Source organism: Saccopteryx leptura, chromosome 9 (genome assembly GCF_036850995.1).
Source record: "Saccopteryx leptura isolate mSacLep1 chromosome 9, mSacLep1_pri_phased_curated, whole genome shotgun sequence".
Classification (NCBI taxonomy): Eukaryota; Metazoa; Chordata; class Mammalia; order Chiroptera; family Emballonuridae; genus Saccopteryx; species Saccopteryx leptura.
In genome coordinates this window covers 81,823,119-81,967,297 of record NC_089511.1, presented here as the reverse complement: position 1 = coordinate 81,967,297, position 144,179 = coordinate 81,823,119, and the positions used below count along the sequence as shown (strand labels likewise).

The 144,179-nt window shown below is 41.2% G+C and overlaps 3 protein-coding genes across 4 annotated transcripts in view; 1 reads left to right on the top strand and 2 right to left on the bottom strand.

Annotated features, from left to right (window-relative positions):
• PRXL2A (peroxiredoxin like 2A) overlaps positions 1 to 495 on the bottom strand; it is an 18,770-nt gene extending 18,275 nt beyond the window's left edge. Inside the window, exon 1 of one of the 2 annotated variants that reach the window (XM_066349304.1) lies at positions 338 to 495. In XM_066349304.1, the coding sequence (XP_066205401.1) occupies positions 338 to 373 (36 nt within the window). In that variant the 5' untranslated portion in view covers positions 374 to 495. The remainder of the gene's footprint in view (positions 1 to 337) is intronic. The other variant, XM_066349306.1, reaches the window with a different exon arrangement.
• A 59,849-nt stretch (positions 496 to 60,344) lies between these two features.
• DYDC2 (DPY30 domain containing 2) lies at positions 60,345 to 69,382 on the bottom strand. The gene is given in 4 exon segments (XM_066348723.1): positions 60,345 to 60,650; positions 60,652 to 60,870; positions 67,817 to 67,939; positions 68,714 to 69,382. Coding segments are annotated over 4 exon segments (621 nt in total). The 5' UTR covers positions 68,933 to 69,382; the 3' UTR covers positions 60,345 to 60,590.
• Positions 69,383 to 77,441: 8,059 nt separating this feature from the next.
• DYDC1 (DPY30 domain containing 1) lies at positions 77,442 to 102,338 on the top strand. Its single transcript, XM_066349521.1, has 6 exons — positions 77,442 to 77,588; positions 78,039 to 78,140; positions 87,323 to 87,415; positions 94,378 to 94,434; positions 95,691 to 95,795; positions 102,309 to 102,338. Exons 1-6 carry the CDS (start codon positions 77,442 to 77,444, stop codon positions 102,336 to 102,338), a joined length of 534 nt encoding a protein of 177 aa, XP_066205618.1.
• Positions 102,339 to 144,179: the final 41,841 nt, after the last annotated feature.

Below are 144,179 nucleotides of genomic sequence, written 5' to 3'. Positions count from 1 at the left end.
CAGACAGGTCAGTGTCGTCGGCCTCACTCCAAGCCTGGGGACGGGGCAGGCGGGGGCTCCTCGCTAGCCGGCGGCGCCGATTCGGCCCCGGGGCTCTGACCCCGAACGCGGGGTTTTTCCACTGACCCGGGCGCGCCGGGGCGGGCGGACCGGCGCCGCGGGACCGAGAGGGCCGTCGTCCTCTGAGCGAGGCGTGGGGGGAGGGGTCACTCAGGCCTTCGCAGGTGCGGCCGCGCCCGGCGGGCTGGGAAGGGGCTTCACCCCTCTGTAGACAGAACAAACCCCGAAGCTAATCAATCCGCGCACCGCCGACCCGGTTCTGCCTCAGTTTCCTCACCTGCGCGGAGGCGGGGCCCACCTTCGCGGAGGTCATGTGCCTCGCAGAGCCCTGAGTGCAACGCGTCCCGCTCGCGCTTCCCTCCCGCCCGCCTTCTCCCGCGCCCGACACTGGGGGCTGGACGGCCGAGCTCTTCCCCGCCCCACGGGTCCAGGGTGGACCCGGCGCCTGCGCCTGCGCCACCGCGCCGCGCCCACGTGACATTGCTCCGCCCCGTGGGAGGAGCTCCGGCTCCGTGCCCAGCACACCTCGCGGGTGGTCCTTCCAGCGCGCAGCCCGACAGCGGGTGTCCGCGGCCCTGAGGGCCGTTCAAGTGCTGTACCGCGTTCTCACAGCCTCAGCTGCCTTCAGCCCTTCGCGTGTGGTGACCCCCAACTCCTGATTCCTTTCTGAGAGGCCCTTTCTGGAGCAAAAGGACTGCCCTAATGGGATCTGAGCATGCCTGTCCTGTAGCTGAGGACGGCCACCTTTCAGTCCTGAGTAGTTTTTTTTTTTTTTTTTTAATGGCTTATTTACTTATTTTTGGCATCAGGGGGAATCTTTAGGACCAACGCATTCCAATGAGTGCCCCTTCAAGCTTTAGGAACAGCTTGAGAATTGCCAGCCTCTGACCCCATCTCACATTTCTAGTTCATCCCAAAATGCTGGCCATTGGGCAGAGGGTGGAGGGGGCTGGCTGGAGACTGGCTTCTGGGACGTTGCCGACCCCTCTCAGATTTTAAGTAACATGGTATAGTTTGTTCCTGACTCATTGATCTCTTCATTCACTCATTCTTTTACTCCTCATATATTGTGACTACACTGTTTTATAAAAACAGGTGACTTGGCAAACATCTTTTCAGAAATAGGAAGAACTGATTCACAATATGTCAGTTAATGTATCACTAGGACAACAGTTTAATCAGTCACAGGGCAGTATGCAATGAAGTAGCAGAGTAGGACTGACACCTTCGCTGGTAAGAGGTGGCCATCTGCCTGCTGTGCCCTCTGCCCACCTCACCTGGGAACTGTCTACTGGTGTACAAGTCCAAAAGCTTCCCTGATTTACCTCCCTGACCTGCTCCGACTCCAGGTTCCTTGTAAACCTGTGAAGCTATAGGATCTATTCAAGACATCTCCCCTTAACTCACTGTGAGATCCTTTGCTTCACCTTTGGAACCCAGAGCCTGACCCAGGGCCAGCACTGAATGTACTTGGGAAGTGTGAAAGAGAGGGTGTTTCTAGATTGGGGCGGGGGGGGGGGGGGGGGGGGGGGGGAGGATAAGCTTGAGTGATCATCCAGGTATTTGATAGGAAGGCCCAAAAGTGTGTGCTGTAATTTGCTACAACATAGGTTTATTTACCCCCAGAGAACCTTTCTCACTCCTGCCCCATTCCTTCTTTCCTGCCAAATGGAAAGGGAAAAGTCTCATTTTTCTCCATCCCTGAAATCAGATGTTTGGTAAACAATGTAGAAGGTTGCAGGGAAGAATGACCACTTAGAACAAAACAGGAAGTTACTTCCATTGGGTATGGTCCCCAGAGACAGACACTAATGACAGAACCATCCAGCGGTCAGGGCTAGCAGAATCCTGGGGTAGAAGGATTCCTGAGATCTCAGTCATGATATAATTATAAAATGCCAAAAGCCATGATTATATTTACACTTCTGCAACATTCTGAAGCTCTAGATTTCAAAAGCCAGGCTAGATCTGATAGCTAATTAACATACCCCCCACTAGCATGTTCCTCACACTCCCAATTTGTTTCAGGAGGCACAGGCTGAACTTACTAAAAGACAGTCACTGGACTAAAAGACTAAGTTATGGGCAAGTAGGCACAGGAAAACTTACAAAGCTTAAGGATTAAAAACAAACAAAATATTTGCCAAGCTTTAAAGATAAAAGTAATTCTGGTGTTGTAAAGACCAGAGAATAACCTAGATTTTGAGTTTAAGGGGGTAGGAATTAAGCTTGACTGGAAGTTTTGTGACAATTTAGGTAAATTAGATGTTACTCCTGAGACAGGGGCTGGGAAACGCTTCTGTCCTTCACAAACCTCATTGGGCCTTCAAAAAACACTGCTAGCAGGATTGGGGGAAGCCTGGGAGCCTTTCGGCATCACAGCCACCTCTAGATTCAGCTAGCTTCATCTCATTCAGCAGTGATCCATGCCAGTAGCATAGCATGATTTTTTAAAAAGATTTTATTGATTGATTTTAGAGATAGGAGACAGAGAGAGAGAGAGAGAGAGAGAGAGAGAGAGAGAGAAAGAGAGAGAAGGGAGGGAGCAGGAAGCATCAACTTGTAGTAGTTGCTTCTCATATGTGACTTGACTGGGCAAGCCCAAGGTTTTGAACTGGCAACCTCAGCATTCCAGGTCAATGCTCTATCCACTGCACCAACGCAGGTCAGACCATAACATGATTTTTTAAGCTGGTGGTCCCGCGATGTGTCCGGGCTCAGTGGGAACAGTTTGCGAAGCATCTGGCATGAAAGTGAAAATTAAAAATAGTGCTAATTTCATTGTCTCAGGACTAAATTCCCATTGTGTGAATGAGTCAAATCAAGGTCTAAAAATGTATATGAACCACGAAAATAGATGTGTGCAGGTCAGCTCCAAGTAGCTTCCCACTTGCTGATATCCTTCGAATTCCACTCTTTCTTATTTTTAGAGAATAAAAAGTATGTAAAGGAATTCTGCTTCCTCAGTGTGTCTCACAGCAAACCTGTTTGGGTCTTACTTCTGGAGTCTGCAACAACCACCCATGGTTCACCAGAAAATCAATAGCTGACTAGGGCTAGATGGTAGATCATTCCAGCCTCTGGTTGGGGAATCTTGTCATTAGAAGTCAAGGGCTTCCTTGGCTGTCCTTACTCTTTATTATTTGCTCTGTTCATTAACATTTACTGACGTTAAGATGTTTTGGTTTGCAAGTAACAGAAATTCCAATTCAGACAGCCTCGAGGTGACCCTACAGTCATCAACATAGACAGCTACTCTGTTCTGCAATCCATGTGTTGGCTTCATGTTAAGGCTGGTTCCTCTTGGTCATAGCATGGCTTCCAAGATCCAGCATGGGCACTGGGGCAGTTAAACCAATGAGTGAACAAAGCCCAGAGCCTCACTGTGATTGGCCAATCACTGTGGCCAAGGTACTGTTGCATTCTGATTGATCTAAGTCTGAGTTTGTTTCCATCTCACACAAGATTGTGAGAGAGAAAATAAAAGTGAAATAAATGTGTTAAGGTGTTCCTAAGACATGTTTATAGCCAAAGTCCAACTCTTATATATCTTTTTTGACTTAGAGTCACTGATGTCTGGATTTGTCACACAATAATATTATTTGGCTATTAGGAACATAGGTAATGCAGCATTTCTTAAAGAGTGCTCCACTATTGTTTTTTGCTCAAAGTCAGCAGGAAGTTATAATAAATATGTGTTTGACATCTTAATGATAGTTATTTAAAGCACATGAAATGGTGACACCAGCCTCTCATTGCTTTGGAGTTTCTTTTCTCTATTTCAAGAGAGTTGGAAAATTTTCCATTGCATTACAATACGTTCACATGCATCTCATAGCAAAACATAATAGATTTCATTGGTGTGTCTGTAGGGGGGATGGAGAGGAGGGGATAGCTTTCTCCCTTAGTTCTATAAGATTGTTGCTTTGCAAGAAAATGGGAAAATGAAATCATTCTTCTAATGGCAAGATTTGCTTTACTAATATCAAATTTATGTTCCACTTCTCTTTCCATAAATTTATGCATTCACAATAACTTTCAGTTCAGTTCCAAAACATAACGTAATGTTTGAGATTTTTACACAGCAATTAAACTCAATTATGGAATATAAAAAATGTATACTTGTAACTGAATGAGACTGAACTAATAATAGAATTCAAATTTTATCAGTAGAGTAGTTATAAAAGTTTTATATGAGAGTAGTTATAAACATAACATGAAAAAACAAGAAGGTGATATTTGCCACACCAAATATCAAAATACACTGTAAAGTCATTGTAATTCAAATTAATATGATATTGCTATAGCCAGATAGTAATAATGTGATGTATTGTGAGGACTTTTAGTCACACCAACAATGTGATGATTTGCAGGGGAGACAGAGGTCAGCTATATGGACAATCAATGAGGTTTGCCTGATTGAGTCCCAGTAAAGACTCTGGAGACCAAGGCCTGCGTGAGCTTCTCTGGTTGCTAATACACTGCGTACTGTCACATGTGGCTGCTAGAAAAGTGACACTGTAGCCTTGGTCAGTTGGTTAAGTGGTAGAGTGTTGGCCTGGTGTGTGGATGTCCTAGGTTCAATTCCTGGTCAGAGCACATAGGAAAAGCTACCACCTGCTTCTCCAACCCTCCCCCTTCTCTCTTTCTCTCTCTTTCTCTTCCTCTTTTGTGGCCACGCTCAACTGGTTCAAGTGCATTGGCCCCAGGCACTGAAGGTGGCTCTGTGGAGCCTTTGCTTTAGGTGCTAAAAATAGCTTGATTGAAAGCAGGGCTCCAGAGAGCAGAGTACTGGTCCCAGATGGGATTATAGGGTGGATCCTAGTCGAGATGTATATGGGAGTCTGTCACTCTATTTTCCCTCCTTTCATCTGGAAAAGAGGGAGAAAGAAAGAAAAGTGACACTGTTTATGACTCCACTATTAGAGAACAGCAGGAAGCTAGGAAATTCTTGGCAACCGGAATTGGGAAACTGAGGCAGATAGCTGAACAAACCATGGAGTAATTAATAGCCAGCCAATAAATTGCAAAATCTTATCTTCCCTAACCAAGGACACTTAGAAGCAAATGGTTTACACTTCTCCCCAATCAGAGAGTGAGTAGCTTAAATCAGTCTAGTCAGAGAGCTAACAGACCCAGTTGGTGCCATTAGTGCCAGCCAAACCCCAGAACACATGAAGTCAGGGGAATAAATAACAAATACTCAATTAGAGCCAGACAAATCCAAGATAATGTGAAGCTGACCAGAGAATGATCCCACCCACCCACCCACCCCATGTGCTCATTTTGATGTATCAGCATATTAAAGGACATACCTAGAAAGCTCATATCTGTTCCATTGAGACCTCCCCTCGAATTCCACCTTTCAGAAAACAGATAAAAACCCTTAAGACAAATGATGCCAGTGTATACTCTCCCTTGCATGCCTATGCCCCCTTCTTTCCTTAGGTGTTCATATTTGCTTGCTTTCTCCTAAGCCCCGCAGGTTCCCAGGAGACTCGCAAGCAGGGGAGCAGTGGGCAGTGGCCGCTTTCCCGAGCTGACTCCCAAACCTGTCTACCAGGACCCTCCTTTTGCCTCTGGACCTTGTTTTCTAGTATGGTCCACTTTTTCTGCCTCTGTGACTTTCTTTCACAAAGGGCCAAGGCAGCTCTGCCTAGCCTAACTCTTGTAGATGTGATCTTGCCTCTTCTTTATTGAGGCCTTCCTTTATTTCACTGTCCCCAGGTTTGATAAATGCACTCTCAAAATCACTTGGATTCATGTCTTGAAATCTTTCCTTCATGAAGTCAAGAACACACACACTCCAGACTGTGCCAGGTCAGACCTGCCTCAGCCCAGTCTCTTTCTGGTGACAATTTCTTGGACTCTGCCCTATGCACTTCTTCCCTTCACTGATTTGAGTCCTTTCCTTATAATAAACTATAACTATGAGCTTAACAGCTTTCTCTGAATTCTGTGAATTCCTTCAGTGAATTATCAAACTTAAGTGTGGTGAGGAGACGCCAAACTTGCATTTGGTGTCAGAAGTGAGGATGGTCTTGGAACTCTTCGCCCTGAAGCTCTTCACTGTCTCTGATAGGTTTGGGGGCATCTGCATTACGCTAGCATAGGAAAAACCAGTTAGGAACTTTTCTATTGGTTCAGTTTATTAAATTACTGAACAGTTTTTTTTATAAAACATTGTGCTTTTCAACTAATTTTTAAGGTGTAGTTATTTAAAGTTCCCTAATGATCTCCTACAAACTCTGTTTCCTCTACAATTATACCCCATTTCTCAAACCTGATATCAGTTTTCTCCTCTCTCTCTCTCTCTCTTTTTGCTTGAATTAAGAAAAAAACTTTGTTGGCTTCAGTAAAGTATGCTTTTTTTTTTTAAACTTTCTTTTTTTTTTTAAATTTTTTTTTTATTTATTCATTTTATTTTAGAGAGGAGAGGGAGAGACAGAGAGAGAGAAGGGAGGGAGGAGCTGGAAGCATCAACTCCCATATGTGCCTTGACCAGGCAAGCCCAGGGTTTCGAACCGGTGACCTCAGCATTTCCAGGTCGACGCTTTATCCACTGCGCCACCACAGGTCAGGCTAAAGTATGCTTTTTTTTTTTTTTGTATTTTTCTGAAGCTGGAAACGGGGAGAGACAGTCAGACAGACTCCCGCATGCGTCCGACCAGGATCCACCCGGCACACCCACCAGGGGCGCCGCTCTGCCCACCAGGGGGTGATGCTTTGCCCCTCCGGGGCGTCGCTCTGCCGCGACCAGAGCCACTCTAGCGCCTGGGGCAGAGGCCAAGGAGCCATCCCCAGCGCCTGGGCCATCTTTGCTCCAATGGAGCCTTGGCTGCGGGAGGGGAAGAGAGAGACAGAGAGGAAGGAGGGGGGGGTGGAGAAGCAAATGGGCGCTTCTCCTATGTGCCCTGGCCGGGAATCGAACCCGAGTCCCCCGCACGCCAGGCCGACGCTCTACCGCTGAGCCAACCAGCCAGGGCTAAAGTATGCTTTTTAATTAAGTTAAAGTTAAGGCAAAATTCACCAATTTTACATGTACAATTTGAGGTATAGCGACAAATGTATACAGTTATGTGCTATTGTCACAATGACCGCACAGAGCATTTCTATGACCCCCAATAATTCTCCCTTTGTTGTCAATTCCTCGCCCCAGCCCCAGCAAACCACTGATTTTCTTTCTATCACTATAGTTTTGCTTTCTGTAATGTATTTCATATAAATGGAATCATGCGATATATAGTATTGTGTGTGTGTCTTTTTGTACTTAGAACAGCGATTTGCAACTGGTGTGCTGCAGCACGCTGGTGTGCCGCAAGAATTTTTAAAACATGAGGTACCTGACTATTTAGTCGGGGGGCACTGGCCTCTATTCCTTTAGATTGTCAAATAAAAAAATGACAACAGTCAACACAACAATAGCCAATGATTCAAAAGAATACCTATGTTTTTTTTTTTGTCACATCAGAAAAAAACTTTTTTGGTGTTCTGCAGAATTTTAGTCATTAGTTTATATGTGCCGTGAGATGGAAAAGGTTGAAAATTGCTGACTTAGAATCATGCTTTTGAGTTCATTCATGTTGCTGTGTACATTAGTACTGTCTGCCTTTTTATTGCTGAAAAGTATTCCTTTGTATGCCAAAAGAATATGCCAAAATTTGTTTATCCGTTCACCTGTTGATAGACATATTTGGGTTGTTTCTAGTTTTTTTGGCAGTTCAAATAAAGCTGCTAGAAACATGTGTATACAACTTTTGTTTGGACATATGTTGTCATTTCTCTTGAATATCTAGGAACTGTGTAGTAAGTGTATTTTTCATTTTATTAAACACTCGCAAATTGTTTTCCAAAGTGACTATTATTTGCATTCCCAATAGCAATGTACTGTATAAGCATTTCAGTTGCTCCACATCCTCATCAATGTTTGGCATTGTTAATCACGCTCTGTGGTTTGCTGCACTGGTCCAGTCTCTACAAAGATCCTGCAGCAATCCATGGATAGAGAGGGCTCAGACCCACCAGCATGTTGAATACCCTCATCTCATCTTCTTTGTTAGTCTTAGAAATCTCAGCATCCCCGTGGGCCTCGCTTTCCAGCCTCTCCCTTAATGCATTGGCTTGCTTCTCCTTCCCAAGGGTAGGCTCCGATTTAATTCTGCTCATCCGGCTGGAAACAGAAAACTTTTACTCCTTAATCTCTATTCCCAAGAGCTAAACTCTTCAGATTCCTTGTTCCTAATGAACAGGAAGAAAACTAACAGCAGATGTGTCTCCATCCCTGTCTCTACCCCAGTTCTGGTCCTGTCTGTCTGTCTGTCTGTGTCTAGCTATGTGTAGGTCCATCCCAACAGGCTGACATTGTGTATGCATACAACAATGTCTAAAAGGAAACCCTGCCAATTGCTAACAATGACTACCTTTCTTTGAGGGGGAGAGTGAAAGATGAGAGGGAAATTTACTTTTCACTATGTAGGTTACTGTTGGCACTTTTAAAGCAATGTACCTAAAAATAGCTATAATGTTAAAAAAGAAATAAAAATATTCTAAGCTTGGGCACCTCTTCTACTGCGAGATTGCTCTAGTTCTTCCCAGCTCTATCTATCTCTCATTTAATTATTAATTATTATTTTTAAAATCATCTGCATCTCATCAAGGCTGGGGGGACTCTCAGGGCTCCCAGACAAAAGGAAGTCTGTCTAGCAAGACAGGCTGCTCACCCATTACAGGCTCTTCCAAGGCATTTGGGATTTCATTCTAAATGTTTAGAAGGAAGAGCATTTCAGAGAGATTCTAGGTCTGTTCTCCAGTATCCTGTTCAGGATAGCATGTGTCCCAGAAAGAATAGCCTTAGTTGTAACAATAAAAATCATTGTCTCCCAAACCACAGATAACTTGCTTTGGACAAGAACATGTTGCCACCAGCTAGTCCTTCTGAAAGAAGACAAAGGCTCCTCCTGCCTCCAGGCACCTTGCGGTCTGGTTCTCTTGCTGATATCTCAAAGTGTCAACAGTTCCCCTCATGGGCACACAATCAGGACACCCAGCGACCTGGCTGGAGCCAGTGGATGCTGTTTCTGCATCCCAGCGATGTTGGTGAGCTCCAGGTCAGAGGCTGGGGTGGTCTGGCTGCAGCAGGGAGGAGCGGAGAACTGAGCGCTCACCTGGGCCTCACATGAAGAGACATCAGCTCAAACCTGGTGAGGCATCCTCTTTGGTGACAGAGCAGACTCCCCTCCCACCTCAAGTTGCCATGAAAGTGACACCTGTGCCACCCACGAAGCAACACTGACTTCTCCTCCTTGGCTCTGGGCACTCGGGCCCACTGTGAAAGCTGTGACCCAGGGACGCCAGGAATGGGAGTGGATCTTCCCAGGACTCCTGGCAGGAGTCCCTGCGGTTCCATGGCCCTGTGGATTCCATGGCCCTGTGGATTCCATGGCCCTGTGGATTCCATGGCTGTGCTGGTTCCATGGCCGTGCTGGTTCCATGGCCCTGTGGATTCCATGGCCGTGCTAGTTCCATGGCCCTGTGGATTCCATGGCCCTGTGGATTCCATGGCCCTGTGGATTCCATGGCCGTGCTGGTTCCATGGCCCTGTGGATTCCATGGCCCTGTGGATTCCATGGCCGTGCTGGTTGCATGGCCCTGTGGATTCCATGGCCGTGCTGGTTCCATGGCCCTGTGGATTCCATGGCCCTGTGGATTCAGTGGCCCTGTGGATTCTATGGCCCTGTGGATTCCGTGGCCCTGTGGATTCCGTGGCCCTGTGGATTCCGTGGCCCTGTGGATTCCATGGCTGTGCTGGTTCCATGGCCCTGTGGATTCCATGGCCCTGTGGATTCCGTGGCCCTGTGGATTCCATGGCCGTGCTGGTTCCATGGCCCTGTGGATTCCATGGCCCTGTGGATTCCATGGCCCTGTGGATTCCATGGCCCTGTGGATTCCATGGCCCTGTGGATTCCGTGGCCCTGTGGATTCCATGGCCGTGCTGGTTCCATGGCCCTGTGGATTCCATGGCCCTGTGGATTCCGTGGCCCTGTGGATTCCATGGCCCTGTGGATTCCGTGGCCCTGTGGATTCCATGGCCCTGTGGATTCCATGGCCCTGTGGATTCCATGGCCGTGCTGGTTCCATGGCCCTGTTCTGGAGTCTTCACTGAGAGGTTTTCACAAGTCCCAACTTCACACACCCTGTTATTCAGCCACACTGACATTCTTACACATTTCCCAATATCGAGAGATCTTTGCATACGTGCCATTCCCCTAGCCCTTCCTTGTGCTTTTCTGCTTGTGAAACTCCTTGTCCTTCGAGGCAGGTCAAATACCATCTGTGGGAGGCTTTTTCTCACACTCTGCTTGAGTTAGTTCCCCTCTCTGGGCTCTCACAGTTAGTTCCTGCTTCTAACAGGAACTGTCTCTCTCTGCCTACCCCACTGGGCTAGGATCTCAAGGGTAGAGGCTGTGCTCACCCTATTCACACTCCCAGACGAGGGATTCACAATCCTTATTATGGAGCGTGGCTTGGCTCTTTCCAGGACAAGAATTCTGATTGTGGAAATGAACCCAGAGAGATAAGTTCCAAGAAATCAGGCTGGTTTCACTACAGTTCTCTCTAAAGAGAATTCTGAGATTGGTGATTTCAGTTACTACTGCACCTCAACCGAAAAGGCACACCTACACTAAAAATCAATCATCAGATACCTACCACCCCACTGAGTCATTGTGCCAAAGGGACAGGTTCCAATATTTAGAAACATGTTTGTGCATCTGGTCCTTAGCCAGACCTTTCAACCATGCTACTCAGCAAGGAGAGGAAAGCAAACCTTTCTTTCAAAGGAAAATGTATTGATTCTAAATGTTTTTCCCTGGGGGTACAGTATGCATAACTGAATGGAAGGATGTTTTTCTACACACCTGGCAGGTAATCACTCATATTTTCCAACAAGTCAATGCATGGCTTCTTCAGCAAATAATTTCTATTTACAGATACCCATTATCTCCACTAAAAGTGTTTGCTAGATAATGTGACTGAAGTGTATAATTATGCTACAGAAAGCCAGGACCCTCTGTGCGAGACCCAAAGTTAGGACTGTTCTAGCTCTTTCTGGGGGAGCAGCTTTAGGAGTTTACTGAGTGCCAACATCTTAGCTTTGACTGCAAACTTCCCAAAGTAAATGTCACCCTGAAGCATCTGAAGTGTTCATTTCAATTTGTTCACTCTTCTTCAAGGCTCCATGTTTGTTTGTTTTTGAAAATAAAGCAGTAATTAAACACATAACCGAACAGATTGCATCTTAAACCTGAGAGTCCAGCAGCATCTCAAAAGATTTTTGCATATCCATGTACATAGCAGCATTATTCCTAACAGCCAAACGGTGGTAGCAACCCAGTGTCCGTCAGCTGCTGACTGGATAAACAAAATTATTGTATATATATAATCTCAATTAAAAAGGAAGAAAATCCTGTCACATGCTACAACATGGACAGACCTTGAGGACATTATGCTCAGTGAAACAAGCCAGTCACAAAAAGACAAACAGTATACAGCTTTGCTTTTCTGACGTAGCTACAGTACTCAGAGTCATGGAGACAGAAAGTAGAGTGCTGTTTACCAGAGGGCTGGGCGTGGGAGGGTTACTGTTTAATGGGCATGAAGTTTCAGTTTTGCAAGATAAAAAATGTTCTGGAGATCTGCTGCACACCAATGTGGATGTCAGTACTACTGGGATGTGCACTTAAAAATGGTTAAGATGACAAATTTTATGTTTTGCATTTTTACCGCAATAAAAAGTTAAAACAGCAACAACACAAAACCCTAAAGGCTCTTTAGGATATCTGGTCTGTCCTACTATTTTAAAGATGGCACAGAGCTCTGTCCAAAGTCACCATCCATTCCTTCAGGGAGATCTGACTCACAGTGGATTTTCCCGTGCTCCAGCAGGCTGCTTCTCCAGCAGTTTCGTGAGTTTTCCTTCCTCCCCCTTCCTCAGAGAGGCCCTGAGGTGCTCCCGAGCAAAGCCACGGCAGTGGAGAGGGGCCCTGTGAGGCCTAGTCTTACCAGTCTCGCTCTCCTCTTGTCGTACACCCTCAGCAGCCTCCTGGGCTGCTTGTTTTTACTGGGCACAATATCTATGATTACGGAAACAAGTCAAGTGCCATCTTGGGTCCTGAAGATAACAGAAACCCAGAGTTTTGCCAAAGTATGGCAGAGTGAGCACAGCCAGCAACCAGGACGTTGTTCCCTGTGCCCGGAATCTGTAATCACACTCCCAGCAGACATTGCGCTATCTCAAATCAGAGTTTTTCTGGCTCCAAGTTGGGTTAGTTGTTGGCTTTAGATTGCATGCACCTGTCTGCTCAGGCTTAAGACTTCAATACAAGCTTGGAGGCCTGCAAACTGTTCTCACTGTAGAACTTTAGTGCCACTGAATGCAATACTTTTTGCTAGGTGTGCAAGGCCCTTTCTAACACAATCATAATGTACTTTTCCAGTCATATATCAGTGGAAGCTAACATTGCATAATGACTTAAGGTTAAACTTGGGGTCAGGGTTGAATTCCAGTTTTAACTGGCTTTATCTCCATAACCTTAGATAGTCACTCATCCTATTAAGCACATATTAAAGAAGAAGAGATAGGAGGGGTGAGAATTTAAAGATATAATGCATTCTAATTTTAACCCAGACCTGGTACCCTGTAAGTACTCTTTGAAGAACTTAGAACTTTGTCCTTGGCACAGGTGTCCTCTGCTCTAGCCAATTAGGCTTATTTGACATGTCTAGACATGGCCTGTGCATTCCAACTTCTGCCTCTGTCTTGCTTTACACTTTGCTGTTCCTGGAGCATCTTACTCCCATCCCAGCACGGCCCAGTTTGGTACCACCCCTTGTGATGTCTTCACTGACACTTCCAGCTCTGGGCTATAATGGAGCCATAAGGAAACTGTGTCACAGATGTGTCTTGCTGAGTCTGTCCTCAGACATAGCCATGGAATGCAGGAGGCTCCGAGACCTGAAATGGGTGTTTAGTCTTTCTCCAGGCACGTTGAAAAGCTCTCTGAACAGATCCCACCATTCCTCTCTTCACAGGAAGTCTGACTCCTCAGGGAGGCACCTTTATGGCCCAGTCTGTCAGCAACGCAAGCTGTGGAGAAGAAGGAGGCTCTCCTGAGGGTATTGCATGGGCCCTCCAGCCTGTCTGTAGGCTGAGCTCCAATATAGCCAGGAAGTGGAACCCTGGACCATGGGGTTGGCTTATTTCTGCACTGTCTTGGATTTATACATCTGACCTCTTCCCCTCTGTGGTAGGCAATTAGACAGACATGACCAGAGTAAGGACAATAAGACAGGCCTAATTGTGTTTCAGCTCCAGGCTCAGAAAGGTAGCAAAACCAGAAAGCAACTCCAGGGCTGATCTCCGGACCACCTGCTTTGACCAACGACCCCTACCTTGGCACCAACTAATCAGCGGAGACCATGACCCTGCAAGGACACACCAGGAGAGTTCATGGAGATTCTGTTGGGGTCCTCCCCTGGAATCTCCACCCTTAAAAACCCTTAGGTGGGAGGACCAGTGTGCCCTCCTCCCAGGAGCACGCCCTAGTCCTTCCCTCTCCTCTCCTCCCCTTCTCCCCCGCCCCAGTGCGTCTTCCTTGCCTTTCTTTCTCTTAAGCTCCAAGGGCCCTTCTTTTGCCCCTGCAATTTGCTTCCTGAGCCCATTTCTTATACCTCTGTGACTTTCTAAATAAACTTTCTCTTATAGTTTGAATCTTGGCTCTGAATTCTTTCCTAGCAGGAACTCAAGTCCTGACTGGCTAGTTTGACTCCACCAGTCTAATGCCTGCTGCCATTTTCTCCCCACCCCTTTTTTTATTATTGATTTTTACGGGGAGGGGAGAGAGAGAGGGAGAGAGAGAGAGAGAGAGAGAGAGAGAGAGAGAGAGAGAGAGAAGCATCAACTCATAGTTACTTCTCATATATATGTGCCTTGACCAGGCAAGCACAAGGTTTTGAACCAGTGACCTCAGCATTCTGACACTTTATCCACTGCACCACCACAGGTCAGGCACCTGGTGCCATTTTTGTTCTCACCACCCCCAACACCTCCATCCCACACCTGTGTTTAGGCTAATTTTTTTCCCCTACTTTCACAGCAACTTCTACCTTCTCTTAGGACTTGTAGGTCCTCTCTTGGGACATGATTCCAAGCCTTGTGTGATTATTATTTGACATATCCTTCGCTCCGCTATTGGATTAGAAGCTCCTTTTAGGGCAAGGATTGTGTCGGATCAAGTTCTGTGTTGTGTTTCAGAGACAAATATGGTACCTAGCTCATGCTTGGTACATAATGGCTTTGTGTTTACTTTATTGTTACAGTAGTGAAGATAATTACCAACTACCATGTGCCTGGCCCAGTGCAAGGCCTTTACCTCAGGTAATCCCCCATCAGTTCTGGGAAGAAAGCATTACTTACTATCCTCCTCTTTAAGAGGAGGATAATGACATAACCAAGGAAAAGTTACAGCCAGGGTTTTAATCCATTTCCACATAAATGGTAGATGCCTGGATGGCCAAGTGAAACACACATGCATTGACACAGCTTAGCATTTGCAGAATGTCTACCTCAACCTGAAATCAAGCCTGAGGAGAGCTGGCTTCCTTCAGATGACCTGGCCCAGCCTCATGGCGTTGGCTGTCTGTGTGGGGGCTGCCATCAGACCTGACCCAACTCCTAGACTCTACAGGGAGATCTTCACAGGCTTCTGCCCCTTCTCTCACTTCATCTTCAGAGTTGACCTCAGCCTGCTGTAAGCTCCAGGAGGACAGGGATGCTGTCGCACCTAGAACATGCCTGCACCTTGTAGGTGCTCAATAAATAACCATTATTATTTTCAAGTTGTCCCTTGGTCTTGTTATATCTCCTTAACATAATTAATGAGAAATTCAGAGGCTAAAGCAGGGGTATTTTACACAAAATTCAATGCCAGTAAACCTCCATGTGAACAAACACAATAAGGAAACCTGTCAGCAACCTATGAAAAGAACCTCTGTCTAGGCATAGCTCCTAGACATGGGGGCCGATCAGAATCCCTGCCCAAAGCCTCCTAAAATAATAATCTACACAGAAAACAGCATAATAAACAGACCAGCTCTTAGTTTGATAAGTGTTCAGAAGTTTGCTACTTAAACTTAGAAGAATCTACCGCAGCAATAATTTACTAGAAAGTGATATAGAAAAAGACACTATTTATAACAACCAAAATTATAAAGTAGTTAGAATTAACCTACAAGGGATGCAGAAAGTTGTTATGAAAAAAATTAAAAACCTTATAAAAGACATTAAATAAGACCTGAAGAATCAGAGAGCTATAACATGTTCATGACAGGATGACAGTGTTGTAAAGATACACATTGTCTTCAAGTTAATCCATAAATTTAACACAATTTTAAAAAAAAGTTCTTGTGACATTACGGTGAAGATTTTTTTAAACATGGTGCTAGAATTGCAAAAATAAGATGAAAAAAGGGTAGATTTAATTATGTTTACATTAGCCCTAGCCCAATAGCTCAGTTGCTTAGAGCATTGTCCCAATATCTCAAGGTTGAGGGTTCAATCCCCAGTCAGGGTATATATAAGAATCAACCAATGAATGCATAAATAAGTAAAACAATAAATCTATGTTTCTTTCTTTCTCCCTCTCTGTCTCAAACAAACAAACAAACAAATAAATAAATATGTCTATATTAAAGATGTTTATTAATAAAGAACACCATAGGCAAATTTAACAGAATGAGGAATAATTTGAGAAAGCTATATACTAAACCTTAACAAGAGATTAATATCTAATATATACAATGAAAAATAAATATACAAAAGAACATGGTAAAAAGAAATGAATAAGCAAGCTACAGAAGGAAAAATCTTAGTGGGTAATAAGTATGTAAAGAGATGTCCAATTTCAGTAGAAATCAGAGAAGTACAAATAAAAACAATAAAAAGACCCACTTGACAACCATCATATAGACAAAGGTTAGAAAGCTGGGTAATATCAAGTGTGGACAAACAAGTCGTCATGTATTCTTATGGAGAATGTAAAGGAGCCATCCCTGAGGAACGATATGGACATGCTTGTTGGTAAATAGTGAGTGCAAATAATGGAATACCACAGAGCAGTTACAGGTAACAATGTTATCTCTGTGAAGGTGTAGTTTCCTTCTGGAAATTAAATGACATATATAACTTAATACTGTTTATATGAATTGAGATCACATTCACATATCTTTTCGAGACACATCTAGACCCAAGGATAGACAGTAAACAGAGTGAATGCCAGTGGCAGAGGAAAGGGGAGTGAGTGTGTGGTTGGGCTGTGATGAAGAACATACCAAAATAAAACAAGAGAGCTTTGCATGGATTGATGATGATAGCCAGAAACAGAAGAATATTGTACTCAACACTCTCCTTCCAAAGTCTAAAAGGAGAGCAGCAACAAAGCACAGTAAGACGTATGCAACACTAGTGCTTGAGGCCGAGTGAAGAGTTGAGTGAAGTATTGTAGAAGGTACCATCTAGAGAGAGTCCCTGGAGCCCTTGGAGGTGGAGTCCTGGGCGCTGTTAGGGTCCTGTGCAGGGAGGTGAGTGGATAGAGTGCTCAGAGAGGCAGAGCCTATTCCACTGGACATCAATATATACCATGCTCAAACCTGATTTGCCAGTTTCTCTCTGTGACCCCTGTACCCTAGTGATATGCATATTAAACGGGAATAATTTGATAGTAAAAATATTGGAATTCCATGGTAGGCTCACTACCATGGTATGGTGTCCTTAGTTCAGGGTGCTTTAACAAAGTACCACAGACTGGCTATCTTATAAACAACAGAAACCTATTTCTCACAGTTCTGGAGGCTGCAAGTCCAAGATCTGTGTTCCAGCATAGTCTGGTTCTGGTGAGAGCCCTCTTAGGGCTACAGAGCACTGACTTCTCCTGTATCCTCACAGGTCAGAGAACAGAGAGAGGGAGCAAGAATTCCTGTTTGCCCTCAGGTGATATCTCTTGTGACTCTTGTAAGGGCACTAATCCCATTCATAAGTGCTCTACCTTCATGACCTCATCTAATTCGAATTACCTCCTAAAGGCTCATCTCCTAATACCATTTCATTGTGGGGTAGAGTTTCAACATACGAAATTTGGGGGTCCATAGCACATGGCATATAGACTCAGTGGCAACATAGCACAAGACAATTTGTAGAGAACATACTAAGCTTCTCTTTCCAAAAAAAAAGAACTCCTTGAGGCGCAAAAGGCCCCAAATGCATGCCTCTCACTAGGACTTTGCAAGGTTTGTCTGTGCTTTTAGTAGTTCCTCGGTTTTAGAGTGGTTTCTCTCCAGAACAGAGCAGCATACCTAGAGATTGCGTGCAGGGGTGAAGTGGGCATCAACCTTGGCCCACAGCTTTGCACCAGACTTGGTATCCAATCATAAATTAGTCCCTGAGGAGGTATGAGAGCATCCCAGTAATTTGTTCTGACAAAAGCTGGATTAAACATTTCTAGGTCATTTGGTGCTTGGTGTAGCTCAATTAGACATACCCTAACCCACAGGCATCTGGCTTGTAGTTTTGGAGAGCACACCAGTATGAGAGAGAAAGTCACCAAGGCAACTCCATATGGCTGAACGATAGAAAGTCATAAACTCTGAACTCTTCCTAGACTGGCTTTGTGATAGACAACATTTATGTTCCATTTGATGCAATCATCTTGTTTGGTTGTCTTAGCTGGGCGTTACATTCCAAAACAACACAAATTTTCTTATTGTCCTTTTTTTTGTGTGTGACAGAGACAGAGAGAGACAGAGACAGAGAGAGGGACAGATAGACAGGAAGTGAGAGAGATGAGAAGCATCAATTCTTCATTGCAGCACCTTAGTTGTTCATTGATTGCTTTCTCAAATGTGCCTTAACCAGGGGGGCTACAGCAGACCAAGTGACCCCTTGCTAAAGCCAGCAATCTTGGGCTTCAAGCCAGCAACCTTTGGGCTCAAGCCAGTGACCATGGGGGGTCATGTCTATGATTTCACACACAAGCCAGTGACCCCGCGCTTAAGCCAGTGATCCTGTGCTCAAGCTTGTGACCTCAGGGTTTCGAACCTGGGTCCTCTGTGTCCCAGTCCGATGCTCTATCCATTGCACCACTGCCTAGTCAAGCCTCACTGTATTTTTATCTTTTAAAATTTGTTTTGCTTTTGAGTTAGTGGTTTTATTATTTTCTTTTTTACAACTCAACTTATTTAGAGTTTAGGACCATTTCCTCCTGCAACATTAGTTTCAATTTTGCTTTTTGCATTATATTATTTTCCTAAAGAATTTTTGGTCATGAAGAGAATGAAGGAATAAAGCTAATGAGCTAGGCACATTTCCTCTTATTTGCTTTATTTAAAATGCTTAAGGCCCTGTCCAGTTGGTGCCATGGTAGAGTGTGGGTCCAGTGTGTGAAATCCTGGGTTTGATTCCCGGTCAGGGCACACAGAAGCGATCATCTGCTTCTCCACCCCTCCCCCTTCTCCCTCTCTCTCCCCCCATCCCTCCCTCCTGCAGCATGGCTCAGTCTGAGCAAGTTGGCCAGGGGGCTGAGGATGGCTTTGTGGCCTCACCTCAGGTGCTCAAACAGCTGGCTGAGCAGGCTTGCCTGGTGGATCCTGGTCGAGGCACACACGGGAGTTTGTCTCTCCCACCCTGCCTTTCACTCAATAAAAAATAATAAAATAAATAAAAATAAAATAAAATGCTTAATACCTCATAGCATACAAACAATTGAAGTATTTCCAAACTGTTTTCAGGTATGAATTACCCAACAAAGTTCTATACATATTTTAAAAGGGGGATTAAAACCAATAACAGTGGCAGCCCTTAAACATCAAGTTAGGATTTTTTTTTTCCAGATAAATAATAATAGGGTATTTTTTTATAGTTAAAAAATTCTTTTTCAGTTACAATTGACATTTAATATTATTAGTTTCAAGGCAGGTGTACAGCATAGTAGTTAGAAATTTATATAACTTATAAAGTCACTCCCCCATAGGTCTAGTCCCCACCTGGCAGCATACATAGTTATTATAATATTACTGATTATATTTCCTATGCTGTACTTTACATCCTCATGACTTCCCCTTTGTAAAAATGCTAAAGCTGTTCTCACTGCATTTCTTTTACTATTGTTGGAACATTTCATGAAATGTTATCTCACTTGCTATATATAAAGCTAATCACGTAAGCATGTGTGTAATGCTCTGGAGTTGCAAACATACTCAGTAGTTATTACTCTTCCTGACCACTGGATAGAGTGTTATGGGTCTTTCCCAAAATTAGAGGATGCCTCTAAAGCCAGGGTTAAAAGTTGTTTTTTTCTTTGAAATGAAATGGATATTTTAGGATTCAAAGTGAAAGGGTTTTGTTGTTCCTTCCTTGACACTCACAGAATGCTAAGAAATATTTGTACATTGTCTTTTTTCCAGCTTTCTGGCAAATGTGATATTTAAAGACCTGCATAGTCTGGAATCCATACTAAAGCTTGTTTGGCAATGGGATATAGTAGAAAGGTTTTGCTCACATTTCTCAAGTCCTTGGTAGGAATGCATAGCAGTTCCAGTAGGGAGTAGTACTAATGGGAGGTAAATCTTCATTAGGGCAGAAATTTTGGGTCCATTGTGCCTGTCAATAATAATTCTTTTCACTCATTCAGGACAATGAGATATGAGGTTCTTTTTCTCTATAAGAACTATGGAGAGCAAGTCCGCACTATCTAACAGCTTTGAGCAGGGTATTTGGCAGGTATTACATTTTCTCTTCTTTCAATGTATTTATCTTCTGAAAATGTAACTTGCATACAAACAATGGTTACAGTCTATTAACTTCCTTTTCTTTTCTGAGGAAGAGAACAATAATTACGTGGTCACCTGAGATTGTCCTAGGATTTTTGAGGTTCTCTCCTAACATTATTCTCCTTGGTTTTATAAATCAGTAACACTGGGGAACAAAATCTTTGTTGCATCCACAAAAAACACTTGTTCTTACCTAATTCGAGTGTGCTGATCTCCAATCTGACATTAGTTTTTCTCTGTAAGCTACAGTTTTTTGCAATTCAAGATTTCAGGATTTCATCTTATTGTAAAATTTTCAACATTTAGTTTAACATAATGAAGTAGAATGTCTTCTTGGGCATCATCTTTGTGAAAATATAATAATTTATATAATGCAGTAAATATACTAATACGCTAAAAGATATGATTGCATCAGAATTTGTCTACAATTTCTAAATAGAACATATTAAAACACTTATTTTAATCATAAAATTTGCACAAAACTTATTTAAATTCTATTCAGGCAAAAATTTGTGTTTAGCCCTGGCCGGTTGGCTCAGTGGTAGAGCGTCGGCCTGGCATGTAGAGGTCCCGGGTTCGATTCCCGGCCAGGGCACACAGGAGAGGCGCCCATCTGCTTCTCCACCTCCCCTCCTTCCTCTCTGTCTCTCTCTTCCCCTCCTGCAGCCGAGGCTCCATTGGAGCAAAGATGGCCCAGGCACTGGGGATGGCTCCTTGGCCTCTGCCCCAGGCGCTAGAGTGGCTCTGGTCGCAACAGAGCGACGCTCCGGAGGGGCAGAGCATCGCCCCCTGGTGGGCGTGCCGGGTGGATCCGGGTCAGGCGCATGCGGGAGTCTGTCTGACTGTCTCTCCCCATTTCCAGCTTCAGAAAAAAATACAAAAAAAAAAAAAAATCTGCATTTATAGCTCTTGCGTTTGTGTACTTGTTGAAGACAATCTTGTTTGATGCTCCAACAGTAGCCTGCTCATCACTAACAGCTCCAAGATTTTCGGGAAACTTATGAAGGTGACTGTTCAGGAAGTGAATCTTAATGCTCATGTTACATCCAATGTCGCGCAAAGCCAACAGCATCCTTTGAACCAGAAGTTCATAGTTTTCTGCTTTCTTGTTGCCAAGGAAGTTCTTTGTAACTGCCACAAAAGACTGCCATGCTGCTTTCTCCTCCTTATTCATCATCCTGGCAAATTCTTCGTCACGTATGAGGGTTCGAATTTGAGGTCCATCGAATACACCTGCTTTGATTTTCTCAAAAAACAAGGCAGGGAAAGCAGAAATAATAGGTTGAAAGCATTCACTTTCTCTATTCTAAGCCTGAACAAACTGCTTCATTAAGCCAAGTTTGATGTGAAGTGGGGGGGAAAATGATCCTGTCTTGATTAACTACAGGTTCATTCACAATATTCTGCAGCTCTACTTCCAGGGCTTCACGTTTTGGCGACTCCTTCTGTGCCCAGTGTTTCTCCCGAGCTTGGCTGTTTCACAAACACAGAAAGCAAGGATACTTTGTGAAACTTCTCTGTTGTCCTAGCAGGAAATTTACTATTTTAAAATCCACGCAGATGATCCAGTTATGCTCCTCATACTTCAGAAAGTCGAGGACAATTTTTATGTCATTATAATCTTCTCGCAGATGAGTTGAATAACCAATTGGAACTGCTGCATAAACATTACCGTTGTGTAGGAGAACACATTTCAGACTCCGTTTAGAGCTGTCAAGAAATAGCTGCCATTCTATTGGACTGTAAGTGGTAACACCTAGCTGGCTGAGAAGACTGCTGATATCATGACAGTAAATAAAGTGTTTGTCTTCGGAAAAAAGTCCACAAAAATTTGTTCATGCTTCCTGAAATAAGATACTTTAGCTGCCTGGTGAAGTACATTCTTTTCTTGAAGCCTGGAGGCTAATAACTCAGCTGCTTTCTTTGATAGGCCCACATCTCTTACTAACTCATTCAATTCGGGTTGGCTAAACTGCTGAGGGGTTAATGACTGCTTGGCATCAGAAGAAGACCCTTCAGATTCTACAACCATTTTTTCATACATCTTATCAAAATACACTTGATCATCATGTTCACTTTCTTCATCCTTAGAAGAAATAAAACCATTGAAAACTGGAACTGGGAGTGTCTCAGAGTGTGGGCTAGGTCGTATTGCTGAAGGAATATTAGGATATGCGATCATATGCCGTTTTTTCTTGCCGATGCCCTTTGAATGGATCAGACAGAAATAACAGTCACTGCTGTGGTCCTTAGGTTCACACCAAACCATGGGAATAACAAAAGACATTCCTTTGCATTTTCCTTTTGTCCAGTCATGAAGCATTTCCTCACAATTATGACACACAATACGAGGAGCCCAATTCTTGTCTTGATCACCAAGGGGAACTTGAAAATAGGCAATATATACACGTGTCACAAATGATGAAATATTACACCTTTGATGTTGGAGTATGTAACAGCCACATATATAACAGAAGGTGTCAGGACTATTCTTACATTTATGCCTACTCAGAGAAGCCATGATTCAATCTTAAAACAAAATAAGGGGGTGTTTTTATCAGATAATAATTTTTTACATTTAAAAACAACTACTATTATGTAAAAGTGATTATTGTAAAACATTAATTGCCTTGTGGTTATGTTCAATCCAAGAGATGTTGTTGCCCTTTAACTCTAATTTAAAAACCAATGCATGCCATTAACTGTAACAAAAAGAAATTAAAATTGCATAAAAACTAGAGCATGAACCAAAAAACGGATTTCAGATTTAGAATCAGTGATGCAGAAATATAGAAACAGTTCTAAAACCTCATGCAACAGAAAATAAAAAAAGAATTTGTTCCCCAGTGTTATATAAATTACTGTATTTTCACAAAGATGATGCCCAAGAAGACATTATGTTAAACTAAATGTTGAATATTTTACAATAAGATGGAATCCTAAAATCTTGAATTGCAAAAAACTGTAGCTTACAGAGAAAAACTAATGTCAGATTTGAGATCAGCACACTCAAATTAGGTAAGAACAAGTGTTTTTGTGGATGCAACAAAAATTTGCTCCCCAGTGCTATTAACAACCCGCGGTTTCAGATGAGCATTTACAAAGTGCTGGTGCCATCCGGTGGCTGTGAAATGAAACACAGTCTGGGGCTTTGTCATGCAGAGAAGGGTGGAGGGAGTGGAGAGCTGGGGGAAACCACAGCAGTAACACAAATACGGGTTTTAAATTATGTGGGTTTCAACAACAATGACAACAACAGCAATAATATTAATAGCAGTAGCTGGTGATGTTTTGAGGATTCCTATGCCCCAGCTGCACAACTGTATGTGCTTTATGTGAATTAACCCATTTAAATGTCACGGGGGTAATGGAAGGTGAAGGTGGATATTCATGGGTAGAATAACCAGAGACTAACTTCTTGAGTATGAGGTACTTGAAGGACTATGCCTGGTAGGAAGGAGTTAGAAGTATTTAGCTAATGATGGTTATATTAGTGATCATAAGACTAGTCAAGAGCAATGAATAATAGAAATTGTCAAGATCTTTATAGTACTTATATCTGAAGGGCAATTTTATGACAAGAGAGCAGTTTCAGCGAGTTCTTCTTGTGTTTGGGTGGAGTGATTGTTGATTTAGAATTATGTGCAGAGAGACAGGTAATCAGCTAAACTGAAGACATGGTAGTGTCTCCCATCTCCCACCACAAGCCTGGCTTTCCCACCAAATTGCAGGTGGAGAAGCTGAAACTAGATCATGAAGACCCACTGAACTCTGACAGGTACAAACAGGTTCAAAAGAACAGTGAGGGGCAATAAAAACCAAACAGCATGATGTTGATATGTTTAATCTGCCCAGCAAAGAAATGTGACCCTGAGACTAGCTGCTACTAAAAATCTGAACCAGATAGGTCAGTTTTCCTAGAAGAGTAAGGGTCATTGAGGAGAGTAACTGTAAAAATCATTGTCCCATTTTAGGGGCTAGTGTAAAAGAATCCTGCTGGAAATCCATGACTGGGAATTAAGCATCCTAACAGTTCCAGTGAAAGCTAAAGTTACAAATGTACATTTCATACTTTTTAAAGTAAAGAAATTGAGCTGCTCAGACTTATAGGGATACATTTTATTTAAAAAAATGTTATTTTCCCAGTGGTTAAAATAACTATTTTTAAAAATTTTGCAAAGCATTCATGATCATTACAAACATATTTAAGTGATATAGAAACATACAACGAAATAAATATTCAGCAGTAATCCTATCATTCAGATGACCATCTTTTTATGGCATAAAGAAGTATATAAAACACACCCTGAGATAATATATTTGCTGTGTCATCATGTATCTTTCTACATTATTGTTTTTAATGGCTGCATAGTGGAATATTCCCATGATGAATTCCAGTAGTGCCTTTTGTCCTATCTACCTATCTATCTGAAAAATGCAAGACATTAAATACCAAATCAAAGTACTCTTTTGCAATCAGTTCTCAAAATTGTCAGTCTATGTTTTTGTTTTGGTACTTGTGACGGTTTTCATAGGAAATGATCGTATCTTTGTTGTAAGAAGAGGTTAGATGCTAAGCAGATTGGGACCTGGAATGGAATAGCAAAAGTTTGTGGAGTGCAGTCCACCAGCTGTGTAAAACAGAACCCTTAGAGGGGAGGGTGAGCAGGCTGGGCTCGGCAAGGTCACTAACCGGGAGCTCCTCCCCTGTACATTCACCCTTGTTTTTCTGATACTGGCCCCTGGTGGTGGTGGTAGTGGGAAGTCCAGGTTGGGTCCTGCAACCTCCAGTCCTGTCTGTATTTTCCTTTTTCTTCTCCCTTGGTTACTGGAAGGGGACTACGTAAGTAGAAGGAAGAAATACTAATAGGGAGAAAAGGTTTCTTTTTAGTCACGTAGATTCTGAGTCTAATAAAATTTTGGAATTTAAAGTTTTGGAATAAGGTAAAAGAACCAAACCCTTTTTCTCACAACCTTTCAAACACCTCTTCTTTTCTTTTCTTTTTTTTTTTTTTGTATGTTTCTGAAGCAGGAAACGGGGAGAGACAGTCAGACAGACTCCCGCATGCGCCCGACCAGGATTCACCCGGCACGCCCACCAGGGGCGACGCTCTGCCCACCAGGGGGCGATGCTCTGCCCCTCCGGGGCGTCGCTCTGCCGCAACCAGAGCCACTCTAGCACCTGGGGCAGAGGCCAAGGAGCCATCCCCAGTGCCCGGGCCATCTTTGTTCCAATGGAGCCTTGGCTGTGGGAGGGGAAGAGAGAGACAGAGAGGAAGGGGGGGGGGGTGGAGAAGCAAATGGGCGCTTCTCGTATGTGCCCTGGCCGGGAATTGAACCCAGGTCCCCCGCACGCCAGGCCGATGCTCTACCGCTGAGCCAACCGGCCAGGGCCCACCTCTTCTTTTCTTATCTCTCTTTCTCTCTACATCTCTCTCTCTCTCTCTCTCTCTCTCTCTCTCTCTCTCTCTCACACACACACACACACACACACACACATGTGTGAAGTCAGTTGGCAATGGGGGAAGGTCACATGAGACCAGGCCCTGGAACTTTGGCTGGAACTACCCACACCCATGCCCACCAAAAAGAAACAGCCTGGAGCCCTTTGAAAAAGAATGACCATCTGTCAGCCAATGAATTTCTCCACGTAATATCAACTCACCATCACTCTACTGATCCTATAAATTACCCCCCAGCGAAAGAATCCACGTGACTTCTCTGGCTTGTTTTGCGGACCAGAGAATCTCGTCCAGGATATGCTCTACTAAATAAATCTTTTGCTGTTCCACACTTGGTGGCTATGCCCTTTTTTCTTCCTCAGCAGGGAAAATACCTTACAAAATGCATTCACTCATTCACATAAACATACCAAAATCATACAATTGTTTAGCCATACCACACTGTTGTAAAGTACCGTATCCCCAAATGTTGTGAAGTACCGTACCTCACTTCCGCGGGTTTATGTAAAGACACCAAGTCCAGATGGATTTTGAAGGGTTTTATTAAAAGGAGGAGATTTATTAAATATGCCAGCCACATATGGCTAACACGGGGCATTTGCAGACCCAAATCGTGCCTGCCAAATACAGCTGGTTATATACCCTTTGACCACATACAGGTTGGGGGAGCATGACAGCACGACACAATCATTAACAAGATTATAAGATTTGTCTAGGGGATTTGAAAAATGTTTAAAACTTTTAAGGTAATACAATCAAAGACATTCACAAATCTTTTAGTGTCTACCTCTCCTCCTTTGCCTCTAGAGGTACACGTTAATCTCAGTACTCCAGGAAGGGAGGGAGAGCCAAAATCAGTGTAGGGTGGTATGTAAATTCTGTCTCTTATTGAAAGGGAAAGGAAGTTCTTCAGATAACCTTAATCCTTTCAGAGAACTAAATGATCCAGTTATCTTTGTTAAGTCAGGAGATTTCTTTATCCTTTTCCCTCCATCTTCCAAAGAAAGGATGGGACAGAAAGCCTGACTTTTCTTCTTTAAAATGGCGTTGCCCCTGGCCAGTTGGTTCGGTGGTAGAGTGTCGGCCTGGCATGCAGGAGTCCCAGGTTCAATTCCCGGCCAGGGCACACAGGAGAAGCGCCCATCTGCTTCTCCACCCCTCCCCCTCTCCTTCCTCTCTGTCTCTCTCTTCCCCTCCCACAGCCAAGGTTCCATTGGAGCAAAGTTGGCCTGGGTGCTGAGGATGGCTCTGTGGCCTCTACCTCAGGTGCTAGAATGGCTCTGGTTGCAACAGAGCGACACCCCCCCCTCAAAAAAATGGCGTTGCCAATACTAAGTTTTACAGTTCTCTGTCACCTTACCACAACACTCCCTCTATTGGTGGACTTTATGGTTGCCTTGGGGTTTTCACTATTGTAAATATATTTTGATAAACAACTTTGTGCAGACATCTTTTTTTTTTTTTTTGACAGAGACAGAGAGTCAGAGAAAGTAACAGATAGAGACAGACAGACAGGAAGGGAGAGAAATGAGAAGCATCAATTCTTTGTTATGGCTCCTTAGCTGTTCATTGATTGCTTTCTCATATGTGCCTTGACTGGGGAGGGGGCTACAGCAGAGCCAGTTACCCCTTGCTCAAGCCAGCAACCTTTGGGCTCAAGCCAGTGACAATGGGGTCATGTCTATGATCCCAGGCTCAAGCCACAGACCCTGTGCTCAAGCTGGTGAGCCCCCGCTCAAGCCAGATGAGCCTGTGCTCAAGCTGGCAACCTTGGGTTTCGAACCTGGGTCCTCCGTGTTCCAGTCCAATGCTCTATTCACTGCACTACCACCTGGTCAGGCTTTATACATCCTGATGAAATGCTTCCTCTATGCCTTAATTTCTTTGTGGGAGCAGAGGGGCTTCACATAAAAGCTGGAGGAGTGCTTTCAAATCTTTCACGAGAATTCTCCAAGACTGGGGGCAACAGTGACCAGCTTTCAAAACCAGTGAAAACAGGTGGCACAATGTGGCAAGAGATTCTTTTCCCTACTTCTACCAAATGCTCCATAGCTCAGAGCTCTGTCTCTGGAGCTCGCAGTGCCACTCTAGCTCTTGCAGGATGAGCAGGGAAGCTGTAGCAGCAGTAGCCTTGGAGGTGGTGTAGTAAGGTACCAAGAAGCTGCAAAATTAATATTGATATTCTAGGAGGAAAGGTCAGGCTTTCCTGTCCCATCCTTCCTTTGGGGAGGGGAGGGAGAAGAATGTAGGAGTTTCTGGCTTGCAAGGACAATGGGTCATTTAGTTTTAAATCTAAAATAAAGGTTAACTGAGAAACTTCTTCTCTTTCAATAAGAGACAGAATTTACATACCACTTTACATTGATAGTGGTTCCTCTTCCCTTCCTGGAATCCTGAAAGTAACATACCTCTAGGCAAAGGAGGGCAGATAAATACTAAAAGATTTGTAAATATTTTTTATTGTATTACCTTGAACGTTTTAATGTCTCTATGGATTCCCTATTCCCTAAACAAATGTTATAAGCTTGTGTCATGATGTCATGCTCTCCCCAGCCTGTGTGTGATCAAGGGTATATAAGCAACCTCTGAGATGTATTTGGCACACACGATTTGAGTCTGCAAATGCCCCATATCAGCCATATGTGGCTGGCATATTAAATAAATCTCCTTTAATAAAACCCTTCGAAATTCATCTGGACTTTGTGTCTCTACGAGAAACCATGGAATTGAGGTACAGGTACTTTACAACAGTGGAGGGAGCAGTGACTACTCGGTGGCAGGCACCATCAAACCACTCCTCAGACAGCAAAGCCTGGGAGCAAGTTCACTGAGCAGGAGACGATGCATAGCAATGGCATCCTCTGTGAGCTCAAATGACATATCTACTACGGATGACAAAAATAATCTAAGGAAGAATTTTCACTAATAGGTAGAATGAGACTACCAAAACAAGGATAATCATCCTCACTGTGTGGTTTTCATAGGCCAGGGTTGAGCCGAGGAAACAGGGCAAGTAGCTATTGTTCACTGAGCACTTACATATATTGCCTCATGGAAACTCCCAAACAATTTTACGTGGTAAAGCTTATTAGTGTCTGTAAAGCCAGAAGCCACGGCCAGGGCCACCATCAGAGCAGCCCAGCCCATGCAGGTTCGCATTGGATTCGGACAGTTGGTAAAGAAACAACGGAGCCACAAACTGGTGGGCCATAGTCTTTAATTCTAGCTTGCACCCGGTGGGCAAGTAAAAACACACACTGGGCTCCAAAACCCACTCACATTCAGTGCTCACAAAGCCACTGACTTATCCGAGTTTCCTAGAATCAAAGGTTTCTAGCTCACCAGCCTTATTCTTCTCAGTTCCCCATCTCCTTCCTTATCCCAGATACAAACTCTACACAAACTGGCATCTCACTCAGTACTCCGCCATCTTGGCTGCTTCTCCTGGCCTACTCCACGTGGCCTCCTTCTGCTCTCTGCTCTGCTCTCTCCTCTAATCATCCCAGGAACCAAAAGAGAGGGCAAGCCCCTGTTCTGCCCCTATTTTATAGTGTAGAAATCCAAACCTTTAATCCAATATACAAAATAGGGAAGTCTCTAATACAAAGTCACCCTCTGAGGCATGATTGGATTGTACCACCCCACATCAAAAAGGGTGGGAAAGGCTTAATCCCAAAACCAAGCCCCAGGCTACAAGGATTCTCAACACACATTAATATTACCTGAGCAACGGCCTCTTTAACAAAGTGAGCATAATACATTTTATCTGCCCAACAGTGTCCTAATTTTAGAGGAGGCAGGCATCTGGGGCACAGAGAGGTTAGAGAACTTGCTCATGGCCACACAGCTAGTAAGTGCCAGGTCTTGGATTTGCACCCAGGTCTAACTTCAGACTCCCCCTGATCCCTAAGACATTTTGCCCTGGCTATCTGTAAGGCCATTGGCTGCTGCCGTGGCCATGCAGGTTCTCATTGGATTCAGGCCAATGGTAATGGAACTGTGGAGTCGGAAAATGGTGGGCCATTCTGTTTATTCAAGTCTCTTAATGGCAGATGAGCAAACAGGCAGGGAAGATTGCTTCCTTTTCTCCCTACAGATTCTCTCAGACTCATAGGCCCCCAGCAGCCTCAGCACTCCCCAACCAAACAGCGGGCTGAAATCTCAGAGCTCCTAAACCCCTAAGCCAGGCATGGCCAACATACGGCCCACAGGCCAGATCCGGTTTGTGTAATGAGTTTATGCGGCCCACGATTAAATTTTTAATATTCTCCACTACTTTAAAATCTCAGCTACTCAGAAGCAGAAGCATCTTTTGATTATTGGAAATCGAGATATTTAAGAAGATAGTAATACATGAAAAAGAATTCCATGTGTGACTAAACTAGGGTTAACTTCCAATAATTGGTCGAATGGATTTGCAATATGTTGGGCAGATAAAATGTATTATGCTCACTTTGTTAAAAATGGCGCTGCCCACGTGAGGCCGTTGCCCAGGTGATATTAATGTGTGTTGGGGGGAAGGCAGGATCATTGTAGCCTGGGGCTTGGTTTTGGGATTAAGCCTTTCCCACCCTTTTTGATGTGGGGTGGTACAATCCAATCATGCCTCAGAGAAGTGACTTTGTATTAGAGACTTCCCTATTTTGTATATTGGATTAAAGGTTGTGAAGCTACACTATAAAATAGGGGCAGAACGGGAGTTTGCGCTCTTGGTTCCTGGGATGATTAGCATGAGAGACGAGGGAGCAGAGCAGAGAGCAGAAAGAGGCCATGTGGCCAGGAGAAGCAGCCAATATGGCGGAGTGCTGAGTGAGATGCCAGTTTGTGTAGAGTTTGTATCTGGGATAAGGAAGGAGATGGGGAACTGAGGAGAATAAGGCTGGTGAGCTAGAAACCTTTGATTCTAGGAAACTCGGATAAGTCAGTGGCTTTGTGAGCACTGAATGTGAGTGGGTTTTGGAGCCCAGTGTGTGTTTTTACTTGCCCACCGGGTGCAAGCTAGAATTAAAGACTATGGCCCACCAGTTTGTGGCTCCGTTGTTTCTTTACCAACTGTCCGAATCCAATGCGAACCTGCATGAGCCGGGCGGCTGTGATAGTGGCAGCCTTGCCTACTGGCTTTACACAATACTTCTTTATTTAAAAAAAAATTCCATTATAAAGATTTACAACTTTCGTACTCATCTGTACTCAATATGAACTATTTGACATTTAGCGGTGATGTGAAACCCACATTCTTTTAGGTGGAGTTTGCTGGTGTGCACCCAAGGTCAAACAATTCGTTATATTTGTGGTCAAGTGTGCTGAATCAAGTGGCATTGTAGCATAGACAATAGCTGCAGTGGATAACTGAAAACGTGTCCAGGCTGTTTTGTGAAATGAAATAATTGTTTTATTTGCAATATAACCCCTTCAAGTGAAGTAAGGTACCAAAAAGCTGCAAAATTAATATTGATATTCTAGGAGGAAAGGCCAGGCTTTCCTGTTCCATCTTTCCTTTGGGGAGGGGAGGGAGAAGAATGTAGAAGTTTCTGGCTTGCAAGGACAATGGGTTATTTAGTTAAAGATTAACTGAGAAACTTCTTCTCTTTCAATGGAAGACAGAATTTATATACCACCCTACATTGATTGAAGTTCCACCCCCTTCCTGAAATCTTGAGAGTAACATACCTCTAGGCAAAGGAGGGAAGATGAACTCTGAAAGATTGTAAATGTCTTTGATTGTGTTACCTTGAAAGTCTTAATGTTTTTGCATATCCCCTAAACAAATGTTGTAAGCTTGTGCCATGATGTCATGCTCTCCCCAGCCTGTGTGTGATCAAGGGTATATAACCAACCCCTGAGATGTATTTGGTGCACACGATTTGGTTCTGCAAATGCCCCATGTCAGCCATATGTGGCCGGCATATTTAATAAATCTTCTCCTTTAATGAAACCCTTCAAAACTCATCTGGACTTGGTGTCTCTATGTAAACCTGCAGAAGTGAGGTACAGTACTTTTTAGCATCTGGGGTATGGTACTTTACATTTGGTGCCCAACATGGGGCCCCATTGTGTTGTGTCACTGGGTAGAGACACCCCAAATCGGCTGGTATCTCTGGGGAGCTGTCCGGCCCCGCTTGAGTCTTGAGGAGAGGCACCACCTGAGATGTTCCAGGGCTCCCAGTTTTCCTGTGGGTCCGGACAGTTCTTCAGCAGTTGCCTCCTGGTTCCCAAATTCTACAATTTGGACAATTTGGCAGAGAAATCAAGGAGGTAGGTAAAGCAGCTCTTTTGCTTTACTGAATTCTAGCTTTCTTCTGAATTCTTGCTTTACTGAATTTGTTTGGGACTAGGATGTAGGTAGGGTAGATCTGTGGCTTTGCTGAGTTGTAACTCTGAAAATTTGTAGGTAAAGCAAATCCTTTGCTTTACTGAGTTGTAACTCCGGAGGTGTGTAGGTAGGGCCAGTCTTCTGCTTTGCTGTTTGGAACTAGTCTGTTTGGATTTGCTGCTAGAGGATCAGATGCAGTCAAACTCTTACAGTGGACTCTCCAAAGACTGAGACATCAGTGGAGAGTTTTGGGTCCTGCTTTAGGATTATCTGGGATACATCTGGTTGTACTCTGGAAAGTGGGCTTCCAGAGGTGTCCATTTGTGTTTGCACAGTTAGTCATACTCTAGAAAGACAATTAGTGAGAACTGAGTTGACCAGTTCTGCCTTGGGCTTTCAGAGATGTCTATATTTGTTTGCATATTTGTTCATGCTCTAGGAAGACAATTAGTGGGGACTGAGTTGAGACCCCAAACTTCCGAAGGCATCTAATTATGCTCTCAGAGAAAGACCTGAGTGGGGACATTTGGTGGTGCCACATTTGGTGGTGTTCTCGGGAAGAGACCTGAGTAGGGATTGAGTTGATACTGAGCTGATCAGTTCTGTCTCAGGACTTCCAAGGACACCTTTGTGTTTGTCGAGATCTCAGTCTTTGTTTTTATTGTTTCTATCTAGAAACTCCTGGTTTATTAGTGTGATAGAGGAATCTCTGTTGCCACGGCCTGAGTGCACCTGAGAGGCCACGAGGGGGAGCCCTTCCACTGTGCCACCACCTGGTCAGAGGGGGAGCCCTTCACTCGTAAGTGAGGTATGGTACTTTTTAGCATCTGGGGTATGGTACTTTCCACAGGGGGGAACCCAACCCTTGTCTATTGAACTTTGTCTTTGTCATAAAAATTAGAATAAGTAAAGCGTGCTCATTTAAATTTCTTGATTTGTGATCTGTGTATGTAAAGCCTTTGATTAATGTTTAAATATGTCTGTTTTTAAGGCCTGGCTTGAGTTTTTGTGTCAAAAATTAGAGGTTTCTGGCTTAAAACTAGAAGGCAATCTTAAATGGTGAATTGTTTATTCTCTTTGTTCTTGGATCCAAGACCTCTAGCTTCAGGGCACTCTGTCTGATTTCTCCCCTGAAGAAATTATTCTTTTCTGTTGGCTCCTTCCCCTCATCCTGTGTAATAATTAATACCTCTATAGTCAAACACCCTTTTATTCTGGGTGCTAGTTATTGTCTGTCTTATCTTCCTTGCTTTTTTTAGTGTGCTAAATCCTGATTTTCCTGAAACAGTTTCAATTTTGTAATCAGTGGCCCTAGCTATTAAATATGGGAGGAGGGTCCAGTACACAGGGGATTCCATTAGGTTGTCTTTTAAAGCACTTTCAAGAAGCTTATGAAGATAACCATGGGTATGGAATTAAATGATCCAAGAAAAGGATTCACGGCCCTGGCCAGTTGGCTCAGTGGCAGAGCGTCGGCCTGGCGTGCAGGAGTCCCGGGTTTGATTCCTGGCCAGGGCACACAGGAGAAGCGCCCATCTGCTTCTCCACCCCTTCCCCTCTCCTTTCTCTCTGTCTCTCTCTTCCCCTCCCACAGCCAAGGCTCCATTGGAGCAAAGTTGGCCTGGGCGCTGAGGGTGGCTCTATGGCCTCTGCCTCAGGCACTAGAATGGCTCTGGTTGCGACAGAGCAATGCCCCAGATGGGCAGAGCATTGCCCCCTGGTGGGCTGGGCATGCCGGGTGGATCCCGGTCAGGCACATGCAGGAGTCTGACTGACTCCCTCCCCATTTCCAACTTCAGAAAAATACAAAAAAAAAAAAAAAAAGAAAGAAAGAAAAGAAAAAGCTTCACTCTCTCTGTGAATCAGAATGGCCTCCCTTTGGGGTTGGATGGCCATCGGCCAGAACTTTTAACCTCTGGCTAGTAAGGGCAGTTTGGAACATCATAACTGAGGATCCAGGCCACCCTGATCAGTTTCCATACATTGATCAATGGCAAAAATTAACAATGAATCTGCCACAATGGCTAAAAGTTTGCTTTATACAGAGAGGGTGCCACATCTTCTTAGGCCATATTTGAGTCTGAAACAGGAAAAAGAATAACTAAAGTGACAGTAATAGCACTTCAAGAAATGAACCCTTTTAAGGGCAAGGGGCCCCCAAGGAGCAAAATATAAAAATAGGGGAAGAAAGAGATTTGAAAAAAAAATAGGACTCTGCTAATAAGAATCAATGTGCAAATTGTAAGGAAGAAGGGCATTGGAAAAATAAATATCCCATATTACAAGCAGCCAAGGGAAGTGTTTCTCCAGCCTTGGGGAGGAAGGGCGCTAGAGTAAGGGTGAGGTGACTAGAGGAAATATAAAATAGAAACTAGTTTCAAATAATCAGATATCCACCTACTGACCAGAAAAGGTTTTGCCCTTTTGGAAAATACAGTGTAGAAATAGTATTAAAAATTGGAACTTTGCTTTAGAAAAATCTTAGAGAAAAGAAAAAGGATTTAGAACTTAACAAACCACGGGTGTGAAAATTGCTAGTTATCAGTTCCTTGAAATAAATTGCAACTCCAGAACGAGTAATGGAATTATGAGTAACAAGATTATAGGGAATGGGATCATCAGAGACAGGCCCTTCGATTGCCTCTCTCCTCTTCCCTCCCTAGGAGTTGGGGTTTGCATAGGCACTCCATGGGTTGGGAACGGTGGCTTGTTACCCTCCACTGGTGTAAAAATTACAGAAAGATTCCAACTCTCTCCCGCAAGGCCAAGGCAGGTGTTGGGTCCCTTCAAGTCTCCCAGTTCCTTCATATGGCACAGTTGTTGTCCAGATGAAGGTGTGGGGTTCATGGGGGAGACCTGCTGCATTAGCCATAAAAGTAAAAACTGTAAAAGAATTTTCAGGGAATTGTGAGGAAATTAAAAGCCGCATGCAGGCTAAAGCAACCCACTATTGGGAAGGTAATTTTGTAAAAGTTGTATTTTAATTAGCTGCTCAAAGCAAGGCATAGTTACAGGTAGTGGATTGGATTATGCAGAACAAACAGAAGAAAAGAAAATAAAAGGTAAAAGTGGCAGGCTCCTCTCCCAGTTCCTGGATTCTGCTTCCCCCTTGGGCACCCTGACCCTCATATTGACTTAATAGTATAAATTACTGTAGGTCAAAAAAGGGTTAGTATCTTTTTGCCAGCTGGGTAATTTGTACCAAAAACCCCTTATTGTGTAAATAATATTTTCCATCTTAGGAATGTATATATTACTTCAAAGTCCTTTTGTTTATTCTCCTTTTTATTTGCTGTTTTATAGCCCTGTGATATTGAAATCTTGGTTTAGATATTAGGAAATATGTAATAATTGTTAATAATGTCTTTTATGTTATGTTTAGTTTATTATCAATTTGAAACAGTATTGTTAAATATTTCTTTTGAATGCTAATGTACTAAGTTATTCAGCAGTTGAGAGACTCTGGAATCCTAAAGGAGACACCAAACTTGTTTCTCTTACAAACTTCTACCCTCTTTTATTTGATCCAGCTAATAACGCTGTTTTTGTCTTTTCCAGTCAGTTCCAGATATACAGAAAAAGTTTATATAGACAGAAAAGGGCCCTCAAGCCCCTCAGCGAGATCTTCTGAGCATGGCTTTTAAGGTCTATAATGACCAAGAAAGAAACAGAAAAGGCAAATAGAGCCCAAAAAAGATCAGAAAAATACTAGCTCTTGGCATACGCCCTTAAAGGCTCCAGCACCCCAAAGGGGCTTTATAGGATTCCATAAGGGCCCTGCTTCAAGAATGAAAAAAAGGTCATTAAGCTAAAGCCTGCCAGGCTTATTGGCCCCCCAAAGGGACATGCCCTTGCTGTGGGAAATAGGGACACTGGAAGGTAAGCTGCCCCCTTGCTTCTTGAAGGGAGGGTTCAGTCTCTTCCAGCCCTGCTCCAGCCACCTGTGACCTAACCTTGCCCAGCCTGCTGGTACTTGCCACTGAAGGCTAAAGGTGTCCAGGGCCGTTGGCCCCATCTCATGTCACTGTGAATGAGCCTAGGGTATTTCTTCCAAGTAGCAGTAAAATTGATCTCATTTCTTGTAAACATGAGGACCATTTACTATACCTTGCCTAATATTCAGGTTTTATTTATATCTCTGTTGTGGGTATTGACAGTCTTATTTTCTGTTGCTTTGTTTAATGTATAGTGGCTCCTTTATTCCTTTTGTCTCAATGCTCCATGCCTATTTTAGGCTGGGACCTGCTCCTGATTTAGATAAATCTACCTCTGACATACCAGCATAGTGTATCCCAAGGTTCTCTTCACCATGCCATGGTTGCAGAGCCTCAGGGGAAAGCCCCTCTGGGTTCATCCTCTCCAGTTTAAAGAAAACGAAAGCTCTGTCTCCATACTGCTGCAGAGGGCTTTTCCAGTCTACCTGAATCATTACCAGCTAAAAGCAGTGGTCATTAGGACTTAGACTCTAGCTGCAGAGTGTGAAAATGTGACCACAACTCCAGTGCCTTGTGGACTTTTCATGAATATGTGTGACTCCTACTCATTGAGACAGTTTTCAGACTGAAGTGGGAATTGGGTTACATTTACAAGTAATATAAAACAGTGATGGTGTCAACATGGACTTAGTGAAATTACATCAACATGTTAAGGACATTTAAGACTGAAAAAATTTTATTTTGAATCCTGTTATATTGGTTAGGACTTTGTTTGATAACCTAGTGGGCTTTGGTCACTTTATTGTATTAGGACACTTGTTATAAGTATCTGTTAGCATTGGCTGTTTTAATTTTGTTGTTTATTTTATATTTTTCCCATCTGCCTCAAAATCAGAACATGGGAATTCAAATGAGTAGGAAAAGATACCGAAAACCAGTGGGGTTTTTTGGACCCTTATTACCAAAGGTTTATCCAGAACCAATTAGAAAAAGATTTTGCCAACAAGAAAGGAATAATTAGAAAATCCAGACTTAGAATCTATTACAGAAGGCATAATATCTGAATGTTTAGTTTACACCCAAATAAATACTGAGCAAAGTAAGGAAATTGTAAAAAAACAAACAAACAAAAAAGGTAGATAAAAGCTTTTCCTTCTAAAAGTAGGGCCACAGTGACAGTTATTAGGAAGTTGCTATATAGAATTTTGTCTAGATTTAACTTGCCCATTCTAATGTTAGGCCTGCATTTATATTCAAAGTCTCAGTTAGTAAGAAAGGAACCCAATATTAATTAGAAGCTAATTTGAAGTTACATTGTGCCCACAGGCCCCAAAAGTTTCAGGACAAGTAAAATGCATAAATCAAATCATAAAGGAAATGTAACCACTCCTTCCTTAAGTACTTGCAGGGTCTTCAGGTTACTCAGCAGACTGTTCAAAAGACTGGCCAAAAGGCACTTCCAGCAATGCCAGGAGAGCCAGTACATCCTTTTCAGCCTGGGGACTCAGTCTTGATAAAGAAGTACATCACCCAAGAGGATGGGTATCCTGACCACTCCCACTGCTGCCAGGGTAGAAGGCATGACCTATTTCAACCACAAACCAGAAGCTGGTTGGTCGACGTATGGCTAATGCATGAAGAAACTCACTATAAGGACTCCCTTTTAATCAGACTTTTGGGAAAAAGGGAAACTAGGGTAAAATGAAAGCCAGCTTAATTGTCATTAAAGGTTAAAGGTTTTAAAATTAAAAGTTCTGACTAAAATTAAATTGTTACAAAAGCCAGTTAATTTTATGTAAGTTGCAAAAAGATTTGTGCAATTTATAGAAAATTGATTGGTAACATTTGTTTCTTTAATGAACCATATTGTTATTAATGCTGTCTGTTAAATATCTGTTACATGTTATAAGTTAATATTCCTACACAACAGCCTCATGCTCTTCAGTAAATTAAGTCAAGGATTTGACTTAGGATATAAAACCAGTGGGAATTGTAGTAAGGTACCAAAAAACTGTAAAATTAATATTGATATTCTAGGAGGAAAGGTCAGGCTTTCCTGTCCCGTCCTTCCTTTGGGGAGGGGAGGGAGAAGAATATAGAAGTTTCTGGCTTGCAAGGACAATGGGTCATTTAGTTTTAAAACTAAAATAAAGGTTAACTGAGAAACTTCTTCTCTTTCAATGGGAGACATAATTTACATACCACCCTACATTGATTGAAGTTCCTTCCCCTTCCTGGAATCCTGAGAGTAACATACCTTTAGGCAAAGGAGGGAAGATGAATTCTGAAAGATTGTAAATGTCTTTGATTGTTTTACCTTGAAAGTCTTAATGTTTTTGCATATCCCCTAAACAAATGTTGTAAGCTTGTGCCATGATGTCATGCTCTCCCCAGCCTGTGTGTGATCAAGGGTATATAACCAACCCCTGAGATGTATTTGGTGCACACGATTTGGTTCTGCAAATGCCCCATGTCAGCCATATGTGGCCGGCATATTTAATAAATCTTCTCCTTTAATGAAACCCTTCAAAACTCATCTGGACTTGGTGTCTCTATGTAAACCTGCAGAAATGAGGTACAGTACTTTTCAGCATCTGGGGTATGGTACTTACAACACAAGCTCATTCTATTAATTAAATTTTGTTTCAATTGATTGCAATAGTTTGGATATTTATATGTCATATAATTATATTTTTATTAAAATATTTATTAAAATAATATTGTATATTAAAAATGTTTTTCACTCACATTTATTCATAAACAAATTACATAATAAAATTTTGTTTATTTAAATGAATCATTTTTGTATTTAACATTTTTTAATTTTAATATTTTGTCTGGCCCATAAAAAAAGTTTTCTTTCTAGTCTGGCCCGGGGGCAAAAACTGTTGTTCATGTCTGCCCTAAGCTCGCGCTCTCTCTCTCTCTCTCTCTCTCTCTCTCTCTCTCTCCTCTCCAGCCAAAACAGTCTGGGGGAAAACCCCTTCTTCAGCAAACAATAACGAACAATCGCCCCCTCCCCATGGAGGCAGGCAATCCTCAATTTGCCATCTGCTGCCCTAAGGGCAAGCACCTGCAGCCTTCCACAGACTACACACATAGCACTGCCCTGCCCTGCCCATGCCAATGCAAAATACAAGCAAGCGGCCCTGGCTGGTTGGCTCAGCGGTAGAGCGTCAGCCTGGTGTGCGGGGGACCTGGGTTCGATTCCCGGTCAGGGCACATAGGAGAAGTACCCATTTGCTTCTCCACCCCCCCTCCTTCCTCTCTGTCTCTCTCTTCCCCTCCCGCAGCCAAGGCTCCATTGGAGCAAAGATGGCCCGGGTGCTGGGGATGGCTCCTTGGCCTCTGCCCCAGGCGCTAGAGTGGCTCTGGTTGCGGCAGAGCGACGCCCCGGAGGGGCAGAGCATTGCCCCCTGGTGGGGAGAGCGTCGTCCCTGGTGGGCGTGCCGGGTGGATCCCGGTCGGGCACATGTGGGAGTCTGTCTGACTGTCTCTCCCCGTTTCCAGCTTCAGAAAAATACAAAAAAAAAAAAAAAATACAAGCAAGCAAACCTAAACACACTTGTTTACCCAACACTATATTTCTCGAAAGATTTTCTTCCCTTGGAGAGTGTTTGTCAGGGAATTTCACTGAGACAGATCTTTTTCATATACTTTCTGACAGCATTTGCTGGGGAGAATTGCCCTGGTTCAAGGTATTCACTACTTGTTTGTCTCCTAAAGAATAGCTTGGTATCCTGGCCTGGTAACCCAGTTTGTTAGAGTGTCATTCTGACACACTGAGGTTGTGGGTTTGATCGCCAGTCAGGGCATATACAAGAATCAACCAATGACTACATCAATAAGTGGAACAATACATTGATGTTTCTCTTTCTCTTCTTCCATCCTCTTTTTAAAATCAATAAATAAAAATTTTTAAAAAAGAATTGCATGGAAGACTTTTATCTTGACTAATCTTATACTTGAATATTTTTATCTCTAGATGGCATTATTTTACTAGGCTTTTATACTATTATCTGTGGTAACATTTGCTGAGAAATTTGTTCTTTATTTAGGGTTGTTTATTTAGTAGCTTTACCCATGAAAATGAAATAATTCTTCTGATGTTCTGTTTTTAAGGGACTCAGAGATAAATATTAATGCTCCTGAAGCCACATTCTCAGGACCACTTCCCGACAGAACCTCTTCTGTAAACCTGGAGGCTCCTGGGAGTAATCCTGAAAAACCCTGCCTTGAGGCTCACCCTTACACTTGGGTTTAATGCTGCCTAATTTCAACATATGCTTAGTTTTATCATTTCTCTCTAAGTCAACAAGTTATTCTTCATAGTCAAATTCTTTTGAGGTTTTGTTCGGAACATCTTGATCTTAAGGCATTATTTTTTGTGTAAGCTTTTTGAACATCTTTCTGACTAATCCTATTGGTGGGAGCTTCTCTTTCAAAGAGCGTTTTCTCAGTAATTATGTTCTAAATGTAGCACTGGAAGTGCATCTCCCAGACCAGAATTTTTGGGGGAATTTTCTCCTGGATTTCTCTGTCAATTTGACTCAAATGCTCCTGAATAAGTGTGAAAAATCATTTGTGGGTCAATCTCTTTTCTACACAGTAATCTCCCTGAAAAGGCTGCTTTAGCAACTGGGTCCCAGTTCCATTTTTCCATTGATGAGCTATCCATTGATGTCACTAGAGTAAATGTGCCCTTATCCTTTTTTTTTTTTTTTTTTGCCCTTATCCTTTTTTTTAATGAGCTCATATATACTGCTCACCAACATTAGGGGATATTTAAAAATGAATATAAATTGATAAAATGTCCTCTAATGTTTGTGAGCAGTATATAATGAGCCAACTTTATGTTCATACTTATTATATATGTTGTAATGCTGGTGGTTGAGGCCAGGCAGGTCCACATTAGATTCCAGCAGATGGTAAAGAAACTGCAGAGCCAGAAAGCATTAGGGCCATTCCATTTAATAAAGTCTCACAATGGCGGAAAAGCACACAGGCAGGGGAACCACCTCTCAGGCAAACAAACAGCAAAATGGCCCCTCACAGTGGGGGGCAGGCAATCCGCTCATCCACAATCCTCCTGAGCGCAAGCCCCCATAGCCTTATATAGGCCATACACACATGGCGCTGCTATGCATCCATGCACCAATCAGGCAATGTGCTTGCAGCTGGTAACCCCACCAGCAAGCCCAGCACAGCTGCCCCAAATACGTTGAATAAAATTATTAAATTAAAATTCTATATTAAATATGTATTATATAGATTTTCTTTTACATCAGTGGTAGTCAACCTGGTCCCTACCGTCCACTAGTGGGGTTCTAGCTTTCATGGTGGGTGGTAGCAGAGCAACCAAAGTATAAATAAAAAGATAGATTTAACTATAGTATGTTGTTTTACAAAGATTTATTCTGCCAAACTTAGCGAAAATCCAACATAAAGTACTTGGTAAGTACAATAATTATTATTATATGCTTTAACTTGCTGTAACTCTGCTTTATAAATTTTATAAAGTAAAGTTACTTCCCTACTTTATAAATCACCATTACTGTGGAACTGGTGGGCGGTTAGAAAATTTTACTACTAACAGAGATACAAAAGTGGGCAGTAGGTATAAAAAGGTTGACTATCCCTGATTTACATATATTTTAAGCATTGCTTTTTGAAGAGCCTTGCCTTGAATAGCTTTAACCAAGGTTCTCAGGCCTTCAAGGGACTTTCCTGAACTAATTATTTTGTGGCTCATTTTATCCATGGACTCTCTTTACTCAGCAACTGATTTTTGAGGAGTCTCATAAAAACTGATTTTATGTACTGATTGTGACAGTGATGAATACTGAGGAATTTTTCTTTGACTAGCCTTTCTCAAAAAATTGCTTCCTGTTGATCATTATTTAGGAGGGTTTTTCCTTGGCCAGGCTCATCTGAACATTTTACCTTTCCTGGTGATAATTTTAGCAGTCTCTCTCCTCATCTAGTTGTGCCCATGTAGTTAATTTCTATAGACAAATGACCTGGAGGTTTTTCATTCTGGCCCAGCATGGTCCCTAAAATGGTGACTTGGGGTGGGAGAGAGGAGGTAATTGTAGCCTGGCTGAAATAGCTGTGGGTTTCATCCCTAGGGGCAATTATGGCTCATCAGTTTCTCCATTATAATATGGGCTCTTTCTTTTCTGGTACCTTTTGTGGAGCAAGCAATTTTCACCCCGATAACACCTATCTATGAACTGTATTTCTCTAGATATTTTTAATTATTCCATTTTACTTTAGCTGAACTTCTCTACAAGTGTGATATTTTCAGACAGAGACACCTTTGGATCCTGTAATTTCATTTCAGGGAACTCATCCTTTCTCATGATGGCAAATGAAAAAATTTTTTCTTTTCTAATAATTTCTTTGGGATGGATTTCTTTTGACCTTGACTGTCAAGGACAGCAGACATAATAGAGCCCATCTAGCGCCCGCATGACTTCTGATTGTGGCTTCTAAAGTCTGCTTTCTGGGAACACTCATTGAGATTCTCTTCCCTCTGTGACATTTGGACTTGCCTTTTGTTGAATGGCATCAGAAGTTTCTTCTTGACAAAAGAACTCAAGCAGGAAAGCAGAAACACCTAGAGCAGTGTTTCCCAACCTTTTTTGTGCCCTGCCCCACCTTAACCTTTCTAAAATTTTTATGTCCCCCCTATGTAACATACATAATTTTTAACATTAAAAAATTGATTTGTTCACTTAATAAACATAAATGATAGGTTCTAGGAAGAAATCACTATGAAATTGTTAACAAAACACAGTAAGTAAAACTTCAAAACATATAATGAAAAACAGAAATTTAAATTCCAAATAACTTTAATACAGATTTTTCTATATTAATTTATTATTTTAATTTAGTGTGATCCTTGCACTTGATGCTTGCTGCACAGAGATTTTATATTAGGTTCCAATTTGGTTAGCTTTAGTCTCAAGTCTCCACATTGTGTTATATCCAGCCGATTTCTTTTTTTTACCAGTAAATCATTTACAGCACTAAATCCACATTCAGCTAAAAATGAAGATGGAAACGGTAGCAATAGTTTTCTTGCACATTTGGTTGAATTTGGGTATTTGATTTCTGTTTTCTCACAAAGCCATGCCATCACTCCTTTGATATTAAATAAAGCTTTAACTGACTCATCATTTTGCAATTCTGCGAGTTCTTCTTGATACTGCATATTTGATATATCAGACAAATCCAATAACATTGGCTGCATCAACCATGTTGGGAAATCAATTTGTTTTAAATCAGAAAATCTTTCTTTTAAATCAGCCGATAGAATATTCAAATGATTGACAATAACAAGTAAAGTGGTATCAGTTACTTCACATTTTTGGAGCCAATGAAACTGTTTAAAGTTTTTGTTGTTAATATGTTTCTGACATAACTCAATATTGGTAATGAAACCAAATATCTTTCCTTTTGCATCGACAAGAGTTTTATTTGTTCCTTGAAGTTGCTTATTTAATATATTTAGTTTTTCAAAGATATCAGCTAAATAACTCACAAATGCTTTACCATCTATTGTTAACAGATACTTCATTTCAGGTTTGTCGCTTAAAAAATCACTAAGAGTATCAAACAGTTCCATAAATCTTTTCAGTTTCCTTTAGATAGCCATCTTACTTCAGTATGAAGTAAAAGTCTCACATGGTCTTCATTTTGTTCTTCACAAAATAGCTTGAAAAGACGCTCACATTTGGCACTAGCTTTAATAGCATTAACACACTTTATTACTGTATGTAATACTTCATTCAGAACAGGCGAGATGTTTTTAGCTACCAAGTTTTCCCTATGAATAACACAATGCACAAGAATCATTTCTGGATTCGCATCTTTCATCAGTTTTAAGCAGCCATTTTTCTTGCCCATCATATTGGGAGCACCATCTGCAGCACAAGATGTTATATTTTTCATTGGTATATCACTGACATCTAAGTAGTTTTTTAGCTTATTATATATATCTTTGGAGGTAGTGGTGCTTTCTAATCTTTTACAGAACAACATTTCTTCAGCAAAATGTCCTTTATCAATATATCTTACGTAAGTTATCAATACTGTCTCACTGTTTCTCAAAGTTGATTCATCCATTTGCAAGGAGAATTTTCTTGTTTTCAGCTTTTCAATAAGTTGTTTTTCAATATCCTCACTCATTTCGTCTATTCTTCTGCTAACAGTATTGTCACTGAGTGGCATAGCTTTTACATCTTTGTCATCTTTATCAAGAACCGTTTTAAGAAATGCTGATATTGACGGTTTTATTAAATTCTCTCTTATAGTGTGATTTTCTCCAGTTTTAGCGATGAATAAAGAAATTTGATAACTAGCCTTAAGAACACGATTATTAGTTGAAGTATGAGCAGTAAATAGAGACTTTAATGTTGTTCTTTTTTTTCAAAATTTTTCTTTAAAGTTTTAAAGTAACTCAAATCTGAATTAATATGAGCACTATGTTTCGCCTTCAAATGCGCCTCAAGACGACCTCGTTTCATTGATTCATTGGTCAAGCATTGCTGGCATAAAAGACAAAAAGCCCTGGCCGGTTGGCTCAGCGGTAGAGCGTCGGCCTGGCGTGCAGAAGTCCTGGGTTCGATTCCCGGCCAGGGCACACAGGAGAAGCGCCCATTTGCTTCTCCACCCCTCCCCCTCTCCTTCCTTTCTGTCTCTCTCTTCCCCTCCCGCAGCCGAGGCTCCATTGGAGCAAAGATGGCCCAGGCGCTGAGGATGGCTCCTTGGCCTCTGCCCCAGGCACTAGAGTGGCTCTGGTCACAACAGAGCATCGCCCCCTGGTGGGCAGAGCGTAGCCCCTGGTGGGCGTGCCGGGTGGATCCCGGTCGGGTGCATGCGGGAGTCTGTCTGACTGTCTCTCCCTGTTTCCAGCTTCAGAAAAATACAAAAACAAACAAACAAACAAACAAAGACAAAAAGGAATCTGCTCATCGTGAACAGCGGGTATGAACCCAAATTTTAAATATTCCTCTGAATATTGATGAGTTTTTTTTTTTTTGCTTGCACCACTCATTTTACTATGGGCTATAAGAAATAAAAATAAGATCAATTAAAAACTAATATTAAAATATGTGTTAAAATATATTTAATGTGACATAGAGTAAATGTATACTAAGAATTCATATTTATTTAAATGTATATAACACATTTACTACACTACCACTGCAAATCAAAAGGTATCTATATTTTTTCCACTTGACAAAATTTTCTGGAAAGTTATGCTTCTAAAATTAAAATTGTCATGCATGTACTATTATAGCCCCAATAATATTTATAAAATATTAGTGCTTTCTAGCCCCGATGCAAGAAGTACTTAATAAAGAGTTTAATATTGATAAAAATAAAATCAAATACTTACCAATTATATCTATACAATATATATATGTATATTTATTAAATCAACGAGCTTTTACAACAGTTTTGACTGACACTTATTTCAAATTAACACCAACTGAATGATGTGAAACACTACAGAAGTTGTGATGGGCCAATTAGGTGAGAATAACTGCATTGTTTAGCGAGTTTTTAAAACGTCTGGGGTTCCCCGCGGCAGATGGCACGCTCTGCGGTGAACCCAGGATGAAGTTTACTCAACGACGCCAATCACCCAGTTGATATTTTGGTCTCGTCAAATGAAATTATACTTAATAATTATTTACCGCAATTATTTAAGAATTGCATTTTTTGTTAAATTTGGCACCAATATCTAGCATTGCATTTAAATGGACCGGGCGAAAGAGTTAAAGTCGTGTCGAGTCCACTTTCAAATTGCCCCCCCTTAACTATCGAATTGTCCCCCTGTGGGGCGTGGGCCCCACGTTGGGAAACACCGACCTAGAGAATCTTCCTTTTACCAATATGAAATACATGTTATGACTCAGCCATAATCCACCCTGGAGCATCTGCTGGCTCAAGCATTGACTCTCTTCACACAGATCATAAATTTTAATCCTGCCAGAAAAATCACTTGCTAGTTTCTCTTTGCTGACAAGCATCTTCTTAGAGCTATATCTTTTTAGTTGCTATAGCCATTTTATTCTCATATTCTGAAAAGATTTGGTTGTGATATCACAGCTTTTATATTTGTTTCCACAAAAGTCATTCTTCTTATTCCCTTCCTAAAGCTAGAAAAAGGTGATTTATTTCCCCATAGCATATTATTCAACTGTTATAAAGTACTGCACCTCAGATTCTGAAAGGCACTGTACCTCATTTCATCGAGTTCATGTAGAGACACCCAGTCCAGATGAATTTTGAAGAGTTTTATTAGAGGAGGAATTTCAAATATGCCAGCTGCATATGGCTGACACGGGGCATCTGCAGGCCCAAATCGTGCAGCCCCCAAAATAGTTTAGGGGCTGCTTAAATATATACCCTTGATTACACACAAGCAGGGGAGAGCATGACATCATGGCATAGGCTGGCAACATTTGTTTAGGGCAGGGGTCCCCAAACTTTTTACACAGGGGGCCAGTTCACTGTCCCTCAGACCATTGGAGGGCCAGACTATAAAAAAAACTATGAACAAATCCCTATGCACACTGCACATATCTTATTTTAAAGTAAAAAAAAAAAAAAAGGGAACAAATACAATATTTAAAATAAAGAACAAGTAAATTTAAATCAACAAACTGACCAGTATTTCAATGGGAACTATGCTCCTCGCACTGACCACCAATGAAAGAAGTGCTCCGTCTAGAAGTGTGGCGGGGCCGGATAAATGGCCTCAGGGGGCCGCATGCGGCCCGCGGGCTGTAGTTTGGGGTCCCCTGGTTTAGGGGATACACAGAAACATTAAGACTTTCAAGGTAACACAATCAAAGATGTTTACAAACCTTTCAGGGTTCCTCTTCCCTCACTAGCCTAGATTTTACCCTCAAGATTCCAGGAAAGGGAGGAACTACAATCAATGCAAGGTGGTATGTAAATTCTGCCTCCTATTGAAAGAGAAGTCTCTAGGTTAACCTTTATTTTAGATTTAAAACTGAATGACCTATTATTCTTGCAAGCCAGAAACTTCTACATTCTTCTCCCTTTCCTCCTTAAAGGAGGGACGGGACAGGAAAGCTTGATAGGAAAGCCTGACCTTTCCTCCCAGAATATCAATATCAATTTTCAGCTTTTTGGTATCTTACAACACAACCTTTTGAAAAAATAGTTACAATCTATAGAAAGATAATAACGGTATCACTCAGTAGTAATTATTCAGAAGAATGTTTTCACTGGAAGATACAATTCTGTCACTGGGAAGGACTTTAACATAAACTTTATCCGTTATATGGTTATAACAACATCTTTAAAAGACCTAACATGAATTTTGAAGTATCCTGTTTGGGATTGTAACTGCTTACAGCCTTGGTTAATTTTGGCTGATAATCAAGAAAATAAAATATGCATGAGTAAGTTTAAATGCTTCTGGATAACAACAATCATTTGAGAGCTCTTTGAATATTTTATTTCACCTAAGAGGTAAGGAGAAGGGTAAAACTGACTTGAAGCAGAATGTTCATGGACAGGTGAATGAGACCTTTCTGAGAGAGCATTTGGTCGCAGTCTGGTGGTTATGTGTGTGGGCTGCTGACAGACCTGAGTGCCACCTCCTGGTTGTCTGACCTCAGACCAGCCATTAAGTTTTGAACCTTGTTACTTCATCCATACCATTAAATGCCCACCTCTTGGAGTATTGTGAGAATTAAATACGATAATGTAATTAAGAGCTTATCATAGTGCCTGGTATATATTAAATATCCAACATAAATCAATTATTATTATTAACTAAGATAATGCTTTTTACCTATGTCTGTTTCTTTCTTTAAGCATGTGTGGAGGAATAAACTTGAATAAGTGGGTATTTCCATCTTTCTTTGAGAAGAGTATAGGTGTGATGAGCACACAAGCTTTTGGGGAAGACATGCTCCATCCTAGAATCCAGCTCCTTGGGAATGGTCCTGATTTTAAAGTCACTTTACAAGCAGGCATTATTATAGGACAAATTTGCTCAGCCCCTTAACTTTCTGCTAAACAAATAAAAGCTGGACTCTCCTGCAGACTTCTCCCGCCCACTCACTGTGGGTTTGCCCTCCCCAGTCTCTCTCAGACCGAGCCCCTCCCTTGCACCCCAGCCTTTCTGGCAGTTCCTCCACATATACCTTGTGTATGCTCCAGTGAGTACGCCCTTCTGCCTCCATGCCTTTGCTCATGCTCTTCTCCTGGTCTGCAGCACTCTGTGGGGTCTTTCACCTGCCTTTGTTTCTGCTATTACCTCTCCCTGCTGTGGTCCTTCAACATCTCCCACCTGCTCAGCACTGAAACCCTTACTCGTCCTGCCCATCACAGCCACCCTTAATGGGTAGAGAGGGCAGGTGAAGGGAGCTGCCAACCATATGAACAAGGAGATGAGGAAAATAAGATAGTCTCAGTTGCTCAATAAGAGCAAAATAAACTCGGTCAGAAGTGAGATAATGATGCTACCTTAGAGAGAGAGGAGAGAATGACTACACCCTAAATCAGGGGTCCCCAAACTACAGGCCCGTGGGCCGCATGTGGCCCCCTGAGGCCATTTATCCGGCCCCCGCCGCACTTCCGGAAGGGGCACCTCTTTCATTGGTGGTCAGTGAGAGGAGCATAGTTCCCATTGAAATACTGGTCAGTTTGTTGATTTAAATTTACTTGTTCTTTATTTTAAATATTGTATTTGTTCCCATTTTGTTTTTTTACTTTAAAATAAAATATGTGCAGTGTGCATAGGGATTTGTTCATAGTTTTTTTTATAGTCCGGCCCTCCAATGGTCTGAGGGACAGTGAACTGGCCCCTGTGTAAAAAGTTTGGGGACCCCTGCCCTAAATGAAGGCATTCAGCTCTCTTTTGAAAGAATGTGTCCATCAGAAGGGAAAAGCACAAGCATTGGTAGTGAACTTGAAAGAGCCCTGGGGAGGGAGGGGGACTTGATCATTTTATTTTGCCATTTTCAGTTTCTGGGCAAGGCTAGCCCTCTCTCAAGCCTGTGGCAGTATGGTAATCAGTCATGACTTGGTTTGTTCTGCACTGCAGGGTAGGACCATCTCCACTGGGAGAGGGATGAGTTGATCTGCCTGAACCAAGTGCCTTTGACCATCTGATTCCTGCAGCTTCTCTTCTGAGGACACTGCTGATGAGTGCATTCAAACTCTCACTATGGAATCACACTGTTGGGATTTGAACACTGACTTCTCCTTCTAGCCGCATAAACTCAGGTAGGCTACCTAATGTCTTTGTGCCTCAGTTTCTTCGTTAAGTGGGGATAATAGTTTTTATTTACAAAACATATATATCAGGGTTCTGTATCTAGAATATACATAAAGATCTCTGGTTCTGGCTGGTGGGCTCAGTGGTAGAACATCAGCCCAGCGTGTGAATGTCCCAGGTTCGATTCCTAGTCAGGGCACACAGGAGAAGCACCCATCTGCTTCTCCACTTCTCCTCCTCTTACTTCTCTCTCTCTCTCTTTCTCTCTCTCTCTCTCTTTCTTTCCTACTGCAGGCCATGGATCGATTGAAGCGAGTGGCCCTGGGCACTGAGGATGGCTCAATGGCCTCTGCCTCAGGTGCTAAGAAGAGCTCAGTTGCTGAGCATTGAAGCAATGCCCCAGATGGGCAGAGCATCACCCGTTAAGTGGGCTTGCCAGGTAGATCCTGGGCAGGGCACATGTGGAAGTCTGTCTCTCTGCCTCCCCTCCTCTCACTGAATTAAAAAAAAAAAAAAAAAGATCTCTACTTTTTTCATATATTAGATTGGCAGAAAATATAAGTAAGATGGCAAGAGTATTTTTTTAAATGGCCTTTTTCATATGAATGTGTAAATTAGTCTACCCTTTTCAGATAACTGTTTGGTAAAATGGATTGCAATTAGAAATAACATTTTCTTTTTAAAGTGAATAATGAAAAATAAATAAAAACTAAAGTACATTTTTGCGATGATTGAGTATATTTGGAAATGGACTGTATAAAAGGCAAGAATTTTATCAACTTTAAAAAATTAATCGATTCCTGGCCAGGGCACACAGGAGAAGCACCCATCTGCTTCTCCACCCCTTCCCCTCTCCTTCCTCTCTGTCTCTCTCTTCCCCTCCCACAGCGAGGCTCCATTGGAGCAAAGATGGCCCAGGCGCTGGGGATGGCTCCTTGGCCTCTGCCCCAGGCGCTAGAGTGGCTCTGGTCGCAACAGAGCGACGCCCTGGAGGGGCAGAGCATCGCCCCCTGGTGGGCAGAGCGTCGCCCCCTGGTGGGCGTGCCGGGTGGATCCCAGTTGGGCGCATGCGGGAGTCTGTCTGACTGTCTATCCCCATTTCCAGCTTCAGAAAAATACAAAAAAAAAAAAAAAAAAAAAAACCTTAAAAAAAATTAAACATTTTAAGATCATGATTTACATGCAGTCGTATGAAATAATAGAGATCCCATGTACCCTTGACTAGTTTCCCCAAATGGTAACAGCTTAAAAAACTACAGAACAGCCCTGGCCGGTTGGCTCAGTGGTAGAGCGTCGGCCTGGCGTGTAGGAGTCCCGAGTTCAATTCCCGGCCAGGGCACACAGGAGAAGCGCCCATCTGCTTCTCCACCCCTCCCCCTCTCCTTCCTCTCTGTCTCTCTCTTCCCCTCCTGCAGCCGAGGCTCCATTGGAGCAAAGATGGCCCAGGCGCTGGGGATGGCTCCTCAGCCTCTGCCCCAGGTGCTAGAGTGGCTCTGGTCGCGACAGAGCGAAACCCCGGAGGGGCAGAGCATCGCCCCCTGGTGGGCAGAGCATCGCCCCCTGGTGGGCGTGCCAGGTGGATCCCGGTCGGGCACATGCGGGAGTCTGTCTGACTGTCTCTCCCTGTTTCCGGCTTCAGAGGAATACAGAGAAAAAAGAAAAAAACAAAACAAAACTATAGAACAACTATAATACTGACACTGATACAATCCACCAGTCTAATTCAGATTTCCCCAGTTGTACTTATTTGTGTTTCTGTGTGTGTGTGTATGTATTTAATTCTAAGCAATGTTTTCCAGATGTGTAGGTTCATATATCTACTACCACAATCAAAATATAGAACAATTCTATCACTACATCCATCTCCCTCCTTCCCTAGCCCCTGTCCCTAACCTTGGCAATCACTAAGCTAGTCTTTATTTCTGTAATTTTATCATTTCAAGAACATTATATAAAAGGAAGCACATAGTATGTAACCTTTGGGAATTAGATTTTTTCATTCAGCATAATTTTCTTCAGATTCAGATGCAGAGTGCATGGTACAGATGTACCACAGTTTAACTCTTCACCCACTAAAGAATATCTGGGTTATTTCCAATTTTCACCTATTTGGAATAAAGCTTTTATAAATATTTGCATACAGATTTATATGTAAGCATAAGTTTTAATTTTTCTGGGAAAAGTGCCCAAGAGAACAATTGCTGAGTCATGCAATAGTTGCATATTTACTTTTAGAAGAAACTACAAGTTTTGCAGTAATTGTCCCAGTAGAGCCCAAGCTCTACATCAATCAGACGTCCCTGATTCGACTTCCCCACACAGTGGGACACTCCTGCTTATCAGCAGGGCTGGCAGCCCCTTCGAGACTACTCTTGACCAGCTATGAGGATGCTACTGATCAGTGCTGACACTAACTGCCACAGGAGGAAAAACACAACCAACACACAAATTAGTTGCAAGAATCACACAGGCAATTTATTACTCACAAATCCTTTTGGCATGCCTGCGTACAGCTTAAAGGGGCCCCGTCGGTGTGCTCCTCTTGGCTGTCTTTGGTCAGAGCTCAGAGTCGTGTGGAGACAGCCCTCGTTCATGCTGGAGTCTGAGTGACTACATCAGCAGCGGGCCCCTCAGCTGTAGTACCTTTTCTGACCAAGGCCTTCTAACAGGTGTCAATCTACAGGATTATCACCTTAAACCACCTTTTTGGGAGTTCCTCACAGGGAGCCCCTTTTATGTTAATCTACTAAAATGTTACATCAAATCACTTTTTAAGATGTTCTTATTTATGTTAACTTACAAAGTTATGACATCAAGCCACTTCTTATATATGTATAACTTCATGCACACACTATATTAATTCCTATTCAGATGGCATAACTTTATTTAATTTCCTTATTTTTAATATTATATCTTAATTACTTTTATATATCTTCCACATTTTTGTTTTTTATATTTCTATATATTTTTTAATATTTTTTTTATTTATTCATTTTAGAGAGGAGAGAGAGAGAGGGAGAGAGAGAGGAGAGAGAAAGGAAGAGAGAGAGAAGGGGGAGGAGCAGGAAGCATCAACTCCCATATGTGCCTTGACCAGGCAAGCCCAGGGCTTCGAACCGGCAACCTCAGTGTTTCCAGGTCGACGCTTTATTCACTGCGCCACTACAGGCCAGGCTATTTCTATATATTTAATAACTATAACATTATATTACTACAACAGTAACTGTACCATTTTACATTCGCACCAGCTAAACATGAGTTATCCAGTTTCCCCTCATCCTGGCCAGCACTGGTGTTGTCACTACTTTTTAACTGTAACCATTTTGATGGGTGTGTAGCGAGGTATCATTGTGATTTTAATTCACATTTCCCCAATGGCTAATGATGTTGAACATATCTTCATGTGCACATACTTTTTGGTGAAATGTTTGTTCACGTCTTTTGCCCCTCAAAATGCAAATACAGTTAATCCTTGAACAACATGGGTTTGGACTGTGTGGGTCCACTTATATTATACTTGGATTTTTTCAATATACACGGTAAATGTATTTTCTATTCTTTATGATTTTCTCTTAATAACATTTTCATTTCTCTTGCTTGTTTTATCTTAAGAATATAGTATATGATACATATAATATACAAAATATGTATTAATTGACTGTTACTGGTAAAGCTTCTGGTCAACAGTAGGCTATTAGTAAACTTTTCGGGGAGTCAAAGTTATTTATAGGTGGATTATCTGTGTAGAGGATCAGCATCTCTAACCCCCATATTGTTCAAGGGTCAATGGTATCTTTTAATTTAGCAATTCACAGAGATTTACAAAGATCTGTGCAGGAAAGTTCACTGTAACATTTTTTTAGTAATAAAACAACAACAATAAAACCAAACCTGGAAACAATGTAATGACCGTTAGTAGCTATTGATTAAATAACATATTCCTCAGTATAATCAAATACTGAGCCTAACAGCATGGAATGCTTTAAAGTAGACAAAGGTTACCACTTACTTCACACAGACTGTGGCGTCTAAAACATAACAGTTCCCAGGTAGAGGTCAAGCTTCCCACACTTCTCTCTTTGCTTCTGTGCCAGGACTGGGGTCTCCTGGCCTTTTTCAGCTGTCTGGGTGGCCTGGCAGCATGCCTTCCCACTGTGCAGATTTGCACTGATGACCTCACACTGCCTGGAGAGCTTTCCCAAGAGATTGAGTGTCTCAAGGACACTCAGTTTCCTCGTTTTACCCTCTTTAGGGGAGTGTGGCTGCATTCCCACCCCGATGTTTGGCTGCTGACAGGTTTTAGGCTTCAGCTCTCACCTTTCCCCTGTGCCCCATGGTGATCATCCTGTGCTCAAGTTGGCGACCTCATGCTCAAGTTAGCAAGCCTGTGCTCAGGCAAGAAATCTTGGGGTTTAAAACCTGGGACTTCAGTGTCCCAAGTCAACACTCTATCCACTGTGCCACAACTGGTCAGGCAACCCCACCATTTTTTTAATAAAAGAAAGTGGCTACTAATAAACTCACATTAGAAGATTGGACTCTGCTCTAGCACAGTGGTCTCAAGTGAAGGCAATTTTGTACCCGAGGTAAGGTGATGTAATGCCAGTGGCTACCACCATGGCCAGGCAGGTCCACATTAGATTCGGGCAGATGGTAGAGAAAGTGTGGAGCTGGAAAGCGTTGGGCCATTCTGTTTAATAGTCTCACATTGGCAGATGAGCACACAGACAGGGGAAAATCAGTTCTCAGGCAAAGAAACAGCAAAACGGCCTCTCACAGTGGCGGGCAGGCAATCTGCGCATCTGCAATCCCCCTGAGCACAAGCACTCATAGCCTATGTAGGCCACACACATGTGTTTCCGCCAGGTGCTCACGGACTAACCAAGCAAAGCGCTTGTAGCCAGTACACCAGCGAGCAAGCCTAACACAGCTGCCCCACAGGTGACCACCATCCCCAGTTTCCCCAGGGCTTTCCTGATGTTAGCACTAATATACAGTGTACTGGAAAACTCCCCAGTCCCAGGGAAACTGGGACAGTTGGTCACCCTACTCCCAGGGAACATTGTGAACTGTCTAGAGACATTTTTGGTTGTTTAGCCGGGGTGTATGTGTGTGTGCTGCTATCAATGAGTAAGCCGAGGCCAGGAATGCTGCCAAACATCTCACAACATACAAGATAGCTCGTCACAACAAGGAATGTCCAAAATGTCAATTTTGCAAGTTCGAGAAACTCTGTTCTAGCATTTAACTATTTGAAGTGTGGCCTGTGGACTAGCAGTTTGGATAGAATGTAGAATCTGCAGGTTAGAAATTAAGAACCTCAGGCCCACCCCAGATCTAGTGACTTGGAACTGGCCAGTTAACTAGCTTCACAGGTGACTTATGCCCATTAAATTGTGAGAAGTGCCGCTCTAGTACACATGTTGTTTGTTCTTTCTGAGTACCGGCACGAACTCATGGTTTCCACAGGCACAAATAGTTCCGATTAATTATATCACTGGTTTCTCATTGAGAGCCAGTGTCACCAGCAGCCTCTCTCCCCAGTCTGTTACAAATGGCAGTGGTTCATCTTTTTTATGGCTGAGTAGTATTCCAGAGTATATATGCACCACATCTTCTTTATCCAATCATTCTCCACGGGACATTTAGGTTGTTTTCATGTCTTGATCAACATAAATAATGCTGCAATGAACATAAGGGTACCAGTAGCTTTACGAATAAATGTTTTCAGATTTGTCAGGTAGATACCTAAAAAAGGGATTGCTGGGTCATATCGTAACTCTATTCTTAATGTTTTGAGGAGTCTCTGTCCTGTTTTCCATAGTGGCTGTAACCAATTTACATTCCACTAAACAGTATATGAGAGTTTTCTTTTTCTGTACAACCTCTTCCAAGAAGACGTACAAATGGCCAACAGATATATGAAACAATGTCCAACTTCACTGGCTATTACAGAAATGTAAATCAAAACTACAATGAGAGTCCGGGCCAGATAGATCAGTTGGTTAGAGCAGTGGTCCCGGTCTTTGGGCCATTTGGTACCAGTCTGCAGAGAAAGAATAAATAACTTACATTATTTCCACTTTATTTATATTTAAGTCTGAATGATGTTTTATTTTTAAAAAATGACCAGATTCCCTCTGTTACATCAGTCTAAGACTCTCTTGACGCTTGTCTTGGTCACGTGATACATTTATCCGTCCCATCTAAAGGCCGGTCTGTGAAAATATTTTCTGACATTAAACCGGTCCGTGGTCCAAAAAGGATTGGGAGCCACTGGGTTAGAGCATCCTTCCGAAGTGCAGAGGTTGCCAGATTGATCCCTGGTCAGGGCACATACAAGAAAAGATCTATGATCCTCTTTCTTTCTCTTTCTCTCTCTCTCCTCTACTCTCCCTCTCCTTCTTTCACTAAAATCAACAACAAGAAAACCACAATGCGATATCACCTCACACCTATTAAAATAGCTATTATCAACAAGACAAGTAATAACAAGCATTGAAGATAGACTCAGCCCCAAGAAAAGATGAAATACTGCCATTTGCAACAACATGGACAGACCTTGAGAATATTATGCTAAGCAAAATAAGTCAGAAAAAGCTAAGAACCATATGATTTCATTCATATGTGGGATATAAAACTGAAACTCATAGACACAGACAACAGTATGTGGTTGCCAGAGGGAGGCAGGTGGGGGTAGTAAAGGGTGAAGGGGCCAAATATATGGTGATGGAATGATATGACTTTGAGTGGTGGGCACACAGTGTGATATACAGATTAAATATCACAGAAATGTATACTTGAAACCTATATGATCCTATTAACCAATGTCACCCCAGTAAGTTTAATTAAAAGATAATAAAACTTGGAAATGAACAGCTTACCTTTTTCGGAGCTGAAATTCAAATATTCTGAAGCCCCTTCAGATGATATATAGCAAAATTAACCTCCCATGTTGGCATCTTGCAGTAAAGATAGGGCTGGACTGGGGTCTTTGGACTTCCCTGGGGCTCCGGTGAAGGGACAGTAGCTCGAGGCTGCCCTCTCTTGTGGCATCAACCTGCCTGTCCCTTTCACAGGCACTGCATATTTGACATGCCCACATCTGCTCTTCCTCCTGTGTCTTGATTACAGGAAAAGCCACCTCCATCCATTCATGTGATTCAAGCTAGAAACCCAGCAGCCATCTTGGATTTTCTCCACCTCTACCCTCTTCATTCTATTAATGACCAAGTTTTTGAGTTTACTTTTAAATTATTTCTTACATTTCATGAGGCAGCATGATGTAGTCATTAAATACAGAGACTCTGGCGGTCTAGACAGGCACTCCCAACATTAAAATGAATTATTGTTTATAACATGCTTCCACCTCTCTTCTCCTGAGACAAGAAGGTGTTTTCTTTAGAAACACTATTGTAAATGGTATTAGATTATTAGGTTAGTCCTTAGCAGCCTGTTCAGATCATAATGCCCATGGATGATAGTTAGAACCCCTTACACTCTCTGGGGCTCTGAGGCGATTTCTGTCTCTGACCTGGGCTAGCCACCTACAACCATGAGACGAAAAGAGGACACAGAGTTTCAGCAGGTTCCAAAGTTCTGAGCATTTTTCTCAAGCTTAGCACATGGGGAGTCCCGTGGCAGCCTTGGATTGGTGTGTGTGTGTGTGTGTGTGTGTGTGTGTGTGTGTGTGTGTGTGTTGGAGAAGGGCAGTGGGAGATCTCACCTATCCTTGAGAGACTAGTTGTATGACCTTTAATGTACTTGAGCTGCCCATTGAAGGTCCACTCAGATACTCCCTATGGACAGCAGCTTGGCTGGAGCGGGATTGGCTTCATGAGTGTGTGACCTGCACAGTCGCACAGCACCTGCCTCTTGAAGTACAGCACCCTTAGCTTAATGCTCTGCTGTCACCATGATGAAACAGGTAATCATTTTTTCTGTGACAGAGTCAGAGACAGAGATAGAGGGAGGGACAGACCCGGACATACAGACAAGGGAGAGAGATGAGAAGCATCAATTCTTCATTGCGGCTCTTTAGTTGTTCACTGATAGCTTTCTCAATTGGCCTTTTGCCAATCAAAAATGGCCAGCCTGCCATTTTCATGTTTGCTGTGAGTTTCCAGCCCTTGTACAAGTTCATCTCCTTCATTCACATATTTGACAGATACGTATTGGGTACCTTTTGTGTGCTAGCACTGTTTGAGGTGCTGGGGATACAAAAATAAAGATAAAATCCCTGTCTTCATGGAGCTCACATTCTACTGAAGGAGACTGACTGGGAAGAGGGTATTAGATGTGTGTGTATGCATATATATGAAGTTCATATAAGGTGTATACAGTATATAGCAAGTATAGATAGAATATCTATTTATAGATATCTAAATATATGAAGTACAGATAGGGTGTGTGTGTGTGTGTGTGTGTGTGTGTGTGTGTGTGTGTGTGTGTGTGTGTGTGTGTGTGTGTGTGTATTATGGCCAGAATAGGCCTCACTGAAAAGTAGACTTTATTTTTTTTTTTTTTGTGAAAGAGAGAGAGAGGAAGAGAGAGAGATGAAAAGCATCAACTCAAAGCTGTGTCCCTTTAGTTGTTCACTGATTACTTCTCATATATGCCTTGACTGGGGGCGGGGAGGCTCAAGCCGGCCCAGTGACCTTGGGATCGTGTCGATGATCCCATGCTCATGCTGGTGACTCTGAACTCAAGTGGGTGAACCAGCATCTAGCCAGCAACTTCGGGACCTCTGTGTCCAAGGTCGATGCTCTATCCTCTGTGCCACTGCCTGGTCAGGTGAAAGGTAACTTTTGATAAAGGAAAAATGAGGCTGTTTTCCTAGGGTAAATGTACAGATACTGCTAAGTTGTCAAAGAAGAGCTCCTTTTTTGGTCTTAAGAGATTTATTTCGGAATGATTGGGACCACCTTCCCTTTTATGTAGTAGCTGAGGAAAATCTTTCCCACTTATAACACATTTAATTTCATCCTGTATGTAACTGATGGTATAGCCTATGTCAGGCATGGCCAACATATGGCCTGAGGGCCAGATCAGGCCCATGTAATGAGTTTAGGCGGCCTGCAATTAAGTTTTTAATATTCTCCACTACTTTAAAATCTCAGCTACTCAGAAGCAGAAGTGTCTTTGATTTTTGGAAATCGAGATATTTAAGAAGATAGTGACACGTGGAAAAGAATTCTGTGTGTGAATAATCTAGGGCTAACTTCCAATAATTGGTCGAATGGATTTGCAATACTTCTTTATTTTATTTTTTTTAAATTCCATTATAAAGATTTACAACTTTTGTACTCATCTGTACTCAATATGAACAGTTTTGACGTTTAGCGGCAATGTGAAACCCACATTCTTTTAGGTGGAGTTTGCCAGTGCGCACCCAAGGTCAAACAATTCGTTATTTTTGTGGTCAAGTGTGAATCAAGTGGCATTGTAGCAAAGACAATAGCTGCAGTTGATAGCTGAAAACATGTCCAGGCTGTTTGTAAAATGAAATAATTGTTTTGTGATATAACCCCTTCAAGCTCATTCTATTAATTAAAAACATTTTTTTTTTCTTTACAGGGATAGAGAGAGAGAGTCAGAGAGAGGGATAGATAGGGACAGACAGACAGGAACGAAGAGAGATGAGAAGCACCAATCATCAGTCTTTTGTTGCGACACCTTAGTTGTTCATTGATTGCTTTCTCATATGTGCCTTGACCGTGGGCCTTCAGCAGACCGAGTAACCCCTTGCTTGAGCCACCTTGGGTCTAAGCTGGTGAGCATTTTTTTATTTTGCTCAAGCCAGATGAGCCCGCGCTCAAGCTGGCAACCTCAGGGTCTTGAACCTGGGTCCTCGGCATCCCAGTCCAACACTCTATCCACTGCACCACCGCCTGGTCAGGCTAAATATTGTTTTAATTGATTGTGATACAGTTTGGATATTATACAGAGTATAATTATATTTTTATTAAAATAATATTGTATATTAAAAGTATTTTTTACTCTTATATTTACTCATAAACAAATTACAGACTAAAATTTTGTTTACTTAAATGAATTGTTTTTATATTTAACATTTTTTCATTTTAATATTTTGTCTGGCCTGTGAAAAAAGTTTTCTTTCTAATTTGGCCTGGAGGCAAAAACTGTTGGCCATGCCTGGCCTATGTACTGCCTTATGCTAAGTTTTGCAGGTAATAAACACAAAAAATAAATAGGGAAAGGCAACTTTTGAGAAAGACCTGAAGGAAAAGACAATCTGAAGAAATGAAGGGGTATGGGCAGACGAGAGAATTCCAGGCAGAGAAGAGAAAGAAGAAACAGGAGTTGTGAGGTGGGACTGTGTGTGGTCAGTGTGTCTGAAGTAGAGAGGCCAGCCAATACAGAGAGTGCAGGAGATGGGGAAGCAGGTCTCACAGAGTCTGCAGGTCGCAGATGGGTCCTGGGACGTTTCTGTGACTGAGATAGCAGCTGCTATTCCACGTAATCTGACTCATATTTGACTGAGATCATCCTGGCTTCTGTAATGAACATACACCGGAGAAGATCAAGGGAATGAGATGGCTGTTGTAACAATATAGGCAAAAGATAACTGTGACTTGGGCATTCAGGGTGGGTGAGTTCTGGTTTTATTTTAAATGGAAAGCCAAAAGACATAATGTAGGGTGACCAAAAAATAAAAGAGTAAAAGATGAAACCAAGAGGTCTGACCTGAGGAATTACAATAGAAGGAAGAGTGGTTCAGGAAGAACATCAGAGGTTCTATTTGAGTAAGTTGGTTGGTTTTTTTTGTTTTTTTTTTTTTTGACAGAGACAGAGAGAAAGTCAGAGAAAGGATAGATAGGGACAGACAGACAGGCAGGGAGATGAAAAATATCAATTCTTCGCTGCGGCACCTTAGTTGTTCACTGATTGCTTTCTCATATGACTTGACCAGGGGGCTCCAGCAGAGTGAGTGATCCCTTGCTCAGGCCAGCGACCTTGGGCTCAAGCTGGCGACCTCGCGGTTTTGAACCTGGGTCCTCCACATCCCAGTCTGATGCTCTATCTATTGAGCCACTGCCTGGTCAGGCTGAATAAGTTAAGTTTTGAGATGTTTATTGGTCATTCAAGCAAATGTCGAGCAGGAAGTCAAATTGAAGAAAATCTTGATTAAAGATATAAATCTGAAGTCAGTAACATAGATGATATTTGAATGACTATAAATGGAAAATAATTTTGAAAAATGTTCCAACCTTTGAGTTTTACTGACACTGGAGCTGTTTCAAAATACCTGTTGTCAGTGTTACACTCTAGGACAGGTGTAATACTCTGAGGGACCCGACTTCAACGTTTAGTAAAGTGAAGACATGAACACATGAGAAGGCTATGTTTTCACTGTCTCGTCTCAAAAAAATAAAATGATGACATAAGAAGAAAACATCTCATCAGTTTGGTCACTTATTTTAAATCCTTATTATGAGTTCATTTTATCTTATAACTAATTTTCATATGATTAGAGAATTTTTAGGGCTGTCAGAACAGGACTTGGGCTGGAGAGTCCCTGCAGATACCTACTTCCAGCCCCTCAGATCTTGGTTTTGTCCACGTAGCTCTCACCTTCAGGTTAGAGCTCTTCTGGATGGCCATTTTACGTTCACCTTCAGTTTTGAGAGAACCATCACTAGAATTATCTACCTTCTGATAACCTGGGGAGGGGATCTGGAACCAGGATGCATTTCAGGAGCACTGGTCTGCACTGTGCTGAAAAGCCTAGCAATTTATCTCCTGTGAAGTTCCAGCATTCCTATCCATCTGGTCAGGTGGGTCAGCAGAAGGTGTCTGTTGAGGCATTCCTGGAATTTCAATGGATGTATCTGGCAGGCATTCCTGTTCCGAGGCCTCCTTTTCGAGGAGTTTTGTCTTCTCCTGCTTGAATTTGGTCTTTGTGGAACTAGCTACAGCTCTCGGTGGCTACATAGAAAACAAAAAAGCAGATAAGTCCTTAGCAGAGACTAAAGCACACTTGGTATGGCAATATTTCCACTTTCACGCTTAAGACTAAGAACCAAATGAAAACAGACTTGTTTCAGCAAAACATAAAACAAAAGTCTGACAGGTCAAGATGGTTCAGCAATTATTTAACTGCCTGCCAGAATGACACTAGGCACCTACAGAGGGGAACACAGTCTCGCTGCCACAAAGCCTCACCTGCAGTGCTCAGCACACAGTAATTATTAGACATGGGAAAGGGGACAATGTGGACAATAATCTAAAGAAAAAGAACTTAATTGTAACAGACCTCAATATGACACAGATGGTGGAATTAGCAGATAAGGACTTAAAACAGCTATTAAAATATTTTCAAAAATTTAAAGGAGAAAAACGAACACAATGAGTGAAAAGACAGGGTATGTATCAGCAGAGAAAATGGAAATTATAGAAAGGAACCAGATAGAAATTCTAGAATTGAAAAGAACAATATTCAAAATGAAATAAATTATTAAATCCCTAAATAGAATGTCAGAGGTTGCAGAAGAAAAGGGGCAGTAAACTTGGGACACAGCTCAAAAGAAATCATCCAAACTGAGGCACAAAGAAAAAAAGATTGAAAACAAAATGGACAGTCTCATTGACCTATGAGACAATAACTAACAGTCTAACACAGGGGTTGAGAACCTTTTTGGCTGAGAGAGCAATGAACGCCACATATTTTAAAATGTAATTCCGCGAGAGCCATATAATATGTTTAACACTAAATACAAGTAAATGTGTGCATATTATGTAAGACCAACACTTTTAAAGTACAATAAGTCTCTGAATTCTTTTTAATAACGTTGTTATGCTGTTTCTAACCAATGATGAATAAAGTACTTCTTACCATTAATGCAACTTCTGGTGCTGCATGGTTTTGCTGATGACTTTGTAGTCTGGTTGATACGTGGTGAGGTTAAGCTTCATGCAGGCGTTGAAACTTCCATCCGTTAAATGTGATCGTAGATTGGTCTTAACGTTCTTTAGATGTGAGAAAGACTGCTCACATGCATACGTAGAGCCAAACATTGTCAGTACAGCAATACTCACATGCTGCAGTGTGTGGTATGTGACGAGAAGCATGTTCCAGGTTTTGGCAATCAGCTGGTCCATGGGTTGAAGTTTTTCATTTCTCCCCACTTGTGTTTGCTCGCCAACTCTGCTTGCTGTCCTGCAAGTCTTTCCAAATCTTCATTCAGTGACTTGAACTTATTCACTCACATGTCTAAGGCCTTCAGGTCAGCAGCTTGTAGCTCAAAATCTCTGATGGAGACACTGGGGATGTAACTCAGGTCGGCGCTGTCCACTGCACACTCCTGTGGATGGGTGATGAACTTAAAAAGATGAGTGTGCTCACAAAATTCTCCAAAGCGTGCTTTGAATGACTGCAGGAGATTAGATGTGAAGCCTGCTAGCTGCTGGAGATCAAGATGTTGAGCAGGGTCACTTGCTGTGCATGCATCTTTAAACTCACCCAGTTTTTCAAAGTGTAGTAAACAACCTGTTTCAAAGTCTGTGATGAAGAGTTCCAGCTTGTTTTCAAATGCAAACACTGCTAGTTGAAGGGATAGGACTGTATTTCCAACACCTTGCATTTTCACATTGAGCTGGTTCAGATGTTCAGTCATGTCCACGAGATAGTAGAACTTCAGGAGCCACTCAGTGTTAGCTAACTCAGGATGCTCGATATTTTTCATTTCAAAAAAAGTCGGATTTCGCTCAGACAAGCCGTGAAATGGCTGAGCACCTTCCCTCTTTTTTTTTTTTTTTTTTTTTTTTTTTTGCATTTTTCTGAAGCTGGAAACAGGGAGAGACAGTCTGACAGACTCCCGCATGCGCCTGACCGGGATCCACCCGGCACGCCCACCAGGGGGCGACGCTCTGCCCACCAGGGGGTGATGATCTGCCCATCCTGGGCGTCGCCATGTTGCGACGAGAGCCACTCTAGCGCCTGAGGCAGAGGCCACAGAGCCATCCCCAGCGCCCAGGCCATTTTTGCTCCAATGGAGCCTTGGCTGCGGGAGGGGAAGAGAGAGACAGAGAGGAAGGCGCGGCGGAGGGGTGGAGAAGCAAATGAGCGCTTCTCCTATGTGCCCTGGCCGGGAATCGAACCTGGGTCCTCCACACGCTAGGCTGACGCTCTACTGCTGAGCCAACCGGCCAGGGCCGCACCTTCCCTCTTGACAACCAATGCACACTGCTATGCAGAAGCAGACCAGGATAATTATTCCCAACTTCATCCAGCAGTTTTAAACTGACGATCATTTAAAGCTCAGGGAACCATAAAGTTGACCACCTCAATGACCAGCGACATCACCTCACCAAGCTGCTCGCCACACATCTGAACACCAAGCACCTCCTGATGTAGGATGCAGTGAAAACTTAGGATGGGTCTCTTTTCATGTTCACGAAGAAGCGCTACGAATCCTCTGTTTTTCCCCACCATGCATGGAGCACCATCAGTACACACCGAAATAAGTTTATCCATTGGTAGATTTTTTCCTTTAGTGAACTCAGTGAAAGACTTGAAAAAATCCTCCCCTCTTGTTGTCTCTTTCACAGGCAAAACAGCAAGACTTTCCTCACATAGTGTGTCACTGACAGCATACCTTGCAATCACGCTGAACTGGGATAAATGGCTTATGTCTGTTGACTCATCTAAAGTGAGAGAAAAGAATGGTGCTGCATTTATGTCCTTCACTTGTGTTTCCTCAATTTGATTTGCCATCATGATGGTACAATCGTGAACAGTTCTTGCTGACAGAGGCATGTCTTTTATTCGTTCGATTATCTAGTCTTTATCTGAAAAGTTGTCAAGTTCATTGGCAACATCAAGCATGAACATTTGGCATACTCCCCATCTGTGAATGGCTTTCCGTTTCTCACAATTGCTAAAGCACCAGCAAAGCTAGCCGAATTCCAGTCACCTTGTTGGGTCCAAACAGAGTTGCTGCTGACTAGCTTGCACTCTGCACAGTAGGTCTTGACATGCTTTCTTCCTGCTGTCCCCTGCTGGATATTTCGATGCAAATGTAGTATGGCATGTGTCGAAGTGCCGCTTTATATTTGACCATTTCATCAATGCAATTTTACCATTGCATATTAGACACATTGCAGAACCTGCTCTCTGCACAAAGGCCTCTGAATTCCTGCTGAAAAGTACGATACTCCTCAACCTTTTTTCTTTTAGCAATCTTCTTCGTCAGTAGGGTTTCTGCAATTAGCTAGATGACTACTTGATTAAGAGCAGGGAAGTTTACTTCCTGACCTCACAATGACCCGTGTACATTATGCATTATCCAATAAAAATTTGATGTTGTTCCAGAGGATAGCTGTGATTGGCTCCAGCCACCCTCAACTATGAACATGAGTGGTAGAAAATGAATGGATTGTAATACATGAGAATGTTTTATATTTTTAACGTTATTATTATTTATTTATTTATTTATTTGTATTTTTCCAAAGCTGGAAATGGGGAGAGACAGTCAGACAGACTCCCGCATGCGCCCGACCGGGATCCACCCGGCATGCCCACCAGGGGGCGATGCTCTGCCCCTCCGGGGTGTCGCTCTGTTGCGACCAGAGCCACTCTAGTGCCTGGGGCAGAGGCCAAGGAGCCGTCCCCAGCGCCCGGGCCATCTTTGCTCCAATGGAGCCTCGCTGCAGGAGGGGAAGAGAGAGACAGAGAGGAAGGAGAGGGGAAGGGGTGGAGAAGCAGATGGGCGCCTCTCCTGTGTGCCCTGGCTGGGAATCGAACCCGGGACCCCTTGCACGCCAGGCCGACGCTCTACCACTGAGCCAACTGGCTATTATTTTTTTAATTAAAGATTTGTCTGCGAGCCAGATGTAGCCATCAAAAGAGCCACATCTGGCTCACGAGCCATAGGTTCCCGACCCGTGCTTTAAGACATTAAGGAAAATCTTGCAGAGCTTTTAGTATGTGTGTATAAGCCAATCAGTTTAATCAGCATGTCTGCTGAAACTTTATGCAATCCATCCAGAGTCTGTTTAAGATTAGGTTTTTACAGCACTTATGACACAAAATTTGTAGGTGATCTGTAGCAGGGAATAGTCTGCAACTCACCTCAGTCACCAAGAAACCAGAATTTAGAATCTTGTCTTATTTGATGTACCCCCACCTCTTTGCCCTTTAATGATAGTTACAAAGATGTCAGATATCAAGCTCTTTAAATTTATACTAGCAGAGTAACTTGCACTTGAATGACATGGCTCTCCTTGGCCAAGGAAGCAATACATTCAGCTTTGTTTTAGATCACTGTTGGGTTCTCTTTGTTATTCTCACAAAGGGAATCAATTTTCATAACTACAACTTGCATATGAACTCTTTCCTAAAACTGAGAACTCAGAGCTCCCCTTACAATCACTTTTGTCTCACCTTGGCCAAATACAGGGGTTCCTCAGGTTACGACAGTCTCGACATACAACATTTCAAGTTTGTGACACTCACTCCCATATAAACTTTAAACAATTGAGACGGGAGTGTTTCAGCTTATGCTAATAGCATCATACTTACGACTACCTGAGTGAACTAGTTTGGTTGTGTGCAGTGGGGGAATACGCAGTAACGCGGCATGTGAGTGAGGGGTTGGCGTCCCCCAGTACACTTACCTACGCTATTTTGGACTGTTAAAAGCACAAGTGTTCTATTTTTGTTGCTTTGTTTGGTGATGTTTTGGCCCTTATCATGGCTCCTATATTTATGTCCTTTTCCTTTTTCTGTGGCTCAGTTTTGTTTTTATGTTCTAAATGATTATTTTACAACTGTGTTAGGATAGGTGACTTAGGCTAGGGTGTGTTTCAACTTACACCAAAATTCGTGTTCTGTCATTGGCATAAGAATGGAACTGTGTCATAACCTGAGGACCCCCATAATAGCATACATATTATTCATCTAAATCTTGCTAGGAAATATTATTACAAGGCATGATTCCTTGAGTGCAACACAAAGGGATAATCCAAAGTATTGATGTAAGCAAAGTTTTCCTTAATAAAGGCACTATAAAAGCAGGATGGGGTTTGGGGAGTCTTTCTATTAACAGTGAAGCATGTAGTTAGAAAAAGATTTGAGGCCCTGGCCAGTTGGCTCAGTAGTAGAGCATTGGCCCAGTGTGTAGAAGTCCTGGGTTCAGTTCCTGGTCAGGGCACAAAGGAGAAGCAACCATCTGCTTTTCTACCCCTCCCGCTCCCTTGCTCTCTCTCTCTCTCTCTCTCTCTCTCTCTCTCTCGCTGTTATCCTCCTGCAGCCACAGTTCAAGCAAGTTGGCCCCAGGTGCTAAGGATAGCTCCATGGCCTTGCCTCAGGTGCTAAAATAGTTCGGTTGCTGAGCAACAGAGCAATGACCCCAGATGGGCAGAGCACTGTTCAGTAGAGGGCTTGCCAGGTGGATCCTGGCTGGGGCGCCTGCTAGAGTCTGTCTCTCTGCCTCCCTGCCTCTCACTTAATAATAAATAACATTTAAAAATTTTTTTAAAAAGGGTATTTGAGTAGACAGTAAGGTGATGCAAACTTGTGCCTAATGATCTCACCTCTACTATCTCCTAACAACTGTTCTAAGAATATTCCGGTGGAAGGGCTCACTTAGACTATTGTGTAACAACAGTATAAAATCATCTTCATTTTGATTTATTTATGAAACATCCAGACTTTAAAAAAAAATCTATTAATTGTTTATGAGAAAAGCTGAGCATATTCGTATAAATGTAAATAAGCCTAATATTTTCACCAAAGTGGTCTTTGGGAACTAGCAATAGCTAGTTAATTATAAAAGAGTGCATTTAATGCACGAGATATAGTGATAGTTACAAAGATGTCAGATATCAAGCCAGTAAGTCAATTTCCTATATGGATATCATGTACATTGTAGAAAATACAGAATAATATATTTTCCAGAAGATTGTGGCAAAAATTATGGAGATGAAGATATGCTTGTTAGATGAATGAATACTGTTATTTCCAACTATTCAAAGTTATTATACACATGATAATAGCATTACAGAGGTGGCATTTGTGGCTGTCGCTTGACACATAAAATAAATAGCATACAACAAAAAGATACTTTTAAGTAAATAGTATAGCGTAAATAAAATAATGTATCTGAAGTATATGAAAACCATATTTTGCTTCTGAAAAATATTGAATAATTTTTGAAAAGGGCTCAAAGGATCCTGAATAAAAATATATTCTAAGTGACATATTAGATTTTTAAAAAATTTGATTTTTAAAACCACTAACATCTAAGGTATTTCCTAAAATCTAAAATGGAACTGATTTACTTATTTTTAATTTTTCTTTTCTTTTCCAAGTGAGAGGAGGGGAGATAAAGAGACAAACTCCCACATGCGACCAGACCGAGATCCACCCAGCAGCCCCCGTCTGGGGCTGATGATGCTCTGCCCATCTGGGGCCATGCTCCCAACCAAGCTATTTTTAGTGCCTGACGTGGAGGCTCCACGGAACCATCCTTATCACCTGGGGCTGATGCACTTGAACCAACTGGGCCAAGGCTGTGGGAGAAGATGAGAGAGAGAGAGAGAAAGAGAAAGAGAAGGCAGAGGGGAGAGGTGGAGAAGCAGATGGCTGCTTCCCTGGTGTGGCTTGACTGGGAATTGAACCCAAGACATCCACACACTGGCTGATGCTCTACCACTGAGCCAACTGGCCAGGGACCTGGAATTGCCTTTAAGCAATTTCTTTTCTCATTGACAAGAATTATTGTCAATAAGGTTGGTTTACATATAAACACAGAGGAAAAAGTGAGCTAATGGGGGCCTCAGTATGCTTTGCACTGTGGCCAGGCTCACTGTGGATTTCCTGGTATCTATCATGGACGTGTGTGGTCAATGCTGAGCTCAGCCTCCTCCCTACCTGGTGAGACTTTCCACACTCCTATTGAATTTGATACTCTTCTTGCTTCAGCATTTCTGTCATTTTGGCTTCCTTGAGGCTATTATCGTATTCTTCCTCCAGCTGGGCCTTCTCCTGCCTATCCTGGGGTGCTGTGACAGAGATGAATCCGATCAGTCCCTGAGAAGCACATACAAAGGGGCCCTCTGGCCCTGGGATTAGCCTCAGGCCCTCCGCCCTCCAGAGTCTGCTCATACAAAGGGGCCCTCTGGCCCTGGGATTAGCCTCAGGCCCTCCGCCCTCCAGAGTCTGCTCCTACAAAGGGGCCCTCTGGCCCTGGGATTAGCCTCAGGCCCTCCGCCCTCCAGAGTCTGCTCCTACAAAGGGGCCCTCTGGCCCTGGGATTAGCCTCAGGCCCCTCCGCCCTCCAGAGTCTGCTCCTGCAATCCACGTAGCCTGCTAGTATCTCCAAACCCACCACTCCTCACCCCTGTGAGATGGATTCCTCCTTTTTTAAAAATTTTTATTTTATTGATTTTAGAGAGAAGAAAGGAAAGAGAGAGAGAGAGAGAGAGAGAGAGAGAGAGAGAGAGGAACATTGCTGTGTTCCTGCATGTGCCCTGACCGGAGACTGGACTGATAACCTCTGCACTTTGAGATAATGCTCTAACCAACTGAGCTATACAGCAAAGGCTGGATTCCTTCTTCAGTCTCACTAGACTTCCTGTGCTTCTAGGATACCTGGGCCTAAGCCACCCCCCACCCCACCATGCTGAATAAACCACAAATGCCCCAGGCCAGCTCCAGAATTCAGCCTTGGATTTCAAATTACTCTGGGAAAGCTGGAAAGCCCTCCCCAAGCTGACCCAGGGCGCGCACCACACACACACACACACACACACACACACACACACATACCTCTTCTTCTGCTTTAGTGATTTGCCTGTAATGGTAAAGCCAGTGAGCCAGGTACTCTATAGGGTCACTGGGCCGAACCTCTGCCACCTCTGCCAGTGCCTGGGCGAGGCAATTTCCAAAGTACCTCTTCAGGTAATCAGTTTCCATCCTGTGGACTTGGTGCATCAGAAGAGTTACGCTATTTTGCAAATCTAATTTGATTTTAAAAAATAGACACATTCTAACCAATAAGGATTCACTTCAGGATAGGAGATGTTTCTGGATCCCACCCTTCCCTAAAGAATCAATAAATACACATATGCCAATAACTCTTACATTCAAATGGACTTTTTCCTAAAGCTCTCCTAGGTCAGACAATAAGTCCTAGAAGTGCAGGCATGACATCCACTTGGATTGGAGGTTAAGGGTGGCTCAGGCCTCCCTTACCCACATATTTCTATCTTTGAGTGGAGAGGAAATAACTGAGCAACCATGGGTTCAGAGAGAGGCTCTGAACACCCAACAAGCTGTGCTATTGTGAGGTTGGTAGCAACAGTCATCTATGACATAGGTAAGACAGGCTTGCTTATTTCACAAGGGGCCACTGAGAAGCCCTGGCGAGAAGAGAGAGGGAAAATGCCAGGCATTGTCACTACTGCTGAGCAGTGGCTCTGCCAGCACTTAACACAATAATATTCCATTCTCTATATTTTAAGCAACAAATTACTTTAGGTTGAGCTGATGTTCCTGGATTTGCTATCAATCAGATTTCAAGAGCTGGGCAGTCTAGCCTGAGTTAGGCCCCAGTGAGAAGTGGTGTAGTGCAGCGGCACAATTTCAGACTCCAGGAGCGACGGACCAAGTTCCAGTACAGTTTCTGCCACTTATGAGCTGTGTGGCCTTCAGCAAGTCACCCGTCTCTGTGAGCCTTGGTTTTCTCATCTGTAAAACAGAGTAACAAAGGTATGTGCCTCATGATTGTGAGAATTAAAGGCAATAATGACATATAAAGTGCTAAGCCTGGCACATCATGTTTAATAAACATTAGTCATTCTGGTGGAAGACTGTGATGTAAAATGGCATAAAATCTGGCCTGTTCCTGACCAACTCCATCTTCCTGAAGTTTACATGTTTTAACTACATAAGAGTTAATAATAAAGTGACTAATAAAGGCTTCGATCCAGGCTAAACATTTTCTGGAGGCATATTTTCAATTTAAGGAAGGAGAGATAGATACATAGATATGAATATAAAAAATACACATTTCATAGCTCTTCTCACTGCAAAGGCCTAGAAGCAAGAACACTTCAGTAGCAATAAGCCCACTGAGCACACAGAACTTGTCTAAACAGCTGTCACCACTTAAAAAGAATCAGAGCTCCTTGGAGAAATGGCTAATTCCAAGGCTGAATCTAATAAACGTGGAACATTTTGTTGTCCCAGGAAGAAAATGTTGAAAAATAAGATGGTTGAGGACACAGGAGGCAGCTTGAAGGAGATGCTACTGGCCAAATCAGGGGCAATTTAATCATCAAAATACCTAATGACTGTAATGGATTATAACCAATTGAGTAAAATAAGAATCCATGATTCTGTATAAAAATAAATAAGTGAATGGGAGGACAGCAAGTAGAATGCCAACTAATAAATATGGAAAGAATGATGGAGTTTTAAAAAATATCACCATTGTCTAACCATCGTAATGTAACTGATTCAAGGCAGAATCATCAATGAATACTAAAATTCGGTGAATATTTGACAAAGAATAGGATATTTATATAGTTTCAAAGTTTCTCACTACAAATTACATATTAAGCCCTAGACGGTTGGCTCAGTGGTAGAGCATCAGCCCGGCATGTGGAAGTCCCAGGTTCGATTCCCTGCCAGGGCACACAGGAGAAGTGCCCATCTGCTTCTCCACCTCTCCCCCTCCCTTTTCTCTCTATCTCTCTCTTCCCCTCCTGCAGCCAAGGCTCCATTAGAGCAAAGTTGGCCCAGGCGCTGAAGACGGCTCCATGGCCTCCGTCTCAGGCACTAGAATGGCTCCGGTTGCAACGGAGCATTGCCCCCTAGTGGGCATGCCAGGTGGATCCCGGTCGGGTGCATGTGAGAGCCTGTCTCTCTGCCTCCCTGCTTCTCACTTCAGAAAAATACAAAAAAAAAAAAAAAATTACATATTAAGTTCAATAGGAAATACAGACACTTGACGGTGCTAAAACCTGGCCAATGCAACCTTAACCAAGTGAGTAAAGTAAAAATCACCAATAAGGAACAGTGACATCACATGTGTCCTGATGTAATACACTTCTTAGTGGGGTATAATACATTTTTGTGGATTCCTGCCCCAAATGCGAAACTTGAACCTGACTGAGGAAACATCAAACAAAGCCAAACTGAGAGAGGCTACAACTGACTGAACTCTAATGAAAGTCAAAAAAAGATGAGGAACCACACTCCACATCAGACGAAGCCAAAAAGGCATAACTATTACATGATCTTGGATTGGATCTGGAGTGGGAAAAGAAAATTTCTATAAAGGACGTTATTAGGAAAACTGGATAAACTAAATGTGAATTGTAGACTATATAATAGAATTGCATCAAGGTCAAATTTCCTGGTTTTGTAATTGAAATATGAGTGAGAAAATGTCCTTGTTTTTAGGAAGTACACAGTGTGGTAGGGCTGAATAATGGCTCCCGATGGTGTCCAAGTCCTAATACCTGGAACCTACACAATATGTCACCTTATACGGCAAAGACTCTGCAGGTATGATTAAAGATTTTGATTTGGGAAGATTATCTGGATTATCCAGGCAGGCACAGTGTAACCACAGAGTCTTTACAGGAGGGCCATAGTATGGTCAGATAGGATGTGATGATGAAAGGAGAGGGAGAAAAGCTGACATGAATCAGGACCATGAGCCAAGGAACGTGGGTAGCCTCCAGAAGCAGGAAGAGGCAAGGACACGATTCTCTAAAGCCTCCAGAGGGAACCAGTCCTGCCCACGCTTTGTTTTTAGCCCTGTAAGACTCAATTTGGATTTCTGACTTCAAAAACTGTAAAATAAATGTGTTTGAAGTTTGGTGTATTCAGAATGAGTCACTCCAAGATGTGCCTCTATGATATGTGAATTGTTCTGAGCTAAAGGCAGCTAAGATCCTTTGGGCTCAAGACAGAATATTCTGTGCCCCTACCTACACACTACCTAGGAAAATTTGAATCAGGAGCTTTGTCCAAAATAAGAGATTATCAGAGATAACATTTTTAACCTATGCATAGGGAAGGGAAAACTTCTAATTACGGAACATCTGCTTTCCTTAGTGCCCTTCAATTACCTTCTGAAGTCTAAAAGGTGATCCTTAGATCAGAATGCCATATAAAGCTCATTTTCCCTGTCTTTCAACCTCTCACATATGTGGGATTTGACTCTCTCATGTATGCAGGATTCCCATACATATGTAATTAAATTTGGTCATTTCCTTTTTTAATCTATATTACGTTTAATTAATTATTAGACCAGCTGAAAGAACCTTGAGGGTAAAGTTTCCTTCCCCTTCCCCACCATGAGTAGTGGTGGAGGATGGTAATGGGGGTGTGCATTGTCTTGTTCTGCCAACCTGTGGCCCACCTGAACCAATGCACCTGGATAAACTATCTTCTTTTTTTAAAAATTCATTTTAGAGAAAAGGGAGGGGGGTGAGAAGAGAAGCAGGAAGCAAAGACTCCCATATGTGACCAGGCAAGCCCAGGGTTTCGAGCCAGTGACCTCAGCGTTCCAGGTCGACACTTTATCCACTGTGCCACCACAGGTCAGGCTGGATAACCTATCTTCTGCACCCCATCTACTCAAGGGTGGTCCATGATCAGCAGCACTGCATCACCTGGGGGTTGGCTGAAATGCAGATTTTCAGGTCCCACCCTAGGCCTATAGACTAAGTCTACAGTTTAACAAAACCCTCAGGTGATTTGCAGTTACAAACTTACTTTGCCTTTATCACTGTAGAACTGCCCTTTCCGAAAGGTAGAATCGTCACTTTTGCATTGCCAGAGTATCTCTCCACCCCCAGTCCTTGGGTGGCTGCCACACTGTGTGTGTGGCAAACCCTTTCTGAAGAAAGCATATGCTCCAATTTGCACATTTTTCAACAATGGTTTCAATAAAATATTGTTGACTTGTTGCAAAGACAGTTGAGCCACAATGAAGAACCACATGTGAGGCTTGGAGAAGGAGGGGGCAAAGGGATGCCTTTTATAGCCCACTCCACAGCAACTCAGGGCACATTCACCACTGGGGACGGAGGTATTCTTCAGAGTTTCCCAGAGCCCCTGGAGGGTCTGCTTACACTGGCCCCTCTTGCCCACGGACTTGCACTATATAAGCAGATCAATAAGCATGGAGATTGTCTTTGTTCATAATCTATTCACAGTAGGCACACAGCAAGGCACACAGTAGGTGCTCAGTAAATAGTTCATGACTTAAACAGCTAGGGCTCTGATGCTTGTGAGCCCAAGCAAAAGCTTATGCTTGACCTGTGCTGATGCAGTGGATAAAGCATGGAACTAGAATGCTGAGGTCCTCTCCCCGCTTCAAAACCCTAGGCTTGCCCAGTTAAGCAAGGCACATACCAGAAGCAACCACTACAAGCGGGGCTTCTGCCTCACTTCTCTGTCTCCTCTCTCTATCAATAAATAAAATCTTTTAAACACACACACACACACACACACACACACACACACACACACACACACTCATGCTTTCTTCCACCTGTCAGTGCCCACTCTGACACTTATGACCCGAGCGCTGCCCTACACATGAATTAAAATAGAGCATAGGAAATTCTAACAGAGTACTGTACACAAAACTAAGCCAGGGAAGCGGGCAATGGCTTTGGCCTGCTGAGGGGCTGGACGGCTTCCCGGAGGTAGGGGCACCTGACCTGATTCTGAAAGGAACCAGGCAGAGATCGCCAGGAAACGCAAAGGTGCTAAATAGTGAAAACATAGGGCCATGGAGTTTGAAGCGATTGCCTCCTCTGGCCAGGGATCTTGATGGTGGTGGGTGTCCAGAGGCTCCTCCCGTGACCCCGCTGACCCTTTATTTCTCCCAGGACGCGCGGGCCTACCCGCCCGCAAATTTCTCTCTTCTGCATCCCCCTGCCCTCGCACCCTGTAGGTTGCAAGTCGGCTCTTTCCTCGCAGCCCCTCCTCTCGGCCACGCGTTCTCTCTCTCGCCGCCACGCACGGTCCACTCACCTGACGGTGCCATTTGCTGTTTGCTTCCTCTTCTTTCGCACCGGAGCGCGCCTGCTCGTTGCCTAGCGACGGGACGCGACTCGCGGGCGGAGGGTTGGCGCGTGCGCCGGGTGTGCGCACGCAAAGAGCAGGCGCGGTTTGGGATACCGGCTGCTCGGGCTTGGCTGGGGTCGGCCCCGGTTTCGGGCTGTTGATCTTAGAGCGGTGTGGGGGGTCAGGCGACGCCCAGGCTCTCCGAGCCCCGCGAGGGTTATTTCAGCGTCTGGGCTCGGTAGGCGCCTCTGGGGCGAGCTCCCTCCTCCTCCTCCTCCTCCTCCTCTTCCTCCTCCAAGGTGACCGGCAGCGGGGACACTCGGCAGAACCGGGATGGGAAAGGAGCCAAGCGCCCAGAGTCAGGGGTTGCTAGGTGAAACACGGGACGCCCAGTTAAACGTGCATTTCAGAAAATAAGGAATAACTTTTAGGACAAGTATAGTATAGTAAATATTCCTTATTTACCTGAAATTCAAGTTTAACTGGGTTTCTGTTTTTATTTGCTAAACCGGGCAACCGTGCTGGTATCCCCTCCTTTCCCACTCCGTCCGCCGGCTTTCTCCCAGGCTTGGGCAAGGGACCTCTCTTTATTTCTTGTAACAACTCCAGGCTTGAGGCAGCTGATTCTGTGTAAAGGGGCTTTCTTATAGGAAAAAGAACATTCCCTACAACAGCCTTCGTGAGATGGGTATTACAGCGGTTTTATGGACAGGAAACGTGTCAGGCAAGGAAACAAGCCTCACCTGGGACCTCCCATAATGCGGTACCCATAGATCTGAGACTGACCCTCGAGGGGGCCCTACACTTAAGAGGACAGAGGTTTCTCTCTGAAGGACCACGGTCCCCTTCCCGTGTGTTATCTTCAAGAAACAGCAGCAAGAATCTGTAACACGCCCCCCCCCCCATTTAAATCTTAGTCCAATTCAAATAATATTGAGTTGTCAATGTTATTTTTTGTCTTTAGAGCATATCCCATTGAAGAAGTACAGTGAACATACCGTGTTCCAAACTCGGTTGTAATTCTTTTCTCTTTGTGTTAAGACACCAATAAGAGCTTAATAAGGAATCAGGTTCATTTGTGGCATCTTTTAGAGTTTTAGTTTACCTACACACACATACACATTCCTTTCCCCACTGCTGTTGCTAATACAAAAGATGGCATACTAGATACAATTTCTACACCATGCTTTTTTTCACTTCACACTATGTCCTAAAGATAGTTTAGAGATCTTCCTCATTCCCTTTTATATCTGCACAGTCACCCACTATGTTGCTGCATCTCATCAATCCCTTAATGATGAACATTTGGATGAGACTCCAGTTTGGGTACTCTAAGTACTGGTGCAAAATAACCATATGCTTTATTTGACCTCATATTTCTGTGAGATAGGATTCCAGAAGTGAGATTGTCAAAGGGTAAATACATACGTAATTTTCTAGATATTGCTAAATTCCTCTCTGTAGGGCTTATATCATTTTGTACTTTCACCACCATAATATGAGAGAGAATATTAGGATCTACAGATGAATCTCAGGAGGTAATTAAAAAAAAAACTCTGTAGTTGCAATATAATATTAATTTCAGTGTGTGATATAGTAACTCAACATTTATATACTCTACAATGTGATTGCCACACTAAGTCTAGTAATCATCTGTCACGATATTATTGGCCCTGTTCCCCTTCACTTTTTTCATCTGCCCCCTACTCCCTTCTGGCAACCATCATGTGATCTCTTTCTGTGAGTCTGATTTTTGTTTATTTTTTAGATTCCACATATAAATGAAACCATATGGTATTTGTCTCTCTCTGTCTGACTTATTTCCTTTATCATTACCCTCCAGTCACTCTTTTAGAAAATTTCTGCAAAATGTTGGGTGCATTTGTCCAGGAACAGGTCTAGACACACTGGCATTCTACCCCCTATACTTGCTAATGTCTGATATATAATAGATATTTAGTATCTGTGTGTGTATACATACATATATGTGTGTGTGTGTTTGTGTGTGCGTGCATACACATACATATACCAGATGGGAGGGGTTTGAGGGGCATGGTGGAAAAGGTGAAGAGATTAAGAAGTACAAATTAGTAGTTACAAAATAACTGTAAAGTGAAGCACAGGGAATATAGTCAATTTTACCTAATAACTATGTATGGTGCCAGATGGGTACTAGAATTACCTGGGGAGAGGGATCACTGTAAATTATTATATAATTGTCTAACAACTATACTATACACCTGAAGTAATGTAATGAATGTCAACTGTAATTGAAATATATACATATATATGTATATATGCATATATTATATATATCCAGGAGAGTCTGAATTCCTTAAGGATAATTTAAGGGTGATTCATTTTTTTCATAGCATGTTAGATATAGTGGGTGCTACATTTCTTTCTTAAAAAAAAAAAATCTGATCTAAGGTTATTCCTGTCCATCTTTATAACTAACAGATTGGGAAATTCCTGGGAGAGTGCAGAAACTCATTCACTTGTCACAATGAGAACCAGTTGTGTCAGCCCTGTGATTAAAACTCTCTTTGGGGATCTAAAGGACCTTCTAGTGGGAGACAGACGTGCATATACAGACAGTGTGACAAGTGCTGTGTGAGCTGCTTGGGGAAGGAGGATCTTCTTTGTCTTGCCTGGGAAAGCTCAGGGAATGAGAGATTATATCTTGCAGGTGAGGAGACATTTGCCAAGCTGAGAGGGAGGAGGCTTCATCATGTACAAAAATCATGGAAGTAGAAATGTGCAAGATGTGATCAGCAGAGTGGCAGGATGTTCAGTATAGTTAAAGCCCAGGGTATGCAGGAGGTTGAAGAGTTGTCTGGAGGTGAGACTCGAAAGAAAATTGGGGCTAGAGTGTCAGGAGCTTTATAGGCTATTCTTTGAAAGTTCAATTTTTTTTCCTTTGGACTTGGCGATTCATGGACTTTTTTTGAGGTGGACTATGTGATATTTTCTAAAAATGAGTCCCATGGCTTGGGAGGAGCAGCTTAGTATGTACATTAGGGTAACGAGTCTGGAATCAGGAGTGGGTATGTCCCCTGTGTGGTCCGGGACTGTGGTTCACTTACACTCTTTGTGTCTGCACAATGGGGATAATGACATCCATTTTTCAGGTGTGTTGTGAGGATTAAGTGAAACATGCTTTGCTTGGCATATTGCTCTCACAGTCAGTAATGACTGTATCCCTTTTCTGACTCTTGGATTTGAGGGTGCTTTAGGCTTTGGAAACTTTTAGTTGTAGTGACTTCTGTGGCACCTTTTTTGGAAACCATTAGAAGTTTCCTGGGCCAGCTTGCTTGTGCCATCCCTGATGTGAGGTGCCTGTGACTAGTGACAGGATATTATGCTTTGTTGGCCTCACTGAACTGTACTTTTATTGTGCCTCAATTGAAATTTTCCTGCATTAATGGAAAAACATTTATCTTTTAAAAGTTAGGAGTTAGAAATGGAGTCAATGTATCTTCAAATGCACATTGGGACATGTCTAACTCAAGGTCTTGCAGAAGTGGCAAGAATTCGCCCAGCGGATCCAATAGAATATTTAGCATTGTGGATTTACAAGTATAAGGAAAATGTGACCATGGAGGAACTGGTAAGTATGGATCTTCTTTTAGAAATTTAGAAGAGTAAAATAATTAGGCCCATTTGTCTGCTTTTTAAGAGTTCAACATTATTATTTCTTTCTATTATAAAAACAATGTGTTTAACAAACAAAAACTTGGACAACATGAAAAAGTAGAAAGAAGAAAATTCCCAAAGAAGACCTCTATTTAGTTTTTTAGCTATTCTAGCCATTTTTCTACACATTTACCTGTAGGTTTTGTTAAACATAATTATGATCCTACTCAATGTATAATTTTAATTATGTACTCTATCAAATAAAACACATATTTCCCCAAATTGTTATAAAGTTTTCAAATGGATAGACTATAATTTGCTTAACCATTTCCCTATTGTTGGTGATTAAGATGCTTTCCAAATTGTTTTTACACGTTGTTTTATTTTCTAATTAGTCATGTGATATTTTTTCAAACAATGCTAGAGACAGAGGGAAAGGGCCGACTTGGAGCGTGAAAGAGAACTAGCTCTCATGGAGCAGGAAATGATGGAGAGGCTCAAAGCAGAGGAACTCATGTTTCAGCAGGTGAGACAAGCATGAGAGTTCCTAGCTGACTAGAATTAGTAGTGTCAACCTCAGTGTGGTGCAACGCAAATGTTGAAAAATTTCCCATCTCTGGTTACTCATGTGGTATTCTTTATTTTATTTTTTTAAGTTAGAGAAGAGGAGAAAGAAAGACAGACTGCCACATGTGCCTTGACCAGGATCCACCTGGCAACTCCCATCTGGGGCCAATGCTCGAATCAGCTGAGCTATCCTCAGTGCCTGAGGCTGATGCTCAGACCAGCCAAGCTATCCTCAGTGCTTGAGGCTGATGCTCGGACTAGTCAAGCCACTGGCTGCCAGAGGGGAAGAGGGAGAGTATGGGGAGAGGGAGAGGGCGAGGGAGAGAAGCAGATGATGATTTTTCATGTGTGCCCTGACCAGGAATTGAAACTGGGACGTTCATACACCAGGCTGACACTCTATCCACTGAGCAAACTGGCCTTGGCCAGGTGTGTTATTCTTATATCTTCATATAAGTGTTGTCCTTGCTGGAGAAGCAGCCTCAGTGAGGCAGGAGGAAAACGCAGAGAGCGTGTTCTCTCTCCCTGAGAGTGTTGCAGCGGTCAGCCATGTACATTGCTGGTTGAGTGAGAGCAGGACTGCAGAGTGCTCATTCAAGGCTGCTCGTGATGACTGGTGGGAACAGTGTGAGCATGAGGTATATAGCAGGGGAGATGGTCAGTGTGGGTAATGCTTTCAAGCAGATTTTCAGGGAAGGAGTTTTTTGTTTGTTTGTTTATTTAAAGGAACATAGTGGTTGATGTTAAGAAATAGAGGGGATAATTTCTAGAGTCAGCTTTCCATGGAGAAAAAAGGAAACTGAGTCTGGAACATAGGTTAGGCAAGTGAAAGGACACTTTGGTGAGTCCTTGATTCAAAGAAAGAGGAGAGGATGGCACTGGTGCATGTGGGTGCATCGGTTTTGTGGCACAAAGTTGAAAGCTATCTCTAACTGTTTCCTCTTTATGAAGTAGGGACCATGATCCTCTTTCAAGAATGAGGTGTTAAAGTAAGAGGTGTAGGGAGAGCGGTGAAGGGTTGGAAATGGTGGCTTTGGAGAATGGCAACTTAGTGTTATTTGGTAGCATTGAGTACCCTGATGTCGAGATCAAACATTTAAAAAGCTTCCATCTGATTCAGTTTTGTGGTTATGTGATTTTCTGCACTTAGATCTAGATAGCTGAGTGAAGATGTGGCAGAAGACCCTCTGACTGAAGGGGGTTTGGGGTAGCAGGGTCAGGGAGCTGAAGATGTTGGTAAGAGACTGTTTGGATGGATGAGTCATGGAGTATAACTAGATTGGGGAAAGTTCCAGAGAGGCTTCTGGACTAATTTAATTTTAGGAGAGATTCTCAACTAAATTTAAGTCACGCCTATAGTTCTACCATATAATACTTAACTCCACAGTCTCAACTCAAGTTACACATTTAAAAAAGGGAAAGAAGCCAACTTTTTGCATGTGTAAATAAAAACTTAAATACTGTATAGACATGGAAAATAGCTTTTTAATCTAATCTTTCATTCTTGATACTGGGTAGAACATTAGATGGATAGAGCTGTTGAGAACTTGACTGTTTCTGAGTCATCAGTTTTTAGTCATTTGGCTTAGTCTTGTGGGGAAGTTGCAAAGTGTTGAGTTGGATGTAAAACAATCATCCAAACAGGCACATGGCTGCTGCCCTTCCTCTTTGCAGCTACTGTGACTGGTGTCTATCCCCTGTCTATCAGAGTAACGATAACTTCTCAGCAGTTCTCCTTCCCCAAGACAAGTTATACCATAAAGGTAGAGATACCTAGCTTTTCTTAGCTCATCGACTTGACTTGACTTAGATAAAATTTGTCAATACTAAATATCAGACCTTTCTCTAGCTGTATCATATTAACCAGTATAAAGCAGTCAAATCGTAAGCATTGTATCGGGAGTGAAAGATATAGTGATTTTCTGCAAAAGATTTTATGGCCAGGTAAGAAATGGATTGGTGGGCAGACAAAGATGAGAGAAAGGGAAGAGATGTGAAGAGAGGGACCAGCAGAGAAAAGCTTAAGAGAGTGAGGCTGAGATGAAGAGAAACAGAGAGGCTTCCCCTGTGTTCCCCTGGATCAAGTGAGCTGGAGTTTCGGGACTCTGTTCACCTAGCTGTTGATTCCAAGAGTAGTTGTTCTCATAGTGATAATACACGCTTGAAATCCCTTGAAAATTTAGGTACTCTCCAGCAAGTCCATGTCCTTGTGAACAGGGGAGTATTTTTATTGTTTTCTACTTAAGAGCTTATTTTGGAAGTAAAAGCTTTTTTGTTTTTTGTTTGAATACCTTTCTAATGATTTTTCTTTCTTTGTGTGAAGAAAGGAATTGGATTTTGAAAATTTTCTGAGCATGTTAAGAAACTGGTTATGTCGACCAGTGTGGTTGGTATTTAACAACTGCACTTTGCATTATTATTGAGAGATTAGAGTTATTTCAATCCTTCCACCAATGTCTGAAAGTTGATTGAATGGTATGTTCCTGAATTTTGGCTACCTATCTTAGTGGCGATAATATAGGAATGCAACAGCCCTTTGTGAATAAATATTAATCACAGTTTCTTATCTCTATTTGTTAAAATGTATTATTTTTAAAAATGCATTTTAAAAATGTAGTTTTAAAATGCTCTTACTGAGATGAGTATATTAGCTTGTTTATGAGGTAGTGCTGCATTGATGGTGAGAAATTATTTTCTGGCTGGAGTTGGCAAACTCTGAGGCAAAACTGAGGATATTATGTAGGTATATTATGTAGATATAGCAAAAAAGAAAACAAATTTTCACAAATGTTTTATTGATGAAATAATATATATTTTTTAATTTTATATATTCAGTTTTAGAGAGGAGAGAGAGAGGGAGGGAGAGAGAGAGAGAGAGAGAGAGAGAGAGAGAGAGAGAGAGAGAGGAGAGAGAGACCGAGAGAAAGAAGGGAGGAGGAGCTGGAAGCATCAACTCCCATATGTGCCTTGACCAGGCAAGCCTAGGGTTTTGAACTGGCGACCTCAGCATTTCCAGGTCGATGCTTTATCCACTGCACCACCACAGGTCAGGCCATGAAATAATATTTGAATAGAATTTTTTTCGTAATATAGGCTTACTACTGAGAAAAACTAAATTTTTTTTTAAAGATAGTATTTCACTTGTTGGCATTCAAAGTTAATGTTCCCTATCATCAACGTTGATTGAAAATGTTTATCTGTGATTGCTGAGCTGAAATGAGGTTTTATGTGCTCATCCTTGAAAGTATCCCTTCACACTTGAGTCCTGCCAGGTACGTGTATCAGTTCCTGTGCATGTAATTCTGAGCATGTTCGGCTCTTGGAAGGTATTTGTAGAATTCTATTAGATTTTCCTCTTGATATTTGCTTTTTAGTATGTCATTGTATATGAATCACTCCCAGTTGAAGGTTAGCACAAGCTTCTCAATTGCACAGTTAAGTGGATTCTGAATATGGAAATGTCCCTTACATCGTGGCCTAACAACACTCTGGAACTGTCGTGTGAGCTTGGAGAGTATATCTGCCACTCCTTTGTGTGGGAATGGAGAGCTAGGACCTCATTTGAGTTTTGACAGCCCTGGAAGCCTATAAAGCAGCTTGGGATTGTGATTCAAACATTAATTGTTGCAATAGTCGTTCTGCAATGTAAGTTTTACATGTAAGCTCTGTTTTGCCTTATAATTTTAGGATGAACTGATTTTTAAAAAATTATTAAGCCTGTAGCAAGAAAGCTAATTTCCAGAGCCATTTAATCTTTGATAATAGTGGTTGAGAATGGGTCTTCCCATTCAGAAAAATTTCAATCTTGGCCCTGAGCTAAAAAGTTTACAATAAAACATTACCACTGTTAAGTCATGAAACTGCCTTGTGGTAGGGCAAGTCAAGATTTGTTCGGCTTCTGTTTCTGACAAAAATTCACATAGCTGATGATGGTTAAGTTCATAAGAGTGAATGAAGGACACTGTTGACGCTGCTGGCCCAATACACATGATAGGTTAGAGTATTTTCTGCAGAGAAGCTGCTGTTGAATAATACAATAGGCTTTAAACACTAATTTCACAGGCTTTGGAAATATGTCTGATTAGGCTTTTTTCTGTTCCACGCATATTTTTGTCATCATTTGTTGTAACACATGTTAGCAGATTTCACTTCTGGTTGTACCAAATTAATGTTTCTCAACTTCTTTGTAAATATCATTGCTTTTAGTTGTCCCATTAAGACTATTCCTAGAGGCTGATTTTCAGTCACTTCAGACTGAGCAGAAAATTGCTGAGCAGTGTTGGGAACCTTTTTCCACTCATCAAAAGCCAAGGGAAACCACGCAGAATTACCTTGTATTTGATTGACTATTGTTACTGCTCTCAATGTCATCATCTCTGTGAGCAACTAACTGTTCTCACCCAAAGGCTAATACTGTTAAATAAGCTTGTTTTCTTCTGGACACTGAAATCAAACCTGTTTTAATTAAAGCACATTTGGAAAATGTGTTTCTTTGCTTGGCTAACAAATGAGCTACTTGAAAACTTACTTTTGTTGCAGCCTCATTTTTATTTTTAATTTGTGTGAAGAAATTCTGTTGTGATGAAATACAGTCGTCCCTCGCCATATCACAGTTCACTTTTCACGGTCTCACTGTATTGCGGATTTTTAAATTGTAAATATCTAATTTTGTATCGCGGGATTTTGTGGTATATAGGTATTTTTATGTATTTATTATTTTAATCATTTTTGAGGTAAAATAAGCATTTTCTAACCTAAAAAATTGAAAATAATATAAAAATATTTTTAAAATATTAAAATAATATTAAATAAAAAAAATATGCAGTCTACAGCAGATGGGTAGACAAAGGCTCCCATGTATGGAAAATGCAGCTACGGCTGCTTCCACTTGAGCTAGTTTGCCCATGTGAGATCGTACAGGGAACACTATTGGCTGCTGGAGGAAAGGTGACCAACCAGAGCACTGTGTTCTGTATACAGTGGTACCTTAAGATACGAGTTTAATTTGTTCTGTAACCGAGCTTGTAAGTCAGTCAACTCATATATCAAACAAATTTCTCCCATTTAAAATAACTGAAATAGATTTAATTCGTTCCAGCCCTCTGAAACATCCCCAATCCATCCTAAATTATGAAAAAGACATGTTTTTAATTAAGAAACACACATGTATACTTTACCAATGCATAAAAAAATATATGAAATAAAAGAAAAAAGTGTTATTTAGTGCTGCATTCTTACCTTGGAGACAGACAAGTGCGGCTAACGGAGGTGAATGGCGGAGGAGGAGGGAGGGAGGAAGGGATGCAGGCACTGTAGACACGTAAACTGAAACTGCACTTTCTTAACACTAAATGTAAACTAAAACTGCATTTTCTTTACTTTAAACAAAACTAAAACTGCACTTTCTTTACTTAAAATGAAACCACAAAAACTTAATTGTAAAAAAATGCACTTTCTTAACTTTAAACTGAACTTAAGCTTAATATTATGTGTTTTTCATTTAATCATCACCTGTTTTTGCCTTTTTGGCTGCACTTTTGGCACTTTCACTTGCAGGACTTTTGAATAAAAATCTATCCAAAGAGGTTTGCTTTTGCCTGCCTTTTAAAATGTTATGGAAATGTGACAAACAAGTGTCATTAAAAAGTGCTAAAGCATGACCAGTTGAAACTTTTTCTGGGTGTTTCTTTTCAATGAAACTTGAAAGCTTCTCCCACATTGTCAGCATGTCTTTAATTTCACTTGTAGAAATCACTTCCTCCGACTCTACCTCCTCTTCACTACTAATCTCTTGCAGAAGCTCCGTATATTGCATCATCTGTAGCTCCTTCAACTCCTCAGTTGAGAGTTCCTTCTCATGTTCCTCAATGAGAGGGGTCCCCAAACTTTTTACACAGGGGTCAGTTCACTGTCCCTCAGACCATTGGAGGGCTGCCACATATAGTGCTCCTCTCACTGACCACCAATGAAAGAGGTGCCCCTTCCAGAAGTGTGGTGGGGGCCAGATAAATGGCCTCAGGGGGCTGCATGTGGCCCATGGGCCATAGTTTGGGGACACCTGCTCAACAAGCTTGTTTATGTCACCCTCATCTACCTCCAGACCCATCGACTTTCCAAGGGACACAATCTCCTCCAACGCTTCTACCTTAGTCTTGGTCTCTGGTTCGAATCCTTCGAAGTCCCTGTCTGCAACAACATCAGGCCATAACTTTTTCCATGCCAAGTTCAAGGTGGTTCTTGTAACCTCTTGCCATGCCAAGTCAATAAACTGTAAACATATCACGATGTTGTAGTGATCTTTCCAAAACTCTCGAAGGGTTAGATTTGTATTCTCAGTCACCTCAAAGCAGCAGCGGAACAAGTGCTTTGTGTAAAGCTTTTTAAAGTTGGAAATGACCTGCTGATCCATAGCTTGCAAGATTGAAGTCGTGTTGAGTGGGAGGTAGAGGACTTTCACGAATTTGAACTCATCGAGAATGTCATCTCCAAGACCAGGTGGGTGGGCTGGAGCATTATAAAGGATTAGTAATGCTTTCATTGGTAGTTTATTTTCTTGAAGATATTTCTTCACTGCAGGACCAAAGACAAGATTTACCCATTCAATAAAAAACTGCTGCGTTACCCATGCCCTAGCATCGGTGCGCCACATAACCTGCAGTTTTTCTTTAAGAATCTTGTGAGTCTTAAAGGCTTGAGGATTTTTGGAATGACACACTAGCAGTGGCTTTACTTTACAGTCACCGCTAGCATTTGCACATAATGCAAGGGTCAGACTGTCCTTCATAGGATTATGGCCTGGAAGCTTCTTCTCCTCTGCAGTGATGAAAGTCCTCTGGGGCATTTTTTTCCAAAACAATCCTGTTTTGTCACAGTTGAACACTTGTTGGGGGATGTAGCCTTCCTTTGTGATAAGCGCAGCAAAACGTGTGATATATTTATATTTCTCAGCTGCCTTAACGTCAGCACTCGCAGCTTCATCATGCCTCACCACTGAGTGGATGCCAGATCTCTTCTTGAACTTTTCAAACCAGCTGTGACTTGCCTTAAACGTATCTTCTGCTGCCTCTTTTGAGGTTGATGGTTCTTTCTTCTTCAAGTCGCCGTAAATAATACGTGCCTTTTCGCATATTACAATCTCTGTCACTGTATCTCCTGCCAGCTCTTTCTTTTTCACCCACACCAGCAGAAGCTTCTCCATTTCTTCATGGATATTTGTCCTTAATTGGGACAGAATTATAGTTCCTTTCACTGGGTTTGTGCTTTTGATGGCATCCTTTTGTTTAAGGATGGTACAAATTGTAGATGTATTGCGGTCGTACAGACTTGCCAGTTCAATCACTCGTACACCACACTCATGTTTTTCCTTTATTTCTTGTTTTACTTCTATCGACATCATTCTCTTCTTCTTCTCACCACTGTCCTTTACATTCACTTTCTTCGGCCCCATGATAGCACACACATGACTTGAGTGAAATTCCGAGATATGAGTCGTGATTCTGGAAGCTGCAGCTAGTTGGCACGTTGGCGCACAGGTCCAGTATCAGCAGTTTGATATACGAGTTGACTGACTTACAAGCTCAGTTACAGAACAAATTAAATTGTATCTCAAGGTACCACTGTATGTAAATAATAAAGTAAATATAAGTTCGCTATTTTGCGGATTTTCGCCTACTGTGAGAGGTTCTAAAACCTAACCCCCGCGATAAACAAGGGACCACTGTAATTGTTTTAACTTTTTAAATACTTCTGACCTTTGTTTTCATATGAGTTGATAATATTGTGATGGTACTTAATCTGGCAATATTGATATTTATTGTATTTTTTTCAGTATAGTGTCCACTGCTTAAAAAATAACCTTTGTCACTTAATTTGATAATCCAATAATCCACTCTCCACTGTGTCTTAAAAGGGCAACATTCAAAATCCACTTCTTGTTTTTACATAATGGGAGCGCACTGATTAAAAATAAATAAATATTGGGGTATAGTAGCATTGTGACACTGCAAACCGTCCAGTTAAAAATGATGTCACTGTGATGCCTAGTGTGCTGAGCAGTGATGGAAAGTGATGAGAGCGCCACCTATGGTTTGTGTTACAACTACTTAGCTGTGCTGTTTTAGTCCAAAAGTAGTCAAGCAAGTGACCAAGACAATGTTTCAATACAACTTTATTTATAGACGCTGACATTCTAATTTCACACAATTATTATTAATATTATTCTTTGATATTTTCCAACCATTAAAACAGGGGTCTCAAACTCAACTCAGCATGTGGGCCGCAGAGCAAGATCACAGCCATTCGGCGGGCCGCACTAGGTCTACAAAAGGCAACTGTTACGCAACACTTTTCTCACTGCAGTTGAAAACAAAAAAAATCAGTACAACAAGCACAATCGTACATGCAGTTTACTCAGTGTCACAAAACGACCAGAAACTGTAGTTCGCATCACAACTGCTGTTAACTAAGCTAATATCTAGCTAGGATGCTAGAGAAATGAAAAATACAAGTAGGCCCCTAGGCTTACTTAATTTTATCCAAAATATTTTGAACTTCGTGGATTAGTCTGCGGGCCGCACAAAATTGTTCGGTGGGCCGCAAGTTTGAGACCCCTGCATTAAAAAATGTAAAAACCATTCTTAGCTTGTGGGCAGTCCAGAGCTGGGGCAGATCTGGCCCACAGAATTTAGTTTGTTGATCTCTATGCTAGTGTGGCATATATGCTGAATTGGAACCAAATATATTGTTGATTATCAATGCTTTCAGATAATATAGTTAGGATTTTCTCATCCACTCTCTGTAAACAAGTTTTGGTTGTTTGAAGACCATCCTTCTATGCTTAACGAGATTGTATATGAAAAAATTATTGCAATCGCATTTGTTGCTTCTAGAACAGAGAAAATGACTTGCTTTTGTACCAATTGTGCTTTTCAACAATTAGCAGTTGAAGAAGCTTCTTTTTTTATTTTATATTTCAGAGAATATTTGTAAAAGCTAAAGTATTAAGTGGTTTTGATCATTTATTTTTGTAAGATTCTGAAATTTAGGTGGGTGTAAACTGAAATATCCTGAGACAGGTCAGAGTGATAGAGTTAATTCCTTGCAATTGATCTAACATCACTTACTTTTTTCCTGAATATTCAGCAACAGCTGGCCTTCCAGCTGGAGTTGGAAATGCAAGAAAAAGAGAGGCAGAGAATAGAAGAACTACAGAGAGCTCAAGAACAATTAGAGAAGGTAATTTGAAGTTTTATAAATGTCTGTTATATTTAAAACTTCTTAGAATTCCCAAGCTGTTTTTTTTAGAGGTTTTATCATTGGATTCATAGTTTAAGGACCTGACACACATTGGTTGTGTGACTTAAATAATTCTTAGAAGCTTTTTAGTCTCAGTTTATCTTTTTGAAAAATAGAGATAACAGTATAATATTATTAGCAATATCTCACTGGGTCATTTTAAGGATCAAATAAGATGCTATCTTAGTGTGTGCAAAACTGCTTTCTGTGCAGTTTTATAATAGTGATGTTAATAGTTCTAATAGTGAGATATCAACATTTTATTTAAGAGATTGTTATTTCTAATTATGGTGGTTGATGTTGAAGGTTTTCTTCATAATATTGGGAATAATTCTGATCTTTGACACAGTGGTGCATCTCTTTTTTTCATGTGTGATGTATTATCAATAATAATTTATATTTCAAATGTTATTATTATGGATTTTTAATGTCTTGTGTTAAGTAAACGGTACAGTAACTTAAAAAGTCCATCTTCATTTACTGTGTCTATATAATATGTCAAGCCTCTAGTTTGGCCAATGTTTCCTAGTATCCCAAAAGGATGTATAATATAGACCAAACTTTTCAATGACTGAGTTACACTTTTCAAGAGGATATTTCATATAGTATGTTTATAGCCAGTATCTATTATATAAATGTTATCCTCCTATTCCATAATTTTAAATAAAAACAGAAGCAAGTTTTATAGAATATATTTATTAATGGCTTGTGAGAGCATCATTATATGAAATAATTTTTTAAAAGTTGGAAGGGTCAATTGAATAAAAAAATTTTTTTAAAGGGTAAAATCAAAGCCTTATAGTATATAGTTTTGTTTTTGTTTTGTTGTTTGTTTGTTTGTTTTTGCAGAGACAGAGAGAGGGACAGACAGGGACAGACCAACAGGAAGGGAGAGAGATGAGAAACATCATTCTTCATTGTGGTTCCTTAGTTGTTCATTGATTGATTTCTCATATGTGCCTTGACGGGGTGGGGGTGGGGCCACAGCAGACCGAGTGACCCCTTGCTCAAGCCAGCGACCTTGGGCTCAAGCTAGTGAGCCTTGCTCTAACCCTATGAGCCTTGCTCAAACCCAATGAGCCCACACTCAAGCTCAAACCTGGGTCCTCCACATCCCAGTCCTACACTCTATCCACTGTGCCACCGCCTGGTCAGGCTAGTATATAGTTTTAAAATATACAGTTGCTGATGCTATCTTAGTTTGAGTATAATAAGGAAGATGGATATACTTGCATACATACACACACACACACACACACACACACACACACACACAAATACTGTAAATGCATACCGCCCACCTTTCTCTTCAGTAAGATTCAATGATATAAAAACAAAGGAAGAAGAAAAAAAGCATCAGGAAAAGTGATCAAAATGGTAAGAAAATTGAAAGTATTTTTTATCGAAATGCCTGATTGCTATTGGCAAGCAATGGTTGTTTGCCCTCAATCAGCAATGACAAGAATTCCCAATTTGCAGTGTGGTGAAGAAGGAAACTTTATTCAGTGCAAAATAACTCAATTGTGATACAGCACGGCTGTGGAACAGCTCTGGGGCCAGCCCTCTCTCCAGCTATATAGCTCTGCTCTGCTCCATGCCAGTCGGCTTTGTGCTACATTGGTCAGTTCCACTCTGCAGTGGTCTGCTTTTGCCTCACTCTGCTTTGGAGAGATATCTTCAGTGTTTCAGCTCAGCCAGGAAGATGCAGTCTTCACTCTTAGGTGGAAAGGGGAAATGCACTCTCCCAGCAAGAGAGTAGCTGGCTTATATGATAGAAGTCACAGCCCCTGGTCCCTGATTGGTCTGTCCTCACACAAATGAGGACTCCAAAACTTCATATCAATAGTTTGATTGGTCCAAAAGGCACTGTCCTGGTTGGTCAGAATAGAGCTGCTCTGAATGTTCTGAGCTACTCTGATGGGATGGGGAAAGCTTCAGTCCGCTTGATTGAAATAGGATTCCAGCACCTCCTTTATAAGGGCTGGCCCAGAGGCAGAAACACAGTGCAGGCAGACAGTTCAGCACTGGCTTCTCCGTGAAGCGCACTTTGCTTGAAAGGGCCCTGTGCAGAAATGGTGGCTAGGCTCTGTTTTTAAAATATGAGCCCAGTTAGCCACCAGGAGCCCTTCTAAGTAGATTATCTTTTCTTTTCTCAGGGTTCACACTATATTTGAAAGTTTTAAAGTCTATAATTTGTAGGAGGGATTGGACTCTGTTTAGTGGCTCCCTAGGGTTACACTTGTGATTTACTATCTGCAGGCATCATCGGACCTTATGACTAGAGCCATAATAACTTAGCAATCCATTTCTACTGGCTTATCACCCCTCAGCTCTCTCCTGTAAAGTACCCCAGTGTAAGGCCGGGTGCCGTGGCCATGCAGGTTCACGGAGGATAGTGGGCCATTCTGTTTATTAGAGTCTCGCAACTGCAGATGAGCAAGCAGGCAGGGGAAACCGCTTCTCTCTCTTTCAGGGCTCACAAGCAAAACAGGCCAGGAGAAAAATCCCTTCCCTGGCAAACAATAGCAAACAATGGCCCCTCCCAAAGGCAGCAGGCAAGCTGCAATTTACAATCTGCTGCCCTGAGGGCAAGCCGTACTTAGACTATACACACGTGGTTCAAGTAGAAACTAGCAAAACTAACACACTTGTTTGCCCAACACCCTGCCTTACCCATTGTTTAGACATGAGTCCATTTGTGTCTTTTTGCCCTGGCCTTCTGGTGGCTGCAGAGATACAACTTAAACTATCATTTGTGAAAGAAAGTTTATTGGAAGGATCCTGGGTTGAAGAAAGGGTTTGATAACTAAATTGTGAAGGGCTCTGGTACAGTTGGGCCTTTCAGACCCTTGGGCGCACAAGAACCAAACTGTCCCAGTAGAGCCCATGCTCTATGTCGATCAGGCATCCCTGATTCGACTTCCCTGTGCAGTGGGACACTCCTGCTGCTTCTCAGCAGGCTGGCAGCCTCTTCGAGACTACTCTTGAGGTGGCTGTGAGGATTCTTTTACCAGTGCCGACACTAGCTGCCACTGGAGGAAAGACACGAGACCAAAACACAAAGTTAGTTGCAAGAATCACACAGGCAATTTATTCCTCACAAATCTTTTTGGCGTGCGTGGGTACAGCTTAAAGGGGCCCCATTGGCGTGATCCTCTTGGCTGTTTTTGGTCAAAGGTTAGAGTGGTGTGGAGACAGTCCACATTAACGTTGGAGTCTGGGTGACTACTGCAGCAGGGGGCCCCTCAGCTTAGTATCTTTTCTGGCCAATGCCTTCTAACAGGTGTCAACCTACAGTAGGGGTCAGGAACTTTTTGGCTGAGAGAGCCATGAATGCCACATATTTTAAAATGTAATTTCATGAGAGCCATACAATATGTTTAACAACAAATACAAATAAATGTGTGCATTTTATGTAAGAACAACACTTTTAAAGTACAATAAGTCTCTGAATTCTTTTTAATAATGTTGTTATGCTGTTGCTAACCAATAATGAATAAAATACTTCTTACCATTAATGTGACTTCTGGTGCTGCATGGTTTTGCTGATGGCTTTGTAGTCTGGTTGATACGTGGTGAGGTTAAGCTTCATGCAGGCGTTGAGACTTTCATCTGTTAAACGTGATTGTAGGTTGGTCTTAACGTTCTTTAGATGTGAGAAAGACTGCTCACATGCATACGTAGAGCCAAACATTGTCAGTACAGCAATACTCACACGCTGCAGTGTGTGGTATGTGACGGAAGTGCGTTTCAAGTTTTGACAATCAGCTGGTCCGCAGGTTGAAGTTTTTTCATTTCTCCCCACTTGTGTTTGCTCGCCAACTCTGCTTGCTGTCATGCAAGTCTTTCCAAATCTTCATTCAGTGACTTGAACTTATTCACCCACATGGTTGAGGCCTTCAGGTCAGCAGCTTGTAGCTCAAAATCTCTGATGGAGACACTGGGGATGTAACTCAGGTCGGCACTGTCCACTGCACACTCATGTGGATGGGTGATGAACTTAAAAAGACAAGTGCTCACAAAACTCTCCAAAGTGCACTTTGAATGACTGCAGGAGATTAGATGTGAAGCCCGCTAGCTGCTGAAGATCAAGATGTTGAGCAGGGTCACTTGCTGTGCATGCATCTTTAAACTCTCAGTTTTTCAAAGTGTAGTTAACGACCTGTTTCAATGTCTGTGATGAAGAGTTCTAGCTTGTTTTCAAATGCAAACACTGCTTGTTGAAGGGATAAGATGTATTTTCAACACCTTGCATTTTCACATTGAGCTGGTTCAGATGTTCAGTCATGTCCACGAGATAGTAGAACTTCAGGAGCCACTCAGTGTTAGCTAACTCAGGATGCTCGATGTTTTTCATTTCAAGAAAAGTCCAGATTTCACTCGTACAAGCTGCAAAACGGCTGAGCACCTTCCCTCTTGACAACCAACGCACATTGCTGTGCAGAAGCAGACCAGGATAATTATTCCCAACTTCATACAGCAGTGTTTTAAACTGGCGATCATTTAAAGCTCAGGCAACAATAAAGTTGACCACCCGAATGACCAGTGACATCACCTCACCAAGCTGCTCACCACACATCTGAGCACAAAGTGCCTCCTGATGTAGGATGCAGTGAAAATTTAGGATGGGTCTCTTTTCACGTTCACGAAGAAGCGCTACAAATCCTCTGTTTTTCCCCACCATGCACGGAGCACCATCAGTACACGCCGATCTAAGTTTATCCATTGGTAGATTTGTTTCTTTAGCGAACTCAGTGAAAGACTTGAATAAATCCTCCCCTCTTGTTGTCTCTTTCATAGGCAAAACAGCAAGATTTTCCTTATGTAATGTGTCACCTACAGCATACCATGCAATCACGCTGAACTGGGATAAATGGCTTACATCTGTTGACTCATCCAAAGCGAGAGAAAAGAATGGTGCTGCATTTATGTCCTTCACTTGTGTTTCCTCAATTTGATTTGCCATCATGATGGTACAATCGTGAACAGTTCTTGCCGACAGAGGCATGTCTTTTACTTGTTTGATTATCTTGTCTTTATCTGAAAAGTAATCAAAAAGTTCATTGGCAACATCAAGTTTTGACATACTCCCCATCTGTGAATGGCTTTCCGTTTCTCACAATTGCTAAAGCACCAGCAAAGCTAGCTGAATTCCAGTCACCTTGTTGGGTCCAAACACGGAGTTGCTGCTGACTAGCTTGCACTCTGCACAGTAGGTCTTGACATGCTTTCTTCCTGCTGTCCCCTGCTGGATATTTCAATGCAAATGTAGTATGGCATGTGTCGAAGTGCTGCTTTATATTTGACCGTTTCATTGATGCAATTTTATCATTGCATATTAGACACTGCAGAACCTGCTTTCTCCACAAAGGCAAATTCCTCTGTCCACTTCTGCTGAAAAGTACGATACTCCTCAACCTTTTTTCTTTTAGCCATCTTCTTCGTCAGTAGGGTTTCTGCAATTAGCTAGATGACTACTTGATTAAGAGGAGGGAAGTGTCACATATTCATCTGTTGGCTGAAAGAAAGGGTCCCATTAGAACATGGACTTTCCTACTACAGCCATGTGGTGGTAGGTTGAGCTGTTGCAGAAGAATAAAATAACCTTGAGAAATATACCATATATGTCCCCTATAATTACGATGATCATTTATGTGGTCACATGATCACTAATCTTTGAGCAGCCAAAATAAACCAACTGAGGATCAGTTAGGTTACTCTGCTGCTCTAGAATGAAGAGATAGAGGCCACAAAGAGGCTTGCTTGGTTAGAATAATGTTTTCACATTCAGAACAAGGCCTCTGATGTGCTCAGAGTATTATAGAGGGCATTGCTCAGGAACATGAGAGGTTTTGTGTATTGGATAGTGATTTGGGCCAGATTAATTCTTTCAGAGGTGTTTACCTCTTTCTTACTATATGTACAATTCTACTTAACTGCAAGTTCTCTCTAAAATCTCGTAACAGTTTATTAAAATTTTTGTTTTGCTACTTCTCATATTTGCTAATAATTTGGCTTCAGGTTTGATGTTTCAGCCCATTTTATTATTTTTTAAATTGTATTTAATTGTAAACAAAACATGGTTGTCTTCTATTAGCATAGAGTATTAAATGAGACTAATTGCCCTGGCCAGTTGGCTCAGTGGTAGAGTGTCAGCCTGGCATGTGGAAGTCCTGGGTTCAACTTCCAGTCAGGGCACACAGGAGAAGTGACCATCTATTTTTCCACCCTTCCCTCTTCTCTCTCTCTGTCTCTTTCTCTTTCCCTCTTGTAGCCATGGTTTGATTGGCTCGAGTGAGTTGGCCTAGGGTTCTGAGGATGGCTTCCTGACCTCTGCCTCAGGAGCTAAAAAATAGCTCTAGTTGCAACTGATCAATGGACCTAGATGGGCAGAGCATTGCCCTCTAGTGGGCTTGCCAGGTGGACCCTTGTCAGGGCACATGCTGAAGTCTGTCTCTCTGCCTCCCCTTCTCTCACCAAAAAATAAATAAAGAAAGAAAAAAAAAGAGACTGATTGGCAGTTTTGTATTAATTGTATTCACATCACTCATTTAACCCTTTGAGTAGTGAGTTTTTTTCATGCTTGCTGAAGGGTTTTTTTTTCAAAATATAAAATTAGTTTCAGTTACAGTTTTGTTAAAATCATGTTTGTTTGCTAACCATTTTTTAAAATGTTGGCTTATACATTTTTAAAATAAATTTTTTTGTAAGATTATACTCTGAATTGTCAGGAGGCACAAGGACATACATGAACATTCATACTACTCAAAGGGTTAGGAGTGGTAACATTTTCACTGTTAAATTGATCATAGTATTATATAAAAATAAAAATGCTTGAAAATTAAACATGTAATCAAAATTAAAAGTATATTCAAAGTATTTTTCTTTTTTATATATTATAGGAGATGAGAATGAAAATGGAACATACAGCTAAGGATGAAGATACTTCATATACAGAGGTGAGAAGAAAAAGTTATTCTATGTTATGTGAAATAACTGAGTATCTTGGAATGTAAAGCTTAATTTTGATACATTAGTTGCTAAGTGTTTAATAAGGAGATTATCAAAACTGATAGCCCAGGCCGTGGCTGGTTGGCTCAGTGGTAGAGCGTCGGCCTGGTGTGCAGAAGTCCCAGGTTCGATTCCCAGCCAGGGCACACAGGAGAAGTGCCCATCTGCTTCTCCACCCCTCCCCCTCTCCTTCCTCTCTGTCTCTCTCTTCCCCTCCCGCAGCCAAGGCTCCATTGGAGCAAAGATGGCCTGGGCACTGGGGATGGCTCCTTGGCCTCTGCCCCAGGCTCTAGAGTGGCTCTGGTTGCAACAGAGCAATGCCCCGGAGGGGCAGAGCATCGCCCCCTGGTGGGCAGAGCTTCGCTGCTGGTGGGCGTGCCGGGTGGATCCCAGTCGGGCACAAGCGGGAGTCTGTCTGACTGTCTCTCTCCGTTTCCAGCTTCAGAAAAATACCAAAAAAAACCCAACCAAAAACAACAACAACAAAAAACAAAACAAAAAACAAAACTGATAGCCCAAATATATATACTAGTAACAACAGGTCACAAATATAATGTGCTCTACATTTTAAAGCAAAATTTCAAAATGGATAAATATTGGATATTCAGTTTGTGTTTGTATTTCTTTTTAGGTGAGAGGAGTTGAGATAGTGAGGCAGATTCCTGCATAGGCCCCAACTGGGATCCACCCAGCTACCCTATCTGGGGCCAATGCTCAAGTACTGAGCTATTTTTAGCACATGAGGCTGATGTGCTCCAACGGAGCTATCCTCAGTGCCTGGGGCCACACTCAAACCAATTGAGCCACTGGGGAAGAAGGAGCAGAGGAGAAGCAGATGGCCACTTCTCATGTGTGCCCTGACCAAGAATTGAAACTGGGACGTCCATATGCCGGATCAACACTCTATCCGCTGAGCCACCAGCCAGCACCTATGTTTGTATTTTTAAAACCCAGAATATTGTGAGATATTGGCCACATGATTACTTACTTATAATGACATATTTTAAATTCTGAATGTATTTTTAAAGCAGGTTTTAAGATTTATTCCTAGAATTCTCGTGTCATTAACAGGTAATGGTTCATTCCATTAATTAACAATGCTGAATTTTAGTGTTGTAATTTGGAAATTTTTTATCAAAATGGAAAGAAAATGAATATTAATTTTGAATTCATCTAAAAGTAAACATGAATTTTACAATTGTAGGACACGGTAACAGAATTGAGCAAGACACTAGCTGAGATTAGTGATCGATACGGGGCCCCTAAACTGAGCAGAGTGGAAGAGCTTGATGAATCAATGCTATCTGATGTAAGTATCTTTAGGAGAGTGTTTTGTGAAAACCAGATTTTTTTACTTTAGGAAAGCCTTGTACCCAGGAGGCCAGGGTTGGTTGGCAAATGGGTCTTTTGCTTCATAGAAAGAAAACCAGTTCCCTGACAGGGAGCTGACCAAATCCTTATTTGGCCCTCTGTGGACATGTATGGCCAGCCACAGGGTGAGAAAGGGCACTTGTTGGACTTCTTCCAAATATATCAGTGCTGACAAGAAGTCCCATGTCGGGGTAACAGTATGGTGTCTTGTGCAGAGGGCGAGATATGTATTTTGGAGTTAGGTTTTGATATTTTCAAAATATGTGCTTTAAAATTATTTGATTAACTACATAATCTTTAAATTTGGGGGCCAACATTTTGATTCTCAATAGCAAACACTGGAACCAAATAAGAATCTTAATGGCAGCATATGCTTTCGCAGATTCTAAATGTTTTTATATTAAGAAACATACAGTGTTTTCTATGCACCAAGCACTGTGCCTGACACTGTTGTAAATGAAACAGTTTTTTACCTTGTCTATAGGAGCAACAGATGACTGAACAAGCAATAGTCATTGTTAAAGTAAGCAGGCAATTTATTGTCCAAACCAGTATGTTTGAGAGTGGACGGAGGAGCTAATGATAATGACTCAGGCCAGCAGATGTAAGCCAGGACTGTCCTAGAAGACAGGTACATTTGGTCATCATAGTCAGTGTGCACTGACAAGTCGGACAGCCTCTCAGTTGAGGAACCTTGCTCCTGAAGGCTTCCTAAATGGAGTTGGTGGGAGGTGTCCTCAGTGGGAGGTGGGGCTAAGAGCACAGCCAGTGTGAAGACCCGCTAGGAAGGACTATGGAGAATGTGAAGCAGGGAAGATGAGACAGGTAAGGGCAAGGTAGAGGCCGACCTGTGAAAGAACTTGTAACCTGTGCTCAGATGATTTGATTTTATCTAAAGGCAGTAGGAATGCCATGAAACTAGAAATCAACTATAATAGAAAAACTGAAAAACATTGAAACACTTGGAAGCTAAATAGTATGTTATTAAATAATGAATGGGTTAACAATGAGATCAAGGAAGAAATAAAAAATTTCCTTGAAACAAATGAAAATGAACATACAATAACTCAAAATCTATAGGACACAGCAAAAGCAGTCCTGAGAGGGAAGTTCATAGCATTACAGGCATACCTTAAGAAGCAAGAAAAGGCTCAAATAAAAAACTTAATCATGCACCTAAAAGAACTAGAAAAAGAACAACGAATCCCAGAGGAAGTAGAAGGAAGGAAATAGTAAAGATCAGAGTGGAATTAAATGACATAGAGACTAAAAAAACGATACAAAAGATCAATGAAACCAAGAGCTGGTTCTTTGAAAAGGTAATCAAGATTGATGAACACTTAACCAGACTCATCAAGAAAAAAAGAGAAAGGACCCAAATAAATAAGATTAGAAATAAAAGTGGGGAAGTAACAACTGACACCGCAGAAATACAAAGAACTGTAAGAAAATACTATGAAGATCTATATGCCAAAAAATTGGACAACCTAGGCAAAATGGATAAATTCTTAAAAATATACAATTTTCCAAAACTCAATTGAGAAGAATCAGAAAACCTAAACAAACCAATTACAACAAATGAAATAGAAGCAGTTATCAAAAAACTTCCAGCAAACAAAAAGTCCTGGACCAGATGGCTTCACAGGCGAATTTTACCAAACATTCAAAGAAGAAGTAACACCCATCCTTCTCAAGCTATTTCAAAAAATTCAAGAGGAGGGAAGACTTACAGGCTCCTTTTATGAGGCAAACATTGTCCTCATTTCAAAACCAGGTAAATATACTACAAAGAAAGAAAACTAAAGGCCAATATCCCTGATGAACATAGATGCTAAAATTCTCAACAAAATATTAGCAAACTGGATCCAGCAATATGTCAAAAAGGTCATACATCATGATCAAGTGGGATTTATTTTAGGGAGGCAAGGCTGGTACAATATTCGCAAATGAATAAATATGATTCATCACATAAACAAAAGAAAGGATAAAAATCACATGATTATAGGTTCTGGCCGGCTAGCTCAGCAGTAGAGTGTCCAACTGGTGTGTGGAAGTCCTGGGTTCAATTCTCAGTCAGGGCACACAGGAGAAATGCCCATCTGCTTCTCCACCCTTCCCCCTCTCCTTTCTGTCTCTCTCTTCCCCTCCCATAGCCAAGGCTTCATTGGAGCAAAGTTGGCCTGAGTGCTGAGGATGGCTCCATGGCCTTTGCCTCAGGCACTAGAATGAATCTGGCCACAACAGAGCAATGCCCCAGATGGGCAGAGCATTACCCCCTGGTGGGCATGCTGGGTGGATCCTGGTCGGGCACATGCGGGAGTCTGTCTGACTGCCTCCTAGCTTCTGATTTCAGAAAAATACAAAAAAAAAAATCACATGATTATATCAATAGATGCAGAAAAAGCATTTGATAAAATCCAGCACCCATTTGTGATCAAAACTCTCAGCAAAGTGGGAATACAGGGAACTTAACATGATAAAGGCCATCTATGACTAATCAACATCCAATATCATACTCAATGGGCAAAAATTAAAAGCATTCCCCTTAAGATCAGAACAAGGCAGGGTTATTCAACATAGTTCTGGAAGTCTTAGCCACAGCAATAAGACAAGAAGGAGAAATAAAAGGTATCCAAATTGGAAAAGAAGAAGTAAAACTATCATTATATGCTGAAGACAGTATGCTGTACATAGAAAACCCTAAAGTTTCAGTAAGAAAACTACTAGACCTGATAAATGAATTCGGCAAGGTGGCAGGATATAAAATTAATATTCAGAGATTAGTGGCATTTTTATACACCAACAATAAAAGTCAGAAAGAGAAATTAAGGAAACAATCCCCTTCACTATTGGAACAAAAAAAATAAAGTACCTAGGAATAAATTTAACCAAGGAGGTAAGAGGCTTGCACTTGGAAAATTATGACATTGAAAAAAGAAATCAAGGAAGATACAAACAAGTGGAAGCATATACTGTGTTCATGGATAGGAAGAATAAACATCTTTAAAATGTTTATACTACCCAAAGCAATCTATAGATTTAATACAATTCCTATTAAAATATCAGTGGCATACTTCAAAGATATAGAACAAATATTCCAAAAATTTATATGGAACCAAAAAAAAAAAAACCCCGAATAGCCTCATTAATCTTTAAAATGAAGAATAAAGTGAGAGGTATCACACTTCCTGATATCAAGTTATCCTACAAGGCCATTGTAATCAAAACAGCTTGGTACTGGCATAAGAGCAGGCATACAGGTCAATGGAACAGAAGAGAGAACACAGAAATAAACCCATGCCTTTATGGTCAATTGATTTTTGTTTTGTATTTTTCTGAAGTGAGAAACAGGGGAAGTCAGAGAGACAGACTCCCACATGCACCTGACTGGTATCCACCTGGCATGCCCACCATGGGGCGATGCTCGGCCCCTCTGGGTCGTAGTTCCATTGCAACTGGAGCCATTCTAGTTTCTAAAGCAGAGGCCACAGAGCCATCCTCAGTGCCCAGGCCAACTTTGCTCCAATGGAGCCTTGGCTGTGGGAGGGGAAGAGAGAGAGAAAGAGAAAGGAGGGGGGTGAAGAAGATAGGTGCTTCTCCTGTGTGCCCTGGCCCGGAATCGAACCCAGGACTTCCACATGTCCAGCTGATCTCTACCACTGAGCCAACTGGCCAGGATTATAAAGAAATTTTAAAACTCAACATCAGGAAGGCAAAAGATCAATTAAAAATGGGCAAAGGAACTGAATAGACACTTCTCCAAAGAGGACATACAGATGGCCGATAGGCATATGAAAAAATGTTCAATGTCACTAATCATCAGAGAACAGCAATTAAAACCACAATGAGATACCACCTCACACCTGTCAGAATGACACTCATTAACAAATCAACACACAATAAATGCTGGCGATGGTGTGAAGAAAAGGGAACCCTCCTGTACTGCTGGTGGGAATACAGACTTATGCAGCCACTGTGAAAACAGTATGGAGATTCCTCAGAAAATTAAAACTGGAACTGCCCTTTGACCCAGCTATCCCACTTTTAGGAATATATCCTATGAATACCAAATCACTGATTCAAAAGAAGAAATGCACCCCCATGTTTATGGCAGCATTGTTTACAATAGCCAAGATCTGGAAACAGCCCAAGTGTCCATCAGTGGACGAGTGGATTAAAAAGCTGTGGTACATATACACAATGGAATACTACATGACTATGAAAAAGAAGGAAATCTTACCTTTTGCGATGGCATGGATGGACCTGGAGACTATTATGCTAAGTGAAATAAGCCAGGCAGAGAAAGACAAATATCACATAATCTCACTTATATGTGGAACCTAATGAACAAAGTGAATGGAATAGAGGCAGAGGTGGGGTCACAGGGAGCAGAGACACAGCTGTCAAAGGGAAGGGGGATGAGGGGATGGGATCAGAGAAATTGAAGGGATTAGTGAAATTATATATACATAACACAGAGATACAGATAACAGGACAGAGGGAAGGGGGAGTAGGGGGAAGGTGACAAAGTGGGTATAATGGGGGGCATGTGGTTGGTGGTGAGAGTGTTATATTGAGTGGGACTCTTGAATTCATATTAACACAATAAATTAAAGTTAATAAAAATTAAATAAATAAATAAAGGCAGTAGTGGCCAACGTGATCAAAGCTTCAGTTTAGAAAGGCCATCTGGCTACAGCGTATAGAAGAGAATGGAGTGATGGGTTTGAGAAGGAAACTATGTGGTAATCTACACAGAGATGACCTTGATAGAAACTATGTGGTAATCTACACAGAGATTACCTTGATGGCCTGCAGCAGCAAATGGTGCTTTTAAAAGCTGTTCGGAAAGTGGAGGCTGGAAGGACTGGGTGCTAATCAGTCAGTGGAAAATGTTTTATTAAATGTTTTGGTACTCTGCAGGGTGCTAGAAAATACCAGTGAACAAAACAGATTGGGCCTGACCAGGTGGTGGCACAGTAGATAGAGCATTGGACTGGGATATGGAGAACACAGGTTCGAAACCCCAAGGTTGCCGGCTTGAGCATGGACTCATCTGGCTTGAGCATGGGCTCACCAGCTTGAGCATGGGGTTGCTGGCTTGAGCATGGGGTCATAGACATGACCCCAAGGTTGTTGGCTTGAGCCCAAAGGTCGCTGGTTTAAGCAACGTGGCACTCACTCTGCTGTAGCTCCCCCGCCTTGCCCCCGGTCAAGGCACATATGAGAAAGCAATCAGTGAACAAGTAAGGAGCCACAACTAAGGAGCCACAATGAAGAATTGATGCTTCTCATCTCTCTGCCTTTCTGCCTGTCTGTCCCTATCTGTCCCTCTCTCTGTCCCTGTCTCTCTCTCTAAAAAACAAACAAACAATTGAGTGCTGCCCTTTGTATGTGTGTTTGTGGGGGCGTTCTGAGAGGGCAGTGGGGAAAGCTGACCTGCTGGGTATGTCTCCAAGGCACATTTAAGAAATCAGCCTGAGATACACCCAGAAGGACACAAAGATGCTTCCAAGGAACTGAAGCAGTCAGCACTGGTGATGGGTTGCATGGAGTGGGAGAGTGGTGTGGGGCTGGAAGTGTGCTACAGGCCAGGTCACACTGGGCTCTCTGTGTCCTCTAGGGATTTGGGGTTGAAGTGCAGTGGGAGTCATTGAAAGCGTTTAAGTATTAGGTGTGTGATTTTAGAAAGTGGAGGGAGGATTTAAATGGGCAGGAGTGGAAACAATAGACCACTTAGGAGGTCTTATCCCAGTCTGGGGCTAGGGCCAGGGTGCAGATGGCAGAAATGGGTAGAACTGAGTGGATTAGATAGTCACTGGAAGGATAAGGGAGAGAAAGAAATCAAGGATGATGCCCAGATACCTGTCTTGGGCAGCTGGATCATTTTTGAGCTTTACCATGTATTGAGATGAGGAACATAAGAAGAGAGATTTTGTGCAAACAATGGCTTCAGTTGTGAACATGTTGAGTTTCAGGTGACTCTCAGACATGCCGGTGAAAATAGCTAAAGGCCCCTTGAGGTACAAAAGCCAGGTGTGAAGGACAGGAGAGAGATCTGGGCAGGATATGGGACTTCAGCAGTCATGGGCATCTATGGGCATATATGCTAAGTGAAGCCTGTAGGCACCTAGGAAAGCATGCAGAATAAAGGTGGGGCGCTCAGGATGAAACCATTAGAAATGCCAGCATTTAAGGGATGGGTGCAGGAAGAAGACTCCTGCAAGAAGGATTAGGATATCAACAGGATAGCAAGAGAAGTAGAAGAAAGGATGAGTTGTAAATTCATAGTGAACACAGTTATTATATTGATTTGGATTTTATTTGAAATTATGAAAAAGCTTTGGTTACATAGTCACATAGAAACTATCTAAATTCTTTTTTCTTTGGCTCATACATGTCCATAGTTCTAAATGTATTAAAACATATTTACTTTTTATTTTGCTTTTAGGTTACATTGAACATTGATCAAGATTTATAGAATCAACCAAACTAAGAGCAATAACTTTGTCTGCTTGGTTCAAGTTTCAAAATAAAAAGTTCCTGATTGTATTTTTTTCTTCCACACTTGAATTCTACTTTTTCCCCTTCTAAACACAGCTTTATAAATGGACCTTAAAATACTGCTTTGGAATCCCTGATGCAACTAGTCATTCATATGATCCCATTTAGAGAACAGGAGGGTTTCCCAAAGCAACCAAAAGGGGCAAATGAGAGATAAACTGACAAGAATGTGTATATCTAAGGACAGGATTGCCTGCAATGAGTTACTATCTGTGAAAAGTGGGAGAGGCGCCTGTTTGGGTTCAGGAATATTCAACATGCTTTAGATATGGCTTTCCTCTTGGGAGCGAACTGCAAAGATTGCCCCAGTTTGCTTGGAAGTGATGCTTCGTAGTACCGCTTAGTCCATGCTTACTGATGGGACTTGGATGGGTAAGGATACAGAGAAGCATCATTTCTTCTGGAATAATCAGTGGACGCTCACACTAGATACAGGCCTGCAGGTTGATTCCTTGAATGAATGCTGAGTGGTTTAAGGCTGCACTCTCAGCCCTTTGGAAATTTCAGGTCTAGCCTTGAATCTTAAGGAGAACTTTGGTTCCTTTATAATATGTTTCCACATTTACATTATGAGTCTTTTCCATTCCTTAAGAAAGAGTATAGACATGGGAACATAAATGCCAAGAACATGCTCTTTTTAAAAAATATTTTCCAGGTTAAAAGTATAACCACCTCAAATCATCTAAGGAGGTAGATGCATGAAAGTTCACATATATTGCTGTCAGGGGTATGAATTAATAAGACCAGTTTGGAAGAGAGCTGGGTATTACCTAGAAACGTTGATCATAAACACATTCCAAACTGTATAGTCTAGAGAAGCTTTTACCTGCGTATACAGAAAGACATCTATGAGAATATTCACAGTAGCATTGTTCCTAATAGCCAAAATCTGACAATCATTGAAATCTCTGTTAACAGAAGTATGGGTAATTAAATTGTGTTACACTCATACCAGCAGCAGTATCATGATTGAACCTCAAAAAGATAAAGCTTAAAAGAGAAAAAAAAGTTACTATATTATTCTATTTATAAAAAGTGAAAAACATGCAAAAACTAAATATTTTACATGAGGATACACTTATGTGCTAAAAGAATCATTAACACAAAATGCAATCCAATGTTTGCCTCTAGAATCAAGGGTACATAGTGACCATGGAGGTACTGATAATATTCTGTGACTGTTTTTATAACTGACAATTTGCACATATGAATCTCTTCCCTTTTTTCACTCATCCTCCTAACCACCCTCCCATCTGATGACCATCAAAATGTTCTCTGAATCTAAGTTTGTTTCTGTTTTGTTTTTTAATTAATTTATTTTTATATTCTACATACAAGTAAAACCAAGGCATTTGTGTTTCTCTTTCTGATTTCACTTAGCATAATATCCTCTAGGTCAGCGGTTCTCAACCTGTGCATCGCGACCCCAGCGGGGGTCGAACGACCAAAACACAGGGGTCTCCTAAAGCCATCGGAAATACATACCGCCTAAAGCCATTGGAAAATACATATTTATTATACAATACATTTTTAAATAAAATATGTATTTCCGATGGCTTTAGGCGACCCCTGTGTTTTGGTCGTTGTCGCGACCCACAGGTTGAGAACCGCTGCTCTAGGTCCATCCATGTTGTCACAAATGGTAAGACTTCAGTGTTGTTGTTTTTTTTTTATTTTATTTTTAATGGGGCGACATCAATAAATCAGGATACATATATTCAAAGATAACAAGTCCAGGTTATCTTGTCTTTCAATTATGTTGCATACCCATCACCCAAAGTCAGATTGTCCTCTGTCACCTTCTATCTAGTTTTCTTTGTGTCCCTCCCCCTCCCCCTTTCCCTCTCCCTTTCCCCACTCCCCCCGTAACCACCACACTCTTATCAATGTCTCTTAGTTTCACTTTTATGTCCCACCTACGTATGGAATAATGCAGTTCCTGTTTTTTTCTGATTTACTTATTTCACTTCGTATAATGTTATCAAGATCCCACCATTTTGCTGTAAATGATCCGATGTCATCATTTCTTATGGCTGAGTAGTATTCCATAGTGTATATGTGCCACATCTTCTTTATCCAGTCATCTATTGATGGGCTTTTTGGTTGTTTCCATGTCCTGGCCACTGTGAACAATGCTGCAATGAACATGGGGCTGCATGTGTCTTTACGTATCAATGTTTCTGAGTTTTGGGGGTATATACACAGTAGAGGAATTGCTGGGTCATAAGGTAGTTCTATTTTCAGTTTTTTGAGGAACCACCATACTTTCTTCCATAATGGTTGTACTACTTTACATTCCCACCAACAGTGGATGAGGGTTCCTTTTTCTCCACAGCCTCTCCAACATTTGCTATTACCTGTCTTGTTAATAATAGCTAATCTAACAGGTGTGAGGTGGTATCTCATTGCAGTTTTGGTTTGCATTTTTCTAATAACTAAAGAAGATGAGCATCTTTTCATATATCTGTTGGCCATTTGTACTTCCTCCTGGGAGAAGTGTCTGTTCATGTCCTCTTCCCATTTTTATATTGGATTGTTTGTTTGTTGTTGAGTTTTATGAGTTCTTTGTAAATTTTGGATATTAGGCCCTTATCTGAGCTGTTGTTTGAAAATATCATTTCCCATTTAGTTGGCTTTCTGTTTATTTTGTTATCAGTTTCTCTTGCTGAGCAAAAACTTCTTAGTCTGATGTAGTCCCATTCATTAATTTTTGCCTTCACTTCTCTTGCCATTGGAGTCAAATTCATAAAATGCTCTTTAAAACCCAGGTCCATGAGTTGAGTGCCTATGTCTTCTTCTATGTACTTTATTGTTTCAGGTCTTATGTTTAGATCTTTGATCCATTTTGAGTTAATTTTAGTACAGGGGGACAAACTGTAGTCAAGTTTCATTCTTTTGCATGTGGCTTTCCAGTTTTCCCAGCACCATTTATTGAAGAGGCTTTCTTTTCTCCATTGTATGTTCTTGGCCCCTTTATCAAAAATTATTTGACTATATATATGTGGTTTTATTTCTGGACTTTCTATTCTGTTCCATTGGTCTGAGTGTCTACTTTTCTGCCAATACCATGCTGTTTTGATTGTCGTGGCCCTATAATAGAGTTTGAAGTCAGGTATTGTAATGCCCCCAGCTTCATTCTTTTTCTTTAGGATTGCTTTGGCTATTCGGGGTTTTTTATAGTTCCATATAAATCTGATGATTTTTTGCTCTATTTCTTTAAAAAATGTCATTGCAATTTTGATGGGAATTGCATTAAATTTGTATATTGCTTTGGGTAATATGGCCATCTTGATTATATTTATTCTTCCTAACCAAGAACAAGGAATATTCTTCCATCTCATTATATCTTTTTCGATTTCTCTTAACAATGGTTTATAGTTTTCATTATATAAGTCCTTTACATTCTTTGTTATGTTTATTCCTAAGTATTTTATTTTTTTTGTTGCAATTGTGAAGGGGATTATTCTTTTGAGTTCGTTCTCAGTTGTTTCATTGTTGGCATATAGAAAGGCTATTGACTTCTGTATGTTAATTTTGTATCCTGCGACCTTACTGTATTGGCTTATTGTTTCTAGTAGTCTTTTTGTGGATTCTTTGGGGTTTTCGATGTATAGGATCATATCATCTGCAAAAAGTGATACCTTGACTTCTTCTTTTCCGATATGGATGCCTTTTATTTCTTTGTCTTGTCTGATTGCTCTGGCTAGAACCTCTAGTACCACATTAAATAAGAGTGGAGAGAGTGGACAACCCTGTCTTGTTCCTGATTTAAGGGGGAAAGCCTTCAGTTTTGTGCCATTTAATATGATGTTAGCTGATGGTTGCTCATATATGGCCTTTATCATGTTGAGATATTTTCCTTCTATACCCATTTTGTTGAGAGTCTTAAACATAAAATTGTGTTGTATTTTATCGAAAACCTTTTCTGCGTCTATTGATAAGATCATGTGGTTTTTGTTCTTTGTTGTGTTGATATGGTGTATTACGTTAACCATTTTACGTATGTTGAACCATCCTTGAGATTCTGGGATGAATCCCACTTGATCATGATGTATTATTTTTTAATATGTTGTTGTATTCGATTTGCTAGTATTTTGTTTAGTATTTTAGCATCTGTATTCATTAGAGATATTGGTCTGTAGTTTTCTTTTTTTGTGCCATCCTTGCCTGGTTTTGGTATGAGGGTTATGTTGGCCTCATAAAATGTGTTTGGAAGTATTGCTTCTTCTTCAATTTTTTGGAAGACTTTGTGTAGAATAGGAACCAAGTCTTCTTTGAATGTTTGATAAAATTTGCTGGTATAGCCATCAGGGCCTGGACTTTTATTTTTGGGGAGGGTTTTAATGGTTTTTTCTATTTCTTCTCTACTAATAGGTCTGTTTAAGCTTTCTGCTTCTTCTTGACTCAGTCTAGGAAGGTTGTATTGTTCTAGGAATTTATCCATTTCTTCTAGATTGTTGAATTTAGTGGCATAAAGTTTTTCATAGTATTCTACAATAATTCTTTGTATATCTACGGTGTCCATGCTGATTTCTCCTCTTTCATTTTGGATTTTGTTTATATGAGTTCTTTCTCTTTTTTCCTTGGTAAGTCTTGCCAAGGGTTTGTCAATTTTGTTGATCTTTTCAAAGAACCAGCTCCTTGTTCTATTAATTTTTTCTATAGTTTTACTGTTCTCTATTTCATTTATTTCTGCTCTGATTTTTATTATCTCCTTTCTTCGGCTGGTTTTGGGTTGTCTTTGTTCTTCTTTTTCTAGTTCCTTAAGGTGTGAAGTTAAGTGGTTCACTTGGGCTCTCTCTTGTTTGTTCATATAAGCCTGAAGTGATATGAACTTCCCTCTTATCACTGCTTTTGCTGCATCCCATAGATTCTGATATGTCGTATTGTCATTTTCATTAGTCTGTATATATCTTTTGATCTCTGCACTTATTTCTTCTTTGACCCATTCATTTTTTAAAAATATGTTGTTTAGTTTCCACATTTTTGTGGGATTTTTTTCTTCTTTTTTGCAGTTGAATTCTAGTTTCAAGGCTTTATGATCAGAAAATATGCTTGGTACAACTTCGATTTTTCTGAATTTGCTGATGTTGTTTTTGTGGCCCAACATATGGTCAATTCTTGAGAATGATCCATGTACACTGGAGAAAAATGTATACTCAGTCACTTTGGGATGAAATGTCCTGTAGATGTCTATCATATCCAGGTGCTCTAGTGTTTTGTTTAAGGCCACTATATCTTTATTGATTCTCTGTTTGGATGACCGATCTAGAGCCGTCAGCGGTGTATTGAGGTCTCCAAGTATGATTGTAATTTTGTCAGTTTTTGTTTTAAGGTCAATAAGTAGCTGTCTTATATATTTTGGTGCTCCTTGGTTTGGTGCGTATATATTAAGGATTGTTATGTCTTCTTGATTGAGTGTCCCCTTAGCCATTATGAAATCGCCATTTTTGTCTCTGAGTACTTTTGTTGTCTTGTAGTCAGCATTATCAGATATGAGTATTGCTACGCCTGATTTTTTTTGGATATTTGCTTGGAGTATTGTTTTCCAGCCTTTCAGTTTGAATTTGTTTTTATCCTTGTTACTTAGATGAGTTTCCTGTAGGCAGCATACAGTTGGATTTTCTTTTTTAATCCATTCTGCTACTCTGTGTCTTTTTATTGGTGAGTTTAATCCGTTTACATTTAGTAAATTATTGACTAAATTTAGTAAATTTAGTGTAATTATTGACACTTGTGAGTTCCCTATTGCCATTTTATAGATTGCTTTCTGTTAGTTTTGTGTCTTGTTTGATCCTTCTCTTTTGTTTTTCTATCTTTTGTTTTTATTTGGTTGTATTCCATACATCTTTCCTCTGTTGCTATCTTTTTTATCTCATGTGCTTCTGTGGTGGTTTTTTCAATGGTGGTTACCTTTAAGTAATGAAAAGGGTTCCTACCCTGTTCATTGTAGCGCACTATTTTGTGAGTACTTTTGCACTCCATCGTCCTTTGCTACTGTTAATCTCTATCTTCTCTCCTCTTTCTTTTTGTTGTTGTCACAGTTTAAATTTGGTTTTATTGTGTTCTTCTTGGAGCTTTTACTTGTGGCTCTGTGTTTTTTTGTTCTTTGTATCTGATTGGAGAACCTTGTTTAGTAATTCCTGGAGTGGGGGTTTTCTGATGATAAATTCCCTCATCTTTTCTGTATCTGTGAATGTTTTTATTTCTCCTTCATATTTGAAGGATAGCTTTGATGGGTATAGTATTTGTGGCTGAAAGTTCCTCTCTTTCAGGACTTTAAATATTGGGGTCCACTCTCTTCTAGCTTGTAGAGTTTCTGCTGAGAAATCTGATGATAATCTAATGGGCCTTCCTTTATATGTTGTATTCTTCTTTTCCCTGGCTGCCTTGAGAATTTTTTCTTTGCAATTGGTTTGTGCCAATTTCATTATGATGTGCCTTGGAGTAGGTTTGTTGAGGTTAAGAAAACTCGGAGTTCTCTTTGCTTCATGAATTTGAGGCTTTAGTTCTTTCCACAGGCTTGGGAAGTTCTCATCTATTATTTGTTTGAGTATGTTCTCCATTCCATTTTCTCTCTCTTCTCCCTCTGATATACCTATTATTCTTATGTTATTCTTTCTGATGGAGTCAGATAATTCTTGTAGGGCTTTCTCATTTTTTTTAATTTTTGAGTCTTTTTCTTCTTCTCTCTGTTGTGCCTCAAGTTGCTTGTCTTCTATTTCACTAATCCTCTCTTCTATCTGGCCTGTTCTATTAGTTAAGCTTGTTACCTCATTTTTCAGCTCGTGAATTGAGTTTTTCATCTCTGTTTGATTTGTTTTTATAGTTTCAATTTCCTTGGACATATATTCTTTGTGTTCATTGAGTTGTTTTCTGAGCTCCCTAAATTGCCTTTCTGTGTTTTCTTGTATATCTCTGAGTATTTTTAGGATTTCTATCTTGAATTCTCTGTCATTTAGCTCCAAGGTTTCCAATATATTAAATTTTTTCTCCATAGATTTTTCCTCATCTATCTGTGTTACCTTTTGTATCCATGATATTCAATTTTCTCTTCTTTAATGGCATCTGAGGGTGGTTTTGTTGATAGTATTAATGAGATTTAATAAAGAATAAAAAGTTAAAAAATAAAAAATTGAAAAAGGTTGTTTTTTTTAAATTAATACTGAAATAAAGAAAAATAAAATAATATAAAAATTTTTAAAAAATTAAAAAAAAAAGGAAATTATTCCCCCCTCCTTTTTTCCTCTCCTCTCCTCTCCCCTCTTTCTTGAGAAAATCTTGTGGTGAACTGTGAATTATATTGTATTTAATAGAACAAACAATGCCTGTAATGGAGGGCCTGAATTGGGGAAAAGTAATAAAGGAGCAAAAAAAAAAAAAAAAAAAAGGGGGGGTATGAACCCACAAAAAGCAAATAATGAAAAAATTTGGATCAGGAATAAAATGATTTGCGTTTAGGTGTTGGTTGACTAAGAATTATGATGAGAGGAATAAGAGGGAAACAGGAAAATATGGGGACAAATTAAAAAATTACTATTGTATTTAGTGGAACAAGAGCTTGATAAAATGGAGAGCCAGGGATGGGAGCACTGCTAGTGAGTTAAAAAGGTGAAGTAAAAACCCCCCAAAATGCCACAAACATAAGTTTGTGTCCCAGATAAGATAATTTGTTCGTTATTGAGGTTTGAATGAGAGGAGACGTAAAGGAGAAAGGAAGAAACTAATATAGAGGGAGAAAAGAAAGAGAGAGAGAGAGAAAAAAAGAGGGAACCACTAAAAGAAGAAAAAAGAGGAGGGGGGGGGAGAGAGAGAGAGAGTTAAGGGTTTTGGAGTGCAACCCTCATAGAGAGAAAGGAAGAAGAAAGAAAAGATAATGGGAGATGTAACACTTATGGGTAGTGTAGTTCAAAGAGAGGAGAGAGTAAGACTGGTAGAGAGTTAAACGACCAAATTGGAGGAGGAAAAAAAAAAATCAAGGATGAAGATAAGAGAAACAAACGAACAAATATAATAAAATGGGATAGGTTATAAAGTCTGTGGATTATTCTTGATTTTGAGAGGTTATCTTTTTGCTTTTTCTTTTCTCTCCCTCTTCCTGGTCAGTGACTCTGTACCCCGGGTTCTGCCCCTTTGGCATGCTCAGGTAGAGGTTTGCAGTTGATAAGTCTCTATGGCGATGTCATGTATTGTGCTTTAATCACGTTGGCAGTCGAGGCTCATTAGCATTTATAGGCTCCGACAGTGAGAGAGTTTGTGTTCCTGGAGCCTCTCTCCTAGTCTTTCCTTCCTCAATTAGTAGCCTGATAATCCAGCTATGGGGTTGCTGCTGCCTCTGCCTAGATAGTAAGAGGCTCAAAGAGCTGGCCACTCCCCACTCTATTCCCACTCAGCACAGGGCTCTGGGTAAGGCTCAGTCAGTCAGAGCTGCTAGCGTAATCAGGCGGGGCTTCCGCCCACTCAAAGACCTCTGGCTCTGCCACTCTGTCCGGTAACACGGGCGGGCACCCACTCCCGGGGCGCTTGGAGGAAATTCTCCTTCACTATCTGCGCACGCATACCAGGATGTCAGACCGGAAGTCTCGCCCTCTGAGTGAAACCCCTCGCCCGCACTGAAAAGTTCCAGCATTGGAATTGGCTCTCGCTCCGTCCCTGTGTGTGGCTTTTTCAAGGCGCTGGGGCGGCCTGAGATTCCACTTTAGGCCCACTCAAAGGCCCCTGACTCTGCCCCTCTGTGGGATAACACGGGCAGGCACTGCCGAGGCACTCGGAGGAATCTCTCGCTCACTATCTGCACGCGCAGACCAGGATATCAGACCAGCGGCCTTACCCTCTGAGTGAAACCCCCTCCTGCACAGAAAAGTTCCAGTGTTGGAATTAGTTCTCGCTCCCTCCCCATGTGCGGCTCCCCCAGGGCACTGGGGCGGCCTGGAGATTCCACTTTCGGCCCACACAAAGGCCTCTGACTCTGCCTCTCTGTGGGGTAACACGGGCGCACCCTCCTGGGGCTTTAGAAGGAATCTCTCGCCCACTATCTGTGCGCACCGACCAGGAGATCGGGTAAAATGGCTGTCCCGCTTGTCTTTCTTTGTCTGGGTTTGGCGCGAGTGTTAGCTGTATTGCCCGGGTTGTCACAAGGACAGTTTTTCCTCGGCTTGGATCTCCATGCCACAGCCTGGTTCGGCCGTTTGTGCCGTGGCCTGGATCTATTCACCCCCTTTGCCCGCCTTAGTTTCTATATTCTCAGGTTCCAGTGAAAGCCACCCTGTTTAGGTTAGTAAGGAAGGCAGAGCATTTCTTACTCCCTATTTCCTTCGGGGTTTGGTTATATATTTAGCCAATTTTTCACTCGATCATACCTTTGGGTGTATTGCGAAACATCTGGAGGCTCCAAGGATAGGTTTTTCTGTTTCTGGTTGAAGATCTTGTTGAGTTTTGGGGGAGATTTATCGGTATCGCTTCCTACCCCGCCATTACTCTGATGTCATCTCCCAGTGTTTTTTTTTATGGCTAAACAATATTGCATTGTAGACATGTATCACATCTTTATCCATTTGTCTGTCAATAGAGACCCAGCTTGCTTCCATATCTTGACTATTGTAAATAATGCTGCAGTGAAGGTAGAGATGCATATATCTTTTTGAATTAGTGTTTTGGGTTTATTCAGATAAATACCCAGAGGTGGAATTGCTGGGCCCTTCTTTGTCTTTTATTATAGCTTTTGTTTTAAAGTCTATTTTCTCTAAGTATTGCTAGCCTAGCATTTTTTCAGTTCCATTTGCATGAACTGTCTTTTTCCATCTCTTTACTTTAGTTTGTGTATGTCTTTCCATCTGAAGTGGGTCTCTTGTAGGCAGCATATGTATGGGTCTTGTGTTTTTTTCATCCATTCAGCTACCCTCTGTCCTTTGATTATAGCATTTAATCTATCACATTTAAAGTAATTATTGATAGGAATGTAGTTATTACCATTTTATTATTCATTTTTTTATCTCTTTTTTTTCTTAAAGTCTCTTTTTATTCTTGTAATACTTGTTTGTTGTTGATGAACTCCTTTAGCTTTTTCTTGTCTAGGAAGCTCTTTATCTGTCCTTTAATTCTAATGATATAGCCTTACTTGGTAAATTAATGTTGGTTGTAGGTCCTTGCTTTTTGTCACTTTGAATATTTCATGCCAATCTCTTCTGACCCACAAAGTTTCTGTTGAGAAATCAGCTGACAGTCTTATGGGAGCTTCCTTGTAGGTAACTAAATGCTTTTCTCTTGGTACTTTTAAGATTCTCTCTTTGTCTTTTAGCTTTGGCATTTTCATTATGATGTGTCTTGGTGTGAACTTTACTGGGTTTATCTTGTTTGGGACTCTCTGCACTTCCTGGACTTGTATGTCTATTACCATCACCAGGTCAGAGGGCTCATGGGCTCAGCATAGCCTGTGCCAGTCTCCAAAGGGGGTAGTTTCGTGCTGGGCTTTGACAGCAAGAGTCTATGAGTGTTGGCTAGTCACAGAGTGAAGCATGTGGTTCTGGAGCAGGGGTAGTCTTGTTTGAAGTGTTCCTAACCAGAGCTGGGCATAAGAGGGAGGAAGTAGAATGAGGTAAAAAAGATGAAACAGGTACAACCTCTGAGGAGAGAGCTGTCATGAAGATTCAGCAGGTGATCAGGGTACCAGGGAGGGGCTGGTATATGGAAGCTGCTCCCATCCAGCAGGGAGATGACTCACAAGTGGAACAGATGACCACTGCCCATGGGAACTGAGGTAAAGCTATAGTTGGGGCATACAGCTATGCTCAGTCTGTATCTAGACCTTAGAATTTCTTGCCAATGGCAGCAAGACCCACTCAGTGGCAGGGGTGGGAGGGCTATTGTTATGGCAGGCTTACTGTTGCTAGATGACACCCTGGGCTTGGTTGAAGTATTCTCATGTTCTTCCTGATCTGGTCTCGTGGAAGACAAGGAGGAGGAAATGGATGAAAGAATGGAGGGGTATAAAGATCTAAACCTAGGTAATTAAACTAGACTTTTCTCATCACCGAAGGAGATATAATAGACCATCAAAATAAAAGTGCAATAAATACACTTTTGGCTGACTCTTAAATGAATGTTAATCTTACTATGCAGCCAAAGTCTAAACACAGTAGTTTAAGGTTCTAGCTCCCTTGCTTGGCTCTCTCTTGGCTCTGACTTTATCTTCTATCAGTTTCATCCTCTGGTTGTTCCTAGTATGGCTAAAATAAGTACTTTACAATTCATTGATTTTTAGTACATTCAGAATAGTACAACCATACCATAGTCAATTTTAGAATCACTCATTGTGATTGTACTTATACTATACTGTCATTGTCATTCACTGGTTATAGATTCATTCATTATTAATCTTTGTCAAAGGGCATCACAAGTTACCAGGGCTGGGTCAGGGTCAGGCAAATGAGGCAAAAAATTTAAGTGATGACTCTGTAATTACTTGACCCTGAGAAGCAGTGCCTCTTCAGTTCCTACGTGCTCTGTTTGCCTTGCTCCAGTCCTAGCCCTGCTAATTGTTATCGGAATATAAGCATAAGGTTTGACTTTTGCCCTTACAAAGCTTTTGCATAGTTGAAAAAGAGAACTTGTATGCCATATAATAGGCAGGGTATATAAAGAACTATTAAGTGGTACAAACAGGAACTAAAATAAACATTTACAGGAGGTTGTGATTGAGCAAGCTTCAGAAAGGGAGAGAGCCTTTAGAAGAACTGTGAAGGAAAGGTAAATTCTGAACCTGTGAGACCCATGGGGACATGAAGGAAACTAGCCTAAGAGAGGCCTAGAGGGACTTCTAGGAACGAGGTCATGGAGGCTGTGGACACCAGCATCAAAGGTCTGGACTTGAGACATGAGAGCGATGTGTGGTAGGACCCGTGATGCCTTTGAGGACTTTTTACAGCTTTCATTAAGGACGTGGAGGTAAAATTCAGAGCATGTGGTTAAGGGCATGAATCTTGGTAAATAAGGGAGAGAGATTGTAAAGCTATTCTTTGGAGAAATTTGGTGATGAAGAGGTGATGTGACGTAGCAAGGGGAGAAGGGAAGTTTTCTTTGTGTTTTGGTGATGGGAAGCTTAGGGAATTGAGAGTTGGAGACTGAAGCTATAGCTCAGGAGGTTAGAATGGGGTTCCAGAAGAACTGCACATGGAACAAAATTACAGAGGAAGGAAAGCATTATGGGAATTTTTCTTTCTCTCTTCCATATAGAGACGGTATAGAGAAAGATGTTTTGAGTGGAGAGGTTTAACATTTGGGATAGTGATGCATTGCCGAGTCTGTAACATATACCTCTGATCCTCTTTGTAAAGGAGAGAAGGGCAGAGGTTGGTCAGGTACTTGAGTGAGGATTAATTTAAAAATATCTGGCAGGGGAATGAATGAAAAAATGATTGTTAGACAACTCTTGAAGTTTATTGTTGGCCATTTGAAGTTAATTTATTCTAAAAACACTTTATAAATGGCTACTCTGCCTCGATTTCCTCATCTGTATAACAAGTAAAGTAATAGTGCCTACCTCTTAGGGTTCTATGACAATTGAATGACTGAATTCATGTGAAGCTTTTCAATCAATACCTAACATTTAGGAAGCACAAGTAGTGAAGCTGTTACTGCTCCTGTGCTAGATAAGTAGAGACCTTATCAGAGTTCTTTAATCACATTCTCCAATAGCCTATAACAAACTCAGGGGTAGAGCAGAGTCAATGGGTAATGACGGTGTCCTAGAACTGAGGATTGGTAAACTGTCACAAGATCATGGGGGCCTAGAATCAAGGGACAGCAGCAGTGGAGTGGCTGGCTTCCATGCTCATTAGCAGCTGGGTGACAGCACTGGGGCTCTAGGGAAGGTGAGTGATGTTGTTCAAAGCTGATTCTTGTCTAGGAACAGAGCAGTGGGGTGGCGGGCAGAGAAGGTCAGGGTAGGAGAGAGATAGTGAAGGGCAGTGCTCATGCAGAGGGTTTTGTGAGGATATGGTCCAGCCAAGCAGTCAGGGTTTAGGAAGGGCTGTGGCTCTGCCAAGGAGCTTGACTCTAAATCAGGGGCAGGGCCGATGCCCATTGTCTAGCTATCAGGACTGAGGCAAGACAGAAAGGGGACCCGTAAAGGGGGCGGGAAGGAGAGGTCAGGCAGGAAATTGGTGAAGGAAAGAGAAGGGTATAGACACAGTTCTTCATGCGAAAGGTTCTACTGGCAATTTATGAGATTGTAATGAGCCTGTGTTTGACTATCTGCAGAAAGGAAATTTTTTAGAGCAGCTGTTCAGAGCTGCTCAGCTAGGAAGTGTTGGAGCTGGCCCTGTGGCCCAGTTCTGTTTGACAGTTTAACTACTAACTGTGTCTGGGTATATGAACAGCACTGAGAAAGCTGTCTGAACCAGAGCTGACTTTATTTTCCTAGAACATTTTTCTCCTCCTCATGTATCATAGGTGGCTTTTTCATTGTACACATGCCAATTTATAACGTAGGTGTCATCCTTTTGTGGTAATCATACTTTTAGTCCAATACTTGTTCCTCTTTCTCTCATGTTCTGAATCCACAGGTAATAGATTTCTTAAGTAGTTACTTTCCTGGTATCACTGTCTTCAGTATCTTGTCAAAATATTAAAGATCAGCATAATTCAACACATTATTCAGAATCACTGGCCAGCTATCTTCCAGTTAAAGACTATGGGGGCATATCCCAATTGCAATCAGTGGTCTTTTAACCCTTTACCTAGTCTTCCTCATTTCAACAAATCTTTCTTATTTGACCCCCCTGTGAGCTCTTAGCTAATTTTTTAGTACACACACTGGTGAGAGAGGTGGACAGGGCCATTGAGATACACTCCTCCAGATGGGGGCCAAGGCACAAGCAAGAAGGTAAATAATGACACAGGCTCCCAGTGATTGGTTTGGTAGCTAGTGCCTTTAACTTTTACATGGAAAGAAGTCACTTAGAGCTTCATGGAAGTGAGGGACCAAAACACACCAAAAAACAAAGAACAGAGGTGCAGAATGGATTGTGGTTAGGCAGCAGGGAGAATGCAAGCAGAGAAATAAAGGTGAGAATGAAGACTAGCAGATCCACGTAGGGACGTAGTGAGAGGGAAGGTCAGGAATGTTGATCTGTATCAGATTGCAAAGCATACTCAATTCTAAGCTAGGAAGTTTAGATGTATCTGCTGACAATAAGGGTGGAAATGAGAATTGTACATTGAACAACTTTATTGGGAATGGGAGATGAGAAAGTGGTGTTAGTTGCAGAGATGCTTTAAAACACTTAAATGGTGATATTAAGGGTGGTTTTGGCTTAGGATGCAATTGCCATTGTCTAAGTTTCAGGTAATGAAGGTATGGACCTGGGGTATGACAGTGGAAATTCACTTAATGAACATGTATTGTGTATTATGTACCTAATATTGATACATGCCAAGAACTTATGTGCAAGGCATGGTTCCTGCTCTCAAGTCACAGTTTAGTAAGTGATATAAAGAAGACAATGGTGGGTGAGACCCCTTCCATTAGTTGACTTGGAAGCTGACTGTATGGATGTAAAGGACATAGGAAGAGCCTGGGACCTGGAACAATAATGGGGCTGTATATGGCTTAGAAAGATCATGCAGCAGTGTAAGGAGGGACAGGGAGGGACGTCTAGGCAGCTGGGTGTATAGCAGGATATAAAGGAGAAGCTCAGAGCTTCTTTCTGCTGCTCTCACTGACCTAGAGAGTGGGGTGGCAGACATGCAATGTTTGGGGAACTCTAGAACTGTCATAATACATTTTATTTATTTATTTATTTATTTATTTATTTATATTTTTCTGAAGTTGGAAACGGGGAGGCAGTCAGACTCCTGCATGTGCCCGACCGGGATCCACCCAGCATGCCCACCAGGGGGCGATGCTCTGCCCATCTGGGGTGTTGCTCTGTTGCAACCAGAGCCATTCTAGTGCCTGAGGCAGAGGCCAAGGAGCCATCCTTAGCGCCCGAGCCAACTTTGCTCCAATGGAGCCTTGGCTGCAGGAGGGGAAGAGAGAGACAGAAAGGAAGGATAGGGGGAGGGGTGGAGAAGCAGATGGTTCTTCTCCTGTGTGCCCTGGTCAGGAATCAAACCCGGGACTCCTGCATGCCAGGCCGATGCTCTACCACTGAGCCAACCTGCCAGGGCCTGTCATAATACATTTTAGGAGGCCAGTGGCTGAACCACATATTAATATGCAAGATAAAAGTGTCATCCTCATTGAAAATATAGACTACTGAAGCCACAAGTAAAAACAAAAACACAAGGTTTTAAATTTTGTGACAATTTAATTAAACCTAAAATTTAAATAGGAATAATGCACTGAGTTAAGGTTGGTTCTGATTGTGTATTAAATTGTAACTATTTCTGCTACCACTAGATGTCACAAAGATTCAATTTTTAAAAGCCCTACCTCTTAAAGGTCTTGTGTCCTCACAACAATAAAAAAGGTAATTATGTAAGATGATGAATATGTTAATTAGCTTGATTGTGGTGGTAATTTCACAATGTATAGGTATATCAAACATGAAGTAATACATCTTAAATATATACAATTTACCTTAATAAAGCTGGCTGTGTGGGGCAGGGGGGAAGTCCTACCTCTTGAGGCTGTGGCTTTGAAAGATTTCTTTTTGTACAGAAATAAGTTTTTCTGGTATTCAAAAATATAATAAGATACTACTTTTAAAGTTTAAAATTATGACATTCTCCAAATATGTTCAAGAATATACAATAGGCCTGACCAGGCGGTGGCACAGTGGATAGAGCATCGGACTGGGACCTGGAGGACCCAGGTTCGAAACCCCCAGGTCACCAGCTTGAGCCCAAGGTCACTGACTTGAGCAAGGAGTCACTCAGTCTGCTGTAACCCCCAGCCAAGGCACATATTAGAAAGCAATCAATGAACAACTAAGGTGCTGCAACAAAGAATTGATGCTTCTCATCTCTCTCCCTTCCTGTCTGTCTGTTTCTTTCTCTGTCGCTGTCATACACACACACAAAGAATATACAACAGTACAAGCAATAGCTTTTACCCCAATCCAGATTTAACAAATGTTAACCTTTTACCATTTGTATGATAGCTTTTTAAACAACTAAAGTCTTATAGTTGATGTCCTCTTTGTACTTCTGTATTTCATTCCTTTCATTTCTTACCCACAGATATCTATTATCTAGAGGTTAGTAGATGAACTTCCCAGGATACATTCCTGGTGTTTTCATACAAGTGTTTATGCAAAAATAACATCAATTTTAGGGCCTGGCCAGTTGGCTCAGTGAATAAAGCATTGGCCCAGCATATGGACATCTGGGTTTGATTCCTGGTCAGGGCACACAGGAGAAGCAACTATCTGCTTCTCTCCCCCTCCTTCTCCCTCTTCGCTTCCTCTTCCCCTCCTGCAACCAATGGCTTGATTGGTTCCTGGCTGGGCACCAGGCACTGGGGATAGCTCCTTGGCTGGACAGTCAGCCACAGGCACTGAGGATAGCTTGGTTGATTCTAGCAATGGCCCCACACGGGGTTGCCCAGTGGATACCGGTCAGGGTGCATGTGGGAATCTGTCTCTCTATCTCCCCTCCTCTCACTTAAAAAGGAAAACACATTAACATTAACTTTTTGGTGAAATTTTACTTGAACTGAATATTAAATGGTATCATACTATAGGTGTCACTCTGCAACTTGCTTTCATTCATTCAGCATTATATTTTTAAGGTGTCTCCCTGCTGCTGTATAATGTGCCATGATGCCCATTCTCTGTTGGCAGATATTTAGACTTTTCAGTGTTTCATTTTCATACTGACATCCTTGTATGTATGTACCTCTTTGTGCGAATGTGGATACTGAGGAAATCTGATTGTCTGCACACTGTCCCCTGACACTCAGTGGCACTCTGTCTTGCTTAGCTAAGCTAGGGTCTGTCAGACGGCCTTCTTAGAAACTGTGTCAAGGACCATGTCCTGTAGAAACAGATGGGAACTCAAGTGTGAGAGTTTCTCTGGGCAATGGATCTGAAACTTGAGCTTATGTCAGAATCTGCTGGAAGGCTTCTTAAAATGCACCCTAGTGAGGCAGTGAGTGTGCTGGGGTGGAGGGCTAACATTTCTAATAAGCTCTTGGGGTTTTGCTGTTGCTCAGCGGCCACTTCGGAAACTGGAAACGGCTGCTCTGGGGTGGGTGGTTCCCCCAGCTCCTGGTGCCTGTGCTCAAGGCGATACAGAAGTGCTCTCCCAAGTGGTCCTGTGCGCTGACTAGACAGTTCTATCCATGGGAAATGGGGTTCCTGTTATGCTGTTTTCTTTCCAATACTTGGTAATGTCACTTTTCAGTGCTTTTTCCCTATTACAGGAGTGTAATGGGCTAGCTTCCTTGTTGAGTAACTTGCATTTTCTCTGATTATTAGTGAGGTTACAAATCTTCTCATGTTTATTGGATAATGGGTTTGCTTTTCTGGGAATTGCATGTTCATATTATTTGCTTCACTATTGATTTGTTTGTCTTTTTATTGACTTTTTTGTTGGCTGCATGTGTTGGGAAATCTCTCAGGTGGTGGGTTGCCTTTTAGTGTGGTTTATGCTGTTTCTTGTTTGGCAAAACTGTCAACTTTTATTTTAGTTAAATGTACTTCCTCATTCATGTTTTCTACTCTTTTGTCTTCCTAAAATTAATGAAACATAATTCTTACAACATATAGAGTCTGATTATGTTTTAAAATTATTTTCATGTAGGTGTTTCAAATGAGTTTCCTTCAAGTAAAGTCAGTAATCAAACTGAAAATTTTAAAATCAGATAAAGCATAATTTTACCAGTTACTTTGAATAATAAAAACAATTCTAGTTCATAAATTGTACATTGATAATATTACTGAAATGATATTTAAGTGCTAAAAATTAACCTATTGTAGTTTAACATCTCAGCCTACTTACTTTCACCACTGCTAGCATTTTGGCCTTTTAATTCAATGATTAAGCATATTCTTCATGGAGAAAGAAAAGGACTTTTGAATCCAAAGACTCTGACATATAAGTTAGTGCAGGAGAAGGTATCATGTGGGATGTGTGCAGTGAAACTAAACTGTTGGTGGTTAACAGATACAATTTCATAAGTCACAAGAAATGCTTACCTACTCCACATGTCTCCCATGCGCCCACACTGGCTGGAGTGACACCAACTAGATATTCATTTGCATCAACACTATTTTGAAATTCAGTTAATTCTGGCATTATAGTTCATTCCTTCAAAAGGAAGAGAGAACACTTACCATGTGCCAGGCATGGTATGTGAGATATTTTGCAGTATTTCTACTCCCTGTGAAAGGCAGGTGTTATTCTACATTACAGAGCAGAAACTGAAGTTTAGAGAGTATTTAAGGTTCTGAGATTCTCACAGCTGATCATTGAGAGAGCTGAGATACAAATCCAGATTTTTCTGACTTTAAAACTTTCTTGGTACTGCTGGGTTTTCTTAGTAACTTTCCATCAGAGCCCACTGTTTGCAGGCATTTTTAGCTATTCATACTTTAGCATGAAGTAGCCCAAGCTATTTTGGTAAAGAATAAAACCTAGATATGCCAGGGGAATAGGTAAGCAGTGGGGCTGGTACTGGAGGCTTTGAACTTGGCCTGAAGATCTGGTACCCAAGGACAGCGTGGGGTGGCACCAGGCAAGAGTAAGTTCACTTGTTTTGTCTTTTCCTAGAGCAGTGCTTCTCAAATTTTAATTTCTTACAAATTACTGGAGGATTTTGTCAAAGTATAGATCCTAATTCCTGAGTCTAGGACGGAGCCCAAACTTTACATATCTAACAAGTGGGCAGGTGATGTTGCAACTGATTAATAGGGGCTCACACTGAATGACAAGGGCCCCAAGTCTATATGGACAGAAGGCGAGTGATGAAAAATGGGTGGGAGAGGAAAGGAAGAGCAATGACACTTGGGTTAGAGCTGCAGATCTAAGGAAGGTGATGGGTGGTGGTGGTAGGGGAGGTGGGTGGCGGACACTGTGCTGGCAGTGCCTTTGGCTCATGCTGTACGTTCTGAGCCCAGGCTGAGAAGTGTACCTTTCTCTCTATGGTGTCCAATGATCCATTGGACACATACTATGGTACAAGTGTTCCTGATGCTCAAAGCCAGTAGAAGCAGATGACACTGAGCCGTGGAATTGGAAATGGGTTTGCTTCCTTTTCCAGGAGCCCTTTGGGTGTTGTTCTGGAGCATCCAATGGCAGGCTTTCTGCAGTTGAGGCTGGGAAAGGCTTTTTTCTAAGCTCTGGTAGCAGAAAGCATTAGAATAGCTGGTAGCAGATAAATAAGTAACAGTTTATAGGTAATTAGTTTTTATTATATTGAATTACAAAAATAATTGAAGCAGTTTTAATAGGGAGCACAGTGTGGAGAAAGGAGACGATACTTGGAGTTGGAAGTGCTGACTGTGGTATTATTTTGCGACCAATTCTTTCTGGGCTTTAGCTTCCTCCTCTGTTAAATTAGGACAGCACCCTGCCTGAGTCATTGTGAGAACTGAGGGGATGAGCCAACACTTTTAGAAGTGCTTTGCAAACTGTGAGACTATCTACATGTATTTATTAATATGGAAAGTTGGTATGAGAGACAAAGTAGGGATAGGAGGCTGCTTTCACTAGGTTTTTCTTTTCATTCACTCAACATTTATTAAACACTTATTCTTTTTCTTGTTTTATCTATTCTTTTTAAAATATTTTATTTTTCAATTATAGTTTACATTCAGTATTATTTTGTATTAGTTTCAGGTGTGCAGCATACTGGTTAGACAGTCATATACTTTACAAAGTGTTCTACCTGCTATTTCCAGTGCCCACCTGACACCATACATAATTATTACAATATTATTGACTTTATTCCCTGTGCCATACTTTACATCCCCCGACTGTTTTGGAACTACCAATCTGTACTTCTCAATCTCTTCACCTTTTTTCATCAATCCCCCCAAACCCACTTTTCCTTGGCAACCATCAATCTGTTATCTGTATCTATGACTCTGTTTCTATTTTGTTTGTTCATTTATTTTGTTCCTTAAGTTCTATATGTAAGTGAAAGCATATGGTATTTATCTTTTTCTGTCTGATTTATTTCACTTAGCATAATACCCTCTAGGGCCATCCATGCTGTTGCAAATGGCAACATTTCATTCTTTTTTATGGCTGAGTAATTTTCTATTGTATATACGTAAAACCATGTTTTTTAAATTCATTCCTCTATTGATGGGCACTTAGGTTGCTTTCATATCTGGGCTATTATAAATATCACTGCAATAAACATAAGGGTGCATATATTCTTTTGAATTAGTGTTTTGGGTTGCTTCAGACATATACCCAGAAGTGGAATTACTGGGTCATAAGCAGTTTCATTTTTAATTTTTTGAGAATCCTCCATACTGTTCTCCATCATGGCTGCACCAGTCTGCATTACCAACAACAGTACACAAGGGTTCCCTTTTCTCCACATTCTCGCCAGCACTTGTTATTTCTTGATCTATTGATGATAGCCATTCTGCCAGGTGTGAAGTGATATCTCATTGTGGTTTTAATTTGCATTTCTCTGATGATTAGTGACAGTGAGCATCTTTTCATTTCTGTTGGCCATCCTTATGTCTTCTTTGAAGAAGTGTCTATTCAGGTCTCTTCTATCCATTTTTAATTGGATTGTTTGGTTTTTATGGTGTTGAGTTGTCTGAGTTCTTTATAAATTTTGGCTATTAATCCCTTAATAGATATATCATTGGTAAATATCTTCTTTCATTCAGTGGGTTGTCTTTTCATTTTGTTGATGGTTTTCTTCACCAGGCAATAACTTTTTAGTCTGGTGTAGTCCAATTTGTTTATTTTTTTTCTTTCATTTCACTTGCCTGAGGAGACATCCATAAAAATACTACTAAGAGCCATGTCAGAGTGTTTACTACTTATGTTTTTCTCTAGGATTTTTATGGTTTCAGGTCCTACATTTAGATCTTCAGTCCATTTGAGTTTATTCTTGAATATGGTATAAGATGATGGTTTAGTTTTATTTTTTTACATTATCTGAGTTGAGAGGCGATGGCTAATTCCTTGAAACCATGTATAGTATATTTAACATTCATATTGATAGCTATGATTGAGTCACACGTAGGTGTAGCTCAGTATTTTTTTGTACTTTAAAAATATTAAAAGTCAAGAACTTCCAGTCAAGATGGTGAAGTAGGTACATTATGATTTTCATGACTACATCAGATTTACAACTAAATTATGGAATATAAACCCTTTAGAACAACCTGAACAATAGCTAAACAGAAATCCTATAACTAAGAAGATAAAGAAGAAGCTACATCAAGGCTGGTAAAAGGGGCAGAGGTGTGAAATGGGCTGGTCCCACACTGTGTGTGGTGACTAAGAAGCAATAAGGCTATCTTAGCGCAGAAGCCTTCACTGAAGAGCAAGAGTTCCCAGTCCCACACAGGGCTCCTCACCCTAGGGCATCAATGCTGGGAAGAAGACTCCCTATGACCACTGGCTGTGAAGATCAGCAGGGACTCAGTCTGGGTGAGGCAGAGGGCTGCTGGAGCCCCAGGTGTCTGTCCTCTTAAGTGGCCTCCACACAGAGTTACTTAGTCACAAACACTTGCCCTGAGCTCCAGAGAAAGGATAGCTGCTTGAGGGGCACCAGGGACACATGGAGGGGAACTGAATTGTCTGATTTTAAAGCACGGGCTGGAGGTGCAGATCTCTCCAGTGCCTCTGGATGCCATTGTTTCTTTATCGAGATCTCCACCCACTCACCTGCTGGCACAGGTAGGCACCAAGTCTGAATCTTTATTAACTTGGCTAACACCACTCTCACTCTACCCTGATGATCCTCAGAGATCCCAGCCCACCCAAATCATGTGCCTGGCCAGAACATCTTTCAAAGGCTAACTCACACAGGGACCAGTTTGGGCCCCTGATATAGACTTTCCTAAAATCTCTCAATGGTCCACAACCCCCTAAAAGCAGCAGCTGGCCTTAGTATGCCCTGTACCTCTTGCTAAGTAGCCCCAAGCCCAGCACTAGTGGCAGCTGGCCTTAGTTCACAGTATATCACTCCCAGGTGCGTACAAGCCCAGTACAGGAAGCAGCAAACTGAAGATCACCTTGCAGCTACTACCAGGTGGCCCCAGGCTGGACATGGGTAGTAGCTGACCTTGGCCTGCCCCAGAGCACCTCCCAACAGTTCCCAGAAATACACACGTAGTGGCCAGCTTCAGAGCACAACAGAACATCACCTGATTAGTACCACAAATGATACATCTAAAGGGTTGACTAAGCAAACTCCTGAGCCCTGTTGAAGAAAATTCTGCCCCATGGGGTCAGCCCCTGCACTACAGCTTGTCTGCTGAAGTCAAGGCCCATCCTCACCACCAGTCAGCCTGAAGGTCAGTCCCACCCACTGATGTGCCAACAGCAATCATGGCTCAACTACAACAGGAGAGCACACACAACCCTCCCAGGGAACATACCTGGAGCACCTGGCTCAGCTGATCAGGGAGACTGCATCCCTGGATCCCACAGGACACCTACTACATGAGGCCAGTCGGCCAAGACTGGGAGACATGGCAGCTGTACCTAATACTTAGAAACAAACACAAAGAGGCTGTAAATAGGAAACATATTCCAAATGAAAGAATAAGACAAAACTCCAGAAAAAGAGCTAACCAAAATGGAGACAATCAATCTACCAGATGCAGAATTCAAAACTCTGGTTATAAGAATGCTCAATGAATTTAGGGAAAGAATAGATGATCCCAGTGAGAACTTTAACTATGAGATAGAAAAGATAAAAATGAAGATGGAAAAAATAAAGAAGCAGTCAGAAATGATGAATACATTGGAGGGAATCAACAGTAGATTAGATGAAACTAGTACAAAGGTTAAAAGGCAAGTGTATGATGATCATGTGTAATTGTAAAGGTAAATTAAGGGATATACAAAAACACAGAAGTAAAAAGTGACATACATGTAGAGGGGTAAGTTAAAATAATAGTGTTTATAGAATGTTTTCACACTTCAACCATCACTTTAAAATAACCAGCAATAAACATAGCTTGGTACATATGAAGCACATGGTAACAACAAACCAGAAATATATAAGAAATAAAAAGAAAGAACATTATATATATTTATATATAAATGAAATATTACTCTGCCATTAAAAAAAGAATGAAGTCTTACCAATTCACACCAACACGATGGAACCTAGAGGGTATTGTACTAAATGAAATAGATCGAACAGAGAAAGACAGTACCACATGATTTCACTTATACGTGGATATATGAATAAAATAATAAGAAAGACAGAAGAAAACTCATAAAATGCAAAAAATAATCTGATTGTTGCCAGATGAGAGGGGGGTTTAGGGGGCTGGATAAAAACGATGAAGAAAGAGTGGCAAGATGGCGATGGAGTAGGTGGATGTACCAACTCCCACCTCCCAGAACCAAAGTGGATTACAACTTAATTTTAAGAACCATCATCTGGAAAAACCAACTTTGGACTAAACTAAGAGGACTCTTTAACCAAGGAACACTGAAGAAGCCACACTGAGACTTGTAGGAAAAGCTGAAACATGGAGAGGGCTACCCAGCTCCCCGGAGCAAACAGCAGCCCAGAGAGACTCACATGGCGGGAAGTGAGTTTAGCAGAGAGGGGAGGGTCCTGAGCCCCAGGAACAAAGCCCCAGCCTGCAGGCCCAGAGCCTAGAAGAGGCATACAGACAGTATTAGCTGCAAAACAAGTCAGGATACTGTTTGTGAGAAAGAGACAGATTTCTCTGACCCAGGATTCTTCTTAAAGGGACAGTGCAGAAAATCTCTCTCACAACCACTCATCCAGGACTCTGGGGGACAGGGAGAGAGGAGAGGACTGAAGCAGTGGGGAGAGAGTGTAATCTAGGAGGCACAGGGAAAAACACTCTGAGGGACAGCCACCCTAACCCCTGAGCTGAGTCACTTCCAAAATCTGAAGCGAATATTTCCCCTGGAAACAGCAATACCAACAAAAGGAAGCAGGACACTAGCCAAACAAGCTTTTCTGCAGCACTCAGAGCAGAGTTGCTTAGAAGAGGGGAGCTTTTAGGACTAAAGTGTTAGGGTCTGAGCTGCAGCGCCCCCACTCACATGGCTGAGGGCTCACCGGAGGGAAGGCGGTGGTGGGATGTGGAAGCGCAGTTCCTTTGGCAACAGCGGAAGCCAGCTGGCCACCACTGAGGCCCAGGTGTGAGCTCAGTCTTGCCCGGCAGGGGCGGAGGGGATGTTCAAAAGTGGTCAAGCCCAGCTGCAGGCCACCTGCAATCCAGACTGTGGGGAAAGAGCAGGAACACTGGAAGGGGCGGAGACCCACAATTGAGCAAAGGCGCACAGGTGCACAGCCTGGCCTGGCCTGCAGAACCGAGGCATGGCGCCTGGACACATGAGCTGGTTCCTCCTGCGGGGGTGGGACAAAAGCCCATAACAGGTGGAGTCCCATGACTGAGCAAAGGTGCTCACCCCTGCCTGTGGTGCCAAAGCTTGCAGCCTGGGTGCAGCACATAACCCCAGCCGAGGGGGCAAGGTGAAGGCCAAGGCCCAGAGGCTTGTAGAACCAGGCACGTGATCATAGCCCCTCCTATGGAGGAGAAGCAGAAACCACAGTGACAGCCCCAGTGGGCTGGCACTGGCAACGCCCATACTGGAACGCCTTAGGTAGCAGCGGTAGAGAGGGTGGCAGGCCTGCAGATAGACCACACCTCGGGAACACAGAGGCCACACCCATTGGACTCCAGTGGCCAAAACCTTCTCATACACAGACAAAATGGGAAGGCAGAGAAATGCAACACAAATGAATCAAGAGAAATCCCCAGAAAAAGACCTGAATGAGTCAGATATAACCAAATTACTGGATGCAGAGTTTAAAATAATGATTGTTAGGATACTCAAAGATCTCAGAACAGTAATAGATGGTCATTATGAACACCTAAATAAAGAGATAGCAAATATAAAAAAGGACATTGAAATAATAAAAAACAGTCAGAAATGACAAATACAATATCAGAAATGAAGACCACAATGGAAGGATAAAAAGCAGGATGGATGAAGCTGAGGATCGAATCAGCGAGTTAGAAGACAATATAATTGAAGGCATGGAAGCAGAGCAGAAAAAAGAAAAGAGACTCAAAAAGTCGTAGGAAACTCTAAGAGAGCTCTGTGACAACATGAAGAGAAATAACATTCACATCATAGGGGTTCCTGAAGAAGAAGAGAAAGAACAAGGGATAGAGACTTTGTTCAATCATATCATAGCTCCGTGGTGGCAAACCTTTTAATAAAAACTGCCCACTTTTGCAGTGCTGGTCAATCTGGTCCCTTCCGCCCACTATTGGGCATTCCAGCTTTCATGGTGGGCAGTAGTGGAGCAAGTAAATGGCGCCATGATTGACCCACAATGAAAGCTTGAATGCCCACTAGTGGGTGGGAGGGACCAGGTTGACCAGCACTGCAAAAAATGGGTGGTTTTTATAAAAAAGGTATGCCATCACGGTCATAGCTGAAAACTTTCCTAAATTAATGCAGGAAAAACTCTCAAAAGTTCAAGAAGCACAGAGAACTTCATTAAAGAGAAACCCAAAGAAATCTACACCAAGACACATCATAATTAAAATACCAAAGCTAAGTGTAAAGAGAAAATATTAAAAGCTGCTAGAGAAAAAAAGGCTATAACCTACAAAGGAGCCCCAATAAGGATGACATCCGACTTCTTAACAGAAACACTTGAGGCCAGAAGCAAATGTGAATAAATATTCAAAGTAATGCAGAACAAGAGCCTACAACCAAGACTACTTTATCCAGCAAGGCTATCATTTAAAACTGATGAAGAAATAAAAAGCTTCCCAAACAAAAAGAACTCAAGGAATTCACTACAACCAAACTAATGCTGCAAGAAATGCTAAGGGGCCTGTTATAAACAAATCAAAGGGGAAAAAGAATATAGCAAAAGAGGAATACAACATTAAAGAATAAAATGGCAATAAACAACTACAAATCAATAATAACCATAAATGTAAATAGATTAAATGATCTAATCAAAAAACATAGGGTAGCTGCATGGATAAGAAAACAGGAACCATACATATGCTGTCTGTCTACAAGAGACACACCTTAAAACAAAAGATACACATAGACTGAAGGTAAAGGGATGAAAAAAATATTTCATGCGAATAGAAATGAAAAGAAAACTGGGGTAGCAATACTTATATCAGACAAAATGGACTTTAAAACAAAGATTATAGTAAGAGATAAAGAAGGTCACTACATAATAATAAAGGGAGCAATCCAACAGGAAGATATAACCATTATATATATATATATACACACACACACGCACCTAATAGAGGAGCACCTAAATATATAAAGCAGACTTTGATGGATATAAAGGGTGAGATCAACAGCAATACTATAATAGTAGGGGATTTCAATACCCCACTAACATCACTAGATAGATCCTCAAGAAAGTAAATTAACAAAGAAACAGAAGACTTAAAGGACACACTAGATCAACTGGATTTAATAAATATCTTCAGAACTTTTCACCCTAAAGCAGCAGAATATACATTCTTTTCAAGTGCTCATGGTACATTCTCTAGGATAGATGACATGTTAGGGCACTAAAGCGGTCTCAACAAATTTAAGAAGATTGAAATCATATCAAGCATCTTCTCTGATCACAATGGCATGAAACTAGAAATCGACCACAACAGAAAAACTGAAAAACACTCAAACACTTGGAAACTAAATAGCATGTTATTAAACACCGAATAGGTTAACAATGAGATCAAAGAAGAAATAAAAAAATTCCTAGAAACAAATGATAATTAGCATACGTCAACTCAAAATTTATGGGACACAGCAAAAGCAGTCCTGAGAGGGAAGTCCATAGCATTACAGGCATACCTTAAAAAGCTAGAAAAAGTTCAAAGAAACAACTTGACCCTGCATCTAAAAAAACAAGAAAAAGAACAGCAAGTAAAGCCCAGAGGTAGTAGAAGAAAGAAAATAATAAAGATCAGAGCAGAAATAAATGACATATAGGCTAAAGAAACAATACAGAAGATCAATGAAACCAGGAGCTGGTTCTCTGAAAAGGTAAACAAGACTGATGAACCTTTAACCAGACTCACCAAGAAAAAAAGAGACAGGATGCAAATAAATAAAATTAGAAATGAGAGTGGAGAAATAACAACTGACACAACAGAAATACAAAATATTGTAAGAAAATACTATGAAGAACTTTATGCCAAAACACTAGACAACCTAGATGAAATGGACAAATTCCTTGAAACATATAATATTCCAAAAATTAATCTGAAAGAATCAGAAAACCTAAACAGACTGATTACAACAAATGACATCAAAACAGTTATCAAAAACTCCCAAAAAAGAAAAGTCCTGGGCCTGATGGCTTCACAAGTGAATTCTACCAAATATTCAAAGAAGAACTACTATCCTTCTCAAGCTATTTCAAAAAATTCAAAAGGAAGGAAGACTTCCAAGCTCCTTATGAGTTGAGCATAATTCTAATTTCAAAACCAGGCAAAGACAACACAAAGAAAGAAAATTATAGGCCAATATCCCTGATGAATTTAAATGCTAAAATTCTCAACAAAACATTAGCAAACTGGATCCAGCAATATATAAAAAAAATCATACATGATGATCAAGTGGGATTTATAATGGGGAGGCAAGGCTGGTAAAATATTTGCAAATCAATCAATGGGATTCAACACATAAACAAAAGGAAGGAGAAAAACCACATGATAATTTCAATAGATGCAGAAAAAGCATTTGATAAAATCCAGCACCCATTCATGATCAAAACTCTCAGCAAAGTGGGAATACAGGGAACATACCTCAACATGATAAAGGCCATCTATGACAAACCCACAGCCAACATCATAGTCAATGGGCAAAAATTAAAAGCAATCCCCTTAAGATCAGGAACAAGGCAGGGGTGCCCCCTTTCACCACTCTTATTCAACATAGTTCTGGAAGTCCTAGCCACAGCAATCAGACAAGGAAAAGAAATAAAAGGCATCCAAATTGGAAAAGAAGAAGTAAAACTATCATTATTTGCATATGATATGATATTGTATATAGAAAACCCTAAAGTCTCAGTCAAAAAACTACTGGAACCGATAAATGAATTCAGCAAGGTGGCAGGATATAAAATTAATACTAAAATATCAGGCATTTTTATACACGAACAATAAACTGTCAGAAAGAAAAATTAAGGAAACAATCCACTTTACTATTGCAACCAAAAAATTAAAGTACCTAGGAGTAAATTTAACCAAGGAGATTAAGGACTTGAACTCAGAAAATTATAAAACATTGATGAAAGAAATCAAGGAAGATACAAACAAGTGGAAGCATATACCATGCTCATGGTTAGGAAGAATAAACATCATTAAAATGTCTATATTACCCAAAGCAATTTATAAATTCAATGTAATACCATTTAAAATTCCAATGACATACTTCAAAGATATAGAACACATATTCCAAAAATTTATATGGAACCAAAAGAGAACACAAATAACCTCAGCAATCTTGAAAAGGAAGAATAAAGAGGGAGTTATCACACTTCCTGATATCAAGTTATACTACAAGGCCATTGTACTCAAAACAGCCTGGTACTGGCATAAGAACAGACATATAGATCAATGGAACAGAACAGAGAACCCAGAAATAAACCCACACCTTTATGGACAACTCATATTTGACAAATGAGTAAAGAAAGCCTCTTCAACAAATGGTGTTGGGAAAATTGGACATCCACCTGCAAAAAAATGAAACTAGACCACCAACTTACAACCATTCACAAAAATAAACTCAAAATGGATAAAAGACTTAAATGTAAGCTGTGAAATCATAAACATCTTAGAAGAAAACATAGGCAGTAAGCTCTCCAACATCTCTTGCAGCAATATATTTTCCAATTTATCTCCACGGGCAAGTGAAATAAAAGACAGGATAGAAAAATAGGATTATATCAAACCAAAAAGCTTTTGCACAGCTAAAGACAATAAGAACAGAATAAAAAGACAAACTACACAATGGGAGAACATAGTCGACAATACATCTAATAAGGGGTTAATAACCAAAATTTATAAAGAACTTGTAAAACTCAACATCAGGAAGACAAACAATCCAATCAAAAAATGGGCGAAAGAAATGAATAGACACTTCTCCAAAGAGGACATACAGATGGCCAATAGGCATATGAAAAAATGCTCAACATCACTAATCATTAGAGAAATGCAAAAGAAAACCACAATGAGATATCACCTCACACCGGTCAGAATGGCGCTCATCAACAATAGTCAATAATATTGTAATAACTATAGGTGGGTACAAGACTTATTGGGGAATCACTTTGTAAATGATATAAATAATTAACCACTATGCTGTGCACCTGAAACTAATACAATATTGTCAACAGTAATTAAATTTTTTATTAATGCTTTTTCAGAAAGAAAGAGAGAGAAGCATTTATTTGTTGTTCCACTTACTTGTGCATAACACAGGAAAGCTTTTGCATACCCTTCCTGTTGTGCCCTGTATGTGCCCTGACTGGGGATTGAACCTGCAAATTTGGTGCTTTGGCAAGATGCTCTAACCGACTGAGCTAACTGACCAAGGCTGAAAAATTTTTTTAATTTAAAAAAGATGAGCCTGACCTGTGGTGGCACAGTGGATAAAGCATCAACTTGGAACACTGAGGTCGCCGGTTCAAAACCCTGCACTTGTCTGGTCAAGGCACATATGGGAGTTGATGCTTTCTGCTCATTCCCCCTTTCTCTCTCTCTCTCCTTTCTAAAATGAATAAATAAATAAAAAATCAATACATAAAAAAATAAAAATAAATAAATAATATTTAAAAATATTAAAAGTCATTCTACAGCAGTAATTGTTAGCTGAGTTGAAAATTTCATAAAAGCACTTACAATTTATGATTCTCTGCCTAAAAACAGCCGGGCTTATGTAATCCTCCTTCTTTCTTCCCTCCACCAAGGTTACTCTGTGTTGGGAAATCAACTAACCAATCATATGCTGCTCTTCTATCCCACCCAACATCCTTATTTTTCCTCTGACATTACTGACTAACATAAAACACACCCATGTTGGCTCCACCATTTTTACTTCAGTTAGATAGTTTACCTTGGTGACTGTGTTTGCTTATGTAAAACGGATACTGTTTATTTAGTGGTAACTACAACTTTCAGAATATGGCTCATTTAAAGAGAATCACATTTAAAAAAAAATCCTTGTAGAAATTGCTTTGTTTATCAGAGTGTGGTATTATTTTTATATTTTATACCTAAAAAATATTTACTTGAAACTTTTTGAATGCATATTTCATATATCCTGACCTGTTGAGCAAAGTGTTTACTTGAAAGAAGGCCTGGAGAGTGCGTGTCAGAGACAACACTAGCATTTGCAGGCTGGGAGAAGAGAACAGATCACTGAGCACTCACTTCTCCCCAGGGCACTGGCACTCACACACCTCTTGGCAGTGCCTAGCACATCCTGGGAACACACAGTGTTTGTGTTTATTATCATTATTGGTCTACTCTGGCTTTCTGTGTAGTCACTCAGGCCAGAAACTCAGAAGTCATCCTGAACTCTCCCTCTTCTTTACTTCCTACACCCAGTGAGGTATGAAATCCCATTTCTCCTTTGTGACTACACCATGTAATCTCTCGGCCTCCAGGATAGCTCTCTTAGATCAGTGTCCACACTGTGTAGCAGCAACTGGTGAAATAGTGTCTGTGAGTGTCGACATCTGATCATACATCCCACCCATGCACATCTTGTGCTTGAAAGCCTTCCTGGCCTCTCTTCCCATCAGGAAAAAGTCTAAATTCCTTATAGAACCCACAGAGCCCTCATGCTCTGACCTCTGCCAGCCCCTCCTGTCTTCTCTCTTGCCACCTCCAGTCCGCATTTCTCACCCCAGCTTCACTGAAACACTTGAAATGTCAGGAAGATTTCATGCTCTCTCCAGCTGTGAGCCTCAGTAAATGTTCTTCTTGTTGCCTGGAACATTTTCTCCCTGTGTCACCTGGTATAGCCATGTATACCATTCCAGGTTCATTGTAAGTGTGTAACTCATGTTCAGAGAATGAATGAGTGGACTGTGAGAATACTGGGAGGATGGCTGATGGGTGCATCCCTGTGCAGCTGGAATGGAACCTGTCCCGGTTGTGTTGTCTACCCTTCCTGTCTACACTGTTGCTGCTGAGACCGCACACCCTCATATGGCTGTTGCATCCTAGCCATGTCTTTTCCCCAGGCACAGATCTGGCTTGCAGAGAAACCAATAGCTAACCTGGCACTCTGCTTTAAGACTAGACTCAGATCATAGTTCTTGCTGGGGCTGGGAGGCTGGGCCTCCTGCTATGCATTTGCTTTATTTAGCTCCAGAGCTGCCTTTTGCTCCTCTTTGGAAATCTTTTTTCTTGGTTGCCAAATGCCAGAGTGTATGGTCTTCAGCCTAGGCCTTTAACTTCTCAAAGATTTTCCTTCTATAATGAAGACCCAAGGAGATCATTTTAATTTTGACTACAGCTGGGGTGGACGTATACAGGGATCTATGCATCTACCCATCCATCCTCCTCCCATTCTCATATGCTACTCATTCATTCTCTAAGCATGAATTGCACACCTATGATATGCCGGGAATAGGGTGGGACCTCCACAATAAAGACAAGCACAGGTATGCCCATAATTCAAAATGTTTAATTTTGCAAGAGGTGACATCTTCCTTCCTTATGACTTAACCCCTTGGCACTGCTTACTTCACTGTCTTCTGCGCTGTAAGCTTCTTGATAGTGACAATTATGCTGAGTTGGTTATTTTGTATTTTATTTTATTTTTTGCTCTTTGTATCTCCAGAGGCAGTATCTGGGACAGTAGGGCCTCAGAAAATTATCCAGTGAGTGAAGTGAATCAATACAGGAGGGAATGAACCAGGGTAAATATTTAGTTAAAACAATTGTTTAAGGCCCTGGCTGGTGGGCTCAGCAGTGGAGCATTAGACCGGCGTGTGGAAGTCCTGGGTTCGATTCCGATCAGGGCACACAGGAGAGGTGACCATTTGATTTTCCACCCCTCCCCTCCTCTATCTCTCTCTTCCCCTCTCGCACCCATGGCTCGAATGGTTCGAGCAAAGTTGGCCCTGAACACTGAGGATGGCTCCATGGCCTCAGTCTCGGGCGCTGAAATAGATCGTTTGCTGAGCAACGGAGCTGTAGCCCATCCAGGCAAAGTATCTCCTGGTAGTGGGCTTGCTGGGTGGATCCTGGGTTGAGGCGCATGCAGGAGTCTGTCTCTGCCTCCCCACCTGTCATTTAATAAAAAAAATAAAAATTAAGACAATTTTAGAACAGTTTTAAATTTACCGATAACAAAGATAGCACAGAGTTCCTGCACACCCTGAGCCCAGTTTTCCTCATTATTAGCATCTTACATCAGTGTGGCACAGCATTAGGGGGCCTCCTCCCTTTGTGACCTTCCCAGTGCTTCCCATTCTGGGCTGCCCATCTTTGTCCTTTGTCCAGAGAGCTGGGTTTCAGTTTCCCCACTCTACTGTGCGCTGTCCATAGCTGGGCCTGCATCTAAGGTCCGGTGGCGGAAGACTTGGTGAGGGAAAAAGCCACAAGGAATTTGGCTCCCCTTTCCTCAGCTCCCAGCTTCTCCAGAGAGAAGGTTTCCCCTTCAGGGTTTTAGGTGCCTGCAGAGCCGCCCTGGGACTTGAGGAAATGGAGGAAAGAAAAAGAAATAGAGAATTTCCCTCTACTCCCTCGAAATGTTAGGAATTCCTTTCTTGCTCCTGAGTTAGACTCAGAGGGTCTCTCCTGGGGTTTTCTCTGCATGCACCTGGTGCCACTTCCAAATTTTGTGCTGCCTGGGGTCCAGGCCAGGGAGTTCAAGAGGAAATAATTGGAAACATCGCTGTCTTTTCAGTGTTAATTTTGAATTCTGTTCTCTCTGCCCATTTGCTGCCACTAGTCTTTTCAGAGACCTCAGATAGCTCCTCCATGTCCAGATTTGATGCCTCATTCAGTGGGAGACAGGAGGTGGGAGACTGAGACAGGGTGGGCTCTTCTAAAGGTGCTTGTTCCATCTCGCCTGCAAGTAGAATGCTACCTGTTTAATTCGCTTTTAAATCATATCTAAGTAATACATACAGGGGACTGTACCTATATAAACAAATGCATGTATTTTCTTCAAGAGAAAATACACCAACATTTAATTATGTTTACCAATTTATGAATAGCAGGATCAGAATATATTATATTATGTTTCTTTTCTTTGTTATTTTTTTCCACGGTCACCATAAATTATACCAGAATAAAACCCAAGAAATGTTCTCTTTAAAACGAATCCTGATACAATGAAATATTGTGATTAGAAGTTCACTGTTTAATTGTAAAACATTTTGCTTTTATTTCCATGTGAGAAACTAGCCTAAGCAAGCCCAGAGGTTTGAGGGATACTGTATTGCTTCCCAGTTTTAGAAGGTTACCCTTGACTCTGGCAACCAGTTCACCTGGACTGGAAGGCTATGCAGAAACATGGATCTTTCCTGTGCCCACCCTCGTGTTGCTTTTCTCTCTTCACCTGCAGTAAGTCAGGTCAAAAGAAGCCCAGCACCATTTATCAAGTAGTCCCAGCCTCCTTACTCCTGTGACCTTTATGGAGCCGATGATTTATTACAAATATCTTTGATTTGGACCTCATCACATGGAAATTGTTTAATCATAATCCTGTTTCACTATCCCACTGTTCACTGGCCCTTGTATGACTCAATTTTGTTTATCTATCTAATTTATAATAATAATGTAATTAATAAGCACTCATTATGCCATAGCCTGATGGCTCAGTGGAAAATGCACTGTCCCAGCACACTGAGCTCTCAAGTTCAATCCCTGGTTAGGGTATGTGCCAGAAGCAATCACTGAGTGCACAACTAAAATGGAACAACTAAGTGGAACAACAAGTTGATGCTTTTCTCTCTCTCAAATCAATCAATCAATAAAATAGGACTTCCTCAGGGAAGTCTTCCTTTAAAAAAAGCACTTATTATGGAATAATGGTGGTATAATGTAAAATCTATCACGTTAAGAGTATAAGTTGACTATTTGGGGAAGGGGAGTGGGACTGTTTATTTTTTTATTATTTATTTATTATTTAATTTGAAATTTTCTTTTCAGCTCTGGCCAATGGCTCAGTGGATAGAATATTGGTCATGGATTAGATCCTTAGTCAGGGCATGATGGAGAAGCTATCAATGAGTGCACAACTAAATGGCACAACTAAGTGAAACAATAAATTGATGTTTCTCTCTCTCTCTTTCCCTCCCCCTTTCTCTCTCTTTCTCTTTCTCTCTCTCAAATCAATAGAAAAAATTAATTAAAAAATTCTTTTCAATTACAGTCAACAAACAATATTGTATTAGATTTTTTGGTGTACAACATAGTAGTTAGTCACCACCACCCAACTCTGATCTGACAACAAATTTGTTGTCAATTTGTTCTCTGTATCTGTTTGTTTGTTTTTTAGATTTCTCATAAAGGAAATCATATGGTATTTATCTTTCTCTGTCTGACTTATTCCATTTAGCGTAATTCCCTCTAGGTCCATCAATGTTATTGCAAATGACAAGATTTCATTCTTTTTTTTTTATGGACAAGTAATATTTTATTGTATTATATATATGTACCACTTCTTTTTTATCCATTCATCTATTAGTGGACATTTAGGCTATTTCTATATTTTGGCTATTGTAAATAATGCTGCAGTGAACATGGGGCAGCATATATCCTTTTGAATTAGTGTTTCGGATTTCTACAGATGTCTATCTAGAGGTGAAATTGCTGGGTCATAAGGTAGTTCAATTTTTAGTTTTTTGAGGAATTTCCGTAATGTTTTCTATAGTTGCTGTACCAATTTGCAATCCCATCAACTGTACATAAGGGTTTTCCACAGCCTACCAACATTTGTTGTGTTGATAATAGCCACTCTGACAGGTGTGAGGCAATATCTTAGTGTGGTTTTAATTTGCATTTCCATGATTAGTGATGTTGAGCATCTTTTCACATGTTTATTAGCCATCTGTATGTCGTCTTTTGAGAAATGTCTATTCAGATCCCCTGTCCATTTCTTTTCTTTTTTTTTTTTTTTTGACAGAGATGAAGAGAGAGTCAGAGAGAGGGATAAATAGGGACAGACAAACAGGAAGGGAGAGAGATGAAAAGCATCATTTCTTCATTGCAGCTACTTAGTTGTTCATTGATTGCTTTCTCACATGTGCCTTGACCGGGGGACTACAGCAGAGTGAGTGACCCCTTGGTCAAGCTAGTGATCTTGGGTTCAAACCAGCGACCTTGGACTTCAAACCAGTGACCTCTGAGCTCAAGCCAGCAACCATGGGGTCATGTCTATGATCCCAGGCTCAAGCCAGCGACCTTGGGATTTTGAACCTGCGTCCTCTGAGTCCCAGTTTGATTCTCTATCCACTGTGCCACCGCCTGCTCAGGCATCCCAGCCCATATTTTAATTGGATTGTTTATTTTTCTGGTATTACATTATATGAGTTTCTTAAAAATTTGGATGTTAACCCCTTAATAGATATATCATTGGCAAATATCTTCTGCCATTCAGTAGGTTGTCTCTTCATTTTGTTGATGGTTTTCTTTGCTGTACAGCAACTTTTAAGTTTGATATACTCCCATGGTATTTATTTATTTTTGGTTTGCTTGCTAAAAAAATATTGCTAAGATCAATGTCAGAGAATGTACTGCTTATGTTTTCTTCTAGGATTTTTATGGTTTCAGGTCTTACAATTATCTTTAATTCATTTTGAGTTTATTCTTATATGAGATGTAAGAAAGTAGTCTAATTTTATTTTATTTTATTTTATTTTATTTTATTTTATTTTATTTTATTTTATTTTATTTTATTTTATTTTATTTTATTTTATTTTATTTTATTTTATTTTATTTGCATGTGTCTGTCTAGTTTTCCTAACACCATTTATTAAGGAGACTGTCATTACCCCATTGAATATTCTTGCCTCCTTTGTCATAAATTAATTGACCATATAGGCATGGGTTTATTTCTGGGCTCTCTATTCTGTTTCATTGATATATGTGTCTGTTTTTATGTCCATACCATGCTGTTTTCATTATTATAACCTTGTAGTATAGTTTGATATCAGGTAGTGTATACCTCCAACTTTGTTCTTTTTTTCTGAAGAATGCTTTGGCTATTCAGTTTCTTTTGTGGTTCCATATAAATTTTAGGATTATTTTTTCTATTTCTATGAAAAATGCCATTAGTATTTTGATAGTGATTGCATTGAATCTGTAGATCATTTTAGGTAGAATGGAGCTTTTAAAGACATTAATTTTTTTTATCCATAAGCATAGTGTTTACTTCTATTTCTTTGTTACCGTCTTTAATTTCTTTCTTTAATGGCTTATAGTTTTCTGAATACAGGCTTTTTACCTTCTTTGTTAAATTTATCCTCAGGTATTTTATTCTTTTTGATGTCATTATAAATGAGGTTGTTTTCTTAATTTCTATTTCTTATAATTTGTTATTGTATAAAAATACAACTAGTTTCTGAATACTGATTTTGTATCCTGCTACTTTTTTGAATTTATCTGTTCTAGTAGTTTTTTTGATGTAATCTTTAGGATTTTCTATATATTGTACCATGTCTTCTACAAATGAGAGTTTTACTTCTTTCCAGTTTGGATGTCTTTTATTTTTATTTTTGTCTGATTTCTGTGGCTAGGACTTCCAATACTATGTTGAATAAAAGTGGACATCCTTGTGTTGTTCCTGATGTTAAAAAAAAAGCTTTCAGGTTTTCCTCATTGAGTATGATGTTAGTTGTTAGAACATAACTTGAGTGTTGACAATATGTTATATCTAATAACAGTTCCCCTTTCCCTTTCTATCTCACTTACCATCATGCTTTCACTCAGATTATTCATAATCCTAAATCCTGTATTAATTAATCTTTTGCTTTGCTTTTTTGTTTTGTTTTGTTTGGTTTTTTTTTTTTTTTTTGTATTTTTCTGAAGCTGGAAACGGGGAGAGACAGTCAGACAGACTCCCGCATGTGCCCGACCAGGATCCACCCGGCACGCCCACCAGGGGTGACGCTTTGCCCACCAGGGGACGATGCTCTGCCCCTCCCGGGCGTCGCTCTGCCGCGACCAGAGCCACTCTAGCGCCTGGGGCAGAGGCCAAGGAGCCATCCCCAGCGCCCGGGCCATCTTTGCTCCAATGGAGCCTTGGCTGCGGGAGGGGAAGAGAGAGAGAGGAAGGAGGGGGGGGTGGAGAGGCAAATGGGTGCTTCTCCTATGTGCCCTGGCCGGGAATCGAACCCGGGTCCCCTGCACGCCAGGCCGACGCTCTACTGCTGAGCCAACCGGCCAGGGCCAACTTTGCTTTTTTTTTATTAAGGTAAAATATACATAACTTAAAATTAACCATTAAAAAATACATTTCAGTGCCATTTTAGTACATAGACTATATTTTGCAATTATCATCTCTATTTAGTTCCAAAACATTTTCATAACTCCCCCTAAAATCCCATGCCCATTAAACATTCTTCATTTCCCCATTGCCCCTGGTAATTACTTAATATGTTTTCTGTCTCTATGGATTTACCTTCAACTGGCATTCTGTATAAATGAGAACACATAGTATGTGGCCTTTTATGTCTGGTTTATTTCACTTAATGTATTGTTTTTGAAATTCATAATGTTATATCACGTGGCAGCACTTCATTCTTTTTTATGTCTGAACAATATTCCATTGTATATTTTGCTTATCCAGTTGTTTATTCATGGATATTTGGCTATTTAGAGTATTTTGTGGTTCCATATAAATTTTAGGATGATTTTCTCTAGTTCCTTGAAAAAATCCGTTGATATTTTAGTAGGGCTTCATTGAATCTGTAGATTGCTTTGGGTAGTAAGAGCCTTTTAAGGATATTGATCCTTTCTATTCATGAGCATGGTATATTCCTCCATTTTATGTATCTTCTTTAATTTCTTTCTTCAATATTTTATAGTTGGTTATTATGAATAATGCTGCTATAAGCATTCATGTATACAATTTTGTTTGAACATGTGTTTTTATTTCTTTTGGACATATAACTAAGAGTGGAATTACTGGGTCATATGGTAATTCTATATTTAACTTATTGAAGAACTGCCAAGCTGTTTTCCATAATGGCTTCAACATTTAATTTTCCCATTTATAATGTATGAGGGTTTCAATTTTTCCTACATCCTCATGAACATTTGCTATTTCCTTTTTATTTTATTATAGCTGTTCTCATGGTTGTGAAGTATAGCTTACTGTGGTTTTGATTCATATTTCCCTAATCACTAATTATATTAATCATCTTTTTATGTACTTGTATACTTTCTTGGAGAAATATATGTTCAAGTACTTTGCCAGTTTTTCCTTCTTTCTTTTTTATTTTACTTTTTTATTAGTTTGACTAGGGTGACATCAATAAATCAGGGTACATATGTTCAAAGAAAACATGTCCAGGTTACCTTGTCATTCAATTATGTTGCATACCCATCACCCAGAGTCAGATTGTCCTTTGTCACCTTCTATCTAGTTTTCTTTGTGTCCCTTCCCCTCCCCTCCCCCCACCTGTAACCACCACACTCTTGTCAATATCTCTTAGTCTCGTTTTTATGTCCCACCTACGTATGGAATAATGCAATTCTTGTTTTTTTCTGATTTATTTCACTCCGTATAATGTTATCAAGATCCCACCATTTTGTTGTAAATGATCTGATGTCATCATTTCTTATGGCTGAGTAGTATTCCATAGTGTATATGTGCCACATCTTCTTTATCCAGTCTTCTATTGAAGGGCTTTTTGGTTGTTTCCATGTCTTGGCCACTGTGAGCAATGCTGCAATGAACATGGGACTGCGTGTGTCTTGACGTATCAATGTTTCTGAGTTTTGGGGGTATATACCCAGTAGAGGGATTACTGGGTCATAAGGTAGTTCTATTTTCAGTTTTTTGAGGAACCACCATACTTTCTTCCATAATGGTTGTACTACTTTACATTCCCACCAACAGTGAATGAGGGTTCCTTTTTCTCCACAGCCTCTCCAACATTTGCTATTACCTATCTTGTTAATAATAGCTAATCTAACAGGTGTGAGGTGGTATCTTATTGCAGTTTTGATTTGCATTTCTCTAATAACTAATGAGGATGAGCATATTTTCATATATCTGTTGGCCATTTGTATTTCTTCCCGGGAGAAGTGTCTGTTCATGTCCTCTTCCCATTTTTTTATTGGATTGTTTGTTTGTTGTTGAGTTTTATGAGTTCTTTGTATATTTTGGATATTAAGCCCTTATCTGAGCTGTTGTTTGAAAATATCATTTCCCATTTAGTTGGCTGTCTGTTTATTTTGTTGTCAGTTTCTCTTGCTGAGCAAAAACTTCTTAGTCTGATGTAGTCCCATTCATTTATTTTTGCCTTCACTTCCCTTGCCTTTGGAGTCAAATTCATAAAATGCTCTTTAAAACCAAGGTCCATGAGTTGAGTGCCTATGTCTTCTTCTATGTACTTTATTGTTTCAGGTCTTATATTGAGGTCTTTGATCCATTTTGAATTAATTTTAGTACAAGGGGACAAACTGTAGTCAAGTTTCATTCTTTTGCATGTGGCTTTCCAGTTTTCCCAGCACCATTTGTTGAAGAGGCTTTCTTTTCTCCATTGTGTGTTGTTGGCCCCTTTATCAAAAATTATTTGACCATATATATATGGTTTTATTTCTGGACTTCCTATTCTATTCCATTGGTCTGAGTGTTTATTTTTCTGCCAATACCATGCAGTTGTGATTGTTGTGGCTCTATAATATAGTTTGAAATCAGGTATTGTAATGCCCCCAGCTTTGTTCTTTTTCTTTAGGATTGCTTTGGCTATTCGGGGTTTTTTATAGTTCGATATAAATCTGATGATTTTTTGTTCCATTTCTTTAAAAAAAGGCATTAGAATTTTGATGGGAATTGCATTAAATTTGTATATTGCTTTGGGTAATATGGCCATCTTGATTATATTTATTCTTCCTATCCAAGAACAAGGAATATTCTTCCATTTCATTGTATCTTTTTCGATTTCCCTTAACAATGCTTTGTAGTTTTCATTATATAGATCCTTTACATTCTTTGTTATGTTTATTCCTAGGTATTTTATTTTTTTTGTTGCAATCGTGAAGGGGATTATTTTTTTGAGTTCGTTCTCAAATGTTTCATTGTTGGCATATAAAAAGGCTATAAACTTTTGTATGTTAATTTTGTATCCTACGACCTTACTGTATCGCTTATTGTTTCTAATAGTCTTTTTGTAGATTCTTTGGGGTTTTCGATGTATAGGATCATGTCATCTGCAAAAAGTGATACCTGTACTTCTTCTTTTCTGATATGGATGCCTTTTATTTCTTTGTCTTGTCTGATTACTCTGGCTAGAACTTCTAGCACCACATTAAATAAGAGTGGAGAGAGTGGACAACCCTGTCTTGTTCCTGATTTAAGGGGGAAAGCCTTCAGTTTTGTGCCATTTAATATGATGTTAGCTGCTGCTTTATCATATATGGCCTTTATCATGTTGAGATATTTTCCTTCTATACCCATTTTGTTGAGAGTCTTAAACTTAAAATTGTGTTGTATTTTATCGAATGCCTTTTCTGCATCTATTGATAAGATCATGTAATTTTTGTTCTTTGTTTTGTTGATATGGTGTATTACATTAACTGTTTTACGTATGTTGAACCATCCTTGAGATTCTGGGATGAATCCCACTTGATCATGATATATTATTTTTTTAATATGTTGTTGTATTCGATTTGCTAGTATTTCTGTTTAGTATTTTAGCATCTGTATTCATTAGAGATATTGGTCTGTAGTTTTCTTTTTTTGTGCTGTCCTTGCCCCGTTTTGGTATGAGGGTTATGTTGGCCTCATAAAAATCTGTTTGGAAGTATTGCTTCTTCTTCAATATTTTGGAAGACTTTGAGTAGAATAGAAACCAAGTCTTCTTTGAATGTTTGATAGAATTCACTAGTATAACCGTCTGGGCCTGGACTTTTATATTGGGGGAAGTTTTTTTTTTTTTTTTCAGAGGCAGAGATAGACAGGGACAGACAGACAGGAACGGAGAGAGATGAGAAGCATCAATCATCAGTTTCTCGTTGCGCGTTGCAACTTCTTAGTTGTTCATTGATTCCTTTCTCACATGTGCCTTGACGGCGGGCCTTCAGCAGACCGAGTAACCCCCTGCTGGAACCAGCAACCTTGGGTCCAAGCTGGTGAGCTCTTTGCTCAAGCCAGATGAGCCCACGCTCAAGCTGGTGACCTTGGGGTCTCGAACCTCGGTCCTTCCGCATCCCAGTCCGATGCTCTATCCACTGCACCACCACCTGGTCAGGCTGGGGGAAGTTTTTAATAGTTGTTCTTAATTTCTTCTCTTCTAATTGGTCTGTTTAGGCTTTCTGCTTCTTCTTGACACAATCTAGGAATGTTGTACTGTTTTAGGAATTTATCCATTTCTTCTAGATTGTTGAATTTAGTGGCATAAAATTTTTCATAGTATTCTACAATAATT

Bases quoted from the DNA above. Each gene is read 5' to 3' on its own strand.
- DYDC1 (XM_066349521.1), top strand. From the start codon at position 77,442: ATGGAGTCAATGTATCTTCAAATGCACATTGGGACATGTCTAACTCAA. The intron at 78,141-87,322 runs GTGAGACAAGCA...CTGAATATTCAG, and splicing joins AGGAACTCATGTTTCAGCAG to CAACAGCTGGCCTTCCAGCT. The intron at 94,435-95,690 runs GTGAGAAGAAAA...TTACAATTGTAG, and splicing joins AAGATACTTCATATACAGAG to GACACGGTAACAGAATTGAG.